This window comes from Papio anubis, chromosome 9 (assembly GCF_008728515.1).
Source record: "Papio anubis isolate 15944 chromosome 9, Panubis1.0, whole genome shotgun sequence".
NCBI lineage: Eukaryota > Metazoa > Chordata > Mammalia > Primates > Cercopithecidae > Papio > Papio anubis.
The window spans coordinates 91,848,484-91,992,662 of NC_044984.1; the positions used below are offsets into that span (position 1 = coordinate 91,848,484).

Consider the following 144,179-nt stretch of genomic DNA (forward strand, 5'->3'; position numbering starts at 1 on the left):
AGAGATAGAAGGGGCTGTATAAATACAGACACTCAGTGTCTGTCATTTTACCAACAAAGAAGGTGGTACCCAGACAGCACACATGCTGAAAGAGTGATGAGAATCTGGTTCCCACACCTCCTTCCCCCAATCCTTTTCTAATCACACCAACTCACAAAGAAAGACAAAGGTTAGACTCAGTGATGCACCTTATCTGTATATCAAAACTAGTTTTCTCATTGACTTGGCTTAAAGATAGAATGATGAAAAACTTTGTCTTGAAAATACATAAATTTTATAGACATACCATAATAATGACATAAAGGCATATCAACTTTCAAGCCTATTTTTCTTAAACTTGGCACTTTTCTATCATCTAGAAGGTACCACTTTTGATCCATGTAGTACCTATACAGCAGAAAGGATCCACAAAACTTTAGTGTAAAGATGTTCAACTCCAGGTCCCTTTACTTATTAGCTGAAACCTTAGGCAAACTAGCTACATTTAGAACCTTAGTTTCTTTATCTGAAAAATTAGAATATTAGTTCCTGCTTCATAGACAAACTGAAATTATTTTTATAAATATGCAGATAAATATGCATTTATTAAATAAAATAGTTCACAGATGGCTATGAGGAATACATGATCTGACAGTGCCTGGTATACAAAAGATGTATGCTAAATCCTAACTTCCTTCCTTTTCTAAATTGGTGGAGCCACTTAGCTCTGCTTGGGTGAAGTCTTTGCATTTCATTTTACAGAGATAGGCTATTTGAGGGCTCTTAGGAAGGGCCTTATTGGAAATATTTCTTGTCAGAGTTACCTGACATGGAACATGTACTGAGTATTTTTTTTGTTTTGTGCTGAGTATTTAAGTGGTTTATAAAATGACCCCTACGGTGGTTGCTGCTGTAAATGACAAGAAAACATGCATGTACTCGTGACTGAAAATTGCTGCTTACTGGCACACCAAACTTTTGTTAATGTATTGATAGAGAGTATTTGCATACTTGGTTTAAAGTTCTGTCAGTTTAATAGATTTGACTATCAACCAGAAAATAACAGAATTTTAGTACAAACCAGCAAGTCAAATTCAGTCTGCCTCATGAAGCAGATTAAATTCTTCAAAAGGAGGCAATTGCTACATGACACTTAAAAGAATATACCACTGAAATATTGTCAGGCTGAATATTGTTTTAAACTTGCAGATTCTAGCTTCTTCCACTTAGGACCCTATAGCTTTGGAGAAAGGCAGTAGAGTTTAGTGGGATAATTAACGTTATCTTCCTCTAGGTTCCAGTACCGTGTGAAGGAGGAGCCAAATTAGCTTCCAAGTGCCATGGAATTTTTGACACAACATTGAACTAGGAAGTCAGAATCTTGAGTTTCCTCCTAGCACTAAAATTCCATGACAAAATCCTCTTTCTCCTTCAGTTATCCGTTTTCTTATTAATAAAATTACAGGACTGGTTGGGAGTCTTACCTAAAGACTAAGTCTGCGTTTGCCCCACTTATTAGAAAGACATTTTCCCAACAGCCTTGGGGGTCTAGCCACTGGAATCTCATTGTCTTACAAAGGAGTCTATTATATGTTGCTATACACTTTATTCTTCCTCCATGTAGCATGCTCTAAAGCCTTCAAGAGAGCATTTTGTTCCCCTCTTTCTACCTTGTCTTTCTCTAGGTCAAATATCTTTGTTACTCTATATAATGAGGTAGTTTCAAGTTACTGGTCCAACCTGGTTGCACTCTCTAGATGAGCTTCCACTGCTTATGGTCTCCTTGTATCCTTGATTGCAACCTAATACTCTTTACAGAATCTCATCAGGATAGATGACAGAGACCAAGGATTCTTAACCACAGATCCATCCTGGGGTCCTCCATCTTGTCCACAAAAGGTCTTTAAAGACAATGATCTACTAGTCTGGAAAGCTCTTATCAAAGAAAGAACTAAGCTTAGTTTAACTCATTTTTTAATAATCCAAGAGTCCTTCCAATTATTTCTGACTTCTCTGCTAATTGCTCATAACTTATCAATTCAATCATCTCTATTAGAGTCTTCCCCAGAAATCATTGTCAGACTCATTGATTTGTAGACTCAGGAATCAAACTATTCTCCTTTGTCTTGGTATGAGTACATCCATGTTCTATATTCTAGATTCTTCCTCAATCTATTTACACAAAGAGGACCAAAAATGGCTCTATCAGCTCATTATTTTTTTCTGAGTGTAATTTTTTCCCACAAACCCCTAAATACTTTAAAAAATCATTTCCCTTTAAGTCCCTCTAAGCCAAAGGATACAAAAGAAGTGCTTCAGAGAGTCTGAACTTGAATGCCTGTGGGCAGGACATTCACTCCCTGGTTCCTCCAGTCCTTACTGAGTTTTCTGTTTTCTTCACGTAGCATTTTCACACATTCATGCTACTGGACTGCCCCATGAAGTGTTTTGAGTTTGCAACCCCTGTTGGTTCCACTTCTTTCAATTTGAAGATTATTTCCTTTGGTAGTGAAAATGGAATCACAATGGGAGTTGCTGCCAAAGGCTTCCATGTCTCTGCTCACACTGTGCTCCCCATATAAGACTCTTTCCTTCAGTTCTTCTCCTAACTGTTCAGTATCTTTGGGGCATTATTTCATAAAATAACAGTAATCACAACAACTACTTATTGTGTATTTATTATGACCTAGGCATTGTGCAGAGGATGTGAAAATGAATGACACCTGGTCCCAGGCTGAGATCCTAGTGCAGGGTAAGGGACTGTTGTGTAAAGCTGAATTTATAATATGTGTCTAGTGTGGTGGTTTTGTGCATGGGCACAGAAGCCAGACTGCCTAAGTTCAAGTCCTGCCTTTGCCACCTAGCAACTATTTAGCCCGGAGAAAGTTTTTTAACTGCTCTTTATCTCAGTTTTCTCATCTGAAAACTGGGGATAATAGCAGCACCCTCCTACAGAGCTATTGTGAGGATTCAATAAGTATTTTTTAAAGTATAAAGTATTTAGAATATAAAGTATGTAGAAGAGTACCTGGTACATATGAGATCTCAGTATTTGCTATCATTCTTATCATTATTAAAGTATAAGAGCAATGAGAAAACATCCTCTGACTCCCTTCCTCCATGCCCCCATCCACTCCTATGTATAGATGTTTCTCCTTTTTGCTCTACCTCTCTCTCTCGCTCTCTCTCTATGTGTATATATATATAAAATAGTATTGTAACGGTGTTGTGTAGTGATCTCTCTCCAAGGTACTGACTGGTAATATATTAAAATATTTCCTATTGTTGTTTTTAGAAGCTGTTGCCTCAAAACTACTTCTCCATCCCGTGTTCTCACTCACTGTCTCCCTGGCAGTCCCAAGTCACATCTCTGTCATTCTTTGGACTTTCTTAAAATACAGCAACTAAAAGATTAACTATCAACATGGTGTGTGGTCTTTAGGATTCCTCCTGAAGACTAGTTTCCAGCCTCTCCTTCTAGTTAGCCAGTGCCCTAGTTACACTGTTAAACATTTTGAATTTCACCTGTTTTATCACTCTGTGATCTATATAGAATATAGGCCCAAATTCTTTATCTGCAATTTCAGAATTAGAGAGAAACTGAAAACCAAGATTTCCTTGCTCTTTTTTTCTTTTTCTCTTTTTGCCCCCTTCTTTCCATTCTTCCCTCCCTCCCTTCCTCTCTTCCTTTCTTTTCTTTCTTTCTTCATTTCTTCTCTTGATAGTAAAACTCATTTGACCTCAAAACTTAACCTGGACTGATATGTAAAGTTTATAATCTTTAGTTATTATTACATTTAGTATTAAACAAATATGTTTCACTCCAAAAACATTTAGTAAGTTCATCATAATCACTTGGACTATCCTAGGGACATTATGAAATAAAAGTAGTGAGTCCTCCATACCCGTGAGTTCTACCAAAAATGGGTTTCACCAAATGCAAAAAAAAAATACTTGGGGAAAAAAACAATAAGAAATAATGCAATAGTAAGAAATAATACAAATTTTAAAATACAGTTCAACAACTATTTACATGGCATTTATACTGTATTAGTAATTACAAGTAACCTAGAGATAATTTAAAGTATACCATCTGTATGAGCATTGGTTATATGCAAATACTACAACATTTCATATGAGAGACTTGAGCATTTGGGGATTTTGTTATCTGTGGGGGTCCTGGGACCAATTTCCATGGATATAAAGGGATGACTGTATATGCATTATTTTATATTTCTGAATTTAAAAAGATTTCTGAATTCTAAAACACATCTTGCTTCAAGAGTTTCTGATAGATTTGCATATCTTAAAGGCTGATACATGGGACTCAAACACTGTCTCTTCTATATAAATTGTGTGTTATTAAACAATTTAGTTAACTTCTCTCTGCCTCAGAACTGTCATCTATAAAATGGGTATAATATTAGTACTTACCCATAGAGTTGTTATTAAGATTTAATAGCTAATATATGGAAATTGCTTAAAACAGTGCCTATCTCATGGTAGTCACTCATTTTATTAGTAATTGTCATTTTAAAATTTGTGTCTGTTTTTATTTGTGGGTAAGGTTTATACTTTTCCGTCTCATGCTGTTTAATTCCCAGCACGCAGTAGGAAATTTGTAAAAGCTCATGGAATAACTGCATGAATGAATGACTCTATTTGCCCCAAGTAGTCGATCTCTTTCTTGCTCTTAGTCAGAATATAGGTTTAAAAATCTGTTTCATTTATTACATTTTTTACCCAACTCAACTTCTGGTCTTTTCCTTCCTGATGGTCTTTGCTGTCCTGTTTTCTTATTTCTGGACATGTGCTTGCCCTAACTTCCTTCCTTCCTTCCTTCTTTCTTTCTTTCTTTTTTTTTTTTTTTTTTTTTTGACACAGTCTCACTTCATCGCCCAAGCTGGAGTACAGTGGCGTGATCTCAGTTCACTGCAGCCTCTACTTCCCAGGTTCAAGCGATTTTCTTGCCTCAGCCTCCCGAGTAGCTGGAACTACAAGCATGCACTACCACACACAGCTAACTTTTGTATTTTTAGTAGACATGGGGTTTCACCATGTTGGCCAGGCTGGTCTCAAACCCCTGACCTCAAATGATCTGCCCCCCCTTGGCTTCCCAAAGTGCTGGAATTACAGGCGTGAACCACTGTGCCCAACCCTTTTCTCTTACATATGCCTTCATTTAATCAAGCTCTCTTAAAGTGCACCCTGTCAAACATTGCTACTGTCTTCAAATTTGTATTGATTTTTCTTCTTCATCACTTGTATTTTTTCCAAAGTTGAGATTCTGATAAGTTCTCAACGCTCTTGGGCATCTTTCCACTTGATATTCCCTTTGGAATACACAGACTCCCATCTATATTTTCTTGGAGCTTTCTAATATCTCCATCCATAGAGTACCCACTTCACTTTTGTGGCTACTACAAACCACAAGAAATAGAAATGTCATGTGTTCCCATGGCCACTGCCCTTGGCCTTGTTGGAGACTTTACTACTTCTGATATCTGCATTTCAAATATCTCATTCTGAGACCACTGTCTCCCATCCTTTCATCTTGACTCTTCATTTGTACAACCTTCAGCCTTATCAAGACCTACAATCCATAGACCACCAACCATTTTCATTCCCAAGAAGAGAGGAAGGCTTCCCTTTTCTCCTTCCCAAGACAGGATCCCATAGTCCATTAATATAACCATGCTTCAGCAAATGCTCCTAATTTATTTTATGTAATTCGCTCTGTTGTTTTGCTTGGCATAGCCCCAGCCTGGTATCTTTGAGTCAAGTAGTTAAACTTTATTGGAAAAAAAATCAAACATGCATTCAGAATTTTGATTCACATTAAATTTAAGGTCACAAACCTTAAAGGAACACTGAAACCTGCTTGCCTGACAACCCTTCTGTATTTTTGTAGTAAGCTCATATTTCTACAATATAAGTGAGAATGTCTCTCTTTGACCAAACTCTAGACAGCTTCCTCTGACCCCTTTTGTAATGAGGACCTGACCTGGGGCTCTGTCCTTGCCCTCCTTAGTCAAATTTAAGCAAGAATCCTGCTGAATCCATTTAGTGAAAATCCTTTATCCTGAGTATTTGATCATACTTAATATCTGATCAAATTCCTCATCCCCTGTGCATGATATCTTATCACTCTGACCTGTCTTCAGCAAGAATCCTATCAAGTCAGTCTAGCCAGAATCTCCCCTATCCTGATGTTTCTTCTAGTAACTTTCCATCCACTGACCCCCACTCTGCTTCTTGACTATAAATCCCCACTCATCCTTGTTGTATTTGGAGTTGAGCTGATCCTTTCTATTGCAAAACCTGTCATTTCAGTAGTCTATTTTTTTAGATTTTCAGTTATTTTATTTTTGATATGTAATAATTACACACATTTTAGAAGTACATGTGATATTTTGATACCTGTATACTGTGTGTAGTGATGAAATCAGGATAATTGGGATATCCATTACCTCAAATATTTATTTTTTTCTTTGCACTGGGAACAGTACACATCTTCTAGCTATTTTGAAAGACACAGTAAATTATTGTTAACTATAATTTTCTTACTGTACTATTGAATATTAGAATTTATTTCCTCTATCTAACCGTATTTTTATACCCACTAATCAACTTCTCTTCATTTATTTCCTCCTCCCCTTCTCACTCTCTGGTAACCATCATTCTACTCTCATCTCCATGAGATACACTTCTTTAGCTCCCACAGATGAGTGGGAACATGTGATATTTGTCTTTCTGTGCCTGGCTTATTTTACCTAACACAATGACCTCCATTTCTATCTGTATTGCTACAAATGACAGAATTTTCTTCTTTTTATGGATGAATAATATTCTACTGCGCATATATACCACATTTTTAAAAATTCATTCATCCACTGATGGGCACGTAGGTTGATTTTCATTTTTTGGTTATTAGGAATAGTGCTGCAATAAACACAGGAGAGCAGATATATCTTCAATATACGAATTTCCTTTTTGGGGGCTATATATCCCGCGGAGAGATGGCTGGATCATATGGTAGTTCTACTTTAAGTTTTTTGAGGAACCTCCATAGTGTTTTCCATAGTGGCTGTACTACTTAACGTTCCCGCCAACAGTATAGCAGGTTTCTCCTTTCTTCACATCCTTGTTAGCATTGTATTTTTTGTCTTTTTTGTAACAGCCATTCTAACTGGGGTGAGCTAATATCTCATTTTTGTTTTGATTTACATTTCCCTGATAATCAATGATGTTGAACATTTTTTGATATACCTGTTGACCATTTGTATGTCCTCTTTTGAGAAATGTCGATTGAGGTCTTTTGCCCATTCTTAATCAGATTTTTTTTTTTTTTTTTTTTTTTTTTTTTTTGCTATTGAATTGTCCGCATTTCTTATATATTCTGATCATTAATTCCTTGTCAGATGGTCAGATGGATAGTTTGCAAATATTTTCTCCCAGTCTGTAGGTTGTCTTTTCACTTCGTTGATTGTTTCCTTTTTATGCAGAATCTTTTCAGCTTTATTTAATCCCATTTGTCTATTTTTTGCTTTTGTTTCCTGTCCTTTCAATATCTTACCCCCCAAAAAAATCTTTCCCCAGACGAATGTCTTTACCATTTCCCCAATGTTTTTATCTAGTACTTGCATAGCTTCAGGTCTTACTTTAAGTTTTTAATCCATTTTGAGTTGATTTTTGTATATTGTGAAAAATGGAGATCTCATGCCATTCTTCTTCATATGGAGATCCAGCTTGCCCAGCACGATTTATTAAAAAGACTGTTCTTTCCTCAATGTTCTTGCCACCTTTGGTAAAATGGCAGCTTTGTCAAAATGGCACCTTTGTCAAAAGTAAGTTGAATGTAAGTATGTGGACTTATTTCTGAGTTCTCTATTCTTTTCCATTGGTCTATATGTCTGTTTTTATGCCAGTACATTGTTATTTTGGTTACTATACCTTCATTGTCTAATTTGACATCAGATAATGTGATGCCTCCAGCTTTGCTCTTTTTAGTCAGGATTGCTTTAGCTATCCGGGGTCTTTCGTGATTTCATATAAATTTTAGGAGTTTTTCCTATTTCTGTGACAAATGTCATTGGTATTTTAATAGGGATTGTATTGAATCTGTAAATCACTTTGAGTAGACATGTTAACAAAATTAATCCTTCCAATCCATGAGCATGGAATATTTTTCCATTTTTATATACATCTCAAGTGTTTTTCTTCAGCATTTTATGGTCTTCCTTGTAGAGATTTTTCACTTCTTTGGTTAAATTTATTCCTAGGGTTTTGTTTTTGTTTTTTTTCTTTTTTTTTTTTTTTTTTGTTTTGTTTTTTTTTTTTTTTTTTTTTTTTTTTTTTTTTTGGTAGCTGTTGCAAATTGGATTGTTTTCTTGATTTCCTTTTCAGATTGATTACAGTTAAGAAATAGAAATGCTACTGATTTTTGCATGCTGATTTTGTATCCTACAACTGTACTGAATTTGTTTATCAGTTCTAAGAGGTTTCTTTTTGGTGGAGTCTTTAGGTTTTCTAAATATAAGATCATGTCATCTGCAAACAAGGATAATTTGATTTCTTGCTTTCCAATTTGGATGCTTTTTTATATAAAGTCTTTCTTACTGTCTTTAACAAGTGTCTTGAATAATCTTTCTTTAACTCAAGATGACACATTTTATACTTTCTCTTTAAACTTCCGCATCCTCTCTCCTCCCCTTGCTCTTAGCTGATCACTGTGGCTCACACTTCATTTAGAAAATGAAAGCCCACGGTCAGTCAAGAACTCACTCTCCTCTTACACTAAATCTACACACCTACTTAGCTCTTTATTCATCTTCTCTCCTATTAACGGTGGGGGAAATGTCTCTTCTCCTAGCAAAACTCAATCCTCCCACTTGCATTCTAAATCCCTTCCTTTCTTGCCTTGTCAAAGAGTTCAGTGCTTTCCTCATTTTCTCTTTCCTTAATCCTTTATTGAAGGATTAATCTCATTGTTGTTAACACATTCCAGAATCTTCAATATTGACAAAAATTAAGAAAACCACCCTTGAGCTCATCACCTTTCCAACAGCTTTTAGACTATCTGTTTCCTTTTATTACTAAACTTCTCAACGATTTGTCCAAACATGAGAGCTCTACTTTCTTACTTCACAATCATCCCTCAATCCCTTATGATGTAACTTGTACCTCTAGCATTTCATAATGCCACCAGTGAACTACATGTAAATTAATTCAAAATATATTTTCCATTCTTGTCTTACTTGACCTCGTTGTAATATTTTGCATGGTTGGCCATTTCCCCCTTTCTGAAATAGCCTCTTCTCTGAGTTTCTGAGGCACTCTAGTTTCTTAGTTTTCTTCCTACCTTTTTGGTTGTTTCTCAGTTCCTTCTTCTATCAGACCTTTAATTGTTGACATTTCTCAGATCTCTAGCTTAGGATTCATTGTCTTCTTTTTGCATAGGATTTTCCTAGATGGTTTATTTTTCCTGGAAAACAAAGAAATATCTTTAAATGCTATCCATATACCGACAACTCACAGATTTGTATCTCCAACCCATATCATATCTCTGATGCATATCCATAGATGCATAAAATCGAATAAGTCTAGAACTAAAATTTTGCTCTTTCTACCCTGATAAATATTTTTTTCCTTTGTATTTCTCATCCCACTATGTCCTCTTCCCTCCCTGCGTGGCCCCAACCCCCACCCACTGTGTCGCAACAACCTGGGAGTCCTTGGCTCTTTATTCTGACTCCCCACTCACAGCCTATCCATCTCTACAGGCTGACAATTCTACCTCCATTATCTACTCAAATCCATCTTCATTGTCTCCTCTTGACAACATTTCCCTGGTCCAGTCCATTGGCATCTCTTTATTGAGTCTGTACGGTAGTTTCCTAATTTATCTCCTTATTTCTGTATTCATCTTATTCCAAGCTATTTTACACATGCCATCCAGAATGATCCTTAAAAATAAAACTTGACCATATTCTTCCTTTGCTTGCAACCTTTCAATGATATTTCCTTATGCTTAGAACTTAACTGACCCGAACCACAGTCTATACCTTCTGTAATCAAATCTGGGGCTGCCATCATCCTTGCTCCCTTGCTGCATCTACACTGGCCTCCCTCCATTTATTCAAACATGGAATTATCTCACTGTGTCTGAAATACTCCTCCCACATGGTTCGTGTGTGGCAGCCATCTCTTCATTCCTCAAGTGCCAGATTATGAATGACTGTCTTGAAGACACTGCTATTTTATTTAATAAAATTATATCTTATTTGCTTACTACTTCTTTTTTCCCCCTACTTCCTCTCTAGACTGCAAGGCTCATGAAGGCAAGGATGCTGTCTCTTGTTAACAAATGGAGATATACCCAACATATACCAAAGTGTCTGGCATGGGATGTGTTTAAGAATTTGTTCAATGACTGAATCCATAAATTCTAGCAGACCAGGTCTCCAGTACTTTTTTGACTCCTGTTTCTGTGTCTGTGCAGTTCAGAAGTATGATTCTATAGTTTAGAGTGAGAGCTCCATGCTAATTATTACTTCATGTTTGTTGTCTTTCTTTCCTTCCTTCCTTCCTTCCTTCCTTCCTTCCTTCCTTCCTTCCTTCCTTCCTTCTTTCTTTTGATACTTGCTCTGTCGCCCAAGCTGGAGTGCAGTGGTGAGATCATGGTTCACTGCAGCCTCAATTTCCTGGGCTCTAGTGATTCTTTCACCTCAGCCTCCCAAGTAGCTTGGACTATAGACATGCATCACCATGCCCAGCTCATTTAAAGAATTGTTTTTTTTTATAGAGGTGGGATCTCACTATGTTGCTCAGGCTGGTGTTGAACTCTTGAGCTCAAGCAATTCTCCTCCCCTAGCCTTGGAAAGTGCAGAGATTACAGGCATGGGTCACTGCACTTGGCCTACTTTGTGTTTTCTTACACATAACTATACCATTTGTCAAGGTGAGTAAAACAAACAAACAAACAAACAAAAAAATCTCTATTCCTTGGCCCTCAAAGAGCTTAACTAAAATGGATTCCTTATACCATGCCTACCTGTCCCATGAACTCTTGAAATTCTTAGCATATCAATCAATTCATATATTTTCTTTCAAAATCCATTTTATTTCTTGTTTCACCTGATGAAAGTGGGATGAAAAGGAAAAGAATAAATCTTACTGTGGTGCATAATTTTGTTAACACTGAGTAAAAATTCAGAAATAACTATCCTATTTAGGCTATATGTACTTTGGAAATTAGAAAAAAATATGAGCTGGAAAAAAGTGTATGTTGCAATAACCATGCCGTAGAGACCATAGATACCTATATCTTTTTAGAAATTGAAATATTTTAATATAATATATAAGTATATATTAGTTAACCATTGAACAACTTGGGTTTGAGCTGCATAAGTCCATCTGTATGCAGATTTTCCTCTACTTCTGCCACTCCCGAGATAGCATGACCAACCCTTCCTCTTCTACCTCCTTAGCCTACTCATTGTGAAGACAAGTATGAAAACCTTTATGGTGATCCACTTCCACTTAATAAATAGTAAATACGTTTTCTCTTCATTATGATTTTCTTAATAATATTTTCTTTCTTCTCGCTTACTTTATTATAAAAACACATTATATTATATACATATAAAACTACAAAATATATGCTAATTATTTGTGTTATTGGAAAGTCTTTTGGTCAATAGTAGGCTATTGATAGTTAAGTTTTGGTAACTCAAAAGTTACACCTATATTTTTGACTTCATGAGGGGTTGGCACTCCTAACCCCACATTATTTAAAGGTCAAGTGTCTATCTTAACTACTTTCATAGAAATACTATTTTATTCTAAAATGACAATTATTTTTATATTTATTGTCATTTAATACAGTCTTCCCTTAGTGTCCACAGAGTATTAGTTATAAGACCATTGATAAATACCTCAATTCAAGGATACTCCAGTCCCTTAAATAAAATGGCATAATATTTTAATATAATATACTTGTCATATACTTGTACCTCCCGTATACTTTAAATCATCTCTAGATTACTTACAATACCTAATACAATGTAAATCCCATGTACGTAGTTGTCATACTGTATTGTTTTTATTTGTATTCTTTTCTATCATTGTATTGTTCTTTATTTTTATTTTTTAATATTTTTGATCTGTAGTTGGCTGAATCCACAGGTGTGGAATCCTCAGATATGGAAGGCTGACTCTATTATAAATAACATAAATTGTAGTAGAAATTAGCAATGATGTTATTTTCTCCACAGTCTTAAAACAGCATATTGAGCTAAAAGTTTCTTTGTAATACATCTGCAGCATATGACAAGAATTCAATATATTTAATAAGTAGTTAGAGAGCAGACATTTCTCTTAGGATTATAGCAGCCTATGACCAGGATTATTCAGGTGCCAACATTATGAAATAATATGAGAATTGAAAGAAAAATCAGTATAACATTTAAAATTCATTTAAATGCTCAATTTTAATAGGAAGAAGAACTATATAAAACAAGGTAGAACTAAATTAAGAACTGAACCCTCACTTTCTTATGTGCTAGCTAGAAATGCATTAGTTCTTTCCACAAGTTTTCACTATTATGTTATGGAAAGTCTGGATTAATTTTTAAAATGCAGTGAACTTTTCCTTAACAGAAAAAATAAAATAAAGTTGAATAAGCTGAGAGATGAGAAAAGAAGAATAAACGTTGGAGTAAACAGTGCAGCCGAAACTAAAGTAACTGAAGTGAAAATGTTTTCATAATGAACTTTGATGTTTAACAAGCCCAGACACTTGGAACAGCATAAGCTATATTAAAGCCTTTTATGAAAGGATTATGTTTTGTATGATGAGTGTTTTAATATAAGTATGGTACACAGCATAAAATATAACTACATTCAACTCAAAGTAATTATGAGAATTCAGGCAAAATTGTTTTCTCCTGTACTATCACATTGATACAGAAACAAAAATCTTCTGGAACCTTTCACCGACATGTCTCTCTCTATTTCAATTATTTTTGGCAGTATATATTGCGTCTTTGCCTCAGCTACCTTTTATATCGACAGTTGGTAGCACAAGCCTTTTAACTCACAAAGGGTAGCAGCTCTTCAGCCAATCTGTGATAAAAGGGAAAAAATGAAATCACTATGGAAACTGCAGGAAGGATCTAAAAGCTCTCTTTATAAAGTAAACGTCTGATGTTTGTGACTGCAGGGGTAAAAAATTCATAAATCTGTATGATGCTATCATTTCTGATTTGTTATCACTGCAAATGCCAACTCGATATAGCCTGACCTTAGCTTCATTGAGTGCTGTCGGTTCAGAAACAGTGACTATTCAACAGGAGGAAAAGCCTGGTCGGCAGTCAGGTCTCAGGGCTCAGGGGATGTGGTGGGACGGAGAGAAGAAACTAATTTGCTTAGAATGTTTCCTTTCTTTTCTCATTTGATTGACTTTTTCTTTTAAGTCACAGTGACTTGCTGGAATCAAACACACCAAAATGTTATGCCCTGTGTTTTGTTGTTTTGTCTTATTTTGTGTCATTCAGAAATGGAGCAAATATCAGACCCAAGTTTAACCAGAAAACTGTGTTTTGTCCCATGGACATGTCTGTCTTTGATCTTGAATTGAAAAATGCTAACTCTCGCCTTCCAATCGGAAAGCAAATAAATATTACTGAGAAGCCATTCCCACTTCACCACCTTGGGCTCCAGGAGGAAAAAATGAAAACAATTTTGACTACATAAGCTCCAATGAATCAAATCTGACAATGACCAGAACAGACACCTGTGTCAGGAAGGCATTTCAGAATATCGGTCAGTTCTCAGAAGTGAAGTGACTTTTATAAAAGAGTTGTATTATTATTCAGATGAGGCTCTTTTTATTTGATAAGAGTTCACCTATAGAAGAGAGACTGTGGGATCAAGAGGACACTGAAAATTTCTCCAATGTGAAATTCTTCACATTGAAGGATAGAGTCTAAATTTAGAGCAGATGAATATTCAAGTAAGTAGACCAGTTTCAGCATTGCATATGCTACTATGCTTATTTCTCCAATGTTTACAATCAAATACTACTTCATTCGATTTTCAGGCAATAGAAATTCTGGCTTTGTACAAAAGTTTATGGAAACTGTATGACAGTTGTAATGCATTAAAATGTCAAAGATTGATATGCATAGTAATTGATTTCATATGGTCATGCTATATTTAGATAATTATAAACATTGCTAATCTAATGTTTCAAGGTACTTATGAACAATTAGCAATTCTGCACTAGCATCTCAAACACACTTTTGATGACAATAATATTGGAGATAAGTTCTATAAATCCCAAAAGGGCTGTTGTGTAAATGATATTAGAAAAAAATCAGAAAATAAAACTAGAGTGTTCTAATAGTAAGCATGCAAAACTTCAGTAAAATTAGCAAGGGGACTCTATTGCTTTTCAATGAGGCGCTTGTTTAAAATAAAAAAATATGCCATCTGCAATACTGACTTATTTGGACTTCTGCTACTATTAATGACTAATTTGGCTGTGTAGCCTTTAGCATTTCCACAGTGCTTTCTCATACGTTATAAGATCAGCTATACAGAATCAAACTGAAGTGTGTGTTTGGGTACCCTAACATAAATACAGGCATACTTTAATTTGAAAATATTTAAATGCCTCATACATACTGACTTCACTGATTTTTTTTTGTGTGTGTGTGCATATAATGAAAGCCAATTATCTGTGGAGAAAAACTTGACTAGGTGGAAGGAAATTAAATTGTTTTTTAAAGACTTCCTTAAATAGCAATAGCTAGGGAAAGGTCCAGTAACATTTTAGGTCAGGAGTATAAGGACTTTACCGTGTTAATAAATCATGCTTTATCCTGACTTTTATCAGAAGATTTGGATGGAGAAGGCTCCACATGACAGAAGGAAGGGAGATGAGCACTTTCATGTGATGCTCTACCTATCTCAGAATAATACTCTACCAATCGCTGTGCAGCTCTGCAGTCAGCTGTTGGAGAAGCTGGGTAGGTCCTGTGTCACTTAAAGAATGGGATGTAGAATAATAACATATGTTTTGTAAGAAAAATTTCTAGAATGGCAATTCTTGAAGAAAATATGCATATTCTGGAATATTCTGAGATTTTTCAAAAATGCGGTACAAAATAAATGTAGGAAAATCTTCACTACTTTTTTTCTGCCCAGTTCCTTTTGGGAGTTTCCCAACTTCTATGAAATGCTTGTGTGTTAAATATCAACTCTCATCAATCAGCTACATGGACATTTTTTTTTTCATTGTGATGTAAGCCCCAGACTATTTAAGAGCGCATTTATAGAAACATTTATGGAAAACATATTGTTTCATTTTCATACGCAGCAATACACGTCCTTTCCCTTTGTTACCATTCAAAATGTTCACATTCTGGTCTCCGTGTGCATGTTCTTAGAGTTGACTTCCAGCAGCTACCTTTGAATAAAGAAGGCAAAATACACCACTGTTACTTCTAAATGTCTGCTTGCTTACTAATTAATGAGTAAAATACTTCATTGAGCTTTTCTGAAACAAATTTATCTAATTTAAACTGTGTATCAGGAAGTGATGAGGTAGACTTTGTAAAATGTGTTATTGCTTTGCAGTGAGAGGATTGTTAGGGAAAACACATATCTTTCCTTCGGCTAATTATCAAATGGTCATACTATAAAATGTTGTAAGCACATAGATAGTATGAAGTAATTCCTAATATTTTCCATTAAATGTTCCATGACTTTTTAGAACATCATTCTCAGAAATACTGTTTTCACTTAGTTATGGATTAAGTGGAAATCTAATGTTTCTTCTAACCTGGATCTTAAATATTGAAAAGCCTTAGTTTGTATTGCATAATATGTTTTCTAGTCAGTCAAATTACATGATCGAATTTTTCAATATTTCAATTTCGAATGTAATAATAGGCATAATTTCCTCTCACACTCGCAGAAATTTCATCTCTCATGTCTTTCTCCAACTCTCAAACAAGTACATTCCTATGGAATAGAAGTTACCAGGGAATCTCTTCATGTCACTCTATACTCACCATCTAAGGAGGATCTCAGAAGTTGTTCATAGTTTTGGAATATTTTATTTCTATTAGCAATACTCTGTAACACTGCCACTAATTTCTAAGTTGCGATCATCAGAAATCTTGATTCCGCGTGAGCTTTCATGCCAAACCTGTATTTGCTTTCTAATCTCAAATTGGCCAACTGAGATAAGATGAAGACTTTTAATTAGAATTTTAATATGTAATCTAAGCCATTTGTAGATTATGCACAGAGGTGATCTTCTATGTATTTAATAACTGCATGGAGAAACTTAGATAATGTTTAATTTGGTGGAGAGATGATTTTTAACTTTGGTAGAGTTTGGTTACTTTTAGCATTCCCAGAGATTCTCTCAGAAGTTATGTCAGCATGAAGTTTACTGTGTGAATGAATAACAGAATGTGGCTGGAGCATGTCCTGGGGAATATTATAAAAATTGGAACATTCTGTAATATAAAGAAGAGATTCTGTTTTCCTTTCACATTTTTTTCTCTGGGAAACCTAATTTCAAGTCTCTCAAATCAAGTGATGTGGATGAAAAGGGATAGATACCCAATGGACTCTCAGGAGCATTAGCCTGTCCCTTACTACTATTAGTGAGTGGTGCCTCTAATCCTCAAATGTTTATTTCTTAAAATCCTAGAACATGCAATAGTTATGGTTTGTTTTCTTTCAAGAAACAGTTGACATTTCATGTTGGACTCTTGCTTGACATGAATTATTTGGCAAATTAGGGACTGAAGTGTGAATTATAAACTCAGAGCTATATAATGGACCTCAGGGGTGTTCTAGGGACAGATATTTTAGTAGGGACTTCACAAAAAATTTTATTGAGAAAGAAATGATGCTTTTGCATATTCATGAAGCATATAACATGTATTTTGCACAAGTATGATACTTCTTTATACACACACACATATCTACACTCTTTATGGTGTCTCTGTGTTTTATTTACATGTGCCCATGATTCTCATTAATGGTGATAATCCTCTGTATACACCTCTAGAAAATAATGGACGCTGACTGTGAGAACTGTCTGTATTCAAACATGTTAAGAGCTGAATATTTAAAATTTGTTTGGCTTACCAAGCTTGGCTTTCTGAAGACAACAGAAGTGGGATAAAGAGATCAAAAGGAAAAAAAAAAACATAAATGGTAATAACATCTGGATAGGTCCTGGGTAATGCTCTAATTAAATGTACTTACACCTAAGTCTTATCACATGCTTAGGAGTGAGCGCTTAGATGCCTCTTTCAAACTGCAACGTTAGTCAGTCATGGGGGCCTTGCATGGAAGCTGTCACCTCCACTGAGATTCAGCTCTGTTCTATATGTGTACCTACCCATAATCTATCCTACTTTCTTTCACTGAATGGGCTTCTGCTATTTTGCTCTTAAGATAGTAATGTGAAATAAGGTTGTCCTTTGACCTTACAAAGATATACATGTTCTTTAAAATGGGCTTGAAAATCATCAGTTCACGCCACTTAGAAGAAGCAGGCTACAAGATTCTCTTGTTTTGTTCTTGGCTTATAGGTTATGATGAGTTTAGTCAGAAACCTCGTATACTTTTCTCGTCATTCAGGCAGTCTTTTGACGTCTTTTCCCTTCTGAACATAATAGAAGCTCTCCCTGAGTAGAAACCACAAGGCAGCTTTTTCAGAAGTCACCAAGTTAAGCAATTTTGACTTCTGAAAGCATTTCTAAAGGCTATATTAATTGCTCAGTCCTAGCTAAATTAGCATGACCTGAAATGTTTTTAAAATGCTGGGATTAGGACAAGAGACAATGTGAAAGGAGGTAACTGTATTTTCTAGGTTGTTTTTTTTGTGCGTGCGGAGTTTTGAAACATCATGCAATCTCTTATTAATTTCTTTCTAAAAAATAAAGAATACAAACACTAGATATTTAGAAGGAGCTGTTTGGCAGTGCGCAGATATGTTCTACACGTCTCATTACCATTAACAGCCATGCATGGCTAAACCTCCCCCTGTTGCACTGAGGATTTACCCTCTGGCTTTGTTAAGTGATGCCTGAGTGTGGATTTTACAAAGGAGTTTCATAACCATTTTCTACACTATGCAGCACACCTACTATATCAGAATATGTTTCTTGGGTGAATGGTAGCAATTAATGAGAACTGATGTTTATTCAAAAAAAAATTCAAAGACCTTGTATATAAAGTCTTCTGGGGAAGGAGAGTTCCATCTCTTATTTTAACTAAATGACAAGCTAGTTTTCGTTTTTCTATTCCTTGTGTTCTAGTATTGCTAAACAATCAAATGCAAGGTATTTTGTCTTCTTTAACTCCTTAAAAGAAAATCAATCAATTAATACACAAAGATAAAAGTTAGAAACCTACTGGAATCTATTAAGGTCCAGGAATTTAAAGAATCAAATGTACCTTCTGGGTTTCAGAATCCATCGGCGAGAATGTAGAGTAAGTTATTTTTCTCTGACCTTCCCTAATTTTGTTTCACTGCCTTAGGTATAATTCAGACACTGGAGCAGTACTGCGGGTGGGAGGTGTTTTGGGGTGCTTGAGAAAGCAGTGGGATCTAAAAAAGAGACGCCAAAGACTCTAGCCTCTAGGGAAATAGGTCTACTGGGGTGGCTTTTTTTTTTTTTTTTTTTTTTTTTTTTTTTTTGCAGGTTTTCAATGTGCCACACCCCTTTGCAAAAGGATAGGACCCCTTGGCTTTATTCGCCCTGTTTGTGTTGGAGTATATATATTTACACTTGGGATGTTTTGAGCAACCCTTATTTCTCTCTTTTTAAATCGGCTGCACTGTTCATCTTGAATATCAAGGTTTTCCTATACTTGCTAAGTCTTGCTCATGTAACCTAATGCTTCATTTCTTCCCAGAAAAATAAGATATTTGCATCAAATTCAGCGTTTCAATAGCAAAAAAAGTCCCTCTTTGTAAAAGATACAGGATTAGTTTCTGCTGTGAGTTTATCTGTATCATCTCCATTTATTTCTCAGGGGTGATGAGAAGACCTTGCATTTGACCAAAAAGCACTAGTAAATAAGGAGTTAAAATGAAGGCAGGCTCGCTGGTTTGCTGAGATCTGTCAGAGTCTGACTGGCTGGCTACATATCTGTCTCTGGAACAATAGGTACCTGTATTCCGCACGGACTGCTGGGCAGCACTAGCACTCTGGAGAAGGTCTGCCGCTGTCTGCACTTTCCTGGTGAGAATCCCCAATGACAGTCCCACTTTTCAGTGGAGGAGAACAAAATATCTGTCTACTCTCTTGATGAAGGACAGAGCTTTGATCATTTTTGTTCAGGCTTGACTTGGCTGGAGGTTTTAGGTTCTTAGTCTCAAGTCAGCAGTCTCTCTCTCTCTCTCTCTCTCTCTCTCTCTCTCACACACACACACACGCACAGGGACGCGCACACACACACATACTCAAGCACACATATACACAAGCACAAATCCTCTCTCTCTCTTTCTCTCATTTCCCCTCATAGGTTCTGTGCAGGCAGATGAGTGTCACAGCTGTAACTGAGGCACAGAGCAGTACATATAGTGGAGCCGATTTCCGCGATGGCGAGAGGGGGCACCGGAGGTGACTACAATAACAAGACCGTCCTTCAGACAAGTTTTAGGTAAGAAAACATTTACGCCCTGATTCTTGTATTTCTGCAGTTTGTGTCTGCAACATTGAGATAGAAAGCGACTCTGGATAGGAAAATATTTTTGTGAGGGTATCATCTGTGCTGCCACTTGCCTGCAAACCTGTGTTCTCGGGGCTTTGTGTTACTGGAATCGTCGGAGGTGAAGTGTGAGCGGAGCTGAGTGGAAGGGTGAGCTGCTTTTTGTGTCTGTCTGGTGATATTCAGCATGCTGTTTAAATTTATATCTGGAAAAAAATTCTGTTTGATGATAGTTAGCAATGTTTTGTGCAACGTAGAGCAGCATATGGCCATGCAGAATTCAAGGGATGCTCTTTCATTCTTAATTTGTAATTATTTTTACACTCAACTGTACTGAGGTCAGAGAGTTTCAAAAATTAATGAGAGTCCCTGTGGAGTTCAAATAGTAATATCTACGTGAGCTGCCATAAAAAGATAAGATTATGATGGTATGTTTTCAACATAGATTTAACTGTCTTATTTAGAATATACTCCATTTGAAATATATATGAAATGTACAATAGTTTATAGAAACCTCTATGTTTTTGGAAATTAGTCGGTTTTTTTTTTTAGTGACGAGGAGAAATTGACTCAAAATTAGACTGTAGAGGATGAACACTTTGTGTAGACATATTACTAAAACTTAATAGACATTATTGTTATGGCAATGGAGAATATCTTATACTTTCGAGGAAATAAGAAATAATGAATGAGTCGCACGCTAAAAAGAAATCTGCAAATGTGTTTTCATTTTAAGTGATACAAAGAAACTCAGCAGATATTTAGGGTGAAACATTGCTGGCATGAACAAAGAAGCAAGTGTACACATAGATGAGAATTCTTTGTCACAAAAATGAGTCCAGGACATCGATTTAGGAGGTTAAGTGATTTTTATGTTCTCAGTGCCCCACAAAAGGGGATCTATTGGGATGAGTGCAGACATTTGAAAATGTACCAAAAACTTTCATTTCCCACAATTTAAAAACATTGTTTATGTTCCTGATACAACACATTGTTTAAATGAGGGGGACCGAAAAGCAGTCTGAATATACAGTAATCGGGGCTAAAGATGTTTTTTATCCCCAGGTCCCCATTTATAAGACCCATTCGGAGCTTCCTGTGATATATTGTTATGTAAATACTGTTCAGCCAGGGAAAGCAGTACTATGGAGATTCAATTTACTTTGAAAGTTGTTCATTATAGCAGGGATGAATGTTATTTATTTGATGTGATTCAAAGGCTGGAAATGACTTTTTCATTGTGGCGCCTTTTGTAATGGGTGCAGGGTGATCTAATCTTTTTAATTTTGGCTTTCACACCAGTGGAGATGAAAAGAGATCTGAACTCATTTATCGGTTGCTAGGTCCTTCTGGAGGCCCAAGTCCTGTTCGTGGTTGCTATGGCCAGTCTGACCTCAATCTCCGTGGTTTTGGGGACTTAGCAGTCTTTTTTTTATTGAGGAGCATGTACCTTGATTTATGTCCAAAATTGTGGCTGAACGTCTTTGTCTGCAAGTGATAAATGGTGCCGAGCAATTCATCAGTTCTTACAAGTAAACACTGCTGTCCCACTAAAAATATGTTTTGTTCCGAGTTAATGGTATGGAACAAGGCAGCCTCCACAAACAGCTATCTTTTATTGTGGAGGGGCCACTGAAACTTGGAGCAAAGTGGAGGAAATTGGCATTCATTTTCTTGTACATTAGCATTTCATTTGTGATTCGAATGATGCAGCTCTAGGTGGATTGACTATGAAAGGGTGAGCCTTCCATTTCCTTACCTTCTCTCTAGTTGGGGTGCCTGTGAAACCATCAGGCTCTCTCCAAGTGCCTGGATTCTGCTGGGGGAGTAAGGAGTCAGGAATAGTTTGTCTGATGGTATTGGGCTCTGCTTTGCAATTGCCAAGCGCTAAGGCACAAGCTGGCAGATGTGCTGTGGCTCTGCTACGGGCGGCTCTGTCGCCTTCAGTCGCAGGCTGGTTCTTTGGGGGAAAGTTGTATCCAATATTGGTGACTCCTGGGAATATTCTGCTGGTGTGCTACTTAATGGTCTCTAGGCTTCCTTGTCTTCTAGAACCTTGTTAGAAAGGAGCCGTGGTGATTAAGAGGCTATGGAGTATACAGCCTTGCTTAGCAGATGAGCCCTGATACATTTCCCGTTTCCTTAAAAACGGCTAATTGATTGATGCTGCAGAAAACATGCACTCTGCTAATAAGATGGTGATGACAAAATAGGTATCAGGAAAGGCATTTATTGCTTATAAGCACCATCAGCTTCCTTCCGAGTGAGATTGTGGCTTTGTAGTAAAGTTTTTTATTTTTAGTTTTTATTTTTTAAAGTAATATGCTAATAGTTTTATTCTAAATCGGCCAGCGCTGAATATCTTCAGGAAAATGGGTTCCATGAGAAGTGACATCCTCCTCAAATCAAAAGGTAAACATTCAACATTTTTAAAAGTGCAATTTTCAAAACATTTCCTCTACTTCTTGCCAGTAGCATTAGAAAACTGCTCTCTAAATATAATTATTTAAAATTTGACTTTTTTAACATTAAAGGTTTAAAGAGAAGAGCTTAGAAAATTTGATTGTTAGTCATTTTCTGAAGATTGGCTAACTTTGGTGATAAAATGCAATCAGGTGCTCCCTATGTTTCCCTTCAGCCTTGAAAATAAGCAGCTTTTCATTTCTTTAGAGAAAATGATCATTTTGGAGATCAATAAAATTAATACTTATGTTATGTGGATTTTATTTCTAGAACTAGTAAATTAAGAACCAGGGTTAGGTGATGTCAAAAGGTCTCTTCTGGCTTGAAAATTCTTTATGAAGTACCAGTTTTCTAAAGGAGCCAATAACCATGCCTATATTATTGTAATCGCACTTATTCAACCAATGTTTAGCTTTCTTTAGTAGAGCAGCAGCAAAAGTTCCATGCTTCAGTATACAAGTAATAATTGTGGCTTGAAGTAATTTCCAAATAATTGATTTTTGAAGATATTAAAAAAAAAAACCCTGATATGTTAGTGCTTTATTAACTCTGGGATTTTATAGAGCTCAACTTGAGGCTCCTTTACTTGGGTTTCTTACTTCAAGTCCTCTTGAAGGTAATATTTTATATAAGTGGTTAATTTCCCAAGAATTAATTTTAGGTATTCAGAGACAAGTACTCCTCAGTATGTATCTATGTATGTATATGAACACATTTTAATATAAAGTGTCTTATAAATTTCACATTGTGTTTTGCTTTGCTGTTATTTCAAAGGATTTAAGTGAATGGTGGATAGTGCTCAATTTCCTGAAATGATTAAATTCACTCTCTGAAGAATCTGGGGAAAAGGCCTGTAATGACATTTTGATGACTTTCATTTTAAGGTGTAATAGAAATTGAGTAAAATGTTTTAATAGCTATTCTCTAATATCTTGTTCCAAATACAATGTTTTTATTGCTCATTCTAGCTTACAATTTTGTGGTGATAATAATGTTGGCTGGTAATTGTTTCTTGTATAGAAATCATTTTATCCTTATGTAAAAGTTATTTCAGAAAAGCCTTCATGCATTTATCTCAGATGAAGCAATTGCATTGAACTCTTGAGATAAAACAGTGAGTATTTCCAGATTGCACCTACTTTAATTCGACACTTCCTTAGGAGAATTAGGAGTGTCTTAAAGGGAAGAATATTTGATACGATAGTTTGTAGTTTAAGGAGAAAAAACAAAGAGGCATGCAAGTCAGAGAAAGCTGAGAAAAGAAAAAGGAAAGAAGGAATAAATGCTGAGTGATTTTACTTTGCTTAGTTTTACTTTGTTTGCCAGATGTCATATATACTTTAAAATTTAAAATTGGATTAAGAAATAAAAAAGTATGTAAATATGCTGTTGTTATAGTTATCTTTATTAAATAGGTAAGTGCAGAGATATAAACTTAATAAGATTACAGCTAATGTTACCAGGAACATCTTTGCACCTCAATTCTTTCAGGAGATGTACACATAAGTAAAGTTAATCACATAGCTTTTAAAGAATCAAATCTTTTGGGAGCTAAAGTTATGACATATTAGATCAATTTTCATGTAAGTCAAAATGAAATCCTTACATCAATTTTTCTGTGCAAGTTACACAAAGCCAATAGCTTCCAGACTGCTTTGTTCTAAATGCTAATTAGACAAATTTTTATACAATTTAACTTGATTATAGTAAATAATTAGTCAGAATATAATACTGCTGAATTAACACACCATTAGTGTAATTTTTTATAGAAGTAAAATTAAGCTCTGGCATCTGATTACATTATTCTCTCCTGATATGTTTACTACATTTCTCCAAGTTTGCTTTCTTTTTGTCATTATGTTCCTTTTCAAATACCACTATTACAGATCAGCTATTATAATACTTACTTATAGTTCCTTTCTGCCTACTATAATTCTGCCTTTGTCTTTGTGCTGTGCCATTATTCTTATCTGTCACCTAGAAAGGTGTATTGACTTTGAAGCTATTTATCTGACCCATTTGCCTGAATTTGGGTGAGGTGGGGGAAAGGCTAAAACTTGGTTCATTAGAAATTGTGTATGAAGTGCTAAAAGAGTTGGCTTTGCTTTGTCCACGGGATTGATATTAGGATATGGATTTTCTTAGTAGTAGCCGGTTATTTGTGCAATTCAATAAAATCTTTTCTTCAGCTATCTTGGTTTATTTTCCACAAAACAGAGCATCATCTAGGAAATTTATTATACAGAATGCACTGTCAGGGAGGGGCCCTCTTAGATAGCTAGTAAAAATATCACTCCAAGTTACTGTTCTACCTTGTTGGCAAGGATACATGGTAAAGCTTTATCTACAGGTTTTGTATGTAATCATCTTTGTAATCCAACAGCAAATTTTCATTTGTTTCGCTATCAGTTGGATAGCTGTTGCTTAAATGCTAGCAGAATGATTTAAGAAAAAGTTATCCTAGAAAGCTTAATTACACACTCTAGGACTCACTAATAATTTATCCAGATTTTAAAATGTGAGCATCGTATTTGCTTAACTGTGTTTATAATCTCTTTTCCAAGAGAAGGGCTATATAGGCTCGTTATGTCCCTTAATCCTTCTAAAGTTGCTAGACTTTATGATCCTATAATACTATACTGTATATTGCACAAAACCTTTTTGCATCCTTACTAATATCTCTAAGCCATGCATTCATGCCTTTTATGTTACTTGACATTATTTAAGCACAGCATGCTTGTGATTTATAAGTCTGTGAATGTCCTGTGTTTTTCTGACAATTGAGCTCGTAGTTCAAATGCAGTTACTGAAGTATACTAGTAGGCTAGTAGTTTCCTTAGAGAGAGACAAGGTAACACACAGTGGTCAGGAACATATGATTTGTAGTTAATTATCACAATCTCAAGTGTTTTAACATAGTTTACTGTAGAGATCTTAAAACATGCAGAATTTCCAGAAAATATTTGAAGAATTCAGTTTGCTAGAAATTGGAAACATGGAAGTCAAATGAATTATTTTAAAAATCTCCTCCCATATGGATTTAGAAAGCATTCATTTATTCCTTTACTCATTCATCAAATGTTTATTCAGTGCCTATCATGTGCCAGACACTATTCTTGTGGATCTTGATTTGTCACCATTAGTTCAGTATTTTATATATTTTCCTGCTTTTGTAGATTATGGGAATCTTACTAGTGATTTATACATCATCAGTGAATCACACATCACAATCCATATTATTTTTTGAGTGTATATTTCTCTTTTCTACTCTTTAAATGGCTTAAGATATATTCTAGGCATATATACCAATTTAGTAAAAAGGGAAAGATTTATACAATCTGAAGTGAAACCAGAGTGTGTATGTGTGTGTGTGTGTGTATATAAAATATATATATACACCAATTTAGAAGAAGATATTAGTAAAACAGTCAGAATGTGCTTCAAGAAGTTATCTTATTGATATGTATTTAGAAAGTCTAAATTTATACCATTTTCCTTATTATTCAGTACCACTCTGCAGCAGACACTAAATTGGTTTTATTGTTTTTATGCTTCCTTCCAAGGCTTCCTATATTATTTTAAGGGATTTCTAATTCTAATTATCAACGGCTAATATTTACCTTCTATATGTCAGACAGTGTGCTAAGCCCTTTACCTTCATTTTCTAATTTAATCTTCTCAATCACTTTATGAGAATGGTAGCATCATTACTCCTGCTTGTAGATGAGGAAACTGAGGTTTTGAGAAGTTAAATAACTTCTTCAAGGTCACAGAGCTAACAAGCAGCTGAGATGACTTAAAATCTAGGTCCTTCCAGTGCTATTAATTTTTCTTGATATTCAACACATATTATTGAGCCTCTACAATGTCCTAGGCTTGTTCAAGATGTTCAGAATAAAGCAGTGGCTAGAACAGGCTTTAAAACCCTGTACTTTATTGCCTAAGTCAATGCCCTGAGAATACAGGTGCCTCATAACTACCTTGACACTTTTATTATGTTATTTTCTTCGGCATTCAGGGATTCCCCAGAGCCAACAGGATACAATTTTAAAATGTCAAACCTTTTTAGATCTTATACTATTTGGCTTCAGTCTTTCTTTCCAACTGTATCATTGTCTATTTCTAAATAGGGATGTTCTACACTGTATGGCTGATTTGCTCACTGCCCCCACAAAGTTTGTCTTGCATTTTCTCTGGCCATTCCTGCACCTGAAATAATTCTGCCACTGCCTTCTCAAAGACTTCCAACCTTCAATGTCCGTGTCAAAGCCCCTGGCTCTGAGGAAGCCTGTCTTAGAAATAAAATCCCCAAATTCTTTTATCTGCATTGATTATTTGACACATGGCACTTGTAACAACTAAGATTATTCAAGGCGAAATGATCCTCCACATTTTTTTTTTTACCATGTCTATGTTTGTAGGTGTGCCCAACTGACATACAGGCTAAGAGTTCAGGGACCTAGCAGTGAAATAAGAAAAGACTATTAAAAAGATAGGACCTGAAGACTAGGAAGTAAGAGCCCCCACTGCCTAGCATAGTGCCTCACATAGGGTATGCAGTTCATACATGTTTTGGGCCAGGAAAAGAGGAGAAGGGGAGTGAGGAGGAAGAGAATGACAATGGAGGAAAGCTTACAGGGAAGGAGAAAATAATACTCCTAAAATCATATCCTAAGGCCTTTAAATGTCTTTAAATATTTATATTAGGGTTAGAGATATCATTAAGGAACATATTAATATATGCAATACATTTTTTATTCTTCCTGGAATAGATTGTCACTTTTATCTATATTAATACATTTGATATAGAATGGACATTCTGGTGTTTCTAAGGAAAAGTGCAATTGTGTTGTGTTTGTGTGTTTTCCATCACAATTCAGGCCTACAATGCTGTTAACCCTAAGTTGATTTTGCTGTTTTACACTGTAAATGATTATTTTTCTATTTCCTGGGACATATTTCAGTACCATAAAAGTTGCTGACCACCCACCACTCCTCAAAAAAGAGCCATTTCCTTAACCATCATAAAGTTTTATTACCTAATACCTCATGTTGGGTTTTTATTTTCAATAAAAGCCAAATTCAACATTCAAACTCCTAGTGCAAATCTCCTGTATCAATAAACAGTACTTGTGGTTAATTTTATTATATTTTTTTGCTTGATTATATGCAAAGGTGTAGCCTTGAAATCTTAAGAGAGATATGTGTCTGTATTTTTATGAACACTCAAACCAAGTTATTAAGATAGAAATTTTACTTCATAGGAAAATCCATGTGGATATTAAAAAAAATCAACTACTACATCTGACCTCTGCTGTAAGGCTGTTTTACTGGCTGTAAGAGCCAGATTAATGTACATAGATATAAACATAGATAGGGCTTCCTTCAAGGAGGCATTACTTTTGCATAATATATGTGTAGCGTGTGCTAATTTTCCTGGGTGAAGCAAGCTAGAAAAGTTGCTTCTTAAACCAGTGAATGAACTTATATAGGAGGACCCTGCTGAAGCAGCCCCGTTTTTGAGAATTCCTACCTGCTAGTGGAGACAAGTGAGCATAAAGCTTTGGCCATAAGGCTTTGAGTTGTCCTGCTTTTAAGAAACAAGAGATATTTCCACAGTCTGTCTTGTAGTAGTAGTAGTAGCTGAACAGTCCATGAGAGTTCCAGAAACGAACTGTGCTCCAAATGCTTATCACATGCTGTGTTGACGTCGGTAAAATGCAGAGGATGAGCTGGGCTCCCCTTTAACCCTAACTTTCTATGGTGCTTTCATTTTGACACTAATTTCCGACATGAACCTTGGCACTTAGCTACAGTGTGTAATTGTTGGTATCTCGCTGCCACCTGGGTGCACAATGAGAGTAGCAAATGGAGAACAATATTTAGCCTCTGTGATTTGCCACAAGAACACACAACATGCAGTTGGAAAGGGAAATATTTAATCAGCCAGTTTTCTCAGTACAGTCTCCATCAGTTGAGTTGGTTGAAGATTTTCTTCCTCTGTATTAACGGCTTGTTTTGTCACTGTGAAGATAAATCCTTTGGCTTCCTCTTGAATTCATATTATGCAAATTTGGGGACATTGCATATTAATTTGAACATACAAGCATAAAGAAGATACTTTTATGCTAAATTCATAGCTCACTTTGGTTAAAAGATTTTTTTAAAAAGCTCCTGGAGTCCTCTGTTTTGTTAGTTGGCTGCAGACTTAATATGTGAAAGGCTGTAAGTGACGCACGAATAATACCATTCCATTTTTAGGCATGTTGTATGATGATGCTGTTGATCTTTAAAAGAAATTCCATTTGGTGACATTTACAGAAATAGTTTTGTGTTAGCAGCTTTTAATTTTAATTTTAAAAAATATTGAGAATGGTGTAACTTTCAAGTGGTGAGGAAGTCATCTAGAAGGTATATACTTACGTAATGGAAATAGGAGACATACATTGACTCTCATCAGATGTTGTGCTTATATTCAATCCAGGGAAACAGTTTGACAAGTAAGAATATGGTATAGTGCAGAATGCCAGTATAACCAGGCGGATCACCTTAAAGACTCAGATCTATTTTATTTTAAACCTGATGTTTTTAAAGTGCTAGGAAGATCCGAATCCAGAGTCGAGTAGTCCTCACTTGAATCCTGCTGATTCAGGGCGATGCAGTCCAGTCCACGACAATTCACTCAGTTACTTACTGATTGGATCTCTAATATTTATAAACATTTTAAACTCCTCCAGTCAATTATCTCTTTCGTAGTATTATTTTATCTTTCGGTTGGGTAACTACAGTAAGATAGATGGGTACATATGGCAAAGAATTTCTGGTTCTTTCCCACAAAACAAAATATTTCAAAGAGTTCAGAATTTCTACATGGTTTGGAAATTTAATTTTTCATTCCAAATTGGGTAACAGTCGGTATAGTGTATAATCTTTCAGACTAAAATGGTTTCTCTTTGACCCCAATAATTACAATTATTATTATAACTTTGGAAAGATTTTCAATCATTCATTCACTCAATCATTCAATCGGCTTTTTTCCCTAATTATCTCATCTGAACAATGTTGCTAATGGCACTGTGAAGGATTTTATAAAAGGAGAAAATATAACCGTTCTCTCGTCAACTGTAGTAGAATTGGAGAGAAAAGAAAACCTTGAAGAACTAATTGAATAATATAATGAAATTACTGTTAGCAATCATATTTTAGTAGTGTGAAGGGAAAAGCTATTTCTGCACAGGTAGAAAGCAGTATTAACCATCAAATATAACTTTCAGGCTCAGAATATAGGTTCAGATTATTTGTTGTGAGAATAATGAGAATATTCAGAATAAAGGCTAATTCTTGGAAATGGATTTTAGAATTTTCAATTGATTTCATCAGCAAAAACATAAGACTTTCATTTCATAAAAACTTAAAAAAAGTAACTACATCATCCTGTTAGTGATTAATTCAACTGTCTAAAAATTACAAATATTTTTCTTTATTGAAGGTTTATAGTAAAATACGTGTATGTGTATCGAAGACTGGGGGCTTAGTGGATTTATTGGTGCCCTTATTTAACTTTGCAATAGTCTTCCGAAGTTTGGACATGAATGTAAATTGAAATATTTTTAAAATAGTTTACATCATTGCTTATGCCTATCTTCTGAAATTTGTCAACTTCCTCACTATCTTGAGAAGATAGGCTAACACATTCTATGTGATGGAAAACTTTTCAAAGCTGTCTTTCACATCTCAGGATGTGTAAAGCCCTGCCCATAGCTTCATTCTCTGGCAGAAATATTATACCATTTACCCACATAGATAAAAACACTATTTCAAACAAAATATAACATTAAGCAAAGAGCTTTGGTATTGGTTCAATTCTCGCTTTCTATCTCAAATATGAAAGTTTACGATTTTAAGGAAAAACAACTTCGTATGCATGTTCATTACCATTTTCCAGGAAAGCCAAAGATTAGCAGGCCAAAAAGAATTGAAAAACTTCACTTTAAAAACCTTGACATTTTTGCCGTTAGTTACCTGTGTGTTGAAAAGCAAAGGCCTAATAATGACTTAATTATTCTCTTCTTTTCTCTAGTGGAGTTTGTGTTTTGTAGATGTAGAGAAAAGAGCCTTGACTATTTCTGGCTTCTCTGCCCAGGGAAGGGAAGAATTGGCTTAAAAAGTACACATTCCTAGCAGATATTTCTTATTGACAGTGTACGGTATTCTGTGAGCTGTGGAAGACAGATGCCCTTTTATTGGGGGCAGGGAGAGGATGTAGCAAAGGACCAATTTTCCTGGAGATCCTATTATGTGAAGGGATTTATACTAGACACATCATGGAGAAAATCAGAAAGAAGGCTGCTTAATGAGACCCACTCCTGGATGCAGCCACTCTCAATTCTCAGTGTCTTTGGGAAGCAAGTTTCGCCATCCACTTGTCTAAACAGATAATGACAGCAGAGGTGCTACACACCTTCTCCCTGTGACTTGTGAATGCCTTTGGTGCTCCCAAATAAGGAACTCCTCTCACTGCTGTCCGCTCTGAGCTGTATTTCATTTTGATAGCCATTTGCAGGAGACACCTTTGAACTCCATGCAATGTAAAAGATGTGGTCGAGAAATTCTTCGGTGGAATTTCTTCTCCTTTCCACCACCCTCATTTTCCTCTGGCTGATTTAGAGCTTGAAGTTTAGGTACTTCAGAGACAGTATATCTGACCCACCTTAAAAAATACACATTAAGACTCACACAATTTGAAGAAAAAAGAAGCCAAAAAACAAAACAAACCAAAAAAAAAAACCTTGAGAAGGCCAAAGGATTATAATATTGAGAAAATATGGTATATGGTTAAATTTAGAAATCAGAAGAGTTGAAAGAAAATATGTGGAAAAAATTGTTTTTATTGAATTGCAGATTCAGCTATTCCCAGTTTCACTTTCACTTGCTGGATCATAATGATCATAATGTCCAATGTCTTCTTCCAATTTAATTTTAGTGTCGTCCCTCTAAAGTAAATATGCTTGAGAGTAGGCATACTTACTGTTAGGAGATGGTACACCTCTTTGGTTCATCTCCAGTGTACTCATTCATAATAATGTAACTTTGGCATAAATTGCTCATTGCCTTCTGTCTTTTCCCCAATGATGTAGCCAACGTATTTTGAGTAATGTTGCTTCCGAAAACAAATACATCTCCTTAGCTTTCATCTTGAAATATTTAAACTTGAAATCTGAATTGCAGCGCTGCATCAGTCAATGTCCAGCAGCACAAAGTTATTTTCTTGCACCTCTGGTGAATTCATATCTTGTCAGTAATCAGTGAGTTTCTACTTCTTAGGTGCATGTTTATTTTTCTAGGCTATATTGATCAGTCGTGGTTTCAGCCGTTTTTACCTTGGAGTTTGTACCCTGTGATTTGAGGGCCTTGGAAGGCTTTTGAAGGTCGAATATTCTAATATCTGAGTGTACACTTTCAAGAGAAGGTAATTGGAATATAGGCATCTATGTCTGATGGTATTTGGAAGATCTCAGCTGATGTCGTCTTTTCTTTTTCACTTTGGGACCATAAGAGAAGCAGCAACCTTTGTGGAAGAGTACAGCCTTTGGAGTCAAACCAAATTAGATTAAAATTCCAGACCTACTACGACCTTGGACCAATTGCTTAGTATCTTTGAAACACAGTTTCTTCCTCTGTAAAATAAGGATTATAATACCCACCTTAGTAATTTTTTTAACCATTTCCCACATGTCAGGCATCATTTTCACATGGACTAAAGGCAAGCATTATGATCCTTCACACTTTACAAGTTACTATACAGAGGTTTAGAGAGGTTAAAAAAACACCCAAGAACACACACAGTTGTTAAGTAGTGGGTCCTCTTGTTGATTCTCTTATTTCAGTAGAATTTGTTTTTAGAAAAGGACGCGCAGGGTCCAAAAATATATACTTAATAAATATAGTTTCCCCCATGTGATTTAGTTTAAGCCCTTGGGTATATATTAGAGATATACTAAAGTATTAATACTGCAGTGTTAAAGCTGTAATTTCTATTTCACCCATGTTGCTGCATCACATGCTGATGCTGTTTGAGAGTGTGCTTTTAAGTGGCTGTGGAGGACTATATGCTATGAGAGCTGCTTTATGCTTTTCTTTTTGAAGATGTTGATGGTGCTCTCATCTTGATGAGCACAACTCCTTTTCAGTAAAGATTCTGGATAAATGTCTGTTGCATGGAATTGAATGCTAGTCTACAAGGCAATTTTTATACCTTAGATGAAGAGTGGATGCCATTTGCAGAAGAACTTGACATTCTCAGGGAGTCATTTTATAGCCTAAAAGAATTTTATATTTGTGATTGTATGACTCTTGATAAAGAATAAAAAAAAGAATGATTTACTTGGAATTTAAAACTTTCATTCCACTGTGGCTTCATCTGCTGCCCATTTGCAGGACACTGATAACTTCAACTTCTTCTCCTGCTTCATCTGCAGGCTCTTGAAGTCTGTGGGATGTCCAAGTGTGTATAGAAACTCGGAAATAGCACAGTCCCTCTGGTTAAGAATAACACGTCAGTTTTCTTTTCTTGCTTTTGTGTGCTCTCTGGAGCTCACCCATGCATGATGTTCCAGTGGACTTCAAAGGCAAGTCTATGGTTGGATTAGCTCCACAGGACAGAGAGCAAGGTAAGAAATAGGCTTAGTGCTATCAAGGCCCCCTGGGGAACTGATAGAGCCAAGCTATGTGGTTTCCAAAATGATTTGTTCATTCATGTCCTCATGGAAGAATAGGCAAATTTGCGTAATACTTTCTATTTTATTATCACCATTAAAATTTCTGCATTTTCAAAATGGTATCTGGATAGTACTCCAAAAGGCTGATTTATAGTTATACAATACCTGCACTTGAGGAGTTGAAGATCTAAAAAAAAGAGATATAGATATAATACATTTGGAATTAGAAAATACTACTAAAGTCATAACGACATAAAATATTCAAATCATAGGGTAATTTGGGGTATTAAAAAAGGAATGGAGGAAAGAATGGTGTGTACTTCAGAAATTGCAACTAAGGGATATTTGCTTTCCAGAAGTTGCCAGCAAAGATGGGCTTCTTATGGAATTCTAGAGCCAGGCATTACTGAGGGAAGGAAGGTGGAAGATTAAGTGATTTAGAGACTCAGAACACACTTCAGGGGAAGGTTTAGAAATAAAATAGGAATGGTTAGATGATGAGGGTATGGAGGTGACTTGACTGAGAATAACATGGCAGACTAAGGAGGGTTAAGAGACATAGTGGATGGGGCGGAGTCAGGTGCCCACATGCGCTTCGAAGTTAGGAAAGCCAACAATATCAAGTATCAATGTGGAAACCTAAGGAGGAAGTAGATGTGGTGAGGTCCATGGATAAGCAGTGGAAGCAACCCTAGCAGTCCTGCTGAGTATTGATGATAGTCTTTTTTATGAAGTCTTGAAGCCATGGAAAGGCAGATGAAGAATCTTAATTTTCAGAAATCAAAAGACCAGATAGGAAAGGCCACAATAATCCAGGTGAGAGTGCAACAGATCCAGGACTGAGACCATAGCTACAACGTGAAAACCAAAAAGGAGGATAAATTTAATAGTTGTAAAAGATTATATAAAACAAAATAACAACATCAGCACAATTTAACACTATAGGAGAGGAGGATTCAGAAACATTAAAGGATAGAAAAAATTAAAAACAACTGGTTATAGGTTTTGCTTCTCTGATAGAAAAGCTACTCATAGAGCAGGACTGAGTAAGAATATGTAGGATCCCAGCAAACCTTTAAGGGACCAAACATACTTATTGCATGGTTTTTCTTCTGTCTCTGGAATGAAGAAGAGGAAGGATAAGGTTATTTCTTTGCACTGTTATTTATTCCATTTTATCTTCAGGATCACAAGTATGTGTTGCTTAAATTTATATAAAGCTAAAAGCACTTTTTAATTGTATAGTTCCCCTCTGCCAGTTCTTTGAGGTCATTTTATTCAGCATTGTCTAGGGAGACACTGCAAGGAGAAATTGCAATCTGTGTGGTAAAGAAATCCATAGACTTGGTATGACTGACTGTCAGATTGAATCTCAGCTGTGGTTATATACTTCTAGTGAATAGAGCAGAAACAGAAATGAATTATTTGTATCCAGAAATTGTCTTTCTGACTTTGCTTTTGGAGACAGTGGCATATGTACTAAGGCTGGAACAATTCTGCTTTGATTTGTCATCAAACACTTGGTATTGGACTTTGAAAGGGAAGGAAAATATTGTGTAATTCAAATGAGCTTTTCATTTGAAAACGAAAAGGCTCTTTGTATAGCTAGTGTTCCTAATTATTATCAGTAGATATTTCTTTGCTAAGATGTACACCATAATTTTATGACCTGAGAACTACTCAATATTTGCTTCAGTATCTATAAATCGTATTTTGATTTAATTTCCTACATTGTAGAAAGTATAACTAAATTATCTGTAGTCTTCTCTTAACTGGAAATTCTGGTAGAAGAAACCATGAAGTGGAAGCATCTCATTTTATTGTCGTAAGGAAGGCTGAACTCGGAAAAAGGAGTTGTTTAAGGTCACACAGCTAGGTAGTGACAGAGCCAGGAAAGTCTCAAAGCTATTTATACCCAGATGAACCTCCTGTAACTATGATGTACTGTCCCTTCTCCTTTTTTTTTTTTTTCTGAGAAAAGGTCTCACTCTGTTGCCCAGCCTGGAGTGCAGTGGCACAGTCATAGCCCACTGCAGCCTCAAACTCTTGGGCTCAAGCAGTCTTCCCACCTCAGCCTCCCAAATAGCTAGGACTACAGGCACGCGTACCACTGTACCTGCCTAATTCTTTTATTTTTATTTTTTGTAGAGATGAGGCTCTCTGTATGTTGCCCAGGCTATTCTACAACTACTGGCCTCGAATGATCCTCCTGCCTTGGCCTCCCAAAGTGCTGAGATTATAGGCATGAGCCACAGTGTCCAGCCTTTTCTTTGTTTTACAATTTCCAGCATCTGGCTTCTGCTCCTGCCTCACTACTGATGAACCAGTAATTCCTGAATTGCTAAATCCAATGGGCTTTATAATTCTTTCCTAGATCTCTCTGTGCATTTGACCCCATTGATACCTCCCTCCCTCTGAAAGTTGTCCATTCCCCTGGCTTCCACCGTACCATACCCTCTGGGTGGTCCTCTAATTATGCCTTTTCGCCTCTTTCCTGGACTTCTCTTCTTCCTCTTCCCCTGGGTTCATCCTCAGCCTGTTGCTCTTGCCCTGTACACTTTCCCTCAGTACTCTCATCCACCGTCATGGTTTGCAGCTACTCAGACATTTTATTTGTAGCCCAGTCTTTTGTCTGCAGTTCAGACTCAAATATCCAACTGTTTGCCATATCCAACACGCACCCTCCAACCTAACATGTGCAAACTAACCTCATCATCATCCTCCTTAGCCCGGTTCCCCATTCTATGCTCTCTGTCTCATTTTGTGGCACCACTGTCCACTCATTCATCCAAACTAGAAACTTAAGACTCACTTTTGGCTCTTTTTTGCCCACTTTTGTTTTCCATATCAAACCCGGTACCAGGAACTGCTAATTTTTCTTTCTTTTCTTTTTTTTTCTTTTTTCTTTTTTTTTTTTTTGAGACAGAGTCTCGCTCTGTCACCCAGGTTGGAGTGCAGTGGCGTGATCTTGGCTCACTGCAAACTCTGCCTCCCGGGTTCACGCCATTCTCCTGCCTCAGCCTCCTGAGTAGCTGGAACTACAGGCGCCCACCACCACGCCTGCTAATTTTTTCTGTTTTTAATAGAGACGGGGTTTCACCATGTTAGCCAGGATGGTTTCGATCTCCTGACCTCGTGGTCTGCCCCGCTCAGCCTCCCAAAGTGCTGGGATTAGGGAACTGCTAATTTTTCATGCTAAATATTTTGTGAATCCATCTGCAAGGCTCACAATCACTACCAATGTTGTAGTTGAGAACTACTGCTACTTCTGATGTTTCATCTCTTGCTTGGACATCTGCACCATACAAATGACCTTTCTTCCATTAGCCTTGTCACCATGCAATCCACCTAACATACAACCCAAAGCAGACCTGCTGTGTGCAAGCTTAAAACCCTCTAGTGTTTCCCTACTCTGCCAGATAAAGTACAAAATATTCCTAAGCTAAATTCTAGCCTTAAATCTGCTCCTTCCTCCCTCTTTCTAGTCTTATCTCTAACAATTTCCTGTCTTGCACTTTGCTTTCCAGCTACATGCAACAGCTTGGAACTCTACACATGAACCATATTATTTCTTTGCACATACTGTCTACTTTGCCTCTAAGTCTCTTCTCACTCTTCTTTCCTGGCCCACTCCTACTTTTTCTTCAGTCAACACAAGTGTATCACCTCCTCCAAGAACCTTTCCCTTATGTGTCCTGTCCCCACCCCCATCCAGCTAACCTTAGCCTCATCAATACCCCGTACATAATCCAGTCATTATATTGATTATATCAGTATCCAGTTTGTGTTAACCTGAGCTATTCAGTCCATTGATAGCTGTTAGCAACTTATTTTCTTCAACTAAATTCAGACTTCCTTGAATAAGAATTTGGCGCAGAACTGGAATGATCTTTGTCTGTTCCACTGCTGATAATTGAGTCGTGAAGCTGTTCATGTAAGGATGCATTTATATATTTTTTTAACTTTTAATTTTTTTCTTTCGTTTCTTCTGAGGAAGAGCAAATGAGTCACAGATACAAGTATCTTTTATCTTTTCTTATGATATCCATACTTTATGTATATTTTACTCCAAAAAGAGGCTAAAATTAAAGAAGATGAAGTTATTGGCTTGCCTGGAGCATCATAGTGTCAAAGTGTCACAAGAATCTGTTTTCTGTTTCCAGAACAATCCTCTTACTATTTTATTACCTTCTTTCTCTGTGATTTTTTAAACATTTAAAGGTCTATTTTATGTTAGCTTTATTCAGTCACATACTAAGAACACGGATTTCCCAGGGTGGCCAGTTACCATGCCAAAGAAAGTCTTTTAAAAGCTTTATTTATCCACATTTCAGATATATTTTTTTTCATATCGAGAAATAGCATGCTGAGCTTTGCTGTCCCCAAAAATACTACACATGCTATTTTCTCAGGAAGAAGAGTGAGATTTATTTTTTGTTAATGAAATGCCAAACAAGCCTGGCTGATGTGCCAGGCAGAATTAAATTGGAGCGTCTTTGGCAGTAGTCTTCATTGTTCCATCCGTGCAAGTGTTTTATGAAAATTTAGCTGAAACATTTTTAAAAAATGTTTTGGCCAGATTCTTTTTAGAATAAAGTTGGGACATTCAGAAATTTGGGCAGTACTCATGATATTATAAATATTTCCAAGACTGACTAAATAAGCCCCATTGTGATCTTACTCATTTGATTCAGGCTGTTCTTTCCACATCCATCTCAAAATTTCAGCCCTTGGCCAACACGAACATGAATGTAGTGGCAAAGTTCAGATTTACAAACATTGTAAAGTCATTCTATTTTTAATTTAAATTCCCTCAACCTGTGTTTTACAACACTGTTTATTCACTGTCTCTTTTTGTTCCTCCTAATATCAGAGAAGGAACAAACATACATGCCTTAAGGAATCCCTTTGGAAACCGAAGTTTCCCAAAAGCACACACCAAAATGGAAAAGAGACAAAAAGTACATTCCAGGTTTTAAGTACATTGTCCAGTTTTTATTAACATCTTGGGGATTGGCAAACTTTTACTTAGCTAGTTTAGTGAGTATTTTAGTTTTTGTGGAGAATATGAGGTCTATTATGAATACTCATCTTTTCTGTGGTAGCTGAAAAGCAGTCAGAGACAATACCTAAAGAGAAGAGTGTGACTGTGTTCCAATAAACTTTATTGATACAAACAGGCAGCAGCCTGGGTTAGGCCACTGGTCATGGTTTGCCAGCCCTCCATGTAGCTTCCCATTACTCCTCATTACTTCCATTAGTAACTTTTTTTTGTTTTGATTTTTGACATCATGGAAATAAATGTTTATGCTTTACTTCCATCACAAGTAAAATTGTAGGTTATATCAAAGACAAATGCAGGAATTTCTCAAAGATTAGAAAAAATTGATACTCTTTAAGATTTTTTCCCACATTTTTATTTATTTGTTTATGGGGGTGGTTAGTGCAGAGGAACCCAGAGGCCCCTCATGCCAAGCACCACCCAAGATTTTTTCTATTTTTGAAGTTCCTGCTTACACAACTGTAAGTTTCTTGAGGGGAGCAAATAGATGAGAATTTGTCTTATACTCTCACTATGACCAGGTGCATGGCTCATGGGACAGTCATATTTTCAAATGAATGAATGAATGACTAGGGCACTGTATGTTATTGTCAGTTTGATAATATTGTAGACAAAATATGAGACTTGAATTTTTAGTTTCTTGGCCCTTTGTGCTCTGTTATTTCAAAGCTTCCCATATTAGTTGCACAGATAAAGGGCTAAAGAACCACGCGGTTGATAATGGTGAAGGTGGGATGTGCTTTCACCTAAGCCCGTGTTCCGAAACAGCTACTTATGGAGGTTTTTGTGTAAGCATGTATAGATAGGTTTTTAAAAAGTAGGGTACAATTTTTATTTCTAGTGCTTTAAATCTGTTCAGTTAAAAACACGAAGGAACATTCTTTTTGTGGTGAATGTGGGCTGAGAGCAAGATGGATTTACTAGTATTTTCTATTCCTTAGATTTGAGGTTAACATGAGCATAATGTCCTGGATGAAGCTTTGGAAGTACTTGTGAAGGGTAAGTGGCCGTAAGCCAGAAAAGATGCTATGTCCTTCAATTAAAAAAGGTTTATTTTGCAGAACAATGTGACCAACAGAAATTGGTAGACTCGATGATTAAAAAAAGCTTGTAATTACACTCAGTGTTCTCTATGTGGAGGTGCTATGACGTATATCTCCTTCGTTTCTTTAAAAAATAATTGTAAAAATAATAGCTATATTGAAATTTAAATAGTGAAAAGGAACTGTACCTCCGCCCTCCCCAATTCTACTTCTTTTCCCAGAAGAACTATTAATTGATTTTTGTCATTTTACACTTTTTTCTTTAAGTACACTTGTCTTTGTGTGTATGTAAAGCCCAAGTGGGACGATATTATACTTAACGTTCTACAAGTTGCTTTTTGACCTAATATATGTAATGTATCATTCCATGCTAGCCAATGTAAACCTCCTTCATTCTCTTTATTACTGTACTGCCCTTTATATAACTATTTTATACATTCCTTTCTTTCTTCTTTAAGCACTATGGATTGTGCTTTGCTTATACGCTAAAGATACTTGTATTAGTTAATTAAGGAGATGGAAATAGCTCTTCTTGTGGTGGGGAAATGAATATCTACCTTTATTAATCTAGTTCTACTTTTAAGTGATTTATGAATGATTGTCGATGGCGTTGTAGAGTTTTATAGCCCTCTGCCAAATATGTCCTCAGTTCTTACAGTGATATATTTTTGTGTGAATGGGTGTGTCTATAGCAATACAACCATAAGAGCTATGCCTGCACATGCACGCTCACTCACATATGCAGATTTATTTATTTCAAGTAGACAGTTCCGATGGCCAAGCTCAGAACCGGAGATCATTCTGACATGTATCTGCCTTTTGTGACAATGACATCCTAACAGATATAGTGTGCAGATGCTGAGCTTTTAGAATATTCTACCATTCTACAATAATTGCTACATGCTTTTAGCCATATTAACAAGAGCATCTTTAGCTTCCTATGTGCCGAAACCTTTTTACTATTCAGAGACAGCTATTTTTAAAATTTCAGAATTTGCTTGCAGCCTTTTTCTCTGCAAGATCTTCCCATCTATTTCAACTGTGTCAAACTACGATAAAAACAGAAGAAAACAAGGATAGACTATACATGTCACTCACATTGGCTGAGACATAAGCTGAGAGAGCAAGAATTGGATGATGAAGGAATAAATGTATCATCATTTGGAAAAGAGCTCTTCTCTTTCAAGCTATATATAACTCTTCCATTGTAAACTGAGTAAGACTATTAATAGCAATAATTATAATAATACCTTAGACTTTTCTAGTGCCATATAATTTACAGAGTCTTCCTTAGCTTTTAATTCCTTTCATCTTTTTGACAGTCTCATCAATTAGTCAGCACAGAGCTTATTATTTCCTCTCTATTTCCCCTTTCTGCAGTTACTTCTTGCTGTTCTTTCCACACCTGGTGGATCAGGGTCAGGCATGTAGAAGGCTTCCAGCCTTGAACACTACCCACAAGGCATTATGTTTGGGCAAAATGCTTGGTGATATGTTAGAATGTGGACATTTGTGCTGAGGTTAACATCCCCTTAGGAGAATACAAATCATCAAAAAGCTCAGATCGGATAACTTAGAATGATTGAAGTCATGCTGCATTTTTGAAATAGAGACCTGTGACTATTAAAAATGGATAGCATGGATTAATTCCAAAGATTTATTCTCAGTTATACCATAGAGTCATTTGCATTCCATCCATTTATCTGGTAAATTAGCCACTGATAATCATAATTATGACCCTTAGGTACAATAAGACAATGAAATACCTCCTGAATTATTAAAAAGTGTTAATTTATGTCTACTCTGTATGCAGTTTTTGAGTATTTTACTGCATTTCCACTCACTGAAAATTGGTTACCTATACATATGATAGATACATAAGAGTAAATTTTACTCACAGTAATATTTCATTAGAAGAAATTCCTATTCCTAGTGTTGAGCAAGTGTGGTTATGTTATATACACATTTCCTCTAGATTTCTGTTTGATATACATGATCTTGACTGACTTGCTTGTTAGCTTTAGGTAATTACTTAAGAAAAATAATGCCAAGCATCTGCCTGATAATTTGTTATGAGCCAACATTGTCACATACATTAATTTATTTATTATATGAGCCCCCAAAGGCATTATTACCAGTATTTTATAAAATAAGCCTCAGGAAGCATAAGTGGTTTGCTCAAAGCTACATAGCTAATAAGTGGCAAAGAGGTGACACAGGTCCATCTGTCCAAGTCAAGAACTTTTTCCATCAAGGTGCAGCCATGTTGGAAACTACCCTCCTAGCATTTACGTCAGGGCGTTTCAGCAAGCCTTGGGCCTCTCCACATGTAGGCCCACCTGGCAGTGTTTCTTTTTAGAGCTTGTCCAAGCAGGTAATATCAGCCAACAAGCCAGAGATCCAGAAAACTTGTAATCCTGATTATCTGTGCAAAGGGATAATGTTTTCCATAATACACTGCATTCCATCAACTTGGAGAGAGGTACACAGAATGCATCCTTTTGTAGAGGCTGCTTTATTTATTCTACAAGCCAGACCATGATAGAGTAGTACTCTTTGTAATAGCCTTTTACCATAGGTAAGAATGGTAAGCTTTGAAAAAAAATACAGGTATAGACATTCTCCATTTACCTTGGATACAAAACAAGTTTTCTGCCTTTGTCTGATAAAAACAACAGGCAGTGCCCACTCTAAAAAGGCAATGTGAAATAAGAGAGAACTCTGAATGGGCTTAATAATCACCTCCTGCTTTTTAAAAAAAATTCTAATCAGAAATCTGTTTTTAAACAAGCTGCCCTAATGTGAATAAGTGACATAGCAAAGTCATTACCTTGACATCCTCCTATGAAAAGCAGCAAAAGAAGGTGGGGGCCATCTTTGAGGAAGAAAGACCTTTCCCATTAATATTAAATAATTATTTGTAAGAAACAAATGATGTCTGAAGGTAGGGCTGATCTAGAGAAATTGGAAACATTAGAGCAGGTTTCAACTTTTTCATGAGATATTACTGATACTGAATGTAAATTTCCAACCAGAATAAAGCTGATAACAAAGCAATACTACATTCATTCATTCTGGAATATTAAAGAGAAATGGCTTCTGTATATATTAACCCACTTATAATTATTTCTGACATGTTGAGTGTACTGGAGACAGACAGAATAGAGGGTGATTGGGAGAAACGAATTTTTAATGGGATGTCAGTCTTCAAAGATTTGAATGAGTCATCCCAGAAATGATCATTCTTTAAGTATGACATTGCCACTTAATAAACGAACAGAGAAAATATTGAAAGGAATTCTGTCAACATTCTGGAACGACTGTAATTTTGCACAATCAAGCAAAATGACAAGATCAAGCTTGATGTCATGCTATATGACTTGTAATTCTGTGAAATTATAAAACTTATAAACAAAAGGGAATGAGAAATGTGTAGCATTGACGTGGGAGCAGCAGGGAGATGAGGAGCCTGAGATTCCAGTTCTGTCCCCTCTGACCTTGCTGATATGCAAATTGTTTCATTATGTAAAAAATAGCAGGGGTGAAACAATCAAGGTTTCCTAAGAAAAGAATTTCCAGTTTCACCACAGAAAAGATAAGTTTTGCATTTGGAACATCTGAGAGCATCTGAAGTGTTGTCTCATTAAAATTTATGATCATCAGAATTAATTCACATTCATTTCTTTAAGAACCAAATCACCTGGGTTGGATTTGTGTGTGGAATCATAAGAAAAGGATAATGAGAAATGACAGCAGGTCTATGGAGTAGCCAACGAGAGACACTGGGTAGATGTGACCTTTTATAAACTTTCCATTTGATATTTGGAGATTATTTGTTAGACTTCATATATGATATGAAATAAGGAGTATCCTTTCTAAAACTTAAAAGATCTAAATGTCTTTAAAAGAGACCTAAACATGCAACAAAAAGAAAAATGAAACTGCCACAGAAAATAATAATTTTGTAGTTTGTTCAGAAAATCTGAAAAACACATTTGATGGACCTCGAGCAGCTGGGGTGGAGGGAGTGGGGCATTGAGTAGCAGCAGAAACAGCTGCAGCTAATAATGTTTGTTGAAGATACTGGAGATAACGCTGTGACTGACACTGTGCTTAACATAGAAAGTCTGAACATCATATAACTTCCCCACATAGTTACTGCAACAGTCCATTCCCTTTGCTAGGGAAGCCTCATCCTCTCCAGTGAAACCAGGTTACCTTGTTTAGCTCCTCACAGTCTTTGTTCTTCACATCCCCCTGGTTGTCTGTGCCAATAATTCATGGTTGAGGTTGCTGACATCTCTTGCCAGTAGAAGTCATGTGTGTCTTTCCCTGTGTTTCCATTTTCCTTCTAATCAGTTAATTGCTGTGAAGAATTTATTTCTTCTCTAACACTTCAGCTGTCTCCTTTTACCCCCACTGGTTCTAATTCTAAAACTGCTGCTCACTCTGTGAGACTTTCGGCAGAAGGCTGTCTCTGGGACATGCCGTCCCCATCTAGAGACCTGGAGACTGATGATTGCTGAGATCCCATTTCAGAATGAGAGTTTTCTGGCCAGGTGCAGTGGCTCACACCTGTAATCCAGCACTTTGGGAGGCTGAAGCGGGTGCATCACCTGAGGTCAGGAGTTTGAGATCAGCCTGGCTAACATGGTGAAACACCATCTCTATTAAAAATAAAAAAATTAGCTGGTGGTGCATGCCTGTGATCCCAGCTACTCAGAAGACTGAAGCAGGAGAATCGCTTGAACCTGGGAGGCAGAGGTTGCAGCGAGGAACCTAGGTGGGGCAGTTAGGATTCACATTGAGACACATTGATTGTGCCTTGTTTTCAGTCTACTCTCTTTGTCCCTGATGAGGCTACACACCAACCCCTTTATTCAAAACTTTAATTCTTGATCAAGCCACTATCTATATACATCAAAACTTTCTTTCTTTGAGGATTGCCAAAGAATATCTGGTCTTTGAGGTACTGGGAAACGAGGCAAAGGTGTCTCTCTTCACTGCTAGCTCCTTGGGGACCAGCAAACGGCTTTCAAGTTCCATGGTGGCCAAACTGGAAAAAGGCAGTTCAGTGCATCCTGGGAATATCCAGGCGAAAGTGTGAGATTTACCTAGAATAGCTTCTGGGCCTCTGGGGTTTTCACACTGTCTCTGGTGAAGGTGTCCATTTTAGAACTGAAGCAAAAAGGTTTCAATCCATTCCATTTTCTTTGTATAGCATTTACCCAATACCTCCATGCAAGTGGGCACTCAGTAATTAATTTTCTCCTAGTCCTTGCATTACACTTTCTTTGGGATGGAAATTTCTATTTTATGCTCCAGAGTAGCCATGTCTAACTCATCCATGTCTAACTGACCTCAAAGAGTTGGGACTTAAACATCAGCCTAAGCACTCAGATTATCGAGAAGTGTGCATAGAAAATGGACAAACTGAAGATATGGACAATTCTACTGATGTTTAGTTGCACAATTGTTAAAATTGCATCACTGCCATCAAGGTCAATTTGACTTAAGTAACTCTACTTAGAAATATGAATTATGATATAAAAACAATTAAGCAAGCAATACTTTTATGTTATTTAAAACCTTGCTGTATAGGAAAAGCTACTTTTAGGCCAGCCACAATGGCTCACACCTATAATTCCAGCGCTTTGGGAAGCTGAGGTGGGAAGATCGCTTGATCTCAGGAGTTTGAGAGCAGCCTGGGCAACATAGCGAGACCTCATCTCTACTAAAAATACAAAAAATTAGCCAGGCGTGGTGGCATGCATCTGTAGTCCCAGCTACTTAGGAGGCTGAGGCAGGAGGACCCCTTGAGCCCAGGAGGTTAAGGCTGCAGTGAGCTGTGATCATGCCACTGTACTCCAGCCTGGATGACATAGAGAGGCCTGTCTCAAGAAAAAAAGACTACTTTTAGTTTGTTAGGTGATAACATTGTAAACTCCAATGACTTTTTAGGTGGTCTGTCACAATCTGTAATTTGTCTATGTTCTTGAAAATAGGGGGAATAAAATTATTTGTGAAAATATGTCTCAGTGAATTTTTAAAGCCAAATTGTCTCTGTGATGAAAGGATTTCCTGTGAGAACAACCAATTTTTCTTAAATCTGTGTTAATACTTTCACACTACAATGTCAAATTTTAATTTTTAACGCTTAGTTGCAACTGAAGGCTAGTCTATATAAACCAACTATAATAATAACAATAGCTCATATTTATCAAATGCTTGCTATGTGTCATGCACTGGGGTAAGCATTTTATATGGATTAATTTATTTAATCTTCACAATACTAAACTGTAGTACTATTTTCATTCCCATTTTAGATAATGGAACTAAGTCATAGAGAAATAAAACAACTTATCTAACCTGGAATAAGTAGCATCAGGATTTGACCTCAGTAGGCCTGATCCCATGAGGTTACATTTAGGTACAAGCTCTACTCTTAGACCCAATTTAATCATTTTTATTCTTACAGTTCCTTTCTTATGTGACATTTTTCACATTTACAAACATCTTAAAATGTAAGTGTTGAAAGGTGTAAAGGAAATCCTGAATGAGATTTAGAAGAATGAATGAGTGAGAAATAGAAGAATGAGCCTGTCGGACGGACAGAGTAGTTTACAGAGTAAAGTCCTAGTTCCAGGCATGTTAATTCCACTCATATAGGAAGGAAAGAGCCAATGTAAAAACACCACCTTTTAATTTAAATCTGTATGCATAATGATATGCCAGTTTCATCACTGTGGCTAGGCCAAGCACGGCACCATCTAAGAAAGTACAGACACTGGAGCCAGACTGCGCAGATTCAAATCCATCTCTACCATTTACTATGTGATCCAGGGCAAGTTACTTGCTGTCTCTGTAATCCTGTTTCCTCATCCATTAAATTGGGCTAACAGCATCTGTCTTACAGGGTTGTTGGGGGATTAAATGAGTTTCTATACACAAAGCATTTAGGACAGTACCTGGGCCATAGTCAAGTACCATAAGGATGTTTGCTATTTCATTATCATTACCAGCACCAGCACCAGCACCAGCACTAGCACCACCACCACCACCACCACCACTACCATCATCATTATCATCAATATGTGACTAAAACATGTTTGGCAGCAATTATATTTATATTTATATTTAGACATTATCAGGGCTTTCATATAGAAAAAGAAGATATAAAATTCAACTGATCCTAGATGAACTTTGCTAAACAAGGCAATTAGAGCAACTAGATTTCTTTTATTTTATAATCTGAGTGACACTTTAAAAAATTGATCAGCCAGATGTTGTCATGACTTCATCTGAAGTTGGAAGTTTGCACCCAGCAAAAGGGGATTTGATGTATAAATTGCATGACTATCAAACTGAAACAGAGTGACTGAACACTTATCTTGAAAATCTGAAGTTGGGATTGGCAAAAAAAGAAAAGTAATGAGCTACTCCCATTTGCAAAGTCCAAGTGATTATGGAAAATGGGTTTGCATTTGGCCTAATTAATTTATTTTGGGGTGATATTGATAGAAGTAAGTGTACCTCGTGGATAACAGTTCTGATAGATTCCCACACAGTTAAACCTTTGCTTCTGCTTTCTTCAATGAATCGAAATGCATGCACTCTGAAGCCCTCTGACAGCATTCACAGGGGTGAAACAGGCTTTATTCCTCCAATGCAATTTAGTCCAACTCTGCAGCTCACCTGTGGGGAAGGCTGGCAAAATTCCAAAGGTGATTAGTGTCGTTTCTATTATTTCACAGGGTGGAGTGTGTTTGGATGGATGGAAGGGAAAGCCTATAATTTCATGGCTGTTAGTAGAACATTTCTGCTACACCACTTTTTATCTAAAACGTTCAAGATGAGTCAAGGGCACGGTATTGTCACCAGAATCAAATGCACCCATAGATGTTACTAAATCTTAACTGATCAAGTCATAAAAATGTAAATGTTTCCTCCAAAACGTTGATTACCTTTTAACTCATTTGTGTGTGTGTGTGTGTGTGTGTGATCAAAATCATCTTTTTAATTATTTAAACTCTGTGGATTTCTCTGTTAATATAAGATTAGCATTGCGAGCTTAACCTGGATCAGTTAGGAAAAGGTATTGAAATTGCATTTTAAAATTGTGCCACCACTGTCTTGTTTAGGAAGAATGACTTGGGTAAAACCAAATGTTGAGTTATCAAGTATTTTGGTACCCATATTCATCATCTGCTGTAAGTGTAAGCATCTTCTCATTCTTATAGATTCTTTGAATTACATTCTAAACGACTACCATGTCAATAGATTAGAACAACAATCATGTCATGCTTTTTTGTTGTCATGGGTCATTTTCATCAAATGTTCAGTAATTTCATTGCACTGTGTAATTAGGTGAAGAAACTCCACCCGAGTGTCCATGGGTCAGCTATGTGGACTCTAGCTGCCAAAGGCGCTTCTCCTTCTGAACAGAGCGCTTTGCTCAGCCAGTGTAGACATGGCCTGATAAACAATGGAACTTCTCCCTTGCGAACTGGAGTTTGGATTGATCTAATTCTTTAACTCAAAAATGTACACAGGTTTGATGTGTGGTTAAAATGCCTGCCTTTTAGTGAAACGAGAGCTTAAATTGACAGTACTGTGAAGAATTCTGTAATTTATAATGAACTCGAAAGGCAGTAGCATTCACTGTTGCAAAAGCTAATCAAGGGACTATCAAATCAAAGTTTTCACATGAGTTTAAATATCTGTGGCAGGGAGGTTGTTCATGCAGATTTTTATCTGTCAGGTCTTAACACTAAACCTGCCAGAGTGCAACATGGTCCTGTCACTTTTAACCAAGATGTCACATATATTGTGGGAAACACACTGCTCTGCATTTTTTCTAGGATTTTACTGGGAAAAGCAAATGTAAAATAAAGTTTTTTGTTGTTGTTGTTTGCTTTTTTTTTTTTTTTTAAACACCACATTTTTATTTTGCAGATTCTCAGGATGATGGAGTGAGTGATGGAATAGGTTGCCAACTGTAGTTACTCCACTCAGCGCAGAATGGCTGCGGGGAAATATAATCAGACATGCCCAAAGAAGTCTGCTTAGGGTGAAACAAATACCTTTGAGGTTTAAATCAGGTGTGTAAAGAATATTGCAAACAAGATTTGTTTTTTTTGTTTTGTTTTGTTTTGTTTTTTTGCATTTGTGTTTGTCAAGAAAAGTAGAAAGGCTGATGCTTCTTGCCTGTTTTTCCAACTCTTTTAATGCTACAAAATACACCCCAAATTTAACCCATTTTCTCTCCTAGGATTTGATATACTCTATTTACTCCCTTGAAGGTCCTCTATCTCATCAAAACTTTAGATTTTAAAAGCATGACTGTAGATTTTTATATTCAAAAAGATTTTGATTTTGGAGATATTTTAAAATTGGGAATTGAACTCAGATAGGCTTTACCATTTGTCTATTTCCTTAGAAGAATAAATACTATTTACAGTATAGGAGTTAGCTGCCAGAAACCTAAGAAAGTTATGTTCAAATTATTTTTACAAATAGATGTTCACATCACCTTTAAACAGTTGTTAAATGGCTCAGAAAAATCAAGCAAAGTTAACATTTTTAAAAAAATACAAACCACATTTCTTTACAGGATGAGGTTGTGCTTAATAACCTGTGCTTAATTCATTAAGAAACTACACGATTTTTGTTGCTATATTTTGTTAGAAAGGAAGGAGAGACTGTTTCTACAGGTGTCATAGAAAAATCAATACTGAGCCAAGGATTATTGGATCCCATAGAACCATGGAGGCGTGGCAGTGAAATTCTCCCAAAGGTGAGTAGGGGCATTGATTTCCCTTCCATGCCTGCAGAAATATGACACAATGAACAGAGGCTAAATTTGGACAGGAAATAAGTCTGATTTGAAACTGTACTATAAAAAAAATAGTGATACCTTTTTTTCAAACAAATAAATGAGAAAATGTAAGTAGAATTTCAACATATGCATTTTTCTTATTTATTTTCTTAGATTCTTTTCTTTATCCTCTTGAGTACTTTTGAAAAATAAACCCCCAAAACTGGACTCCTTCACTGATATTTTATCTGTAATTCAGATCCTATGATTTCCACGTGGAATACTTGCATTATACGATATAAAAGAGTCTCTCTCAAACCTATAACCAAGAATGCAGCAACCCGTCAGTTTCTAAAAAAAAAACATATTATCTACATAATCGCAATCACACTTACAGATATGAGCCCATCACTAACCTTCCTTATTTAAGCTATGTATTTTTCTAGCTAATTTGTGCTATAATTTTTAGACACAAACTTGCTTGTTTACATATTTTACAGTTTCTTCTTTGTTTAGATTTCTTAAAGCTAAAAAACTATACATAACATATTGGTTGTTTGACTGCATTGCTTAGCATTCCATCCGTGCAGGCAGACGGTGTTCCTAGGTTTGGAAATATAAATCCCATGGGAAGTCAGCTGAAGAACATTTTATGCATCACTTATCCTGTTACGAGCCCTGTGCTGTTCTGTCTCTCTATAAGGTAAGAGATTTATTGTGAGTTGGCTTCCAGAAGTAGAAAATGTTGTATGCTAATGGATGTTGCTTCAAAGTGGCTTCTGGAGCTCATATAGAAATTGTTTTATAAGCAAAAGAATAATTGGAACAATTCAAGTTACACACACACGCATGTTCATCTGTCCCCAGGTAGCATTTGGTTGTTCTATCCTGGGATCCACATTCTATAATATTATCTTTCTCATGTGAAGTGAGATGGTAAATTGTTCATTTTTATAATGAATTTGAGCAGAGTAGAAGATTAAGGAAAATAATTTAGGCCTCAAAGTAGAAAATTGAAAAATTACCATCTTGCTTTGTCTGGGATAGATATACTTTGAGTTTTAGTAATCTGTGGGATCAAAAATGGATTATAAGAAAATTAAGCCAGGTGCAGTGACTCACACCTGTAATCCCAGCTACTTGGGAGGCTGAGGCTGGAGGACCCCTTGAGCCCAGGAGTTTGAGGCTGCAGTGAGCTATGATTGTGCCACTATACTCCAGCCTGGGTAGCAGAGACCACATCGCTATAAATAAAATAACATTAAAAGATAGTTAAAATATAAAATGCTAGCACATTCACAGTAATATAGAAACCTTAGTATTTTTTTTAGATTTTTGCTTTCTGCTGACCAGTCAAAAATTCTTACTTTTTTTCTTATTCTGAACTTTCAGACTGGCTGAAACCACAACGGTTGTTTGCAATCTGCACTCTAACTTTGGATCACCTAGTTAATACTCTGACTCTGATTATTACCAAAGACAATATTCTTTAAAAAATATTCTCTATAAGAAGGATGCTCCTGCATTATTAATAACATCACAGGGAAAATGCAACATTTTGGATGTCACATCTGATAAGGTGAGATTTTATCATGTCTCATAAGATGTGATTTCATATGATTGTACTTATGACTATCCCAGCCCCATGAAAGTTTTCATTTATCCATTCGGTGTAGAAATCTATAATATAAAGCTTCATATACAGTTATTTAAACTGTGACCTAAAAGCCAGGCTATTGAATATATTTTGTTTATGTGTAAGTCACATTATTTTTACTGTTTTTTTCTATCCTTTGCATCTTAGAAAAATATGACTCAGTACACCATACAGCATATTTAAATTAAAATATAAATTTTGTACATCATTATTCTTATGTGGGGGGGGGAGGCTGGGAAAGGCATGCTATTCTGTAACCTTGGACAAAATTTGACTTTTGATGTGTGAATTCTTAAATGTGCACAAACCAAAGACAATGGCATACATACTTTGACACGTTCTGAAGTTAAAAGAGGACATGAGGATTGTATGATAAGTGGCAGCCTTGTGTCTACTATTGTAATAATATAATGTCTGCATGAGAAGAAAAAAAGTACAAATAACAATGGCGAGATGATGGAGAAGCTGACCATAAGTAAAATTCCAGGTACCTGTTGATGCAATATGAGGATACTAAAATATCTAGCCCTCTATGTATGCTGTATATCCTGTAATCCATCAGAATGGAGGCACTGTCTTCAAGTCCAAAAATATCAGTGTGTTCAACACTGCTACCCTGTATGCTATATTAAAATCTCTCATAATATGTAAAATATATATTATCCATGTCTGAGCAATGTGATATAGCCATTCTCTCTTTGGGTTAAGCATATCTTATGATTTTCCTAAAATGTCGCAAAGATAAGCATCTACTAGATAATTTGTGATTTGTAAATATCATGACTGTCTGAGGGGAAGTGGCAATTAATGGAAGCATAATTATCTTCAATGTGAAGAAGGTCTGGGATGCTGACTTTAGGGAACACAGTGTCTTTGGCTCCTTAGCATTTTCTTGATTTGCTTTGTTGTCGTCCTTCTGGTTCTTTCTGGATCCATCTCTCTTTTGTTTCCATTTGAATCCTCTATTGTATTCCAGTTGGCAGTTAAAGAACAGAAACACAGCAATAAGACTGAGTGGCTACATTTTCCCAGTGCCACCAACTGGGAGTTAAGCTGACTAACATTTTGAAAGCCCAGCCCATTTCATTCACAGCAGGATGGCAGGTAAAAGCATTTCTGTATTAAAGTACACACTTTGTTTCTTCAGGTTCTTGGTCTAATTTCTCTTGTTTGCCAGTTGGGGGGAGAAATGAAAGTAGGTTGGGGATGAAATGCCTGGGGTATTTAATCAAATGCCCAGCAACTCCTGATTATAGGATGCAAAAATTTCACTTTCGAGGATTAATTATGGTGGATTTTTTTCAACCCAAATGGGTGTACCCTTCTCTCCAGCATGTTATGGGGCTACTTTCTACTACTGCCAAAATAGAATGTAGTAGAAGAATTCCAAGTAATTTTAATAATAACTCCTGGGTTATTAAAAATTAAATATCTGGGGTAAAAAAAAAACCCATTAAATGTACATGTTCGTGAAGTACCTCAAAACATTTTGTTTTACAAAATTTTACATGTCATTATTTGCTCCTACTAGAACAAGAAATTGAGAATGGGTTTCACAGTGTTCTATTAATTTGATTACTGTGTCCTAAGTGGTAAGTATAAACCTCCTTATGTATTTTCTGAAGCTCACTTAATCAAGCAAATATTAAAAAGCACATTATCATATTACTATGCTGATCCTTGACCTTTTGGCTTGTCACTGTCTTGTGCTGGATGTCTTTTTCTCATGTGCATGCAGATGAAGCTTGGGGACAGAAAGAGTGAGGAAAAGCATTAGCCCTGCTCCCTGAATAGTAATGGGCTGTGGAATTGTCTTTTGGGAGGGGATTTCCCCTGGGAACAGTGAAATTGGGATGAATATTATCAGTTTGCATTGACATTGAATGCATTTTTAAGGAAGCTTAGATCACTTTATAAGAGTCATCTTGGATGGGTGAATGCAATACACAGTTGCAGTAGGAAGACTAAAGTTCTGAGATGGGTCAGATGACAGTGATAATATCATAACTCATTTTATGAATGAATCAAAAAGTTCCTCAGCTAGTGCCCACATACTCATATATTGAAATAAATTTTACAAAGCCTCTTCTTTCCCTGGAGTCTGCACATGCGCCATCTTACCATGGAATATAAACCTGCTTTGCCTGGTTTTATATTCTATGACCATCCTGTAGATATTTCTTATCAGATTAGATCAACAGTTAACAGAGAGTACAGTGGAAAAGTAAAATAACATTTTCAAAGTTTTAGCAAGAAAAATATGAATAATTAAATATGAATGCATGTGCATGTTATGACTGTACCTAGGATCTTTTCAAGGGCTTGAGGTCCCTCTGTCTCAGTACTTAGACGAATTCTGTAGCCAGTTTGGCCTCAACCTGACAAAGATTTTCTATTTATAAATGTCCTTTGGGTCCATGAGGAATTTTGGACACTCATTTATTTTCTAAAGAGAGGTTCAAAATCAATAAGTTCAAAATATTTCAAAGTTGCCATGCACTTCTCTGTTTAAGTATAGCAGCACTGCCATGGATATAACCAAAATCATTCAGACGCTGAACAGGGCAACTCCATGGCACTCTGGTACACTAAATTACCCTCTCATTGTCTAATAACATGAGGCCTTTACATTTGTTTAGTGCTTTCTGGTTTTCAAAACCCTTTCCCAAGATAGTCATGAATGAGGATAAAATTTAGAGAGGTAGGGCACAAGAATGATTTGTTTTTTTTTTTGCATTTCTTTTTCTAACTTGTTAAATGAAAAATGCTAGAGAATAAAATGTGTTTTGTTTTTTAATCAAAGAAACACATACAATGTGAATTAGAGCATAATTGTCATGGTGAGGAGAAGGGAAAGGAGGCAGTCACCCTTCAGTTACTGTGGTTTGTAGGGGTCCACTATGCTATGTTAATAAGTTTACAGCTCAAAAGAAGGCTGTACCATTTCTCTCTAATGTGACATAAAGTTAACAGACCCCTTGAACAGATATGTCTTTAAATATGAAGATCAGTGATCCATGGTTCAGGTCAAATACCTGCTCACACATACTTACTGAGCATACTAGTCCAAATTTTTCAATGAAGTAATAATACAAATAGAGGAGGGGAGAGAACAAGGACTCCTTGGGTCTAGGGGTGTTTCCCCAAGCAAGTTTCAAGCAAAAAATTTTTAATTGGAAGCTTTGTGATTTAGCTTAGAAATTCACTCTATTCTGTTATGATTATTTTACTATTTTTAGAAGTTTTAATAATAAGGGGCTTTGGCTTCCTTGCTACGGGAATCTAGAATATTGATGTATGTATGAATGTGGGTAATATGATGAAAATATTACCACTTAAGTTTGATGCAAAAATGTGGTGGTTGAACCAGAATTGGACCGGTTCGCATTCCTGCTCTACCACTTATTAGCTGTATAAACAGTGTCTAAACCCGCTTCTTCACCTACAAAATGAGGAAAGTAAAGGAAAGTAATCATACCCATCCCCAGAGTGGTTGTAAAGATTAAACAGGATAATGAATATAAAGCCTATGTTAAGAGGTTGATGAGTCTTAGCAATGATCTTTAATATTGTTGTTATTTATTGCCTGTCTTTGCATGTATATACATATCCTCTATATACGGTTTTTCTGTATTCATTATGATTCAAAAAATGTTGCCTAAAATTACCTAATAAAAATATTAAAGAAAATTGTGTCAGGCGATCGTGGTAACTACAGAAACTGGGAAAAACGTGAAAAGGCAATACCTTCCGTCAGCATTACCAGCCTTTCTTGAGAAGGTACACTCTCTCCTTATTTGCTCTGTCTGTTTTTCTCTACTGCTAAGACCTCCTTTCAATAAGGACCTGAAATTCATCCACACAAAGATCTAGATGATTGAGAACATTTGAGGTGCTGCCCTTGTGAAGGTCACTAACCTCTTACTAAGGGTCAGATACTAAGTTGACGAGGTTTCAGGCATCGGTAGCAGCTGGAGACATTTGTTTGACAGTGTGATCTACCCCTTGCCTTCAGGAGCTCTCCTCAGAGTGGTAATGGTTAAGTGGGCCAACAGGTAAGGTTAGTTCTGCTGCTGAAGGTGCCTGCTGGGGCTCTCTATGGGGTTTGTCTGACATCCTCAAAGGCTACCTCTGTCTCTAAGCCTAGGGCCATTTAGGAATGTCTGTCAGCTTTTTCAATTTTTTTTTTTTCTTTTCTCCCATTTATATCTGTGGGTTTTATATCTAGTTATACCTTAAACACAACTGTAATCCTTTGAACCTTTTTTCCTAATATTCTTTATTTTTGGATACACATCAATTGTTTTTTTTTCTATCCACATCCCATCCATATTCTCATTCTTGGCTGTCCATTGTATTTCTTTCAGAGATCTGTATTCATAATTTAAAGTGTTTCACATATCTGACTATTTTTCTGAGACAGTCTCCTGAAATACTCTTTTTTAAAATGTAACTTGTTTCACCTGTATTTTCTGTACTCATATTTTGGGATTTGAATGATTGCGTTCAAGTTTAAGGTATGCCTTCACTAGGAATGTATGCTTAGAAAACCATTTAATTTCTCAGCTGAGTTTATCAGAGGTAGAAATAGAAGACTCTGCCCATAGTATTGTAAAAATCAAATCAGATCAAAGTATTTTGTAAACTCTAAAATGATGTAGAGGTTTTTATGTTTTCTTCTTTTTCTTTTCTTTTTTTTTTTTTGAGACAGAGTCTCACTCTATTGCCCAGCACAGTCTTGGCTTACTGCAGCTTCCACCTCCCACGTTCAAGCAACTCTCCTTCCTCAGCCTCCCGAGTAGCTGGGATTACAGGTGTACAACACCACTCCTGGCTAATTTTTGTATTTTTGTAGAGACAAGATTTCACCATGTTGGCCAGGCTGGTTTTGAACTCCTGACCTTGGTGATCTGCCTGCCGTGGCCTCCCAAAGTGTTGGAATTACAGGCGTGAGTCATCATGCCCGGCCTATGTCTTCTTTTTACTTATTACAGCTAGCCCCTCATGCATGTTTTTAAAAAGATGGGCATGAAGAGACACATCATGTTTAATAATTTGTGGAAGAAGTGATAGGATGATCTCTCTTTTGACATTTTTCCCCATTACCTGAAAGAACTATTCTGTGCATTCCTATGATATGGCTGTCAATTGCCTTCTCCCAGCATTATATAATTCAGCACAGAGAGGAGAATTTTCTCAGATGTAAATGTAAGAGAAGAAACTTCTGCTGGTAAACAGAAGCAGCCTGTCCCACTGCTTTGGGTCACATCCACAAACTGTTTCTCAAAGGGTTCAGATCCTTTTTGAGAACATCAGTCATGGATTCATGAGCATCAGTCCATGATTCATGGACTGAAATCAGGAGGCACGAGTGCTTCAGGATCCTCTACACAAATGAGGGATGATACAAGTTAATATTTATCGAGGAGATACTATGCATAAGACACTTCAAATAATAATGACTGCTGACTTGAGGTTTTTGCTAGACACTGCATAGGCACTGAACTACAGATTTTATCCAAGTTATTTGATCCTTAAACCACTCAGTGATACTGGGATTATTACATCCACTTAACAGTTGAGGAAACTGAGGGTCGTCTGACACCAAAGCCAATATTTATTGGATTTTCCCCCAGGATCCTAAGATGCAGATATTATGATGTTCATTTTGCAGCTAGAGCCGTTGGGACACAGAGTGTTTTAGTAACTTGTCCACATAGCTCTATGTGGAAGAGCTGCAATCCCAATCAGGTCGGCCTGACCCTAAACACTCCACTGCACTAACTTGCTGAATATTTCTAATCTTGGGAAGAATCTTTCTTTTAGTTTTCTTTTAATTAACAATCACCTATGGGTTGACACTTTCATAAGATAGAATACAATTGAATTACTAGAAAAATAAAATTAAAACCCAGACATACAAAACAGAAACTCAATTTTCTATTATTAGATTCAACAAACATAAAATTGCTCTGCCACTTTGCTGTAGGTGTTTCTAAATGATTGCTCACAATGTCTGTGCCTATTTTGTGGTGGACCAGTAACAAAATTGCTGGACTCAGCAGCCAGCCACAGACGAGACTTTGAGAAGCACTTGTCTAGGACTGTGGAATATGACCTAGCTGAAGATAAGTCGATTTCCTTATTCATTAGCAGAAGTCTTGTAGGCATGGATTTAATTTCAATATTTACCAGTAAGGCCTTGGATAATACCCAGGTAGGAAATAGACTAAAACACAGTTAAACGTTAAAAGTCATTGCCCCTACTTTTTGTGCTTTTTTATCTAGGGAAAGTTAAATGGAATGTCTTAACAATATACCCACAGGAATTAAATTAATTTTGTGTGGAATACGTATTTGAAGGCCTACTGTCTTGTAACCTACATAACTGAGAAATGTAGACCATTGTAAATTAGCTTATTTGATAAAAAAGGTATACTACTATATTGCAGGTATATTACTTTTTCTCCAGAGGACAGACTCACTGTTGTGTTGATTAATTAACATTCTCACCCACTGTATCCAAGTAGGTTACAGAAATTAAAACGTGCAGGATGACAAAGCCAGAAAAGCAAACATTTCTGGTTAGTTCCCACAGTGACACTATGGAAATGCTTGTCACCTGCCTCTCCTTGCTGGGCAGAGCAAGTTAGCTCAGCATTGGTCCCCTTTTCAGCATTTGTCAAAGCAGATCTTAGAATGGCCATGAAAAATAGCTGGTTAGTGTCATTCAGGGGAGAACAGGGACTATAGCAGGTACCTGTCTCTACCCCTTGAGAAATATCCACAGAAAATAGATGGGAGAACAAGTCTTAATAAATAGACGATGCAAAAGTTGTTATTTTTGTGCTTATTTGGCAATATTATGTGCCAGACTTCAAGACAAAACATAGTTTATCTTGTTTCCTGGCCCACGCCCTCAAAGCACGTTACTGCTGTTAGGAATGCCGCACTAAGTCAGTATTAGTAGGAGTTACGATTAGCAATGATTGGACTTTAACTTCAAGGAAGAGGTACTAGATTAGAAGATCTCTTTGGACCAATCATTGCGTTATATGTGTTGTAGTCATGTCAATGTAGGACTTTTTCTGCAATCAGTGAGGTAAAAATAACGGCAGAAAGTAGAAAGAATCCTTGTTTGTCCTATAATGGAGCCTTTCTTGGCCATTAAATTGGTGACCTTAGTGTTCTGAAGTTCAACTGAAACTCCTTCATTCTTGTTCTTAAGCAATGCTTTGTCTTGGTGTAAAATCTATTATTTAAATGTAATGTAACAATTCATGCACTGATTATTCATTTATGGAGTGCACACTTATGTACCAGGTCCTGTGGGAGATTGCTAGATCTTGGAGATAAAACTCTGAATACTTGATTTTGCCCTCAAGAAGTTTCCACCTTGGTTGTGGAGGCACACAGAGGCAGAGATTGAAAATATTGTAGCATCTGCTGTAATAAATGACTTTTTTTTGAGACAATCTCATTCTGCCACCAGGCTGCAGTACAGTGGTGCAATTACAGCTCACTGCAGTCTCCACCTTCTGAGCTCAAGCAATCCTCCCACTTCAGCCTCCCGAGTAGCTCAGACAACAAGCACGTACCACTATGCCTGACTAATTTTTCTTTGATTTTTAATAGAGACGAGGTCTCACTAAGTGCCTAGATTGGTTTCAAACTTCTGGGCTCAAACGATCCACCCATCTGAGCCTCCCACAGTGCTGGGATTCCAGGCGTGAGCTGCTGTGGAGGCTCTATGAATGCAGAACTGACAAGCTCTGGCTGTCAAGTCAGGAAGTGCTTCACAAAATAGTTGACATCTAGCCTAGATAAGGAAAAATAAATAAGAGTTCTAAATGTAGTAATGGTAAACACTTATATTGATATTTTTGTAAGAGTTCTAAATGTAGTAATGATAAACACTTATATTGATATTTTTGTACAATGTGACCTCCTTGGGCTCTTTTTATTCATGACCTATGTTCTTGGGAGTCTTAGTCTCCCGATAGAGCACCTGTTTTCATGGAATCTTTTCATGTTGTTTCTCTGCTTCTCCGTGTCATGTTCCTTGTGTCTGGGCAATAGCTAAAAGTTAGTGTGGCTAAAAGCAAATTTTGTTTATGCTTTCCATATCTCTCCACTGCCTGTCTTTACCATATTGATTGCCAGCAGCTTCCTTCTAGTTTCAAAAACTTAGCATCTGGTGATTATTTTTATTTCCTTCTCCTATAACAAAATTCATCAGGAGTTAACAGGCTCTCAACTTTTAAATAGGACTTTAGCCTTGCCTGCCAGGATCTGCAATAAAAGGCACACCTAAATAGTATTTAATTTTTTTAAATGACAGGTTATACTGACTCAATTTTAGCTGCATGAACTTTGACCACATGGAGACTTTTGTTTGAAAAAATTAAAATGGGTAAATTATAGGGAGATTAGAGAATTTTAAAAACACTCCCTTTCTATTATTGTGTATTTTTCTAAAATTCCAGGAAAAGAAAAGGTGGGATGCTTCTAAAAAAAAATAAGCACTTTGAGGACTAATGACTGTAACCATGCACTGCTAACTGGCAAACCAGACGAAGTCCACAGAGAAAAAAGATAATGGTTAAGAATGGGAAAAATTCCCCAAGTGAGCCAAATAGGCCTCCTCATGATGTGTGGCTGCAGATTAGACGTTGGTGAATCCACCCAAACTTGGAGTCATTAATAAATGCCAATGCTACAGTAAATGTCAGCTAAAGTGTGAAGGGAGCAAATCCCTGCATGCCTCAAGAAAGTGGAAAAAGTTCATCTCAGATCTTATTTTTGTAGAGACACACTTTCTATTCCCATCTAGAATATTGCAGTTCAGACATGGATAATGACTAATGCATCTTAAGATGCTCACAGTCACTGCTTGATAAATATACGTCACTATTCATTTATTAAGAAAGATCAATTAAAACATTTTTTTCTTTTTTTCTGAGACAGCATCTCGTTGTGTCACCCAGGCTGGAGAGCAATGGTGCCATTTCATCTCACTGCAACCTCTGCCTCCCGGATTCAAGCGATTCTCAGTCATGTGCCACCATGCCCTGCTAATTTTTGTATTTTTAGTAGAGATGGGTTTTCACTATGTTAGCCAGGCGGTCTCGAACTCCTAGCCTCAAGTGATGGCTCACTCCTGTAACCCTGGCACTCTGGGAGGCCAAGACAGGCAGATCACTTGAGGTCAAGAGTTGGAGACCAGCCTGGCCAACATGAAAAACCCCTATTTCTACTGAAAATACAAAAATTAGCCAGGCCTGGTAGCACACACCTATAGTCCCAGATACTTGGGAGGCTGAGGCAGGAAAATCACTTGAACCTGGGAGGCAGAGGTTGCAGAGAGGAGAGAGTGCTTCAGTGTACTTCAACCTGGGTGACAGAGTAAGACTTCATTAAAAAAAAAAAAAAAAAGAAAAAGAATGCACAGATGCACAAATTTTAATGAATAGGTTTAATCTAAATCTTAAATACTAGGTTTCCTAAAATGCGTTTCTTATTTTATGTCAGTATTTTCATCATAATATTACAATATTGTCTTAAAAGCATTCTCAGCTCAGTGATCTTCACGTGTAAAGAGTATGATACCATAAAACCTTACCTTTTACTTTTCGGCTTTTGTATTACCAGTAAAGAGGGATTCTGAGAATTGTATTTATTTTTGTGAACATGAAGAAAAAAGGAGTTCCTAGAAAAGTTAGATTTGCCTAAAGGGATCACTTACATTTATTTTAAATATTTGTTTTCACTATACCTTGGCTATTCTAATGCATATGGTTTCAGACTTCAGTTTGTTTTATAACAAGGATATGAGGATAGGGAAAATGAGTGATTTCTCCTTGTGCATTGCTCTACTGAGTTCTAGCCTTTGGACACATAGAAAATGACTGTTGGACTTTCTCTGTCTGATTAGAGAAGGAAATAGTAAAAGAAGTAATATAAAAAGGATTATCTTCCTGGAAACCTTGGTCATCCCTGTTAGAGAGTCTCTCACTTTAATCTTCATGTTATGTTCCCTTTTATTTCACTTTGCTAGTCATGGCTTATGAAAGATTTTAATTGAAAAATATTTGATTCTTATTTTCTCTCTGGGATTTATACTTTGAAATAAGTGAAATTTAGTGTCTGGCATGCAACTTATTCAGAAGTGACTAAAGCAAAATCAATATAATGGTTTTTCTTAAGGTACTTGCAAGAGCAATTAGAAAAATATTAGTAGTTAACTCAGTATGCTTACAGAATCACAAATGAGCATCAAAACAGTTCTGATTTAAGAATGTCTGGGTAATCAATGATGAATGCCAGTCTCGTCAAATGAGTGGCTGCTTGAAAAGAATTTGGGTTTTGACAAAACTTTAAGCAAAAATTGACAGCAGCATAGGGCTCTGTTTAGATCTCTGGCATGGTAGTGCACTGGCAGATGCTTGGTTCTGACAACAAATACTGAACAGGTTGACAGTGAAAACTGAGTAACATTTGTCTTCTGCAGTAATGAATTCTCACTGTGAATCACAAGTGGTTTCTTTCATGTAAACCATAAATGTAAATGGTGGCAAGGCCATGTATTACATGTTTTACTAGCTTCAGTCATTCTTATCCATTAACTCACAAAATGTATTTATCTGCTATTGCATATTAATAATAGTGTGGATGGTACACAGGTGGCTTCTGTTTTACTAAGATCACTTTTATTTTTCCACAGCTTTCAATATAATCCAAATACGATTTTATAATTGAGTTTAACTTTTGATATAACTGCCATGACAGAGTGCTTAAAATGAATTTAAGATGTCAACTTATAAAATTCTTGTTACAAAAAAAAATTCAGAATTTCAATTTGTACATTTTCAGATGGGATGGAAAGAAAGTATGGCCAGATCTTAATACCTGAAAACCAGTTTATTATCTTATACATTGCCAAGAGGATAAATATGCAATAAATGTAATACATGCATGTGTGAACATTTAAAATATTTATTGACTTCTGTATAAATGAGGTCAATTAATTATTCTAAAAACCCATATATTTTAATAAAAGTAGTCATTATTGTAAGTACACGTAATGATACATTACACTTTTAATATGTAAACCAGATAGGTAGATTGAAAAATAGAAACATTCGTGACCACATTAGATTTTCTATTATAGTACAATTAAAAGGCGTTTATTAGCTATCAAGCTATCTTTTTAACTGTCCAAATTTATAACATAATTAAAATTTTATAGAATGGCTCAAAACCCTACTTCTTTTATGACTGATTTATCTAATTCATAAAACTAATCTGTATTTAACATGAGAGACATATCGAAATCAAAATAATGGTGAGCTGCTTTTCCTATGTGAAATTCCATAATTATTTTTCAGCAATTAATATACTTATCAAAAATATTAGTCAATATGAACTGATAAACTCTTATATTCCAGGCACTGTGCTAGGCTCAAAGATAGAGATGAATGAGATAAATTATCTGTCTTTTAGGACATTGTCAAGTTGGGATAAGAGGAAAAATCAATAAATTGCCAGACAAAGTAAAGAAAATTTAGTGTCAGTAAATCCCTATGCGGTAAATGGGAAACGTGTCATCTAAAAAAGATGACATTTAAGCTGATTGCTGAAGCATGCAGATTGAAGACATTAGGGGAATCTTTTTTGGTTTTTGTTTTTGTTTTTGTTTTGATATGTAGTCTTGCTCTGTCACCCAGGGTGGAGTGCAATAGCACAATCTCTGCTCACCGCAACCTCTGCCTCCTGTGTTCAAGCCATTCTCCTGCCTCAGCCTTCTGAGTAGCTGGGATTACAGGCATGCACCACCACTCCCAGCTAATTTTTGTATTTTTAGTAGAGACGGGGTTTAACTATGTTGGCCAGGCTGGTCTTGAACTCCTGACCTCATGATCCGCCCACCTCAGCCTCCCAAAGTGCTGGGATTACAGGCGTGAGCCACTGCGCCCAGCCAGATGAATCGTTCTAAGCAGAGAAAATAACACCTGCAAAAGTATGCCATAGTTATGTTGGGAATTTCAATATGGTGGAGCTCTGAGTGTACATGTATGTGAGGAAAAGGAGGTAAACAAGGAGTTAGAAAAACGTAATGAGACCAGGTGGTGATGAACTTTGAATATAAAGCAAAGAAATCTGGATTTTTAATCCTGTAGGTAATAGCTGACCAAGGTATATGATTACATGTCTGCTTTTTTTTTTTTTTTTTTGAGACGGAGTCTCGCTGTGTCGCCCAGGCTGGAGTGCAGTGGAGTGCAGTGGCGCGATCTCGGCTCACTGCAAGCTCCGCCTCCCGGGTTCACGCCATTCTCCCGCCTCAGCCTCCGAGTAGCTGGGACTACAGGCGCCCGCCACCTCGCCCGGCTAGTTTTTTGTATTTTTTAGTAGAGACGGGGTTTCACCATGTTAGCCAGGATGGTCTCGATTTCCTGACCTCGTGATCCACCCGCCTCGGCCTCCCAAAGTGCTGGGATTACAGGCTTGAGCCACCGCGCCCGGCCACATGTCTGCTTTTTAAACAGCCTTATGATTTGAAATGCTGTGTTGTTATTTTTTTTAAAAAAAAAGATGGCTAACTCTACCAACCATAGACAAATATACATACTGGCATGGGCAGAAAGAAGAGAGGAACTGTTAGAAAGATTTTATTATTTTCCAGCCCCCAAAATAATGAGGTGATTTTAGGTATAGTAATGAGAATGAGGAAGACAGGCTAGATTCAATAAACATTTTTGAGTTAATATCCACAGATGTTAGTGACCAGTTGATGAGATGGAGCAGAGAGAGTGAGAAGTTAATGACTGCAGTGAATGTTCTGGTTGAAAGTACCACAATGGATGGTAGTGCCACTATGACTTATACCAGAAGTAGGCCAATTTAATAGGGCTAGAGAGGGCGATAAATATTGTTTAAAATGCCTCTAAGAAATCCTGGTGGAGATCTCCAGAGGTTAGTAATATTAACATGGAACTCAAAAGGCTGTGACTGTTTCATTCTCATTTTGTATGTCTTGAGATAGACGAGTGTTGAATGTAGGAGGTAGTATTTGTGAGGCTGTAGAACTTCTTTTTTCTCAACATCTAACCTGGGAGAATGAATGAAAGCATGGAAGAACATTGCAGCTGGGCACTTGGCAAGCCAGCTCACATTAAAAGGAGGTATAGAATGGAAGAGCCTGTCAAAGGAGACAAAATGAAGCAAGTGACACTCAGACCAGAGTGGCCCTATGGAAACAAAGGCAAAAATGGTTTTGAGCAGAAGAAACTCAGTGGTATCAAATTTCACAAAGTTGCCAAATAGCATAAAGACAGGTTGGAGTAGTATCAGACTTTTGTTGGAAAAAAATGTTTATGATTGCCTCAGAAAGAGTGAATTAGTGGGAATGTAAGTTATAATGGATGGATTAATGAATATGACTTGAGGAAGTTCAGAGGCAGCAATGGTAAGAAGGGAAATAAGATATTATTATGATCAAAGGAAGGCTTTCAAGAAAGTGAGAGAGTTGAGCACATTAGAAGGAAAAGATGTTTATAATGAAAGAAAAGAAGAGAAACACTAATGAAGCAACTCCTTGGGGAGGTGGAAAAGAGTGCAAGCTAGTGCTGTGGAGAGAAAAATGTATACCTCCCTCCTCCAAGACTGGAGGAAAGAAGCTAAGCATGATTGTCAACTGGTAAAATGAGATTTCCTCTTCCTGGGGTCTTTTATTCTTTCGGAAGGAGGAGACAAAGTGGTCAGCTGAGAGTGGACAGAAGGAGAATGTAGAGATTTGTAATAGCTGGTTTGAAGACTAGGACAGGGAACTGAGCAGATGCAAGTGAAGGAATTTCTGAGAAGCAGTGAGATGCCAAGTTAAGACTGGAAACCATCCCCTTATAATGGCATCAGTCTGCCCAGGGTGTAACTTTTTTTTTTTTTTTAGCATCATTGAGTAACTTCAGAGCAGTAGAGGAAATCCATTGATTAATTTACGCAGAGTAGGAGATTAATCCAGGAATTTAACAGAAGGACAGGAGGCCAAAATACAAATGTCTGAAAGTAGTAATGTAGTAGGGTGGAAACTAGACAGTCAAGAATTACAATATTGCTTCTGCTTTTTACTGTAATCTTGGAGGTTTAGGCAGAAAGGCTTAATTTATTCTGAGGCAGCTTTAAAGGAAGACAAATATTTAGACAGAATTCAGCTTCCCTTTTTACTAGATTCATCATTGTGGAAGACAGCATAAATGGAGGAAACCTAGACTCACTGGCTTAATTTTCTTGAGTTTTTATAGTAAAATGAGTTCTCAGAAAATTTGTCCTTTGACTAGGATTTTAACCAGGAGACCGTTGTTACTTTGCTTCAACAGCTGTCTGTGTTACTGCTTTCATTCTCCCCTGCATTCTAGTTAGAATGGAATAATAAAAGATTGACCTCTGGAAAGGGAGCATTATCAATTTATTTATAAAGATTTCACCATAGGCATACAGCTGATACTTGAGTTCCTCTGATCTATTGATGTCTTAAGTCAAACCTTTAATTTAATGTTATTGAAATCTGTTGAAGTCTGCCTTCAAGTATAAAAAGCTTTTTCATTAATTTGTTGTATGGGATATGGCGTAGTGGACTATATACTGAACTTGCAGGCCAGGTTCTGCCCTCAGCCACTTAAAAGTCCAAATACGTCACTTTATATTTTAGGGCCTCAATGTAATTAGCATAAAAATAACCTCTTTCCTCTGAGGATGAGACAAAGAGCCTGCCTCATAGGAGAAATCACCTTATAATAAAATTCCCTTAGATGGACAACTGAGTTCTACATTCTCTCCTTCTCTCTCTTTCCCCCTCTCTCTCCCTCCCCTGACCCTTCTCCTCCCCTCTCATGCTGAATAAAGTCAGAATATTCTGGAGACAAACACAAGTAAGATCAAACATTACCTCCTTGTCCCTCACTCCAGTCCCCAGTACAGGACTCCTAGATTGATGGAGGTGCACCTCTGTTTTCCTAGTGCAAATGTAACTCATTCAATTATACAGCCAGTCAACAAATATATATTGAATGTCTGTTGTGTGATAGGTGTTTTTTCGGGTGATGGTGACATCAGGAACCCAATTCTCTGTAATACTACTTTTATTTCACTGTGTTAAAATTTTATGCTCATTTTTATGACTTCCCCACTAGACTATAGCTACGTGGGGAAAGAATTGTGCCTTATTTCCTTAGATCTCAATGGTCTAGCACAATGTTTGACACATAGAGGGTGGTCAATAAAAGACTGCTGGATAAGTTGATTATTAGCTAATAGATTAATATACATGTACACTCATTTGTACTCTGAGATTTATAAGAGAGGAAGTATTTATGGAAGACATAGTAAGTATCTGCTATGTTTAATTCAAAGAAATACATTTAATTAACTTGATTTGTTCTGTGACCTTAGAAATGAAGCAAATTAGGATTTTAGAAAAAGTTACAGTTAAATTTCTCTGAGAAGCATTTTCTGAGGTGCCAACAACAGATAAAGGCACAGAAAAATCCTATTCGTAAAAACCAGAGGGTCAGGTTAAGCCGACAGAGAAAATAAGATCTTTGGTTTTCATTGTTAGATCTAATAAGTGATTTCCATGAGTCACTTATTTATTTTGTAATTGAGCAAGTAATAAAATGAATTTAGCATCCACAGCTTTGTTACAAATGAAGATGGACCATTATGTGCTCTTAATTAATTTAATTAATTCAAAAGTAAATTTTCATGATAGTTTAAAAAATTGGTACAGTGTATGTTCATAATGCTATTATTCAAAGAGGTGATTATCCAGTTCCTCACAGTAGAATCTTAGTTATTCTATTTGAAAGGAATATTTTCACCAAATTGCCAAATTCTTCAATTCATTGATCAAAGTTGCCGTAATCTTTGATCACCTGGGGCGTTACTTCCTGAAGCCCAGTAGGTGAAACAAACATTTGTCTTGCATGTTCACTCTATGTGACATCCACCAAAATAGTCAAAAATTTAAAACAATTCAATTAGTCACTAGTCTATTTTGACCCATTCCCACCAATCAGCTAGATAGGCTGAATGTTATTTTCCAGTCACTTTTTTTTTTTTTTTAAGTTGAACTGAGCAGTTGATTTGTCATTGTGGAAACACAATTTATTCACATGGAGTCCATAATTGGGATCTTGTTTCTCCTCTCTGGAATCTTTTTATTGTTTTTTATTTCATCAATTTCTGTAGCCATAGTTACGAAAATCCAAAATTTGACTTACATTTTGAAGTTGAAATTTGTGTTATTATTTTTGTTTGAGACTGGAGCAGAGGAGGGAAATTACCTCAGGGAAAATGTTTGTTTAGTGAGCAATTATAATAAACTCTCTGGGAAATTGTACTTTTTTTTTTTTTTTTTTTTTTTGAGATGAAGTCTCGCTCTGTCACCCAGGCTGGAGTGCACTGGCACAATCTCTGCTCACTGCAACCTCTGTCTCCCAGGTTCAGGCAATTCTCCTGCCTCAGCCTCCCAAGTAGCTGGGACTACAGGCATATGCCACTACATGCTGCTGATTTTTGTATTTTTAGTAGACATGGGGTTTCACCATGTTGGCCAGGTTGGTCTTGAACTCCTGACTGCAAGTGATCCACCTGCCTTGGCCTCCCAAAGTGTGTGAGTCACCATGGCCTGTACTTCTCTTTATTAGAGCAAATACAAATTACTCCAGAGGGTTTCTCTTTAGAAATTTCTTGTCATTTTTTCCTTTCATGTTATCTTTCAATTTTCTAAAAAGAAATGCATGAGATAGTGAAAGGAATATAGGGTTTGAATTCTGAAGTATCTAATTTTGAATCCTGGCCCTGGAATTTGCTTTTCATGTGACCCACAGCAAGTTATTAATCTTACTATGCCTCAGTTGCTGCATGTAGGAAATGGTAAGTACTATTTTGAAGAGTAAATGAAATAACTAATTGCAGCAGGATTAAAAGTGGAATGATTGACCTACAGAGGTGTTTACTTTGTGGTTGAAACTATGGGGTATGACAGTGGCAAAATGACTGTGTCCATTAAGTCTCATAGGCTAACTAGGGCCGTTACTTTATAGCCCCTTTTATACATACACCTTCATGTATATACCTGTTGGTATAGTTTTAGCTATTGGAAACACGCAATCTAAACCAACAAGACAATCTTCAATAGTTATAAAGCCCTATATGGTTTTTGTATTTTAAAAATTAGTTTCATGAATAGAGAATGGAAGGGCTCTGACTTGTCAAAAATACAAATAAGCAAAGATCCAGCAGCTTTACTGGACTGATTTATTCCTATACTCGTTTCTAAATATTTATTTATTGAGTTGAGTGCCTACTATGTGCTCGATGTTGAAGATGGAGAGAGTCAACAAAACAGACCAGAACTTCTGCCTTCATAGAGCTTCTCTTCTAGTGTTAACCTATAAATTTAACTCTAAATAAATCTGATGAAGCTGTTGTGTGAGAGAGAGAGAGACAGAGAAAGAGAGAGAGAGAGAGAAAGAGGGAATTAGCTCTTATATTACCCATATAGACGCAGTTTCCAACTACAGTAAATTAGAACTGTAATGAGTTTTATTTTTATTTTGAACACACCCATATTCTTATGTTTATTTTTGGTGATGTAAATCAAAAGGGGTATGGATAAATTGGAGTGTCTGGGGAGCATAACACCGTGAATTTTTCTGAAAACCATGTGCTATGGTAAATGGTGTGCTATGGGAAGTGGGTGAAGGAACTAGATAGGTTATGTCCAGAAAAGAACAGGGTCAGGAGAAATGATCGCTGACCTTGAGCAGTGAAGAGCTGATTCAAAGGAAAGGCAACAGGTGGAGTTTACATTTTTGCACTGTAGGTCTGGAACCAAAGAGTGGTAGTTTTTTATGATGTAGATGTTAGCTCAAGACAGAACTTTCCAATTAGAAGGGTTATTCTTAAATAAGAGGTTGTCAAGGAGCAAGAGGTCACCAGCTTTCTCTTTCCAGAAGGTAACTCAGCAGTAACTGGAAGTACAGGGGCAAGAGTCAAGTCTGGGTAAGAGATTAGAAAAGTGTGCTTTGGATTCTATGACTCTGAAACACCATTCTTGCTCTGTCATTAATTACTGCAATAATTCATAGCCCAGGAAAGCTCAGAGACAACATATTTTCAGATGACAATATCCCTATGGGTTTCTGACCTTTAAGGTTTCTTAGAATTTTGCAACTCCATAATTATGTCTGTACCTGGAAAATTCTGTAGGAAAAGACAATGAAGCTTTTCTTACTTGTCAACCATCTTCAAGAAATGTTTTCCGAGCGTATGGATTTCACTTTTGTTTTCCAAAATAGTGATTGGAGATTTGCCTGTTTAAATCCCCCCAATTTTTGGCCAGGATTGAAAATGACAGGTTATTCTAATGCCCAAATATTAATTTCTATGCCAATGTATATTTCATTGGCCAATCTTCTGTAAATTTTCTGGATTTCAATTAGTTTGTCCTGAACTGTTGACAAGCAAAATTTATCTAACAATTCATTGCATTAAATGCCTGTTCATTCTTGGAAAGTATATTGATTTTTTTTTTCTTAGCAAAGTGACAAATACCATTTTCATGACAATAATAGAGATTGATTACATTTTATGGAACACAGAGTAAGAGCTGATCTTAGTGAGACAACCTTGGGGCTTATAAAAGTGAAAAAATCATTTGAATTAATAATGAAGTTAATGAATTCATCTGTTGCTAATGAAATAGAAGTATTTAGAGAAAAATGAAAAGTTCTGCTGCTACACAAACGCTGTCAAGAATTAAGACCAATTTCAGTACTTCCGAGGTGCTGGTTTTGTGAAACCATTTTTTTTGTATGTGTGAAACCTTTTAAAAAGTTAATACTCATTGTTTTCAAAGCTAAAGCTATGATATTGATCTCTGGCTTACCTAAGCATGCTTTGTGATAGTAATTATATTGAAATACATTTTTCAATTAACTTAGGACAAAAGTAAATCATGATCAATGAAAACTAAATTTGAACTATTAAGAAGTCTATGGGGAGCAGTCTATGTTTCTGATATGATTTATGCTCTAAAATTTCACTAGTTTCCTTTTCACTCTTAACTTTTTATAGTTAGGCCTAAACTAAACCAAATGTTCATATGCTTTATTATTCTTCCTTGCTTCTCAGTATCACTTTCCTTATAACCTAAAAAGCATTATTAAAAATAAAAGAACAAAAAATCTGCACATCTATTATAATCTGAATGTACGTTTTTAGAGAATAGAAATAAGAAACAGAGATGTTGAAGTAAGTTGTGGCAGACCTGGAAGACAATGCATGTCTAAAGTACAGAATTACTTTCTCTGAAAAATCTTTAAAACAGGAAAACCATTTCATGTCTGTTCAGGGACCTTGCCAATTTCTTCATCTTTCATCCCCATCGCCTTAGCATTGCACCAAACATAGTATCAAGCACGTAGTAGGAGCTCAATAATAATTGTTAAGTGAATAAATATGTTTTCCCAATGGGGAAAAGCAATAAAAATCATCATAGCAATCAATGTTTGTTGAGTTACTAATTTGTGCCATAGAACTTATGTATTTTATCTCTAATATTTATAATTTTTACATTGTTACAGGGTGATAAGTCCCGGGGTGGGGTAAGAAGAAAATAATGAGCATTAATGAAGCTGAATAATATTTCAATAGCTTCTGAAAATATATGTTTATGTATTTGGTATGGTTATGAAGAAAAATGGCCATGCCTGAGGATTTGAGAAACATCAGAGAATTTACCGTGGATATTTTAAATCTATGATTGTCCTGGATCTAGTAATATGCTACTATTTTAAAATATTTTCCAATTGTTTCACATGTATATGCTTTGTCTCTTCTATAAACTCTTTGTTGGTAATTTTTTCTTTTTGGTCTTTCCTAGATGCTATCTGTATCATCTAACTACAACTTTGTGTTCAAAGAGTTTCTAAAAATCATAGGTCATTCTTATGATGAATCTTCAGTTTTTAGAGAACTATGATACAGAAACTATGTCAACAATAGTTGACTATTTCTTTTTATCATATATCTTAAGAAATCCTTTATCATTTTTTCCTTTTATTGGAATTGTAAGTTTACATTATGGAAAGAATAGTTTTGCTCAAGAAACTAATGTTTGCTCATATTCTCACAGTTTGTAAAACATGACTTTGAAAGTAACTTAAATAAAACAACAGGTGTAGGGTGTGCTAATTGCCATCACATTTTATAAAACCCTGCAGTAAATAGCTTAGTCATCATTTCCTAGCTGAATAGACTTGGCAAAGCTGTTCATTTCCCTATAACATACACAGCCAGCAAGGGATACATGTATATCAGTGGTGCTATTAAATATTTGAAAACTTGATTCAATGCATATTAAATATACATTTATAATGTATACATTTATAATTTACTTTTTCCTTCATATTTCTTACCATTAGGAGTGAAGGTAGATTAGAACACATTGCTGAAAAATGCACAGGTAAACCCTAAAAATACATAGATCTACCTAATTATATAGAGAAATTCATGATGAAGTTATGTTCTTTCTATGGTATTTAAAAGTTCAAAGAACTTTTCTGACTCAAAAGATTTATGTTAGTTTTGTGTTAATTATTTTAGAAATTGCTATATAGGCTATAGAAAAAATCCATCTTTATATTATATAAAATTAGTAATTTAAAGAGCATCTATTGGGCATCATTTTGAAAGTGAATTGCTGTAAAATTACTTCCTGCATATTACAAGCTACAATATTCTATGGGAAGTAAATACCTAACATTTACAATATTCTGTGGGAAGTAAATACCTAATAGTATTATTATGAGTGGTATAGTCTTATGAAAGGTATCTAACGAATGATCAAGTATCATAATTACATAATTTAGCCTATAAGTTCTAGTAATATGTGTATGTATCTATTTCAGACTCTACTCTTCAAAGATTAGATATCATAAAGTCTCCTCTTATCAGATGGAAAGATTGATAGATGAATAAAAATGGAAAGTTTTTGTAACATAAGTCAATACATACATCATTCACTTTCCTGAATGATTTTTAAAGACTGTAATTTCACTTAATTTTGAGAATGAATCAAGCAGAAAGGAAGCCAGCTTCTCCTTCACACCATCTTCAAGTGACACTGTTTTCTCAAGTTATTTAAAATCTTTGGCAAGCATTTAATATATTATAAGTTAAAATTTTAAATTTATTAAGTTACAGAAGAGTTGTACTCATTGTTAAAAAAATCTGAGTGATACAGACATGTAAATTAAAAGGGGGAAAGCCTTATCTTCACTTCTTTTTCCATTCTCTAGACCTGCTAGTTAAGGTTTTTCTTTAAAGAAAGAAAAATATACATATATACACATAGAAACACCGCTTTTATCATTAAAAATTAGATTACTCTATATGTATTTTTCTATAATTTGCTTGTTCAAATCAATTATTTATCTTGAGCATTATCCCACAATAACAGGTTTTTCAGAATCTGAGATCATAACTGCATAGTTTTCCATAGTACACATGCACTTTGATGTAACTTTGCCTTTGCTGATGTTCTTGTAAATTGTCTCACACTTTTTTCTGTAAATTAATAACTATACGAACATCTGTGTGTGTGTCTCTGTGTGTGTTTGTGTGATCCTTCTATTTATCATCATGGACTTCTGTAGTTACTTTTCTAAGCTAGACTATAGTCATTTTTTATCATTAAGGAGTATGTGCATTACAATTTTTCTTATGTATTACCAGTGGTCCCTTGAAATGATGTATCAATTTGAACTCCCATAAATAAGTATCAATTGTCCTCTTCCCAGGACCTTCACCAGCACTGAATATTACTTAGTCTCTTAATTTTTGACAAATATTTCAGTATTTATGGATGATTTATTAATTTTTCTAATAATTATCCAAACTTATTTTTATTTCTCTGAATGGTTAGAATTGAGTAAGACCTTCTGAAAATGGGTACTTGAAGTAGAGTTACCAGAGATAAAGTAGAGCACTTTTTAAAAGTTTTTTAAAAAGATAATAGAAATATTTTATTGAAATTAGTTCAACTTCAGTCATTCTTAAAAAATAAATTAGAATACTGATACAATCATGGCTCACTGCATTCTCAAACTCTGGGCTCAAGGATCTTCCTGCCTCAGCCTCCAGAGTAGCTGAGACTACAGGCACCTGCTACCATGTCCAGCTAATTAAAAAAAAAAAAAAAAATAGTTGTTTTCGTAGAGATGAGGTCTCACTATATTGCCCAGGCTGGTCTTGAACTCCTGGCCTCAATCTATTGTCCTGCCATGGCATCCCAGAGTGTTGGGATTACAGGCATGAGCTACTGCACCCAGCCAAATCTCACCTCTTCAATGAAGAATTCTATATCTTTATCCCTCAGTGGTCATCCTCTGCATCGTACATCTTCATCACACATTTGGTACTTAGGGTTTAGTATTGTTACTTATGGCTCATGTGTAATTCTTCTTTTTGTCTCTGACAGTCCCTTACACATAATGAATACTGTAAAAATGTGTTGGTTGGTTGAGTGAGTGATCACATAATTAGACTATGAAGGAGCAGGTCAGAGTCTGTATATCAATCCTAGGAAATCACTTCTTGACATTTGGTGGCTTGTTCTACTCCAGGGAGATTTCATTGCTAGCTATTCAAATTGGATATTGCTTGTTTTGGTGACTACAGCAAAAGCTAATGCTTACCATTTGTTCAAGTTTATTAATTGCATATTTGAATCAGTCTATATCAAGTGCTTGACAAATTGTATCCATATCAAAGTTAGAGTTTTATAATTTTATTTGAAATCTAATGTTATACAATCATTCAATTTTTTCCCCAGTAGGTCTAGGTTCCCAAAGGCCTAGCTTGCTTAGCTCTTTTAAAGTAGTTCAGCTTTCTTAAAAGAAAATTGTTTAGATGTTCAGAATCAGTTCTTATCAGTAGCTACAACATAACTTTTTGGTGAGATCATTAAATACAACATTTCTCACAGGCACAGAATCCTAAGTGCCTGTGCTATCTTCTTACTATAGTTATAGAACCAAATTATATAATTTGGTTTAGCTTTGAGTGTAATGTGGCAATGTGCTCATAAAAGTTGAAATATACTTCATGCTACTAAAAGTGATAATTTTCTGAGAATGGAAAACAGGACTAGCATATATTTACCAATGTTATTCAAGATTGTCGAGAAAAGCATTATTCATTTGGAAAAAATAATTGATCATGAAGTAGGAACATTGCAAATACTGTTTCAAGGAATAGGAAATTTTGCAGTATCTACTTCTCTTATTTTGAAAGTCAAGCGCTTAGTAAAGTCACCTTGGAAAAATGGATGTGATTTATTAATTTATTGTTTGTCTGGACTGAAAATGTCTTGACGAATAAAAAGATATCCATCAGACATATATATGTCTTTCTCTTAAAGTTAACAATTTAGTACAATAGTGGAATGTCTTTGGCCATCCTGGTCTCCTGTAGGTTTGGCTGTGGAGGAGCAGGTGCGAGCTTCCAAACTGTCTTTACAAGTGTCGCAGTGGGGCTTCCCTGCCATGCCTCTGCAGGAGACAGCTCATCTGTTTAATCCTTATGTTTTAGTCAACCTTTCTTATTATGCAGACAGGGCTCTGAGCCTCAGCTGGATTTTTGACTCTCTCAATGAATTGATGGGGCTCTTTGATCTTAACTGTGTATTGCATCTGTTTCATCCTTCCTCTTAATGCAGTCCTCCATACTCTTATTTTAGTGGGTGCTCCTAAAATAAATTAATAATTATACAAACAAAAATTGCCATTATAAAACCTAGGCACAAATTCCACTTTTCATCTTGGCCTTTTTTTTTTTTTTTGGCATGATAAACTTTCTTGAAAAATCCCCCAAACAATTTTTAATTCTGTTGCTTTATAAGGGACTGACCAGACTTAAGAGTATTTAATTAGGTTCCTATGAGTGTGTATGTGTTTTGTAGAGTCAGGTTTGCATAAAAAATGGGAACTGCCAATCTTTACAATTTAGTCAGTTTTATGATAGCATAATATCTGTTTGATAGACCATATTGTAGCAAAAGGCATACAACCTACGTAGAAAAATCTACCATGGAAACATAAGGATCCTGCTGGGCAGTGTTCCTCTGTTTGATAGGAGTGAGAAAGTCTGAGTTGCAGAGAAAATCAGTTAGAATCAGAACAAATCCATATGGAGAATCCATTCTAGGTCATAGGGTGCTAAAATATAATCTTTCTTGAAACAAATTTTTAAAATGAAATGTGTACATTCTTATGTGAGGTGGGAGTGAAGGAATATTGAGGAAACAGTGAAGGGATATTGTTTGCTTACCCACCCGAAATCATTTAGAGTTATGATTAATTGAGCCAGAAAGTAGCTGTTTTTATCTGAGTGACCTTTGATATTCTAATCTGGTATTTTGGAGATTTGTATTAATTATTTTTAACTCTCTATGGATCTTCATTTATCTTTAAGTATACGATAATCTTGTGATGATAATGCAATGTCAAACTGTCAGAACAATTTCAGTTGAGCAAAAAACTGATGTTTTCTAAGAGCCAAAAGCCCTTGAGAGAGTTATGAAAAAGTCTCTCTCCAAGAGGAGGAATATTGTGATAATGACCTTTTAGTTTATTAAACATTTACTTTATCCCAACATACATATGTATGGATGTATGTATAATATACTAATAACCATTTATGAAATACCAGAATACACTTTTTCCTTAGTTACACTGAGACATAAAATAAATATGTAAAGAAGTTGATTTCTAATCATAACTCTATAATATTGCTGTTTTAAAAACATTCAGATAACTTTCTTCCATTCAAAAGTATCTCTCAAGCCCCCGCATAGTACTCAATCCTGAACTAGGGAGATTTTCATCACTATTTTTGTACTTCCCATATGGAATCTGAGAATAACTGTGCAGGAAGGAAATGTGAAAGGTTACTCAATACTTCTTTAGGCAGAGCCTTTCTGAAACCCCCTGAAGATCATTTTACCCCCCAACATTCAGTTTGTCTATCTTGCCACAAACTGAGATGTGACTTTATTTATTTATTTTCCCAGTTAACACTTCAGTTTGAAAGAAAGTATCTAGAAACCAGCCAAGGAAACATAGTTGGTTTCAGTGAGCATTTGATTTAGGTTTCTTAATTTTATTTGTTTTAGTTTCTTATCTCACATACTTGATGGCTGTGTTTCTTCTATTAAAGTGAAATGAAAACGTCTACACTCTTAGTCTATGATGATTTTGTGCTACTTGAACTTGTGAAAGTTATGATCTGGCCTCTTTTGCATAAAGTGGATCAACACACACCATTTTATTTCCATGCTTTCTTGTGATTTATAAGTCCCTAAAAGTTCCAACTTTGTTAAAACATGTCAATTTGCTCCATTGATATAACTCCCAGGTAAGTGCATGTTACTATATGAGAATTCATGTAAAAGATGCTAAGTTGCTCCGTGCACACTTCCTTGTATTCATCAATTCTGACCTATATTCATTCTTAACTTGCTTTCTTATTACATCCTAATAGTAACTGGGTGAGTAAATTTACCTCCATGATTCTTCCTAAATGTGAAAAGTGATCCTCTTACACTACTCTTCAGAAACACTAGGAGAGAAAACACATAGGCTGTGTGGGTTGGGACATGGTTTCTAGCTATGAACTGCCATTAAATGCCCTTATGCTCTCTGATCATGTCTTTTGCTTTATGGTCACATGTGGCCTCACTTCTTGACCATCTCCTATACCTATAAAATTTCAGAGACTCAACCTTGGGTTCCAGAAACTGCCCAAGGCTGTGTTACTTTTAAACTCAGAAATTTGAACAACCCATTAGTGGGTCATGAAATCAACTTAGTAGATCATAACCTAGGTTAAAAAAGTAATAAAAAGATGAGAAATATGAATGCATTTCATGTTAGTAAGGGTATTATTTCATGAATATATTTTATCAAATATATTTCAAGTGTGTGTGCACTACTTGGTTGTATGGTAAATATTTTCTTAACATAGATTTCAGTCAAAAAAGCCTGAAAAACAGAACATTGAGTGAGATCATATAGCCTCTAATAAGCTTTTGTGTGGATTATTGGGTTTAGAATTTAGAGGATTATTTTACCATATCCAAATTTGATTATTTTTTTCATGAGTTATCCTCCAGAAAATCAAGGGCATTAGCTCACAGCAATAGGCAAATAATAATGGAAGCTTAGTAAATGCTTCCAGAATTGTTTCAAGCTAGGCTGTATCAGCTTCCTGAAGGTAAAATGTTCTTACTGATTGAACCATTTAGTTGGAGGTAGTCGTATAAGAAAGAGACACGAGCATTTAGTTGCACAAACGAAGCATACAGTTCACAGAAAAAGGATTCTGTTAATACCTTATTTTGTTGTTGAGTCAAGCAGAGTGAATAAATTATGACTGTATACTTGTGTTATGACAAGAAAGGAAATAATAATTATCACTCTTTTAAAATATCTGAAGATTAAAATCTTTGCCTTTCATTTAAAAACACCTTTGTAAATGTGACCATTGTTTTTATTAAGAATGATATGTGGGGAATAGGGAGAGATTAGTCAATGGGGATGAAATTAGAGTTAGATAGGAGGAATAAGTTCAAGTGTTCTGTTTGGTTAACAACCTTGTATTGTATATTTCAAAATAGCTAGAAGAGAGGATTTTGAATGTTATCACTTCAAAGAAATGACAGAGGTATGAGGTGATAGATATGCTGAATACTAATTTGATTATTATACAATGTATACATGTATTAAAACATCACACTGTACTCCATAATAGTTATTACATGTGAATTAAAACAACGATTAAAAAGAATGATATAATTTTTTTTATTGCCTCTGTATCCACCAGAAGTTAGCATAGGGAGGAAATTCTAATTGTACTACTATTGCACGCTTGCATCTTATCTCATGACTGAGAAATATTTAAGTACTGTTCAGCAAGGTAAGCATGAGAAAGAGAAGATAAGAATTCACATAACTGGCTGGGCACGGTGGCTCACGCCTGTAATCCCAGCACTTTGGGAGGCCGAGGTGGGCAGATCACAAGGTCAGGAGATCAAGACCATCCTGGCTAACATGGTGAAACCCCGTCTCTACTAAAAATACAAAAAGTTAGCCGGGCGAGGTGGCGGGCGCCTGTAGTCCCACTACTCGGGAGGCTGAGGTGGGAAAATGGCGTGAACCCGGGAGGTGGAGCTTGCAGTGAGCCGAGATCCGGCCACTGCACTCCAGCCTGGGCGACAGAGCGAGACTCCGTCTCAAAAAAAAAAAAAAAAAAAAAAAAAATTCACATAACTATATGACTGAATATCCATTGTGTTATTTACAAAGTATGTCATTCTTTCTGTAACATCTGCGATGGAATATAACCTTAGTATTATACAACCATCACCAGCAGCCGCAGCATTTGAGAGCTTAGCAGAAATGTAGAATGTCGGGCTCCATCCTGGACCTACTGAATGAAAATCTTCATTTTAGCAAGATCTTCATGTGATATACATAACCATTAAAGTTTGAGAAGGCCTGGCATACAGGATAAGTCTTACCAATTGCCGTATAGACCTATGTTCACTTCATGGTTAACATTTGCTCTGGAAAAGAAAACTGAACCAGTAGAGAGAGTCAGCAACTGTTCATACCCTAGAGCTGCGATTGGCCACCTAATGGTGTCTAAAATTACGAAGCTGACAATGACACTGCTGTTGCTGTGGATAACACCCATTATCAAGTGATTCCAAGTGTTAGCCATTTTGTCTAATATGTCAACTAACCTGTTTAACTATCATCTACCTCCTGAGTTTTATGCTTTTTTACAGACAAGGCAATTGTTACCTAGGATCACCACCCCCTTGTAAATACAAGCATTCTGATGACTAGTATCAGGTATTCCCAAGGTAGAGTCTGTGACTGGGAGCTGAACTTTTTAAAAGTAAGACAGACTATTTGTTTGAAACAGGAAGAAACTATGACACTTGAAAGATTCCTATGAAGGTGTCAATTGAAATTTGTTTAGATAATATTTGTAATGAGCAATGTGTTCTCCAATTTGTGTATTTGAAAAGATAAGTAAAGCCTTATGTTAAGCTCATATCATGTGTTCAGGCTATCAGATCACAATTTATTATGTGTTATGTGCCGTGTGGCATCTTAAGCCCCATTAGAGGCCCTTAGCCCTGGACATTCAACTGGCATCTAAAGGATGCCTTGAATGTGAGCTGCCCTTCTGAGGACAAATATTTGTACATTTGTAACATGGGGAAAGGACTCTTTACTTGAAATGGCTTTAGAATTGTACAGAACATAGAAATGTGGTTTGTCTCTTGTGTGCTAAATTAAATCCTTTTAAAGGAAGTCATCCTTTGAGAAAGGAGATGCAGGAATACCAACATTTTGACGTTTATTGGGTGACAAAAATCAACTCAGTCAACAAATAGTTTTGAAAATCGCATTGAAATGCGAATTGGAAGCAAAAGGTAGTGAGCTCATTTTATGGTGCAGAAAAACAATGCTGTGCGTACTGCTGATCAACTAGGTAGACATTAGCTGGTGGATCGTGGCCATGAGTACAGGAAATGGAAGAATTTCTATAAATGAACTAGGATAGACTGATTGCATATTCAAGTAGGAATAATGACTTTTTAAAAAAGTTATTACATTTGTTCCTGGTTTAAAACGAAAGCTACATATATAACATAAATCCATACAACATCAAAGGATATACTGTGAAGAGTAGCTGCTTCACCTCTTCTGTCCCCAGACCCAAGTTTCCCTATTGACAGAACCACCATGAGCAGCTCCTTGTATCTTTTTCAGAAATATCCTCTAAATACCTCATAATGAGTTATGAAACATCCTCATAAACAAGCAGTATATGCAAAATCCTTGTTAAACAAAAGGATAATATACCAGGGGTCCCTAATTCCCTGGCCACAAACCAGAGTAGAGGTCTGTAGCCTATTGGGAGCCAGGCTGCACAGCAGGAAGCGTGTGGCCTGCAAGTGAGAGAAGCTTCATCTGTATTTACAGCCACTCGCAATCACTCACATTACAACCTGAGCTTCGCCTCCTGTCACATCAGTGGCAGCATTGGATTCTCATAGGAGTGTGAACTGTGTTGTGAACTGTGCATGTGAGGGATCTGGGTTACACACTCCTTATGAGAATCTAATGCCTGATGATCTGTCACTGTCCCCATCACCCTCAGATGGGACCGTCTAGTTGCAGGAAAACAAGCTCAGGGCTCCCACTGATTCTACATTATAGTGATTTGTATAATTATTTCATTATATATTGTGATGTATTAATAATAGATATAAAGTGCACAATAAATGTAATGCACTTGAATCATCCTGAAACCACCCCCCACCCCACTTCCGGTCCTTGGAAAAATTATCATCTTTGGAACTGGCCCCTGGTGCCAAAAATATTGGGGACCGCTGTAATATACAATACACATTGTTCTGCACCATTCTTCTTTTCCTTAAAATGTATCATAGAAATAATTTCATATCAGTTCTCCTACTTATACTTTATTCATTTTAATGGCTCCATGGCATTCCACAGTATGAATATAACATACTTTATTTAACCAGTTGCCTTTGGTGGATTTTTAGATTAGTCTCAGTCTTTTGCTATCATAAATAATGCTGTAACTATGATCCTTATCCATGTATTGTCAAGCATGTGTGACTATATATATGTCCAGGTCTTCACATTCAAAGTCCTGATTTATTTTTACTAAAACTGGGTTAGCAATGGGGAAAAAATAACCAAGTAGCACAGGAGGCAGGGAAATAATAATAATTGAAAATAGTATTTACTATGTGGTAAGTAATTTATAAGTATACATTTAATTCTTAAAAATCTAGAGGAAGATATTTATTACTATTATTATTGTTGTTGTTATTACTGATTTAAGTGAGAAAGCTAGGATATGAATTCACCCAAGAAGCTTGTCTTCGGATCCCTTGCTCTTGTTTGCTACACTGTACTGTTTCTTGGTGATTCTGTTGTTACTTTGGCAATGAGAGTGCATTTATTGGATACTTATCATGTGCTCAGCAGATGACATGTGTTAGTCACAGTCTTCATGATAGCACCATGAGACGTTGTTGTTGTTTAACAGATTCTTAATAAGGTTTAGCAACTTGCCCAAAGTCCCAGAGCTAGTAAGCAAGGAGCTAGGAATGGCCTGGAAGCAGGATGTCTGACTCTTGTGACTAAGGCACGACAGAGAAGGGAGTTTCAGGTATTGCTTCTACATCTAGCAGGCTGGAAGGCAGAAATAAAACTAATATACATATGAAGCTTAATTAAATGTATTGAAGTGGTAAGAGGGATAGGAAGGGCTGTTACAAGGACCAATGGAAGACAGTTGGTGGGGCACAAAAATAAAAGCGTCTGTAGCAGAGAGAGGAGGGCTTAGTGGGTCCGTGTGGATCCAGAATGCACTCTTCTCTATGGAGAATGTTTCCAAATCTAGATTGCTTTGTTCTCACCAACTGCTTCAACTTTTAAAAAAACATTCCACACCTGTACATTGTATTTATACATTCAACAACCCCTTGTCGTTAGAATGGCAACAATTAGAATGGAACCTGTGGTGCTTGCATGCCCTAGAGAAAACACAGCCTTAGGTGGCTGCTCTGAGTTGGACTTTGTGGCCACAGGGAGCAGAAATCAGCAAGTGCCCGCATTAGAAAATAAAAGTAAGAGTGCCCAGAAAAGTAAGAGTGCTGAGTTTCTTCAAGGCAATGCCAGTTTCTCCAGGTCAATTTCTCTTATTTTAATCTCTGTTTCCAGCAGTTCTGCCTCTTTGTAGGTATGCCATAAACAGCCATATAAAGGCAAAACTGTACGATCTACAGGTCTAGTAAAATTATAAGTCATGTAGGTCTTATAGAAATTATAATTTTAACTAAGGTCCTCTGTATCTATTGGTTATTTTATTTTTTTTATTTTTTTTATTTTTTGAAACGGAGTCTCGCTCTGTCGCCCAGGCTGGAGTGCAGTGGCCGGATCTCAGCTCACTGCAAGCTCCGCCTCCTGGGTTTACGCCATTCTCCTGCCTCAGCCTCCCGAGTAGCTGGGACTACAGGCACCCGCCACCTCGCCCGGCTAGTTTTTTGTATTTTTTTTTTTTTTTTTTTTAGGCGGAGTCTCGCTCTGTCGCCCAGGCTGGAGTGCAGCGGCCGGATCTCAGCTCACTGCAAGCTCCGCCTCCCGGGTTTACGCCATTCTCCTGCCTCAGCCTCCCAAGTAGCTGGGACTACAGGCGCCCGTCACTACGCCCGGCTAATTTTTTGTATTTTTAGTAGAGACGGGGTTTCACCGTGTTAGCCAGGATGGTCTCGATCTCCTGACCTTCTGATCCGCCCGTCTCGGCCTCCCAAAGTGCTGGGATTACAGCCTTGAGCCACCGCGCCCGGCCTTCTATTGGTTATTATTATTGCTGTTATTATTTTATAAATCAATTTTACTATCTAGACCATATTTCTGTGTTTGGTCTTTTAGGTTTTGAATACTGAGTTTTCCTGTTTCAGAATATCTCATTTAATGCAGTGAAGTTTTGGTAATATTTCATAGAAAAAAAAAGGTGTAACACAAATACGTCAGAATTAATTATTTATATGATGGTTATAATAAAAAAATAATAACCAAGATATATAATTAGTGTTTCCTGTAGGTCAGAAAATATGCAGAGTTTTATGTACAATATCTGGTTTAATATTAAGAACCTATCGGGTAAGTATTACAATTAGTGCTGTTGTTCCCATCTTACAGATGGAGTCTTTTTTTCTACATTTTGGGATTAACAGAATGGCAAGAAAGCAAACTTTTGTAAAAGAAGAAAATACTTTCTAATTCTACAAAACATATTTTCTATGTTAACACTTCTCCATCCAGTCTTTCTTCAGGTATACTCAGTAATCAATATATGTACACTTTGTATTCTGCTGCTTTTTAAATTCAGTATAGTCATAAAAACTTGGTTTTATCCGTCTTTCATATTACCATATAATGACTGCCTATGATTAATTGCCAAAATTACATCTTGATTTCCTTCTTTGGAGACATTGTTTCCATTCTCTCTTATAGATACTATTGCAATGAAAAAATATTGTATACATAGCATTATTTTATTCTCTGGGAATTTCCTAGGAAAATGTCCCCTCTTCCACTCAAAGAGTAAAGATCTTTCTGACTCATTCTAACTCCCTGAGTCAAAGTCATTTTCATAGGAACAAATAGAGTGAACGTTATTAATGCTTATTTTAAAATCTTAAGAGAAATGTCTACTTTGAACTCTTTAGGAATAAAGTCTTTTCAGTATTTTAAAGATATAATTTTGAATACGTATGCGATTAAATATGGGTAATCCATATAAAGCCTAAAGAGTTAATTTTTGCATCATTTAGTTTTAAAAGTAAGTGAGTGGGCTGAGGAGGACGATATATGCAAGGTAAGTATTTATTCTTCATCGACATGTATTTCTTGAGAAACTGCTGTGTGCCAGGCTGTACAGCAGTTGCCAAGGCTATGATAATGGATGGGACAGAAACAGCTTATTTCCAAATAGGGCATCACTGAAAGTCATATCACAGAGTCTTTGTCCTTGGCATTGTGCCACAACACACTCTTGTCCTGACATTTCTGATTTCTTTGTTCTTTTGCTTTTATGGAATCTGACTCATTTCTTACTATCAGCCCAAGATACAAAGGATAAAGAGTATCTTACTCTCAGAAAGATATCTGTATCTATATAAATATATAATTTCTAAGAATTTCTGAAATCGTATTTTCTCCCTCCCATGCCGGTTCTGGTGGGACTTTAGAAACCTTTTTGTCTTCCGAGGATGAAAGTATCTTGCTGTGTAGTTTTAGGAATCCCTAAATCATCTCATCCTCATTGTGTATATCTTAGGTTGCATCTAAATACATTTATCAGTTTATCTTTGCAGCACTTTAAGCTAAACAGAGATTTTGGGCCCTCCATGGCAGGAATGTTCTCATGTAAAAATACAATGTAATTTAGGATATGTATCATGAATTATTAATATAGTGTACCGCAACTGCAGTTTTCACAGGTAGAGATAAAACATTTTGGGTTGTGTTCAGCAGCCAAATATACACACTTCTTAGGTAAAATCAACTTCAGAATCACATTTTAACTTTTCCCTAAATTTCTCCATCCCAGAAAGACCTACTAATTTATTGATAAATATAACTTTATTACTTTATGATATAAAATTCTCTTTCAAATTCTCCTGTGCAACCTTTTTATTTTGTTGATACGCAAACATGTTGGTGGTAATTCTTTAGTAAAAATCGCATCAAGGTAACAGCTTACCATGTAGATTAAGCCTTTTGCTGCTCCATTGGATGCTTCGCTCTGGAAAACATTGTTATATCATTTTGTGGGAATCTTCTATGCATTACCTAATATATATTGAGATTTCAGTAAATTCATTATGCATATGTTGTGTATATTGATCAATCAGTAGACAGACTTTTTGAAGGAAAATTTTGCATTAAAATGTGATGATATCTTCCCCCAGCTTAAATTTGTATGTTATTTTTAGCTGACATGCCTGAATTAGTTTTCTAACGTTATTACATAAAAATATAATTTGAACTTTTTGCAAAGATAAGTTTCAGGATTTGGATTTATAGAGTACTCGTCTTCACGAAAAAGGGATATATGGAGATAATTTCATAATGTCAGAATACTGATTCCACAGGTTGACTTGGGCTACCTTGCTGTAAAGCTGGCTCTGCTGGGTAACAGCTGACTCATAGGCATCACCAACACAGCACAGAGGTAGAGAAGAAAATATTAATACAAGGGCATCTGGAAAAGGAGCTGTGATCAATTTCCTAAAACTTTCCTTAAATTTCTAATGTCCTGTAGCCTTAACATTGGGATTGAAATCCTCCCTGTTGCAACTTAGCACATATCCTACTGTCTGAACTCAAAACCCTAGGAACTACTGTCTGAGATCTGAATGTATTCTTGGTTCCAAATCAATCTTGTCACTCCTCGGAAAGCAATGCAAGATAATAAGTAGTATTCACCTGATTGCTTTCCTGCTCTGAGACAGCTGGTGACGCGTGTCTTCCTGATAACCTGGAGTTTCAGATCTAAGGCAAGGATAAAGGGAAACTGGAAGCTCTCGGAATCTAAATGTGACAGTCGATGGCTGAGGAGTGGGTCAGAAGGAATAGAATCTGTGACACGTATGAGAAAGGAACAAAATTTATCTGCTCTGGTTGCAATGATTAGATGTCTCTTTGTCTGGCTTTCCTTGCAGTGGGTGACTGATCGTACCCGCCGGCTGGCTAATGTCATAATTAACAAAGTTGCTACTACATCTGCAAAGTTTAATCGAAAAATTTGCCAGTGATATGATGGCATTGTCACAGAGATCACAAGGGACACGGAGTCGACTTTTGCTCAAGATGGAACAACAGAGCTGTGTAGGCAAGATGAGAAATTGCAAACTTGTTCGGCCAAAGGTATGTTTCTTTCATAATTCCACATCCTAGGTTTTCTTATTAAGATTTTTGTTTGATGGTTCATGGGTTCTTTTTTTGTTTCTTGACCGAAATGATTCAGAAAAAGATCCATATGCTTTTCGGGCATTTATAACATATTCTCTGAAAGCTTTTTTTTTTCCCTAAATCTGTAAATTCATAATATAGCTAAACAGATTTTGATGATGAAAATGGAATATAAAGCAATATTTTCCCTGTTGGGTCTAGCTAATCTTTATCAGTTTTCAGAATAAGTATTTGGTAACAAATATCAGTGGGACATTTATATTGTATGACATTGGATTTATTTTGCTCGACAATGTAAAAGCCGTTGCTCTGCTTTATTCTATTGTGTCAACCTAGTTCTAGGAAAGGAGAAAAAGCAAAGTGTAGTTATAGAATATGTAGAGGTTCTATTTTAGTTTCAAGACATGCTCAAAGGAAAGCTAAGGTCTTGACTTAAGTCGCACAATGTAATTGGGGCTTTTTGAAACAACATTTATGAAGACGACTATCTCTTGAAATTATGTGCTATTCTCCAGGGCCAGTCTGGTCAGACTATTTACGTGTATTTTCTTTTTACTGTGATTTGCTTTGCTTGATTGAATATTCAAGATTTGAGGAGTTTCCCAAACGACAGCCTTCCTGTATTGCTAATTAATTAGTGTGAATATTGATGAGGAACGGCATGCACCTCTGTGTATGTGGCTGTGCACTTAATCTAAGTACAGAGAGGGAGGAAGAGGTCTCAAAAAATATGCAGAAGGCAAGTTTGGGTTATTTATGCTGTGTCACACCACCGTTACAATATCTAGGCAATCAATTTGCAATATAATTGGGGGCATATATTAAGGTTCTTTCCCTCCATGGTCATCTGGGTCACTATATCATGACAAAATGCAATAATTTGTCTTTTGCCCATTACTATTGTCTTTTGTGTTAATAGAAGTTTTTAAACATCATGAAATAACATTTTGGAAACAAATTTTGCACAGCATGTATATTTTAATAAGCTCATTGAAACTTTCTCATGGTTTTATTTCTAATGATGGGAGACTAGACATTATCAATATATTCATTTTAAAATTTGCGGTCACATTTTATGTTCTCAAATAAAAAATGAATCATTTTATGGGATTATGAATTTTAAAGCCTTTGAATGTCCAGATAATTTTAAACACTGTTTATCAAAATTTTGGTGGAAATTTGACTTAACAGATTTGATGGAAATTGACTTAACCGAAATTTAATGACATCGGTAAGAAAAACTGAAAGTGGAGATTTAAATCATTATTTTATTAACTTCGGGACACCATTTTTACAGGAGAGTGTTATTCTAGTAATAACTATCTTTTTGTTTGTCTTTTGTTTCCTTAACTTTGATTCCCCACCCTAGCCCAATGTCTGGCACATAATAGACATTCAGTAGGTATTTATCGAGTGAATGAATTAATGAATTTAAGTATTTCCTCTGTTATTCAAAGCTGGTTAACATTTGCTTCCTCCAAATCAATAAGTTTTGTATGCAGTAAACATTGTGAATAGAAATAAGTAGATGAATGGCACAATCACAGACAATAGGGAGGATTCAGTGCCTAAAATAATATATTGTTATTTTAACCTAAACCACCATAATATTTTGTGTACTTGAGATTTGGTATTGTCAGAACTCTGTTGGAGTATTGAAGGTCTATGAGGATTAGATAGTGCCCAGGAAGTGGTTCACAGTTGATGTCCCGTTTTTAGTTTTTTTTTTTTTTTTTTTAAACAGGATTATCTCCAGAGATGTGTAGAAATGAACTCTCATCAGAGTTTCAAAGGAATTAATGTTTTTTGGTAAAATGTGCTAATGTAAAGAGTTAGAAGATTAGTGATACATAATGAAAGCAATGCATTCTTTTGCATGGAAATGGGAATATAATAAATGTCCTGCAGGTGATTGGCGTTGTAGCAATTTTATTGAAGATTAAAGTTTGATTGACCTTTGTTAGGGTGATTAACCCTTCTGAAATTAAAAGCCAGAGCTGAATTATCCTGCTCAATTTAAATGCAAACATTGAGCAGGTCGTATGTCATTCAAATAATAATAAGAAGAAAATCTTCCTATTTTAATTTTCATTTTGCGCTTCTGATTGGTATGCTGCTTTAGAGGGACCATAGCTCTCGCAAAAGCATTCTGGTGGCAGAGAATATAGAATAACATTACAGATAATTGGGAACATACAGAGAGAGTCCCAAGCACTACTGCCTGCATTCAAAACATGAAAACCACCATCCCAACAAAAGCAGGGAGCATGAAGCCAATCTATGCACACTGAAAATGTATGGTCCCAATAGAAAAACAACCTAGGGATGTCCTGAAGGAGCTAGGAATAAATAACAATGACATCTCTATTCTAGTTCAGTGCCAACCACTGAAATTGCATATCATATCCATGTTAAATCTACAAGATGTCTCCTGAAAATGCGTGCTTTTTGGTACAGTTGCTTATGAAGCAATTTCTAAAAGTTGATTATGTCTGATGTCTGGAATTTCATTCTCCGTGATCTCTGATACTTTCTGAATATATTCAGTGTTTTCATTAAGTCCAAAATGCTGTAGGAGAAGCTAACTAATTATATGCAATGCCATTTAATGGTTTAGTTTTATTTTTCTTTGTTAAATTTTCTGAGCCTTGGTGAAAAGTTGTGTATTCACATTGCTTCAAAAACTGTTTCCATTTTTCATATCATATTAATTTGTTTAGTTCTAAGTCAGTGAATATTTTTCGTTTTAGGTCCCATCACATAGTGAATGCATCTTCCTTTTATGTGTCTGTGAACTATTAAAATGATAATAAAGGTTCTTTTCCTTCCATATGTAATTTATTTCTCTCTTTTCATCAAAGAATTCACTCTGAATCTGTCAAGGTAGAAAAGTCCAAGGCATTATAGTGTAAAAATTAAGAAGCCTGGAGGTGCTATTTTATTTTTGCACAAGCTTTTCATGTATTCTTTTAACATCCTTCTGAAAGATAGGCTCCTACTCCAAGCCTGTGAAGAAAGTCAAAGATGAAAAACTTGTGATAGAGTGACTGAGATTATTCAGCTGGCAAAGTCACTCCGGCATCCTCCAGAGAGTTGGATAGTACGTTGAAGCATAGATTAATAATATGTTTAACTAAGATCTGTTTGCTGTAAGGATAATTTCCTAATTCTTAATTGTGGGACAAGTGTTCAACCATAAATTGTAAACAAATATGTTGTTCTGTACCTTGTCTGATAAAGTGTAGATTATCCACTTTAGCTTCGGTACATTCCATTGTCAAACTTTAAAAAATTCAATTGTTTCATGATAATACTTGTTTTCTTATTAAAGATAATTTTAACTAAAAGATAAACATGACCACTAAATTATATCTCTAAAATAAGCAATATTAATTCTTCAGACATAATTTAATTATCTTCTCTAATTTAATCTTGTTTTACCTCTTAACAGAACTAAATGAAAATAATCTTCAGTATTAAAATTTGTTATAAATACAACATTCTCTGAAGTACAAAAAGCTAATGTGCTGAACTACAGATAACATCCTTCTCTACGTTGTCATTAATTATTAGCAGTCTTTTTATTAAAGAAAATTATGGGTTTGGAAGGTGAAATTCATATTGTCTCAGTGTAGAAAAAAAGTATTAGTGAAAGAGTAAAGGAAAATAAGATTATACTTTGCTAAATCCCAGATCCAATAATTTATTTTGCTTCAGTGTGCTTCGAAGACATTTTATTTCTTTATGTTGCCTTTGTTTTCTATCAAGATTGGTTTCCACCTAATCCACCCAGTCCCAGCCCTGACATTTTCTCTTACAGTTGTGAAATAACATTCTTTGCTATGAATAAGCCAAGATTAATCCATTTGATATTTTATAGACTGCATATTTTAGCTGGAGTGTTTCTGTTTAAAAAGCAGACTGTTTTAAAAAGTGACCAATGCTGTTGTTTTATTTGTTGTGCATTGTTTCTGAGTCAGCAATTTAGTTGAATTTTATTGAAATTTAGAGTAGATGTACTATAAGCGATTTTATTCTGCTGGACTAAGGAGAGATGGCAAGTGGCAGACTCAAGGATTTCCTAAGTTTTTTTAAAAAATTATTCATAGTTAAAAAGTAGTCACATATAAATTTTTCGAGATTATCCTCTTTAACAGACAATAATTCCAAAACAAAATTATTTGGTTAATAATGGTCAATGGAATTACTTCTTGTAATTTGTTTAATAAAATCATAAAAAATGCTCTAGAAACAATAAGTGTCCCAGTGTTAACTTTCCAACTTAATTAGGAAGACTAGTTTTCTAGGACCAGTTTTCAAATGAGTTGGAAGGTGACCTAATATAGCGTAGTGGTCTGTGGCCTATTTGATACAATTTATGCTATTTGTATTAAAATTATCATACTATCTCTGTACATTACTTTGGAATCAGAGAACTTCATAAAAAGATACTTTTAACTCAAATGCCTTCAGCATTAGCATTTCTGGAGCCATCATTGACTAATCTGTATTTAGTTTTAGCAAGCCTTTATTAAGCACCTACTATGTTTCAGGTACTCCTCTCAATCCGGTGAGGTGAGCCTATGAGCCATGTTGTATAAACAAGAAACTCACACTCAGACTGGCGAAGGTTTTACCTGAAGTCAGATAGCTAGTCAGTGGCACGGCCTGGTTTGGAAGCTGCTGAAGCCTTTCCTTCACCAAAGCTGTCCTTGGGATAATCATGGCATTCCACTTTGCTAAAACTTGGAGACTGTGAGAACAGGATTCTTGCAAGACGAATTTAAACCATTTCTGCAGAAAAAGGAATTTACTAAAACTCAGGAACTATGATGAGATAATTAATTCTGTACTGATTCACTCTAGAGGAAGTAAGAGAAGAAGGGGTTTACAGTGCTTTGAGTAACAACACACTGGGTCACCCATGCAATGAACATTACTCAGTGGGCTTCTTTCATAGAGAGAAGACGTTTTCTTCCGCAGATATTAATAGTTTAGTTCATTGAAAACCAATCATTAGGATCTGTAAAAAATTGTCTTTCAAATGCTTGTGCTTACCTATCTTTCTTTTAAGATTCATAAATAATTATGTTTAACAGAATCTTAAAGTCAGAGGCATCCATCCTACCTCATATGGTTTCTTTGGTGTGAGCAGTTTGACAACCTGTTGATAAATGTCTCTATATTTTATAATTCCTGCTCTTGAAACTGAGTATAAGTCTGTTAGATGTCTAGCTGTCAGGAATTGCCCAATTATTTATGACAAATGCATTTAAAGAAATACGTAGAAAAAATATTTTTGATAAATATCAAAAAATAAATACAGAAGTACAGTATTGCTGCAATGTGAGAAAAAAATCATGCAAAATAATAGAAAAAAAATTGTTTTCTCCTTTTCTTATGAGAATAAAAGAATTAACTTGAGTTATGCAAAAAGTAAACTTCTACAAAATTAGACCAGGAGGTTCCAAAAATTTGGAATTGACAGATTGATTTTCACTTGGTGATTTCATCAACCTTCTCATTGTTGATTCTTTTGGTTTGTAAACTCTCTGAAGTTGACACAGAGAAGTGTGGTCAGTTTAAATCCATCTCTATATTTATCCGCGGGGCCTAGAGGAGACCCTGATATGTGGTAGAGAGTGAGGAAATGTTTGTTAACTTGGATTGAAAGTGACTATTACCATTAAGATAAAAGTAGGGACACTGAGCCCAGTACTTCATTGTAAAGGCCTGGTGTTTACACTAAGAAATAAACCTAAGCTTCAAAGTCTGAAGGAGGAAAAATAAGTAGAAATTTGTCAGTGTGTATATTATACACAAATAATCTCCATCCTAGGTTATTCTTATATCTACTTCAGATGCTTTTTTAAATGATCCAGGTTTCTTTACTTTAGCTTTAACTTATGCCCATAAATCTCCCCTTAGCCAGAACTTGTTAGTCACTAGTTAGCCACTTAGTACTTCACAACAATGAAACTAGTTTTTCTGAACTAATTAAAATATTTAATCAAAATGATCAGTTTGGCTTATGTTTGAAGAGAGAGAGGAAAAACAACGTAGAGTCTTCATTTTGAAAATGAATGAAAACACAACTAAAGGGCATTGTGTAGAATCAGAGAAGTTGAAGAATATTTGCAGGAAAATAAATTGCTATTGTAATTCTAATTACAAATGAAAGTGTTTTGTAGCAGAGAAAATTAAAGTGTGTAATAAAATGAGACGTACTGAGAGAATCTTTCCTAAGAGATGCTAGACAAGATGGAAGAACAAGTTTGACCAACATCCTTTCTAATTACATAAATACTTGAGAATTCATTAACCATTTGAGTCCTGCTCGATGATTAAACCCTTAGGCAGATGTGAATCAACTTTACTATGTGGAAACATTGAGGAAAACATTTATAAAAAATATGATCCAATTTCTGAAAATACAGGCCAATTAAAGACTGAGATTTAATTTAGGAATTTTACTCTGTCTGCATGATGTATATATCAATGATGATTTCTCTTGTCTCACTCTTTATCTTCACGAGCAAAAGGAGATTTTTACTTATTGACATATTATTGAAAAATCTCGCTTTTTTGCAAAATTACACATTTTTTTTGCATAAATGTGCCTAATTACCTGAATTCAGTTTTGATTAGCAGTGTTAATTGATGCAGCTGTGGATGGTATCTGTTTACCCAAATTACCATGTGCAAACAGCAATATGTCTGGAAGTGAATATGCTAAACTGAAAATACTAATTAGGTAAGACAGATTGTTATTCAAGTCACATTGTGGAGCTTTCTAATGAAAGCCTGGATGTGTCAGGGTTTCATGATATTCAGACAGAAATGTCTATATTACATATGATTTCTAAATTTAATTCATAAGAACAGATGGGATGTCAGCCAGGGTTCTTCTGCCTTATTCTGGTATTAATGTGAATATTTTACTCAACTGGAGATATATTCATGTGTTTTTTTGTGGCAAACTCATCATGTGCTTTGACAATATGCCAGCCCTGTACATCCAGACACATCTATTTCTTGATCAATATATTTGAAGATTATATCCACCTACCATGCCAAAGATGAATACGAATAAGCCATCTTGCAAGCTTAATCACATCAGCTGGTTAATTTAATCAAATCAAATAATAGAAAGGTTAGTTAAACAGGCAGCTTAACTGAGTAATATTTTATGGATGTTTTCCTTTTGCAACCCCCCAAAATAATAATAAAGGTTTGATCCTAGGATTCTTAAGAATCAGTGAGCAATTCACAGGACTGAAAGGTGAATTCTCGTTGCCTTCAGGTTGTTTTGAATCTTTAATCATTTAAAAATGGATAGCAAAACAGTGCTTATTTTCTAGTGCCCGGTTTTAAAGTGTTAACAGCCTTTTTTGTCTTTGGTTTCCATTACTTTTGTCTTAATGCATGACCTGCTTTGCTTAAGGTTTTTCTTGAAAGAAAGCATTAATCTTTACTTTCTGCTGTGGCACTCAGAACTCATTAATGGCAGTGTAAGTTAAAGGTATCTGAAGCTTAGAGTACAAATCCTGCACATCAGATAGTGAAGAAATAATGGACCCATCTTTCCTTTCCCAAGAGGCTAAATAACTGTGCTTAATGCATGATAAGTCTCCTCTTCCCAAAGGCTGTGAAAATAAGGCCTCTTGACTCAACCTTAAGAGTTTAAGACCCCTATTAGATATTTTAAGATGCCATGAGCTAAATGGGGGTGATTTTCATGATGCAAATTTGAACATAATTATAGTTCAGCACATTTAATTTAGGTTTAAGTGAGAATTATAATTACCAAAAATTGAATTATTTCAATTATGCTAATTTCTATCCCCAAAGTTTTGTGTAATTTGGGTTCTCTAAAACAGGTTTAGATCCTGCAGAATTACAATGGAGTCTAATACTAAAAATAAAAAATTTGTGAAAATGATTCACAGCTAGTTACATCTTAGGCACAGAAATGTTGACATACTGTTAACTGGCCCAGGAAAACTGGAGGGACCAGAAATGGCTTAAATCAAAAATAGAAAAAAGGACATTTTATGTTAACTGTTTGGGCCATTTGATTACCGTTTTCTACATCAATACTAATTTTAACGTATTATTGCTATTTACTGTCTAATCAATGAAGCTAATTTCAGTATTTTAAAAATAAAATGTGTGTGCATTACAGTTATGATTATTTAATAGTACACTTTCAGAAAAAAGAATACCGTAGTCACCTTCAGAATTATCTTGCCTTTGATTATCATTTAAAAAGCATTAGGCCTTTCAAAGGCGCTTAATGTAAAATTCCTTAATCCTTGGAGATGAAAAGTTGGAAAGTTTCATTTCTCTGTGGCTGAAGGTAGCTTGGTAAATACTCCATGGACAGTGCAAAAGAGTTCTTTGTTACAGAACCAGAGTGTGTGTGTATGTAAACTGTGTGTGCACATACATTCGTAAAATTGCCTGACCGTTGAATTGAGACACTAGATTCGGCCAGCCAGTTTGATTTGTCAAGTATGTTTATTGCTGAGTTCACTAAGGCAACTGCTAAATAAACCTAAGTCTGCTTTTACAGCACAGACAAAGGAAGAAAATTCCTTCCTAAAAGTATAGCAATCTATTCAAAATAAAACGATGCCTGGGCACTTTTTGCTGTCATGAGATTATCTAAATATTTTAGTGAAGTGTTGTTTTGTTTTGTTTTAATCTTCATGTGGAGATGCGAACTTGTTTTGTATAAGACTCTTGACAGATATGAACATTTCTACATTTTAACTTTAAAATGGGAAAACAGGTCAGTGATGTCAAATCAAAAAACAGGCCTACGAAATTGTATCAGACATTTCAATGAATTGTCTTTAGGCAAATCACTCAACCTCAGTGTGCAAATTAGTTAATTTTAAGAATAAATATAGCTATTTTTCTGACTTATTAAGGATTTATCATTTGTACCCAAGGTTCAACGGATCTGTAAATGAAGTGAATGAATCTTGTCTTTGAACTCTAATTGGCATTAGAGGAAGACAGGTCTGACTGAGTTAAAGGCTGAAGGACTTAATCCTTTGAAGAAATTTTGATTTAGTTTTATTACTTCTAAGTGTTGCTAATATATTCTAAAATTAATTTGACTCTGACTGCTTGGTGTATCCTGATTTCCTTTCCAAAGGATAGATTGTAGGCACATTGAGGGAAATCGCCTATTTCTTTGTTAACTTTCCGCCTAACCACAGCCACAGCTTTACCACTGAGTAGTGTTGTAGTGGTGTGCACACAGTAGGGACACTTGAAGTGCTAAGAAAGTGAACAGTGGTTACCATGAATAAAAACTATGACCATTAACTCCATTTTTAACTGTCAATCACCTATGTTTTACGATCAGTATATTACCTGGACCCAGGGGCCATAAACCACCTGAAGATATTTTAAAAAATTTAAAGCTGTTTTTGAAAAAGATGTATATTTTTGGTTGGCTTAATTCTATGGATACTAAGGAACTCTATAACATTTCACAAAGAATAGAATTCATTTGAACTTGTTCCCTGAAAAATATAGCACATGGATTAATATACACTTGGATTAATGCAAATTTCAGACAAATGGGACTTGAAGTGCTAAGCAAAGCTTTGTAGACAGGCAGACCTAAATTCAAATTTTGCCTGTGTCATTGCTAGCAGTGTGACTGGGAGGCATTTTCCTAGATCTTTTGGACCTTAGCTTACCCATCAGGAAAAGAAAGAAAATAATACCTATTTATAGTGGTGTTGTGAATGAACTAGATAATGTATATAAATGCCTTAACACAATGCCTAACATCAAGTTGACACTCAGTAAATAATAACTGTAATTACTGCATAAAGTACAGTAGCTCTGTGTTAGAAACCAACAGAGGCAATTAGAGAAGTTTTTAAAATCCAGCATTCATTAATTTACTTAAACCTTTATGCACTAAAATTTCCAATCAGCATGAGTGTATCCATAAATTAGATAGAGATAGATAGATAGATACACAAGTCTATTTTTGTCCCAGGTGTATATGTATGTGTTTTGTACACATACATATATCGTTTATATAAGGACAAAATTAAATACTTGGCTTACTGAAAGTATATAGTACATACACTTCTGGCTTTTTTATTTTCTAATGATTTCTAGCAGCTATACAACACTTCATAGCTCAAAAATAATTCTATACACATTATCATATTTGATTTTCACAGCAGCAAGACAGGACAAGTGATATTGCATTCATTTTCTATAAAATACACAGAGATGTTAAGTGATTTACTTGGTATTACTTCAGTGAAAACAGGAAAGATGAAGGTAAGAAAATACACTTGAGTCTTTTTCCAGACTGTTTGGAAAAACAAGCTAATAATTCTATTTCTCCATGGAATATTGGCAAACAAAAATGTCTTAAGTGAATAATACTACATTTAAGTGTAGGGCACAGAAATGAGTATATTAAGAAATGCAGGTTTCAAAAGGTGGATAGAATTAGTTTCTCCTCAGTAAACCTTTATCAAGATACTCTGACTCACTGCCTTCCTTACAACAGTTAAACATTCTCATTCCCCCTCTTATTAATAGGACTTGTATGAAAATGGAGTAGGTGAGTTAGAAAAGCTGGAACCAGGAACTTAAGTCTCCCTCATGTTCAGACAGAAGCCCAGAGATCTAAACATGGTAAAACGTCTAGAGATTTCTTAAGAAATTAGCACATGGAGCCAGCTTTTTTTTTTTTTTTTTAAGAAGATTCTTCCTTTTTATAAGGGGTTTTGTATAGGAAACAGAAAATGACCCAAGGAAGCCATTGGATTAATATATTTTACTGATTTAACAATTGTCTTACAAATACCTTCTGTATGTGAGCTATTGAAAAGGCACTATAGGAACATAAAACATGCAGGCACAATGTCTTCAAGGATCCTAAAGAACTCTCCTTATTATTATAATAATTACTATATGCTTATTGCAACAATGATATCATTAGCCAATAAATTATTTGTCGTTTAATTCTATGGATATTAAGGAACACTTTCATTCATGTATTCCTTCAACGCATTTATTCCTTCTCGCATTAGGTAGTGGAATATGAATGTGGGCTTGGAAGTCAGGTAGCCTGATTTTAGATCCTTGGTTCTCCACTAATTAGAGTTGGGAACAATTATATGAATGTTAGCTTCCATGTCTATAAAATTGAGTTGATCATAAGATCGATATGAGAATTATTATTTGCAAGGTACTGCCCCTTGTGCGTGGCATACACAAGTCCTGCTACTATTATTATTATTGTGCTTCTCCACTCAAGGGATATACAAGTAGTTGGGGAGTGAAATAAACACACCTGAAGCAACTAGATAATTTTAATATGACATGGAAATAATGCAATCTCACTTGGCCTGGACTCTACAGGTGCTGATGAATTTAGAAACAGGAAAGGACTTCTAGAAAAAGAGAAAATAATGCCAAAAATGTTTTCTGTACAGTGTGGTGTCTACATCTAGTCTTTGTTCAATATATGCAGCCTGATGAACACATCCCTGGGGACCACTGTTAATTTAGAAACCTGCAACATCTGTGCAATTTAAATAGGACCAGAGCCCAAACTCCAAAACACATAGAATATGATTTCCTATTCAGTGTGGCTGAAGAGGACCACATCCATCCCTGGGGCTTTGATTCATGAACTACATGGCCCTAATTGATGTAGGGTTGTTGCCTTTTCAGATAGCACGCATGGCAGAGTTTCAGTGTGTTTGGACTTGTTCAGGGTTCTTACATCCAGAAAGTCCAAATTAGATTTTTGTCATTAGCTTGTCAAGCTTCTCTTAAGTCCACTTAATGAGGTCTGCAGTGGAATGTCTTTTATGTTCTGTGGCCTTTATGCTTAGTCTCAGCTACTCTCAACTGTGGCTGAGAAGTTAATGAAGTTACCACAGTGTTCACTTGAGGTCTGCTGCTTTTGAAAACACACCTCGTATGTGTTTGGGTATTTAAATTCTGTTTTCTAGCTTTTAGGGTTTATATCCTCGTGGTGCATTCAAGTGCTATGGAAATAAGACCAGATGGATGTGACAACCAGCCATTCGGGAAATTACATACACATTACATTTTAAAAAACCAGTGTACATATGTCTATCTGGATGTGCTCATATGCTGGATTATTTTTGTTGCATCCAAATGGTTGGGATTTCAGTGAAGCAGTTACTTAGAATGTCAGCACGAGCATTCCTTCCAGGAGGAAAGCAGGGCCCGCACCAAGCCTTTTTGTCAAAAACAGTCGAATACGAGGACAGAGTAAAGCCCATTTTGCATTTCTCTACCTCCTTTTAGTTTTTTCCATAGTTCTCACCACTACAAGACTTTATACCATAAAGTTGTTGGTTGTCTATCATCCCCTCTAGAAAGCAAATGCTATAAGGACTGGCAATTTTTCTGCCCTGCTTCATACTTTAGTGTTTGGCACATAATGAGCACTCTATATATGATAATGAATAAATTCACAATCACTGAGATAGTGAAATCATATTTAATTCCCTTCCCTTTGTGCTGAAGCTGGCATAACATGGAGGTTTTCTTTTGTCTCTTAAATGATGTGCTTATGACTATGAATAATGCTCCTGCTGCTGCCTAACATTTATATAATGTTTACTATATGCCAGACACTGTTCTCGTACTTTACATCTCATTCTGACAACTCTTTGAGGTGGGGGCTGCTATTCTCCCCTTTTTATGAATGGAAAATGGAAGCACAAATCCTACCTGATAGAGCCAGGATTCAAACTCACCAGTATGATCTTCTACATCTCGTGTTGTAAAAATGTGGCTTCTGGGGTCTGAAAATAAGTCATCTCAGGAATGTATCCATCATTTCAGTAAGCAAAGAAAGCCATCCTATAACCATGATCTCTTAGTTTTGTGCTATTCTTAAATATGCAATTCAGTTTAGCCCAGTGGTGCAAAGATAATTATTCCCATTTTATTCTAAGAAGTAGGAATCTGCAGAGGCATTCACTTTTCCTATTTTGTATTATATCTCTTAGTGATTTGCCTACCTCCTTCTATCAAAAAGAAAGAAGAGGAGACTAAAAGACTAATGCTATAAATAAACACTCCAGGTTTTGACGCTAGTTAAAATATTGCATTAACAAGCCCAAAGCATATTGTCAAAATCAATGGAAAGCCGGCATTGGGGATTTTATCTTGGCTTACTCATGGTTACTCAAGGTCATTCTTACTAATACAAATTGTGATAGAATAATCAGATTTAGATTTGAAGTTAAGAAATATTATATAACTTTTAGTAACAATTGTGCCTGCACAATTGGGTTTGGTTAGCCTAATAGTAAAAATTAGTTTGTAAACCTCAGCAGAGAACCCACATGATGATGTAGGCTTTGTCTTAGGTTAGTGCCAGAATTGTAAATTCCTTAAAAACTGGTGAAAATCACCTCTAGACACATAGGTAATCAGAGAGTGGACAGTATGTACAATGTAATGGCTAAGTTTTCAGAAGAATGGCACAATTTTCAGGGGTGTATTTGTGTACTGGGGGAATCGAGTTCTATAGCCAGAGGTAGGTACCATATCTTTCCTAGAATTGTAAATTATGTTCATTACCTATTAATTTCCTTGAAACTTTTCCTATTGTCCATCCACACAGCAATATTATTTTATCAACTCATTTCCCTGCAACCTACTCCAATCAGTCCAGATGGTCAAATCAATTTTCTTGTATCTCTTTTTCTCCTGAATTAATCAGTTTCATGAAATCCCATTTAAAAATCACATGACTTTTGAGGGTTTATATAATCTTATTGATTCCTTCTATATAATATGTATTTATTACCTAATATGATAGAATATCAATTTCTGCACCCACTAACAGAATAAGATGATTCATGCAACGTACTTAGCAGTACAAAGTACAGGGTAAAAAATTCCAATAAATGACATCTATTAATAGGTATCTATTATTTGTAAACATATTCAATACATGGAAGATAATTGAAGAGAATCATTTTTCACAAGACCTTTTAGATGTGCCCATGGTTCTTCCCATTCTGGGTCAGATCATCAAAATCACATTTACATTAAATTACATTCTTGCACTTCAGGCTCTCTCTAGTCTATTTCCTCATATTTTTCCTTTCATATACTGTGTTATGAAGGCAACTGGTACTCAACTAGCAACCATCATTATCACCATCATCATCACCATGATAATCATATCTCCCCAGAATAGTACCAACATTTATGAAATACTTTATAATTCACCTTTACATATGTTTTCTTCTTTCCACAGTCCACAGTGGTTTACATTACAAGTATAGAGGGAACATCATGGAGCTGGTGAGGGACAGATCTAATATGTAGACTCTGACTCTTAGATGTCCTTGACAATGATAAATAAGAGATTTGTGGGATTATTAATGCTATGGATAATTTTGAATAAACCCTGCAGATATGCCCCACCCTCAGAGAACAATATTTTTAAACTAATCAGTCATTAGCTTGACCTTAAGGAATGTGAATATTCTCTCCTGTATCTCTTCTTCTATCACCTTCAGTTAGCGTCTTTGGAAAGGGCTCCCAGTTTTTGGCTTCCAGTTACCCTGAAGCTTTTCTAGCAAGTAGAAATGCAAGCAAATAATCAGGGGATAGGGCTAGGGATATTTGCACTTTCATTAGGACTATAAAATGTCAAGGGCAGAAATATGGCAGTTCATGGGATTGGATGAGGACAAAATCCTAGGGATTAGCAACTTCTAGTCATATTTCTAATACTGCAGTTTGCCTATGACTCCACATAAATATGTCTAAGAGCTTTAGAATGGAAGAAGAGATGGATAGGGCACATTTTTTACAAATTACTTGTGTCACAGGATGGGATGAGAAATGGGAATATGCCAGTTTCTTATGTAAACAACAGTTCATCAAGTGACATAAACACTTCAGATAACAGGAAGGATTTGCCTGCTGGTGCAATTTTGAGTGTTTAGTCATCACTGGCACAAAAAGAAAGTAGGAACTATTAAGAGGATGACTTAAGTAGAGCTGAAGGAGATATGCCTCAATCATTATTACCATCAACTATTGTTATTTTTAATGTATATCCTAAATTTGATAATTTGGTTGTCATTATCCTTGAAGGGCTTATATCTGAGGTGCATTGCTATTTTTGAGGACTTTCAATTTTTCCCTGTCACTAAGAATATTTGAAAAATACTTTTTTGTGGGAAGATCTAGTCTTTCACATCTATGTTTTAAATCAAGGGAATGGGCTGTGTGCGGTGGCTCACGCCTGTAATTCCAGTTCTTTGGGAGGCTGAGGTGGGTGGATCACTTGAGGTCAGGAGTTTGAGACTAGCATGACCAACATGGTGAAACCCCGTCTCTACTAAAGATACAAAAATTATCCGGGCATGGTGGCACACACCTCTAATCCCAGCTACTTGGGAGGCTGAGGCAGGAGAACTGCTTGAACCTGGAAGGTAGAGGTTGCAGTGAACCGAGATCTTACCACTACACTCCAGCCTGGGTGATAGAGCAAGACTCCACCTCGAAAAAAAATAATAATAAAAAATCAAGGAAATGTTGATGCCAAAGTAAATTTTGTGTCTATTTTATGGTGGTGAAAGGTAAAAAAAAAATTCTTCATTGACAAATTAAGATTGCATATATTTATCATGTACAACATGATATTTTGAAATATGTGTGTATACATGGGGAGTGGTTCAATGAAGCTAATTAACATATACATTATCTCACATACTTATCTTTTTTGTGTGTGGTGAGAACACTTAAAATCTACTCTTAGTGATTTTTCAGGCAAGCAATTAACTATAGTCACATATTGTACAATAGGTCTCTTGGACTAATTCCTTCTATCTAACTGAAATTTTGTATCCTTTGCCCAACATCTCTCCAACCTCTAACCCTCTCCAGCTCCTGGTAACCACCATTTTTCTCTATCTTTCTATGAGTTAAACTTTTTTAGATTCCACATATAAGTGAGATCACACAGTGTTTGTCTTTCTGTGCCTGGCTTATTTCACTTATTTCACTTAACATGAAATAGCCAGGCATAGAAAGATTGAACTGGAGGTCAACTGGAGGATGACCTCCAATTCAATCTATGTTGCTGCAGGTGACAGGACTTTATTCTTTTTTTATCGTGAAATAATAATAATAATATAATAATATGTGTATATAACGTCTACACTGTGTATGCATATCACATTTTCTTTATCCATTCATCTGTTGATGAACACTTAGGTTGATTCTTTGTCTTGACTGTTGTCAATAATGCTACAATGAACATGGGAATGCAGATATCTCTTTGACTCTTTGACATATGAATTTTATTTCATTTGGAAAAAAGCCCAGTAGTGGGATTGCTGGATTATATTATAGTTTTATGTTTAATATTTTGAGGAATCTTCATACTGTTTTCCATAATGGATATACTAATATACATTCTAACCAATGGTGTGAGAGGACTCCCCTTTCTACACATCCAAAAGAACCCCTGTTGTCTTTTTTTTTTCTGATAATAGCCACTGTAACAGGTTGAGGTGATATCTGATTGTGGTTTTAATTTGCATTTGTCTGATAATTAGTGATGTTGAGCCTCTTTTCATATACCTGTTGGCCATTCATCTGTCTTCTTTTGAGATGTCTATTCAGGTGCTTTGCTCAATTTTAAATCAGATTGTTTTCTTGCTACTAGTTGTTGGAGTTCTTTATATATTTTGGATATTAGCCCCTTATCACATGTATAGTTTGCAAATAATTTCTGCCATTCTGTAGGTTTCCTCTTCATTTTGTTGATTATTTCCTTTGCTGTGCACAAGGTTTTAAATTTGATGTATTCTCACTTGTCTATTTTTTCTCTTGTTGCCTGTGCTTTGGGGTCATATTTTAAAAAAATTTATTACATACACCAGTGTCATGGAGCTTTTTCCTTATGTTCTAATCTAGTAGTTTTACATTTTCTCTTCTTACATTTAAGTCTTTAATCTATTTTGAGTTGATTTTTGTATATGGTTTGAAATAAGGGCCTACTTTCATTCTTCTCCATGTGGATGTTCAGTTTTCTTGACATTTCTTAAAGAGACTATTCTTTTCTCATTATGTATTCTTGACACTTCTGTCAAAAATAAATTGACCATAAATGGGTGGGTTTATTTCTGGTCACTCTATTCTATTCCATTGGTCTATGCATTTGTTTTTATGCTAGTACTGTGCTGTTTTGATTACTATAGCTTTGTAGTATATTTTGAAGTCAGGTAGTTTGATGCTTCTAGCCTTGTTCTTTTTGCTTAAGATTGCTTTGGCTATTCACAATCTTTTGTGGTTCCATACAAATTTTAGGATTTTTTTTTCTATTTCTGTAAAAATGCCATTGGAATTTTGATAGGGATTGCTTTGAATCTGTAGATCATGAATATTTTGACAATATTAATTCTTCCAATCCATGAATATGGGCTATCTATTTTAATTTCATTTGTCAATGTCTCATAGTTTTCAGTGTGTAGGTTTTTTACCTCCTTGGTTAAATTTATTTCTGAGTATTTTATTTATAGTTATTATAAATGGGATTTTTAAAAATTTCTTTTTCAGATAGTTTATTAGTTCATAGAAGTACTGCTAATTTTTATATGGTAACTTTGTATCCTGCAGATTTACTCAATTTGTTTATTATCTATAACAGGTTTTTTGTGAAATCTTTAGGGTTTTCTATAAATAAGATCATGTTGTCTGTGAACAGGGACAATTTAACCTCTTCCTTCCAATTTGGATGCAGAAAACATATTATGATCACATAAAAAAACAAATGGAAAAAGTCTAGCAATTGAATTTTTAAAATAAATAATGGAGATTGACTTGAAAAGGTTTATTTTCATTTTATCCCTTGCAATAGATATTTTTTCAAGCTCTAACATACACTAAGATCTGACAGCAGAAACTTTTGAAAGAATGATTTGAGAACATCAACAAAACAAAAAGATTTGAGAGTTTGCAGGAAGTCTGGCCTTACTATTTATTAATTAATTATAATTAGTCAAAATCTATAATATGATAGTCAAAACCTACTATGCACTTTGAGTGGTTTTGAACTCTGAGAGAGACTATGAAACATATATATATATATATATATATATATATATATATATATATATATATATATGCACATCATCAGCATTCAAACGAGGTTCCATAAGAAGTTGAAATCTCCTTAAGGGAACATTGGTAGAACTTCAAGTCCTTTACAGTTTTCAGAAAAAAAGTATGTTTTATCATACCAAATCACTGGCAGAGAGTTAAGAATACACATTTTGTATAAATATGTATTCACTTAATTCATGAAACAGAATCTTTTCTTTTATAGCCAAAAGAGCCATTCTCAGAGAGCATATGGGCAATCAAAATATTCTCAAAGCCTGAAAGCCAGAAGTAGCTTTTGGTTTATTTACTGGGGTATATCTTTCTAAACATTCTTTTTAAAATTAGCCCCAAAGGGCAATAAATTAGGCCTCTCTTAGGCCTGAGTGAATAAGAAAGATGAGGATTAAAGGACTTTCAGCAAGGATACGATTCACATGGTGTCTGTCTCAAGGTGTAGACCCAATGAGGTAAGTTTAAACAGGAAAAAGTAAACATAGAACCATTACTCTGTTCATGCAGAGCAGTCAAAACTTTCTCAGCAACATGCTTTTCACAAACTCAATGAGGCAGCTCAGGTGTCAAGAAAATGTATCTATGAAGGTTTTTCTTTCTTAGTTTTTTCCCAGTTCCAATCTCATTACTATCTATCAGCAGTGTCTGAGATACTGATGAGAAATCATAAACATTAAAGAAATAGATGGGTCAATTTTGATAGAAATGGAAATGTTGACATATAAGCAGGTGTTCGTTAATGAAGGGTAGGTTCAAGACTAGTGCTCCGCAGAAAGAGAACAAAGTGAAATAAACCAAGTTTGATTTTCAAATACCTATAGAATTCGGCATTTTGTAATAAACGTTTTCTTTCCCATTGTATATGCCAAGAGACCAAAACATACAATGTTTGTTAAGTAATTAGTATCAATCAAAAGTTTAATGTTAAAAACAAATGGAGAATATCAAATGGTATCATTGGTGAAGCACCCTTTCTCAGTGTTCTAAATATTGTATTGATGGCCATTAAAAATAAATATTCAGCACTTTGGAAGACTGAGGCAGGCAGATCACCTGAGGTCAGGAGTTTGGGACCAGCCTGACCAACATGGAGAAACCCCATTTCTACTAAAAATACAAAAATTAGCTGGGCGTGATGGCACATGCCTATAATCCCAGCTACTTGGGAGGCTGAGGCAGGAGAATCACTTGAACCCAGGAGGCAGAGGTTGTGGTGAGCCAAGATCACGCCATTGCACTCCAGCCTGGGCAACAAGAGCGAAACTCTGTCTCAAATTAATTAATTCACTAATTAATTAAAAGAACTGAAATAATGTCCATAGTGTCCAGATATAGGAATATTCTGTTTCAACAATCCCACATGAAACTGCTGAGGGAATTCACCTGTGTCAGATATTTTAAGATGTAGTTAGCAAATTCTCACTTTCCTGGAATCACATAAAATATTCATAGATTCCTGTCAGTAGTTGCAAAGTTAAATTTAAAGCCCCATTCTTGGCTTCATGAGATAAAATATTTCTACAGGATCTCTATTTTCTCGACTTTATTATTCCTAGTGCAGTTGGAACTATTTCGCAATCCCATGCCACCATGGATCTAGAACATAGCATCATACTTTGTGGCATCTCTCCTTCATAACTGTCTTTGGAGCCATACATTCATTCACATACATGCAAAATGCAAGTGGGAAAGCATTTGGCTTTTCTAGAATTGCAAATTTATGGAGTCTATATAATGTCATTGATCCATTCATCCAGGTGAATAGAGCTACCTTTATTGAGCACTGACTCTGTTCCAGGTAGCTTACATATATAACTTCTAATTGTTGCAACCCAGAAAAGTGGACAACATTATCACTATTTCATAGAAGAGAAAACTTGACTAATTGTGTCAAATCAACTTTTCTAAAGTTACTCAGATCGAACCCTTAAATGAGGCTGACTCCAAAGACCATATTCTTTCTATAACACCACAATATGCTCTCTTATTATCTTGAGAGGCTCTACCAATTTAAATAGAAAAAGCGTTAATGGCATTCATGGCTCATTGTTGTTTTTTTTTTTAAAAAAGACTAAGTTCTGTTTCATTTTCCACTAAACCTCCTTAGTCCTCTTGGTAATTGAATAACCAAGCCCTGCCTTTTGTATGCCATCAATGGGCAATATAGAAAGGTAGATAAAGAAGAAAAAAATAAAAATAAAAAAGAGAGAATATTCCATCTGTCTACCTGGTAGTGGCTCATAGAGGAAGCAAAAGGAAAATTCTTATTTTCCTGCTAATTATTTTTCTGTTTAAAGGAGGAAAGGAATAGCATGAGGTGAAGGATAAATAGAGAATATTGATGTGGTAATAATGATCAAAAAAAAGAACAAAGACGAGTTGATTTGGGGGTTATTTCTCCATCTCTCTGGCCATTCCACTCTTCACTGAATAAGTGTATTCTATTTGGCTTTCAAGCTAGGGTTGTCATGCGAGAAGTGTACGTTAATTTCCTATTTTCTCATAAGTTTCTTTTGGGGATAAGCCTTTTGGTTTCTGCTGTTTATTATTTCAAAGGCATCTATATGCTAATATGTTTTATGCTTATTATTTTCATGTTTGTCCCTTAGGTTATGCTTCATATCACCCACCAGGGAGGATCATATCTCATAAAAACTTTCAAATTTGATTTTGAAAATTATTCAGAAAAATTTAAGCCATGCTCTCTCCCCACATAGGAAAGACTATGCTCTGGAGATTCCTGTAATTTGCAGAAAATGGACTGGGATAACATTTGAGTTGCATGCTACCAAAATCCTCTTGAGAAGGACAGCTAGCTACCCAGAATATTTAACACTGTTACATTAAAATGTTGGATGAACGATTGAAATAAAGAATCTAGTCATAGGTTGTAAGAAGTCGCTAAATTATTACCTTTAATCCAAAGAAGAGAAAGGAAAAGCTGTTTTCATTCTCCCCAGTCTCTGAGGTGTGTTACCTGCTTCGATTGCTATAAATACTGCATTTTAATTGTATGTTATCCTTCCTTTGTATCATTTCTAGGAAGTTAATTTTAATGATACTAAGGACTGAAGCTGAGTTTGTGCATAGAGGAAGAATCAGATAAAATAGAAATCTCATATAATAAACCAGCTTAATGTTTTCTTCCAGAACTTTTATTACAGAGATTTTTAAATAAAGTCGTAATCTATTTTGAAAGTAGGTTGTTATTTTAAAAATAAAATAAAATTAGCCAATTAACCTGACATAAAATATTTATTCAGGCATCATCTTTTAAAGAAATCAAAGCTTAAAAATGGATTCCTTGACGTGAATTCCTAAGATTCCTAGTTTACCTTGGAGGGCATTTATCATTCCTCCCTTGATTGAGAATCGGACTCCTTTTGTTCCAAAGCCCTTCAGGGGTACAAATAAAGGGCATCATTTCACCCTCTACTGTATCATTCTCTGCCCTACTCTGTTCTTAAGCAAGGAGTCAACAACACTGAGGAATTTGTACACTAGGTTTAAGTTCGTTTTGTGTACCAGCCTCCTCTTTACTCATTCCTCTACCTTTCAGTAGCTGCACCTAAATCCCTTTCTATTTTGTTGTTGCTCTTAAATGCTTTCACTTTTAGACCTCAGCAGTGACTTCATTCTGTAAGAAATGCAACTCAATAACTGGTATTTCTTCTCTTGGTTCATTTTAGTGCCTCTTGAACTACAAGACAGTTTTGTTAGTCGGAGAGTTTGCTCTCAGAGTTGGAAGAAAGGTCTCCTTCTGAAAGGAGTCCTGACAAGCAAACTAGGCTCTCCTCCAGACAGAAGGGGGTAAGAGTGAGCCTACAAAAGTCAGGTGAAGACAGGTAACTGAACAACATGTGCTAGACCAGCCTACCAGCATTTCAACACTTATGGTCATAATCTCTCTGTAAATAAGAACTATCGCTGGGGACACATTTTGTGGATTTGTTAGAATAAATGATTGGTAAAATGTTATTTTACCAGTTGAAACATGACTGTATTTAGTGCATTTTGTTAAAATAAAAGACCTATAATGGTTTGTATGCTAAACCATGTGACCCATCACATTTTTCTTTTTATTCTAATTATCTGCCTGGGATAATAACAAAAGAGCTACACCTTTTTTTACCTTTCAAAGTTGTATTTGGAGAATAATTCATTGAACTAGCACATTTGGCTTAATGCAGCCCCAACTGAGAAGAAATGGCCTTTTCTTGCTCATCTCAGAACATAATTCAAAGATAATTCAAATAGAAAAGAAACTGTGTGCAATTAGACTCCAAAATTTGTGGGGTGCTGTTGAGCAACCTGATTAAGCAGCCTGCTAGGAGTGTATTACTGTCTTCATGAACTAAGTTCCATGAGGGCAGGAAAGATGTCTATCAACAGCTCTTAGCTCATAGTTCTAAAAGGTGGCTGCAGGTTGTGACTTTTAGCAAATGTGTTGTGGTCATGCCTCAATCTAAATGAGCAGTGAACTTTGGCTTAACTCAACTTCAGAAATGCTGTGTGATCTTAAACAGTTGACACTCCTGGTCCTGTAATACCCCTGGAGCATGATGAATAGCTTGAAGCTTTGAAATAATATAGACTCAAATCAAATAAGCCTGAGTTTGAGTCCCAGCATCAATACCTACTAGTTTTCTGACCAACTTCAATCTCTTCTAAGCCTCTCTAAGCCTCATTCCCTGCATGAGTAATATTAATTGAAAAAAAAAATCAAGTTTACTTAAGTTGACTGCAAGGACTAAATGAGATGATGTATTTGCATAGTATGCACACATAGTAAATGCTCAACTAATGGTGACTTTTCTTTTCTTTTCTTTTTGCAGTTGCAAGATTTAATAGAGTGAAATAGAGTGAAAACAGAGCTCCCATACAAAGGGAGGGGACCCAAAGGGGGTTGCAGTTGCCGGCTTGAATGCCTGGGTTTATATCCTGATCCTTGTCCCTCCTGCTGTGCTCTCAGGCAATAGATGATTGGCTATTTCTTTACCTCTGTTTTTGCCTACTTAGCATTTTAGTGAACTCTCTGATTGGTCGGGTGTGAGCTAAATTGCAAGCCCCGTGTTTAAAGATGGAAGTGGTCACCTTCCCAGCTAGGCTTAGGGATTCCTAGTTGGCCTAGGAAATCCAGCTAGTCCTGTGTCTCAGTCCACCCTCTCAACAGAAAAACCCAAGTGCTGTTGGGGAGGTTGGCCAATGACCGTTCTAACTGCTTCCTGCTGAAATGGGGCGTAGTAGGGGTGGTGCAGTTGAGATTTCCTCAGGAGGAGTGCCTTCGATGTCATTAACATCAGAGCATGGGCTAGCAGGCCGGTGCAGGGGTCCGCGATGGATTTTAGTCATGGACTGCATCTGGGGCTCCATTTGAAGATGCAGTCTTACTCTGTCACCCAGGCTGGAGTGCAGTGGTGTGATCTCAGTTCACTGCAACTCCAACTCCTGGGTTCAAGCGATTCTCCTGCCTCAGCCTCCCGAGTAGCTGGGATTACAGGCATGTGCCACTACACCCGGCTAATTTTGTATTTTTAGTAGAGATGGGATTTTGCCGTGTTCGTCAGGCTGGTCGTGAACTCCTGACCTCAGGTGATCCACCTGCTTTAGCCTCCCAACGTGCTGGGATTACAGGTGTGAGCCACCACACCCAGCCAATAGTGACAATTTCTATTGTCATTATGACTTTTAATAGTAATAATATTTCTAGGATTGTTATTATTATCATTATTAATCATATTAATGGTTATGCAGAAGTTTCAAAGTTTATCCCTATGGATAACTTAAGTAGTAGAAATCAAAAATCATTAGATACTTTTCTGCCAATAAAACAGGGCCTACAAAAATAAACGTGGACAATTTCAAGTTTTCAGTGTGATTCACTGGAGATCTGTATATCATTACAAAGTTTTAGTAAACACTTTTAATTAAAAAAAAAAAAAGTCTTAAGACAGCACAAAAGGTAAAAATCTTAAAGATTCACACAATATTATTACTTGTATCTAGCCAATATCAATTATTCAGGTGAGATAGAAATAAAAAGTCAATTAAAAGCTAGATATTTCTACCCTCAATGCCAAGAATCTAGGCATCTAGCTAATGGTTTTGCTCTTTCCCTTTTCTGGGGTACCTGATATTATGAAACATTGTTTTGTTATTGGCTGCTTTTGTTGCTGGTAGTAGTGATTATAGGATACAATTTAAAATTATTAAATATTGTGAGGAATGGAATTGATCAGAATGAAGGCTTTCCATAAGAAAATACACCTTGCTAGTTGAAAAGCTCCAGTGATCTTCCAGGACATCTTCATGGGGCCAGAACGTGATATGAAAGCATACGGCCTAGGGCCATTGAAAAGTTATGGTCTTGGTGCTAAGTAAGAGAAGAGTAAATAGGCTTGTATTTGCCTCTACAGCATATGGCATTACACAGAAAGAAAAGTCAGATGTTGATTAAACCTTTGAAGGACTGGAATGGATCATCCCATTCTGTACTAAAAAGTCAACTTTGACCTTTAATTGCATGTCCCCCTCAACAAAAGACCTGTAAACATATTTGCTAAAAGGTTCTTATTGCATCCAAGACTCATTTCAAGTAAAAAGAAAAATCTTTTTTCTTTGTATTTGGAAAAGCTCTAATGACAATACAGCCTTTATTGAAATACTATCTTGACCGTATATTGGTATCTTTCATTTAATGTTTATCCTTTCCTGTGGATTTCCTTCTTTCATGAAACCTTCCCTCCAAGGAAATGCTGACAGTAAATTAACATCCATGCTTTGGTGTATTTTATGGTGTTTCATTTTAAATATGCACACTTGGATTAAAATCCAACATCATCTACGTTTCACGTGTTTAGCAAATAGTAGAGGCTAAATAAATGCAGTTAAAATAAAGTAATCTCACTAGAATTACAGCCACAGTTTCCTAGATTTCATTTCTATTCTGTCAGCCCTCAGTGAAGCTGGTATAATTTCCCTTCAAATGGGCAAGATTTGGAATTGTTCACAGTCACAAGTGAGAGAACAAAATAAGAGAGATTTTCATTTATAAGATTGCCTTTCTCTTATCTATTGGTCTTGCCTCACAGACCGTCTGTCTGTCTCTGGAAAGCAAAGTCAATAAAAATGATTAGAGTTGACATCTCACAAATGTACACCCTTAAACCATGAAGCATTAATGCTGTGCAGGAAATATTTTTCTGACCTTTTCAAATTGCATCGAACTGTCTTGGGAATTTCTCAGTGACTAGAGGTAATAAGGTTCAATCCATTTTACCGGCTGGCTTCAAATTTAGTTCCTCCGAAGGTCTAACTTATCTATTCTTTGCATCTTGGTCCCAGCATCCATTCGGCACAGAAACCCATGCATCTAATCTTTCTTCCCCCTTCTCAGGTTCTTGCTAAAGGATCACACTGTGGAATCTACAACCATGACGACTTTCCACTTATTGCTCCCTTGAAAAATAAAATATTAGCACAAGAAGATAAGTGGGCATGTTGTCTTTTGAGAAGCCCTGGTTGAATTTAATTAGCTTTTAGATTTCATCCCATCTTAATCTCAGTTTTTACCTATGTGATTTATGCCTCAGTAATCTTCATTCTGTAAAACTTTTTCAACTTACAAACCATGGGCATTCTCTCGAATATTAAAGAGGCAAAAATATGTGAATTTCTTTTACGTTAAATTAATTTTGCTTTTTCTTCTGTGAGTCCAAATGCAGTAGACATACTCCCCTAGAAAGGAAGGGAGTCAGCCAAGTGTGACATGCTAAAAGGCAGCTGGGCAGCCTCTTCACCGTGTTCCCTGAAGGAGAACAGAAAACAGAAGCTGGGGACACATTTCTTGACCTCATGAAAGTATTGGATGTCAGGAAGCCTTGACAAGAAATTAAAAACTTGTCTTACTTTTTATATTTAGAGCGTCTCCATGTTGACTGTGATTCTGGGGAGATATCAGTGTTTCCTCATTTGTAGGACTTACCAAATTCAACAGCATTCTCTGCTGTGTTGTTCCCATCCATTGCCTCTGTACTGCCTTCTGCAGAGGAGATTAGAATCTTGGCTGGAATTTCCTGTGGTCAGTGGAGCCTGGAGCCTTTTTCTGGCTTGGAAGGCATGTTCATGGGCAAACAGCCACCAGGATGAAAAAATCTTTTTGAAGTTACCCTTTTAAGATTTCGCATTTTCTTGTACACTAATTATCAAGTTTGATCATCATAAGATACTTGACTTTATAAAAATGAGATTATTTCAGACAACCCTATTTAGAAAATAGACTTGGAAAAAGGAGGTGAAGAGCAGACAATTTTAATATTTAGAACACTGTATTTTTTTTCCTGAAGAAACTGTATATTCATGCCAAAGTTCATCTTCATAATATGGCTTGTCTTTTTCACTTAAAACAAGGTGCTTAAAGTTTTTGGTCAAAGTTAAAATGGAATATAACAAGTTATGTTTAAGAATAAGCTGCTATTTCATCATTTGAAATTTTACCTGTCTTAATAATAGAGTCACAGTCCTGATGTTCTTTTATGACTTGGATGTCATTAGATGGCATTTTGTTTAGGAAAGATGGAGTATCTTGGCAGTTTTACAAATAGATTTACTTGATATTTGCAATGCAACTTAATGTTTTTATCACTAGCAACTTAATGTTTTTATCACTAGTCAAGGAAAAGTGAAGACTTTCAGGTGCAGTAATTAAAGCTGTCTGTTTCTTGAGTGGAGCTGCAGTACACCTGAGATGTTGTTAATTCAACTGTGTGTATGTCTGCACGTATGTGTGCAGCCATGTGTGTGGTGTGCATACTAACTTAAATTCAGGATTGGAAGGCAACAATTCTGAAAACAAATGGACTCCATTTTCTCCCTGTGGATGCCACCTCTTAATAAATTGAAAACTTAGCTATACCTATGAAACCCTTTCAGAACACAGAATGGCTTAGCTGATTGCTCTAATTATTACACATTTAGTGCCTCCTCTTTCTCATTTCTGAGATATACTGTCTTTGCTTCAGAACCTGGAGGTAAAACAAAGTCCATGTTTAGACTTCCCATTGTAAGCAAAAGTGATTTGAATCTGGTAGAAGAACGAAGTGAAGTGATGCTGGGGGTCACTTTGTACTGGGGTTGTTTTGCTTTGCTGGGTGTGCTTAGAGTTTGGAAGATGGCTGTGGAATGAATCAGGTAGAGGGGCACAAAGGGAATAGGTCACCTAATTAACAGTGCCAATAATAATAATGGCTGATTCTTACTGGATAACTACTACTTACCGGGTGTATCACAGGTAACTCATACAACTTCACTTAATCTTTACAGGAGCCCAATAAGACAGGCACAACTATCTTCGACTTACAAGGAGAAAAAGTGAGGCTTAGAGAGAGAGATTGTATGAAGAAAATCATTTTTACATAGAAAGGAATGAAACAGTCTCTTCGTTGCAATCATTGGTGTTTTTATTTTTCTTCCTCTGCCTTTTCCTTCTCCTTTCTATCCTCTTCCTTCATCACCTCCTCCTCTTTCTTCTTACTTAGCTTCTCCTTCTCTTTATTTTTCTTTTTTTCTTTTTTCGTTTTCTTTTTTTTTTTTTTTTGAGATGGAGTTTCGCTCTTGTTGCCCAGGGTGGAGTGCAATGGCACGATCTCAGCTCTCCACAACCTCCACCTCCCAGGTTCAAGCGATTCTCCTGCTTCAGCCTCCCTAGTAGCTGGGATTACAGGCATGTACCACCACACACGGCTAATTTTGTATTTTTAGTAGAGACAGTTTCTCCATGTTGGTCAGGCTGGTCTCGAACTCCCAACCTCAGGTGATCCGCCCTCCTCGGCCTCCCAAAGTGCTGGGATTACAGGCATGAGCCACTGGGCCTGGCCTTTATTTTTCTTTTCTCAAACACAGAATGAAATGTGGCCAGGTTGTTAAAGCACTATTCCATTGGGTTTTGGTCAACAAGGACAGGTCTTTTACTCTCCTTCATCATGGAGTTGCTCTTAGTAGAGCTACTTACTTAATTATTTTGGAAGTTTGATAAGGGCTAAGAGTTGTGGCCAATGGCTTACTTATCATCACATACTTTTTCATTAACTTAAAAGATGAACACAGGTAGCAGAGTATGGTGATTATATGCTGTTCCTTATAAGCTCACATTCAAATCTGCCTTCTATCTTTTGTCTGTGTTAATGATTGTTCAGGGTTAAAAGGGAGAAAGAATGAATTGAGGATAGCAGATGTCCAAAGATATTTTTGTGAGTAACTCAGTAAAACCTGTTTCTATAAAGAGAATGTGTTACTGTATCAGGATATCTAGGAAATTAAATTTTTTTCAGATATACAGCTGAGACTTTTTTTTTCTATTTCCCTCACACATCAATATTGCAAACATAAATTCCTGATTGCTAGAGCAGGCTTATTTTTGTGACGTTAGCTCAATGGAGATATCGATGCCCTGGGATTCAATTTCACTCTTATAGTGATGCCTAATATACTTCAATTTGTGTCTCAGGGAAGGGGCTTGGTTATTTATTCTGGGTAAACTGGGCTTTTTGTGTTGCCAGAGCATCACTTAGACTCCTGATACTGAGGCCAGCAACCTGACCGGGCCTCATTTGTTCCCAGGCGTAACAGGAGGATAGAAAATGGATTCAAATCTAAGCAGAGTGGTAGAATCTCAAAAGCTCTGTCACCAACACTTACTGCAAATATACTCTTCCTAGAGGGAGTGTTCTGAAAATTTGGTCTGCATCTCACCTGTGATAAATATCCCCTTTAAAAACGTTCACACAGAACGACACAATAAAGGCAGCATGGTTTTAGATGCAAATATGATTTTGAGGTCTCTCTCTCTCTCTCTTTCTCGTATACATTGGGTCTGGGGTCTTTCGAATATGCATGTGATCTCAGTTTAGGGTTCATGAATGACTTTGTGTTTTGTGTAAGGCCCCTTTGATTTCCACTCTCACCATTATTGGAAATAAACTCAAAATTGTATAAACAAACAGAGTAAATTGTTCTGAAACTCTGCCATGCAGAGTTCATCTTCAACACTTTGCTTTCTATTATTGCCGAAGGAAGGGAAATGACAGCATTGGCTTTAAATCTGTAAATTTAGTAGTGGGGCACCTGCCTGTGCTTCTGTGATATACTGGTAATCTCCACTTACTGTCAGGGCTGCGGCAGTATTTATTTTTCCTTAATTGGAACCCCACTGATATCCTGTGGGATTCCCTCCCCTCCGCCCCCCACCTTGGTAAGGCAATATATCCTTATAGACCTAGATCATAACCACCATGGTCTATTGTAATATTATAGTCAGGAATATCAACACTGGGATCAAAATTAAACCAACCTCCAGTTTCTAGACTGCCTTTTGATATTATTAGGAACTCACCATTTTTCTCAGTGTTTATCTTTGAAGTTAAAGAAATGTCTGCAGGAGTTCAAATTGAATATGCTTTATCACAGTGTTTCCTCTTCTGTTTTAATTCTTCATTTATTTGCTTCTAGAAGTGTGGGGATGACTGATTACATTGCAAACTGTTACCCATAATGAACAAGTAAACAACAAACATGAGTGATTTGGGCGCTCTATATAGAAATGTTATTTTAAAAATACCTTCATCCTTTCTAGGTGAACAAATATAATGAGATGCCTGGAAAACCTTAATTTTATTAAAATTAAATTCATTAAAATTAAGTAAATCCTTTTAATCTTAACTTTTGGTGTCAAAACAGGATTTGTTACCTTGGACATCAGAGGGCCACTTCATTGTCTTTATTTATGGTTTCAGCTTTTGCTTTTCCCATGTGCTATTTTTATTTTTGTCATTGAAGTTCATGAAGACTTAATCATTACCCCTCTAATTTTCCAGAAAAAAAAAAGTTGATTTATTGAACTGACTGCAGAAAAAGAAGAAGAAGAAGAAGATCAATCTGACATTGTAGGTTAATAGTAGGAAACAAAGCACATTCATAATTAGAAGAGAAAAGGACTTTCCTTGTTCATTCCAGTTTATAATAAAAAGCCCCTCGCTAAAGTGTCTTAGAAAATAATGCATTCAGACTGAGTCGAATTACCGCCTAGCAGATTCTATTTATCTGTAGCTTAAAAAGCAGCTGCGTTTTTGTAAAAAGCAATGAATGTGGCAGTCCTACTTAAAGGTAGAAGAAAAAGAACACCCCTTGTTTTGTAATAAGGGGATTTTCCATTTAAAAGAGAGAGCAAGCCTGTTGTGTGAAGTAGGGTTATTACATTCACTGTATTCTATCTCACCCACCAGGAGGCTAATAATGAAGGGGCCGGGAAGGAGGCCAGTGCTACCAGGGTTATCTCACAACCTCAGATGCTGGATAAGTCGAAGGAGGCAGAATCGCTTTGGGATGACATTCAGAAAGGCTGGAGTGATTACTTGGAAGAGAAAAGCCTACCTATTCTTTCCAAGGTAAACAGTTCATTTCATCTGGTCAGCGGCATGTTGCAGTATACAAATATGTTTATATAAAGATATCTATAAAATTTTCCTTTTAAAAAATCATTTTAGGTTCAGGAATATTCCCCTGACCTGCTCATCCAATGGTCCAGTAATGAATTACTGGAGACCTGCCTTAGACAAAGAATGCACTCGGAGCCCCAACACACCTAAAGCCACGCTTTGAAGGATCTGCCAAGCTCACTTTTAATCATGAGAAAGAAATTACCCACACGGAGTCAGCAGAAAATGAGAAAGTAGAGCTCGTGCTGTGAATAATTCCAGCAAGTGCCAAGGGGCTAGTTGAGGAATGGCTACATGAGGTGAATATCTTTAGCTTGTACTTAGGGTTTGGTTAGCGTATAATCATTTTCTCTTTTAGGAGAAATGACTATCATACGTGTATTTCCTAACTAAAGAGTGCTCAGAGCATTTGTCAGGATGTTGACAGATTTAATATCAATCTTGCCCATGTTGTTATTTACTATGACTAATTTTACGTTTGTAAATATGCAAAAATCAATTTAGATGGAAAGGCTGTCATCCGAGCCAATGACTGCTACTAGCTGTGCGTATTTGTGTGTATTGCTGTGAGTGCACGTCCAGTAATTTATGTCTCTGTGTCTGTATGTGCCCTTGTTCTCGTCTTCTCTCTGTTGTGAATGCAGGTTGGGAGAATTAGCCAACCATTGGGTTCTCAGATGTGGTCCCAGGCTTTCATTTGATTTTTGGAACGGGAAAAAAGAACATGTCACATCATGATTAATGGTGAATCTGAATTTTCAATTCACATGAAAGTAGGAAGGGGAGGGGATATGAGTCAAGTGACAAGACTAACCTTTTCCCTTTGGGACGAGCATGATTCAAATTAAACATCACTTTCAGTGTGAAATTAGTTCGAAGGCTGTGTGTGTGTATGTGTGTGTGTGTGTGTGTGTGTGCGTGCCTGGTTTAACTCCTTGGTGGCTGCTCATTCAGAGAGGATTTCTTCCATCCCAGCTCCGTGCCTGGGTCTACTCCCAGTAGCCCACAGTTCCTCTTCCTTTGTTTTATTTTTCTAAAGATCAGGTCCAGGAAACGAGTATTTTACTATTTCAAAAGCTTCACTCCTCACAAGATAAGATTCTTCCTAAAATGTGCATCCCAAACTAATGTTTTAATACATCAAATCAATCAGTCAGTTAATCAATAATAACATTCTTCTTTATTTAAAGCTAATTTTGTCAGGGAGGAGGGAGAAAGGAAGCAAGGGATCCTTTTGAAAGGCATTTTGAGTGCCCTCCACTCAGTGCCAGTTTTTGCTGGCTGAGTGAGCCACAGAGGAAGAACAGCAACAAAAACCCCCAAGTTCTCTCCTGAGTCTCTAGTTTCCCACATAACAGTCACAGGATTGCCATGCCAACCTTCAGCAATGTTGGCTTTCAGCAAGCATGTGCCTTGACACTTTAAAACTGCCCTTCAATACTGATCCAAAGGATGCAGGTCCAAACTTGTAGAAAGAACCTGCTGCCTGAGCAAATGCAAGGCTGCCTTTCCATGTATCCACATTCTTGATGCCACCATTTAAGCATCAGCAGGATTTGATATGTGATTGACTCTTTCTGGAGTTTGGTGGCTGGTGGGGAAAGGGAAAGTGTTGAGCTGGCTAAGAAACAGTGTTATTCTTCTAGTGTATTTTCAAAAGGAAAATGGTAGGGCTCTTAAACCCCTTCCCTAATGGAAGGAGAGATGTGGTAGAGGAGCGATGGGTGTTGCGGGGGTAGCGAGTGGGGAGAGCTGAGCCAGCTGAGGGAGGAGGTAGAGGTGGAGTCTGGGAGGTAGAAAGTGGAGGCAGACAAGCAGCTGTGTTTATTTTAAAACATATCATTTAACCCTCACCTAAAAACAAATTGGAGAGGTTTGGGAGTGCATTAATCTGGACCCAATTAGCATGTCTTTCTCCTTCAAAAGTGCAACCTGAGATTAATGAATATAAACTAGAGTTTCAGATGCAGTGCTTAAATCATTTGCATGTTTTCTGCATGATAATTGAATTTATGTGTGCACTTCCTTTCATTTAACTATTTCCAGTCTCTTCCCTGTGATTCACATGAACCAAGATGTCATGGTAGTCACCTCTAGATGGAAATAGCGTACCTAGCCTTTACTCCTAAGGACAAACTCAAGTTCTTGTTTCTTGTATTTGAATTTGAATAATACATTTTAAAAAAATAAAGCAGAGGGCAGAGCTTAATAGTCTGGAATGCTGTTTTGGGAGCTGGTAGATAGGCACCTCAAGTTTATTTTTGAAAGGCCAGATAAAACCATTGGGATTTATGGTATTGAGTTTTCAGTGGTACAGAGAATTGGGTTTCAACATGGCCACTTAGAAGTGTTTTAATAATACCAAGAGCAATGTCACTTTAATGCAGCATGAAGAATGTTCTTGGTCTTTGGACCTGAGTTATTTAGATCACTGAGAGATTTCAGTGCATAGTATTGTTTCTGGCATCATTCTCTCTTTTGTCGATGGGGTGGGGGTGCCTCTCTATAAAAGGCTGTAGGTGAGCAGTTAGAACTTGTGGTCCCTTAGTATGCTATGCTTTTTTTGTTTTCTTTTGTTATTTAGGTGTAGAGAAAGCTTAATGCTTACAGAGTCAAACAGGTACCAAGATCCCCACTCCCCACCTGCCCCAAAATGAAAAGTCTAAAAGCCGGCATGGATATGTAAGAAAGCTTTCTGGGGAAGAAGTTGGAGCAAGAGGCTTGAAATAATTCCTCTGGTTTCAGTTTGCATCAGTGATTTGTCTGTCTTCTGTCTTTCCGTATGTGTTTCCAAGTTCAATGTCAAAGTGATGAGTTTTTCTCCAGGAATTCTCCTCAGTGTCCTTTGTTTTTGGTGAATTCAATGGCTGAATGTCGCTGAGTGTCTCTTAGTCTTGTTTCCTGGTCCTTGTAGCTAAGAATGTCGTGGAAGGATAAAATCTTGTTAATTCGTGATGTCACAATTTAAGTGTGCTTCCTGTCACTTATGTGCAGTTTAAAATGTTCTTTAATGTAGCATGAAATGATTGGTTAGCTTTGAAATTGTTGTGAAGTCATGTGAAGAAAATAAGTTTTGCATCCGACCAAGATAAATTCACTCTAGTGCTTTATGGCTTTTTATTCCTATGTGATAGTAATAAAGTCTCATGTAGGGATGGAAGCCATGAAATACATTGTGAAAAATCATCAACTAAGAAGGGACCATCAGTATAGAGAACGTTAGCCTGTGGAGCTGTGAATGTGATGGAGACATGATTTAGTGAATAGCTCTGCTACCTGCTTGGTGTTCCTTTGAGTTTCTTTATCCTTAGATTTGACAGCTGAGGAATGTAGGTGGATTCATATTCGTAATCATTGATTAACATGCACACATTTAGGTTTGCACATTTTTGTTTATCATACATTTTTCTCCGTTTTCTATTAACAAATATGCTCTAGGGGAACTATTAATAGCCCGCCAGTCGGGTAGGCAGCATTCAATCCTTCTATGCCTTCTTTCGCCACCTGTTGAGGTCTTTCTTCTGAAACAAAGAAGAAATAGACAAATCAGACTTGCCCTCTTGGAAATGTGGTCCAGATTTCTCTACTCCCAAGCTCCAAAAAAAGGTATACATTGGATGGGCTAGATCAGTTCCTCCTGAGAGCCGTAAACCCACCAAGAGTTGTTTTCCACGTAAGGGTGTGGTACAATGGGGAACACCTGGTGTTGGAGGAAAGTGGGAGAACTTTGGAGTGGAGTTGCATTCTAATCTCTCTGCCACATCAACCATGTGACCTGGGGCAAATGATATAAACTCTATGAGCCTCCTTCCTTATCTTTAAAATGAAGAGAAGTAATACCTTGTAGGGCTGTTGTGAGGATTAAATGAAGTAATGCATATGGTACCTAACAAAGTATTTAACATCATACTTTTTAAAAGCTCATGAAATATTAGTTTTTCTTCCTTCCCCTCTTTCTATTTTCTCCCCTGTTTCCTTTTCTCTCCCTCCTCTGCCCTCTCCTTCCTTCAGATGTTAGTCTAAAACAGCACCTTGGATCTAAGCAGCACCTTTGAGAAAGAAAAGACTGCTTCAAGAATGTCTAGCTGCACCTCCTTTCCATATGTGGCCTAAGTGCCTAGGTTGGATCAATAGTTTAATTTTTTTATTGAACTGTTTGATGTTGACTATGGACTTACGTTCACTTTTACTGTTTTCTGTATATTTATTTTTGCTTGAACTGTTTTAATATTGACTATTTACCTCTGCTCATTTTTATTGATTTTCTGTATTTTTTCAATGAAAATTATAATAAAAATTAGTTTTTGTTATCTTTTGTCTCTCTATTTCCTTGTGTCTAGACTGCCCCAGTAAGACAAATGATTCTTTTTTCTTAAGAACCACCCACTGTTAGTACCAAAAGAACTATATCCCCTCTCTACTCTCCACTTCCACATTTTGTTTGCATATCAATGTGTTTGGGGACATTTATCAATTTAGTTGTAACTGTGATGCTCATTTATGTTTTAAATATATAAAAGTTAGAATTTGACTTTATCACTAAAGCCTAGGAATAATTGCCAATAAAGAAAAGAACTTTGCAAGTAACAGAAACTTTTTAAAATTACAGAATAATGTAAGTGTATTGCTATAAAAATAGAATGTTGTGAAAATCAGTGACACCACATTTGTATCCAGAGTTCTTTTATCGTCATCAAATTTGTTCTTTAAAACTCACACTTACCCCTATAACCCCAGGTCCTAGAAATATCCCTGATAGTAGGGCATTAGTTATTTGTGAAAAAATGAATGGGAAAAGAGGGGAGAAAGATGATGCGGGAGGGAGAGAGGAAGGGGGAGCAAGGAGGAGAATAAAGAAGCAAAAGGCCTATAGGAAAGATATTGTATATAATATTTAGGAAAGCAGGGCAGACATGTGCATGCATGGGCACACACACACACACACACATACACATACACATACATATGCACATAAAGGCCTACTGCAAGAAAGAGGAGAGTTTTAGAGTAGATATTACTACACCACTCAAGATAAAATGTAATATGAGTGGCATAGAAAAAATTACTATAGGGACCTCATGTAAAGAAAGTTTTCTAGAATCAAGGAAAGACTAATGTCTTTATCAAATTTCCATAGGCAAGAGTCAAGGATTGAAAATTAGTGTGTCAAGGAATTCATGAAAGCTTAAGTGAGTGGTTCTTGGGAATTTTTCCAACACACAAAGTATTCTACCCTGGAGAATATATTTACTTCTAAATATCTTCACAAGTACCCTTTGAAGCAGATAGTAGGTTTTAATGGACACACTTACTTAGATTAATTAATTACTGCTGAGTCTCAGTGGTCTGCAATCAGCTATTACCCATATGGGATGAGATAAGTCTAAGCTTCCAGCGTGCTGGTGATTTCAGGAATGGCCATGTATTTGCCTAGTTTCCCCTTCCCTGTGCTCTTGTGTGGTTCTATCTGAATTCCAATACTTGATACATCTCTGAGGCAACTTGTGCAAAAGTGATTGTCTCCAAGAAGGGCTCAGCAGCTCCCAATAGCTCTGGATATTGACTCTGTCACCAGATTCTGACCTTTTAAAAAGTATTGGCTGGCAATAAATCTCACAGGGTATTCCTACGTAAAGTGCATATAAATATGTTGGTCAGTGGAACAGAATGCTGCAATGAAAGGTGATCTCCCTCAGCAAGTGAATGAGTAAACCTCTCAATCTTGCCACTAGTCTTGGCACAAGCAGGAGACACAAGCATCAGGAAAGAATGAGAGTGTGACAATATTGCAGAGCCATCTTTCTCATGTTGCTTAACTCTATGCCCTCATCAGAAATTTCTCTTCATCAGAGGTCTCACCAACAACATTGTCTTCTTAGTCATTGGGGGACAATATTCACGGGATCTGGGTTTGGGCAGCTTAAGAAAAAAACCATACATCATCCTACATATTCAAATCCCAAAATGGTGCTATGGAGTTGGTAGGACTCCTAAGAAGGTGAAATAGAGAGTTTGGAAACCTTATCTCATTATTTGAGTGGTAACAGGCACACTGAATCCATGGTTCAAATCACAGAGCCTGATCTTTCTCATCACAATTTGGACGTCACCAAGTAGACATGCACACTGTGTTTCTCAGGTGCAAATGAGCTCATGCTGGCACACACCCTTCCTCTTGCCCACCTTTATCAGCAAAGTCACCCACATCTGCACGTGAGACACGACTGAGGAAGAAATAAACCTGCAGCTTGGGATCAGGGTGGGGTCTACCAGGAGTGCAGAACCCACAACCTCAGTGAGCACCAAGTAATGGGACCCTCTTGGTCATGAGCCTCAGGTTTTCCGCTTCTAAACCAATTCCTGGAATCATATCTCTGTAGGGTAGCTACTCCAGAAAGGGTTTCCCCAGACCCGGGTTTTATAGATTAGACTATTCTTGGATTTGAAACACTGATGTCCAAAAGGTGGAGTGGGATGAGGTTTGAGGAAAATCTCTCTTGATACTATTAGATGGCCCTTCTAACAACCTTCCATAAAAGAGACTCTGAAACATATGATAATTCAGAGATGGAAGTCAGTAATACCAGGCCTTTTTACCTTTCTCTTCACCTTTATTCCTTATCAAGAAGAATGCAAAATAAATTGGTTGGTTTAAGGTAATAAGGTTTGCCCTTACAGTTCATTGTTTCATTCCATTAGCTTTTTTTCTCTTTCATCTGTTTAATTGGACATTAAAAAAATCTTTTTTAAATGATAACAAATATTCTGAGAGTATGTTTTAGCAGGGAATACATAAGCAATTTATTGGTAGTTCAAAATTAGGTTACACAATGAGGGCTCAATAAATGTTGATGACTTAATTGCTTGCTTAATTAAGCTCGAAGTTCTTATAGTGACACCCAAGGCTCATATGACTTGCATTCACCCCATCTTTCCGACCTCATCTCTTGCCACTCTCCCCATTGCTGACTTTAGGGTGTTTCATAAATACACCAAGTGTACTTCTACTTCAGAGCCTTTGAAATTGTTTCCTTGACCTAGAATACCCTTCTTGGATATTTACATGTCCACTAGCTCACTGACTCAAATCTCTGCTCCAAAATCTGTGATCAATGAGCCTTGCCCTGACTGTGACTATAAAATCACGAGTCTCCTCTTCTTCCAGACTCCCACCACCTTGTTTTTTTCCATAGTACTTTTCATCATCTGATATACTACATATTTACCTGTTTCTTTCTTTGTTTATAGTCTTACCTTACTAGTTCTGGGGGGCTGGAAGAGAAATCTTTCTCTTTATTTGCTACTTTGTCCCCAGAGCCTAGAATTATGTCTGCACATAGTAGACACTCAAATATTTGTTAAAAGAAGTAAACATATATGGTACTTTCTGGCATTATTGTGTCAAGATACCACCATTATATGTTATGACAACAAAGAAGCACATTTCTCACAGAGTTCGGCATGCTCTAACCATTATCTCCTTGTAAGACACATAGTTTTGCTTTTCTAGTTTTCTCTCTTATAAATAATGCTGAAATGGATCTTTCTTTGCCCATCAACTTTTATCTCTATTTTTCCTTATAATAAATTCTTAATAGTGAAGTTACCAAGTTAGAAATTAATGGACATTTTTGTGACTCTTTATTATCAAATTGTTTTCCAGGAATGTTGCACCAGTCTACACTCCTAGCAGAAGTAAATGTCAGAAAATTCATATTTACCTTCTTTTCTTTCTTAATCAGTGTTATGCCGTTTTGCACAAAGTTAACCAGATTCCCTTGCTGTCTCCATTCCTTTTTTTTGTTCCCTCTGGGAGTGTCTGTCAAAATACGCTATTTCTATTTACTTTTCAACTTCGATCTTAAATTTCTAGAATGAAAGCAATCATTTTAGAAATGGAAAGAAACCATAAATTATATATTTCAATCCCCCATTCTACGTATGAGGAAATGGAGTTCATAGATCACACTGCTGACTACTAACAAGGCCAGGAGTGAGAGACACAGGACTTTGGTGACTCACGTCAGCACCTGAAAATATTTGAAAACCATGAATCACCAAATAGGAATCAAAGTACAGCATGCTAACTCTTAAATACCAGTGTCTACCTGTTCCTTGTTAAAATTAAGATCAAAATGTCCACAAGAGTATCTCTTGATGTTGAGAGATTAGCTCTGTTTGTGGTGTGTATGATATAACTTTGAAGTTGCACTACCTGTTCTACTTACTGTGTTAGCTTGTTCCGGAATCTTTTGTTTATCTAAGACTCTTGCACAATCTGGCTCCTTCACATTTGTCTCTTTTTTTGTGAATTTCATAAAATTGTAAGGCAACCAAGAAATGAGCAGCATTTGTTAAATTTCTTTGAATAAAAGTAAAACAATTAGATAGTTGATATTCCTACTAAAGAGAAAGCTCTTGGGCTTTTCCAAAGCTATCACCAAATTGTCATTTGGAGACTTCGTGGGAATGGCGACTCACACTAGCATGTACATTTATATAAGCCTTTGGAGACATCCACATCTATCTTCACAGATAAACACATATAGTCTCTCATTTCTCTGTAGAGAAATATACATTAATGAAAAACTTAAAATTATATGTTGCCTTTCCTTTGAAATCTTCAAGACTAGTCCTATGGTTTTCTTCCACATTAAAAAAGTCTTAATAACACTTTTTTCAGCTATGATGTTCTTACATTACTCATGAATTTAATTGTTAGAGGAATGCCATAGATCAAATGGTAGTTAATGTCCATATTAACTACTGTTAATAATAAACAAGAACTGTTTATTCCCAGATTTTGAAGGATGAATCAGTTGAGAATTTAAATAGGATAGCTGTGTTCTGATAAAAATTAGTAGTATATGAAGATATATCTTAACTGGCGACTACTCTAAATGCAGGATGTCCGTAATTTCTATTTATGAAGAATACACTGTTATTTACAAATGGGCATTAATGTCTCTAAAGAAAATGTAATAGCCTAGGTAAAATAAACAGATGACTTAAGTTGACAGGAGAAATCCAAAAGGAATGATAATGAATAAATTGAATAGATGCTCACTATGGTTGTATGTGTAGATGTGTACATGTGGGTATACCCATTTGTTTCAGGGCCACAAATTTCTATTAAATTCAAGGACCAAAAGGCATGAGGCTCGAAAGAAAACCAGGCTTTAAGCAAGTGCTGCACATGCTTTTGGAAATATTATTTTCATCTAAAATATCTACCTCTTGGTTATGGCCCCGTCTTATCCAGATTATAGAAACTAATTTCAGTATTTTTCTCAGTTTCATCAAATTCAATTTTTTAAAGCCAATGAGACCCCCACCATCTGTCAGCAGTTGTAGCCTCTCAAACCTAGAAAACAACTTTGTCTTAAGATGTTTATGGCTTTCCTGCCTCTCACTCCATTTCTGCACTGTCTTCCTCTCTGAGACACCTTGGAACTAAGAACACAATAATCCACTAATATAGCCTTTTAGATACCCAGTCTTTTGCATAAATTTTCTTGATTAATTCTCTCAACAATCTCACTAGGAAGTTATTGCCCTAATTTTTTTTCTTCCAGATTTGGAAAGTAAGGCTTTTAGAGACTGCGATTGCCTGGGATGTTTTTCAAAATATTATCATCATAACCTTGATGTCAGTTCTCAGACCCAGGACAGGACTCATACTAGGTGTGCCAATTATCAAGATATTGTCTCTCAGCTCCAAACTTACCTTCTATGCTTTGTGTAAGGTGATATAGTCAGATCCCTTCACTCCTACTTCTCATCAGGGCTTTGAGGTCAAACAGAGTGCCCACCACCCCTCCACATATATTCCCCTGTCCTGTTGCCTCTGATGATTGAGTCTGCCCAGTCAAGGGAAAGCTTGCAAGCCCTCTCAGCCCCTCTGTTTCTCTCTGTCCATATTGCTAGTCTTTCCCCATATTCTTGGTAAAGGTCAGAATGATGCTAGTACAGGTAGGCATGGCCCTATTTTGGCAAAAGCCTCTGAGTACCCGCATAGTACATTTCTTGCCTCCTAGGAGGAAGCAAAAGGTCAAGGGTCCCTAGGTGTCTGTGGGGTGGATTTCCAGACTTTCCCCACATCCTTATTCAGACAGTGCAGCTAAGGAAGGCTTATATCCTAATTCTATTAGGGCGTGTGACATCAAAACTAAAGGGAAATTGAGGAAGTAGATATTTGAAAGAGGCTCAACCATCCTGTGGCAATCTACAGAAGCTTTTGATAACGGAACACAGAACACATCGTGTGCAATGGCAGCTGGTAAACAAGCCAGTGGAATCATTAATACAATGAGAGGACCCTCCTCCGCTCCTGGCTAGATGTGTGGCCATGAAGAGGTTACTTACTCCTTTGAAGCCCAAGTCCTCATCTTGCTTTTACAAATGTTATTTTCATTTAAAATACATACCTTTTGGTTATAGCCCCTTCCTATTCAAATTATAGAAGCTAATTTCAATAAATAGTTGTTTCAGTTTTATCAAATCCAAATCCAAATTAACCCCTTAACTTGGGGGTGATTTCCATCCTTCCCATTTCAGGTTGTTCTGAGGCTCTCCTCAAGAGACATAAGCAGAAATGCTTGAAAACCATAACAGCACTATGGAGACTATGAAGATATAACATCTCCAGGGTTATTAGATTAGAAACTGACATGAAAAAGACAAAAATGTCATCTCAGTTGAAATGTAATGTGTAGATTTGAAATTCATTTGCTGATTTATGTGCCAAGTCCTGTGCCTGGGGCTAAGGATGTTGCCAAGAACAAAGCAGGCATGGTCCCCAATTGGGACTAATGGCATGGTAGGGGTGATAGGGGAACAGACTGAGTGAGTGGTGAAAGTGGAATGAATGTGCTGAAAAGGGAAGCCCAGGATTTAATGGATGTATAGGTCGATTCCTTTGGGAGAATCAGAGATGGCCTCCTGGAGAAGCGATATGAACTCTGGTTTCAGAGGAAGGAGGCCACAACATCATGACTATCATAAAACTAGAAAACAGAGTTGACATTCTTCCAGTCTCCATTTCCATATCTTAAATAAGGATTCAAAGTAGTTCCTCCTATTGTTGTACAGATATAAAAATAAAATTAAAACGAATTCTTAGGTTGAGGGTGAACTTTTACACAGAACATTTTCCATTCTGATCCTCCTTGGCTAGCCGAGCAGGGCCCAGTATCTCCTGAACCATGGTTGAGAGATAAAACCCCATGTCTCTTGATAGGTATAAAATAGAAGCCCACACCTCTATCTTTGAGGGGATACAAATATCTTTCCTATTCCTACATAAACAAACCAAGGGGTTTCCCTTAAAGGGTGAGGACAAGTCAACTCTAAAGCGTTTCAGTTACTTTCCTCTATTTTCAGCTACTTTGCTAAATAGATGTCTCCTTCTCTTCACGTACAAAACTTCTTCAGAGAACTGTCATCGTGTGTGACCTTAGAGAAGTTATTTAACCTCTCTATAGAGGAATGGTAAAGCCACAGGATGTTTCTCATACGGTTTTTGTAGAGAATAAATTAGGTATGACTTAAAATAGTGCCTGGAACATATAAATGTTATACAAGTGTAAGCTAATACTATTACGATTATAACCATCATCTTTATTTTCTTACTTCCTCCTTGCTCTCAGTTCACTCTAATTTGACTTATAACCCATGACTCATCTCTGTAAATAGCTGCTGCTAAGGTCACCAATAATCTCCATGTAGCTAAATCTAATGAACTATTTAAATCCTCATTTACTGACTTCTCCATAGTAATCTATGCTGTTGAGCAGTGGCTTTAAATATATATATATTCTCTTTCGTGTCATTCTGGCCTCTATGACACAACAATTTTCTGTTTTTCTCTTATCGCTCTAGCCACAGCTTCATTTCTTTAGCAGGTTTTTCCATTTTTGCCCAAACATTTAATCTGAAGTTACTTAAGATTCTGGGTATTTTCCTGGGCCTAGATCTTTTCCTCTTCTCTCTCTGGGAAATCTCCTCCAGGTCCATGGAGTCAATAACTTCTTCCCTGATCTCTTCTGAATTCCAAATCCATATATCTATTACCACTAGAATGGTTCAAAGGTATACCACTTGCAGCAAGTTCAAAACTGATTAGTTATCTTCTGCCCTAAACCTGGGCCTCCTACACGTTTTCCTATCTTAGTGGTTTATACCATTTGGGTAAAGCAGAAGTCCAGGAATAATCCTTGAAATAATTTTTTGACCCATTTCTAATCTAATTCAAAGTTATATTGATTTTTATGTCTTACATATCTATGAAATCCATTTGTGTCTCTGTCCTCACCACCACTACCCAAGGTCAAATGCCAAAACTGCTGCAATGGCCTTACAATTCCAATGTGTTTTGAATCCTCTCTGGGCCTCTAGTCTCATGGTGCAGTCAGACATAGCTCTTCAAATTCAAGTGTGACGTGTTGACTTTCTTTCCTTCCTGAATCCCTTTAATGATTTGCCAGTTCTGTTAAAATAAAGGCCCAAGTCACCACCATGGTCTGTAGGTGCTGTATGATTTGGGCCTTGTTTACCTTTTCAGGTTTATCCCCATTCTCTGGGCACTCTACTCACCTTAGCATCCCTTGCTTCCTCAAACATGTTTGTGCCTTCCCACCTCTGCCCACCCTCATGGCTTCCTCCACCTGGAAGCCTTTCCAAGCCCATTTCTCCACCTTTCTCTCTCTAGTTCACATCTATTCAGCCTTCAGACTCTTCTCGCATATATCACATTCCTAGTTTTCTAGTCCAGACCAGGCTCACCTGTTACTTATTCCCATCAAAGCATATTTCTTTCTTTCAGAGCATTTGACTTGGTTTCTAATCAATTATTCATTTGCATACTTCATTCATGTTTTTCTTCTCAACTATAATTGATACTCCATGAAAGCAGGGACTATTTCTGGTTTGTCCCTATTTTTCTCCGACGTTTACCAGAGGGCCTGGTACAAAGAAGGAACTCAATGTTTGTTGAATGACTGGGTGAATAATTTCTCCATCCTGGGATAACTTATCAGAATATTTCATGTTTCTTTTCAAAAACCTCACATTGCCTCCCAAGCTTGATTTCACTACATAATTATTCAAATAAATAAATTTGAGGATTATAATTAAATTTGGGGATGAAATATGGCAAGAATTCCTTTTTAATAGATGTAGCCTCCCTATAAAAGTGAGGTTCATTAAAGTAGAAGTTGGAAGAATTTGTGAAAACATCCTCAAATGAAGTATATAAGATTCAAATGGGAGCACAGCTGCAATTAATTTGAAACCTAAATTGTGTTTTTGCATCAACAAAGTTATAGAAAAATGAGTCATGAAGTAATTATTATTGTGACATAGCTCCATGCTACAGTTGAAGTACTTTGCACAGCTGTAATCTCAAACTACCTTGAGGTTTGCCACATTCTTTAATTTTCTGATTGATTAAATGGTTTATTTGACATTTTGGCAGATCACAGAAATTGCTGAATAACAAAGCCTCCTTTCACTCTTCATTATTTGCTCTCTTTGAGCTTAATGCAAATTCTTTAGAAACAAAAGTGTAATATCAGTAAAATTCAGCGTTGTATTTTTACTGATAATAGTAGCAGTTCCTACACAAAACTTCACATTATTAACTTTGATATCATTCTGCCTAATAAAATGTAATGCATAATAAGATATGAAGTTCATACCATACTCAGACTTCTCTATTCTTGTCATTTGTGTAGAGGGTTACATACTTTTATATTCTTGTCATTGGAACAGAAAATTTAAAAAAAATAAAACCTCACTGGTGATGGGAAATTTTTTCAATTTTGACTGTCGGGGTATTCTTTGGGAAACTAGGTATTTCCAGGTGGCTAGCTAAATGATGGTTTGGACAGCTTTACACTGACTAGACTGGCCAAGGGAGAGGTTTTGATTCCAAGCTCATTTTCTCTAGCCTGTTGAGTTAGCACTGATTATATAATACATATTGCATAGTTGGTCTTCATCCACTGGGACAACCCACAGACCTCTGTTTACCACCACCATCTGACCTCTGACTTGCAGAAGTTTCTTACGTTAGCCTCGCTAATTAGATTCTCATACCTACTCAAGGAGAGAGGGTATTTGTTATGGTGCTGACTGACTAGAAAGGCTACGCTAACACGTGTTCATTGAGTTCCTACTAAGTGATAGGGGCTTTGCTAGGCATAAGAAATAAACACTGGAAAGACACCGACTTCTCTCTGATGCAAGATGCCCAGGCTCAAGTGGGGAAAATAATTGTAATGCAGCATGGTAAGTGCTCTGTTAGAAGATTGAGCCATCCCTACCCAGACTTGGCAAACAAGGAAAGGCTTGTTAAGGAAGTCACATCTCAGCTGAGATTTGAAAGGTAAGTCGGAGGAAGCCTAGTGAAGAAAGCTGAAGGAGGAATGTAGAGCATTCAGGATAAAGCAGCAGCCTGTGGTAAGCTTAGAATCATCATCCACCACGACAAGATGCAAGATAGGTAATCAATTCAGTACATCAGAATCACAGGCTATAAAGAGAAGATTCAAGTAGACACCTGAAGGGTATGTCAAATAAGGAGTTATATTTTATCCTGTGTGCAATAGAGAGCCACTTAACATTCAGAGACAGAGAGGACTGTGATCAGCTTTGCTTCTCGGGAAGATCTCTCCAGCTGCAGGGTGGGAGAATAAGATAAGATGGGGCAGAGAGACGCATCAGGAGACTGACGCAGTAATCCGGGAGAGAATTTATCAGGACCCAAACTACAGTGGTAGCAATGGAGATGGAGACTACAGGGGGCAGATTAGAAAGCTATTAAGGAGGACTATTAGGAAGGAGTTTGCAACCAATTGAACATAGGCAGGGGAGGAGGAAATAGAGTTGAGAGTAATGTTTAGGCTTCCTTGGGTTCCTGCGTGGATGGCATTACATTCCATGAGATAACACATTTCCTATTGGCAGTGCTAATTAAAAATAGCTGGGCACACGCCTGGATCCTGGATATTTTAAGTAGAAGGCATCCATAGCCTTCTGTAGCTGGAAGCTTTCCTCCCTATGCCAGAAATTAGGGACTGTGGCCTTTTTCTTCCACGGGGAGCTTCAGCTAGGTGGCCCTTATGTTCTTATGCCCACCCTCCCCTCTAGACTTAACTCTTTGATAACATAGATCAGATGGTGCTATAATTGTCCCTTAACTGTTTTCCCCACCAGACTGTGAGTACCTTTTGAGCAGAAACTGTGTTTTATGAATCATTACTCATTACTCAGGCATTCAAGAACTCAACAATGTGTGCAACATTCCTAATGTTTACTATGTGTCAGGCTCTGCTTTATTGTATGCTAAGGACCTATGTGCCTGGCACATAGGAGACCCTCAAAAAATGTTGGATGAATTGAATTCAGCCCAACATACGATTTAGTTGGCTACTACTCAAAGATTTTCACTCTAATGTGAGAAAATCTCAAAATGTAAGCTTTTGCAACACATTCAAATGTACTCCTCCTTTCAGTACAAGCTAAACTTTCTTCTTTACTCAGTGCCACCACTCAACTCTTGTCATAAAGGTATAAGTTTTTCTCCTGTCTTGTTTTATCGGTCTCATGCTTTTCTGGGCAGACTGCATTTTGGTCGTACTCAGTATAGAGAACAATGATGTCTGCTATTTTTCCAGGACAATGGCAATTAGCCATTGGTGCTTTGCAGTCAATTCAATCTGTGTTCAAATCCTGACCCTGTCACTGGTTAGTAGGATGTCACATCTATTTATTTCTTTTTCAGAAAACTCATTTTCTCATATTCATAAAATGGGATTAATAATAGTATGCACATCATTGGATGGTAAGAAATGAATAACCCAGTAATTGACAGAATTTACTAAATTTACCTACAGTGATTCCACTTATGGAAATGCTTTTCAACTTTCAGCCTTTACTTAATGATACTTATTGATGATCTGTGACATATAAAACCTTATAGCATGGAGGATGCAAAGTTACATACCTTAAGTCTAATAAAGGAGAGAAAATATCAACTAGACAAGTTACTGTACTAAAAGGAAACATTTACTAAGTGCCACAGCCTGACCCATTGCTATTTCTCAATGTTGCTTTTATTAAGTATTGATAATAGACCCCATCCCCAGAAATGATGATTCAATTGGCCTGGGTAGCTGGTGATTTTTTAGGTACACCCTGGGTGGTTCTCTGTGCAGCACATTTCAGAACCACACATAGAAGAAATACAATGAAGGAGAAATTACTTTTGACTGAGACTCCCGAAAAAGGCTTCCTGTAGAAAGAGTTACCTTGAGGGATAGATATGACCATTTTTAAACTTAACCAAGTGTTATACTTTTTATTATAAACAATTAAAATGACAATTATTTTGGGGAAAAAAAAGCAAAAGACTCATCCCCAAATCCTATCACATTTTTAAAACACTGTATTTCTATATATTTTCCTTTTTTTGTTCATACACATATTTATTTGTCACAGCAAAGCAAAACTATTCAATAGAAATATAATTTAAGCCACAAATTCAAACAATATATGTACTTCTTAATTTTCCAAGACTCACATTATAAAAATTTAAAAGACACTGTTAAAAGTAATTTTAATTTTTTTTTTCTTTGAGACAGAGTCTCACTCTGTCACCCAGTCTGTAGTGCAGTGGTGCAGTCTTGGCTCACTGCAACCTCCACCTCCCAGATTCAAGTGATTCTCCTGCCTCAGCCTCCCAAGTAGCTGGGACTATAGGTGCATGCCACTGTTCCCACTCATTTTTGTATTTTTAGTAGAGATGGGGTTTCACCATGTTGGCCAGGCTGGTCTCAAACTCCTGACCTTAAGTGATCTGCCCACCTCGGCCTCCCAGAGTGCTGGGATTACAGGTGTGAGCCACCGCACCTGGCCTTAATTTTTTATTTGACTTAATATGTATCTAAATATTATCATTACAACACATAATCAATATAAAATTAGTGAGATGTAGTACATTCTTTTTGCATACTAAGTCTTCAAAATCCAGTATATATTTTACATTTACAGCACATCTTAATATAAATTAGCCTCATGTTAAGTGCTCAATAGGCCACATGTATCTGGTGGCTACCAGGTTAGACAACATTGTTCTAGAAGGTATGATTTATACGAGACATAGTAGAGAGTCAGAAGTAGTCAATACATTTTAATTATTGTGTTTTTGTTGATATATTAGGTTGGTGCAAAAGTAATTGCAGTTTTGCCATTAAAAGTAATGGCAATTAAAAGTAATGGCAAAACCACAATGACTTTTGCACCAACCTAATAGCAATCTAGTACAAAACAATCTCATAGAGTCAGACCATAGTGTAGATTGCCTCAAATACTGGGTTAAGGAGTTTGTATTGTATTAAATGACCATTAGAAAGCACTGACAATTTTGTTAAGAATATGGTTTAGCTGGGATATGTTAGATGAGTTGAAAGAAAGAGCAGGCGGAGGTAAGAAGACATCAATTAGAAGTCAAAGGGAGTGGTCATTATGGCGTGGATTCCAGGCAAGACAGAGGAGGTGGGAAAGAAGGAACAAATGGGATAATGTTCACAAAGACATGGTGATCTATTTAATTCAGGATTGCAGTAGAGAAACAACAGAGTCAAAAATGACTTCTTGGCAGATGAGAACGTCAAGAGAAGAGTGTTCTAGGAGTAGGAGTGATTCTGTTCCGTTTTTATCACGTTGAAATTGAAATCTAAGCAAGATGACCTCCTGATCCAAATGTCCAGCCAACAACTGGAAGTTTACCTAGAGTGAAAGCTGAAACAGGAGAGTAGAGAACATAACAGAGGAGATCTCTAGGGGAATACGAATCCTGTGTTTAACTACCTAAAGAACTGGTATTTGGGAAAATGAACACAGTTTACCAGCACAACTCTGTAAGGCAAAAGCTATAGAGAGGAAGTCTTTACATATGTAAATAAGTTATGTAATGCATTGATAATTGTACATGCATGGAATAGATGGCCTCAAAATGTAGCAAATCCCTTGGCCCTTTTTCAGAGCAAACATTTAGAAATTAAAAACATATAGGAAATACGGGTCAAATGCCTTTCTTCTGTTCTAATTAGGCTTTGTATTATTTCTGTGAGAGCTTATTTAACCTCCAATCTTAAACACATAACCTGAGTAGACTCTACTAAATTCATTTATTCATGAGTTGCTGAGCTTCCTACCCATTCATAGTTTAACCATTAGCAGACAGACACTATTCTCTGGATTAATCCTTCCTCTGCTTGCTCTGGATCTTTCTAAGAGAAAGATTTTCTCATCACATGGTTCCTCTGTTGTCCAACTAGGCCTACATTTTCCTTGGCTTTCTTCTCACTATTCTACCAATGGGAACTATTAAGAGAAAGTGTGTGCTTTGTCTACTAAGAAGAGTTCGTGACTCCTTTTACACCTCTCGTCTCTCCCTGGCTTGAATAAGAATCAATGAAAAGGAAAGTTATTCAACTATAAGGTTAAGTTGTGATATGGTTTTGGTATATGTGAAAAAAAGTAAAATCTGAAACTGCATGAGGCTGCATGCTCTCTTCCTCTTTCCCTCTTTTTTTTTCCTCTGTTCCTCCATTCTTCCCTTTCCTCTGCTGCCTTTCTCTCTTCTGCCTCCTCTTTTCTTGAACATTTGTCTTATTTTGCCTTGACATTGGAAGTGCTTGTAATAAGAAATGTGTCTCAGTCTTGCTCCCACTAGGGATAAGAATTCTTCCCTTCCACTTTTAGAAAGCAAGAAGGATTCTGGAGGGTTTGTGGGCATGCCAGATAACACTGTTTTTTTGTTTGTTTGTTTTATTTTGTTTTGTTTTGTCTTGAGCCCAGCTTCTACAGGTAAAAGAAGTTGTGTGGGTTCATATAGCCCAGACTATTAATTAAAACCTCCTCTATCAGAAGAGGGTACAAGGAAATAGCTAAAAGAATGGACACTTGACTCAAGCTACTAGATTCAGTCTTAGCTTACTAGCTCTATGTCCTGGATTAAAGTGAATAACCTCTTTGTTTTTTCCGTTTATAACCTGTAAAATGGGGGTGATGCATTATTTTTATATTAGTGTGGCTGATACTAAGGATACAGCAGCAATAAAACAGATAATATCTCTGCTCCAGTAGAGCTTGCATTCTAGCAAAGACAAAAATCAAGTAAATACATGTTTTCGTCACTACTTAATAACTTATTAAGTAGTGATAAAAACATAACAGAAATACAAAACAAGGTAAAGGGGTAGAGAGTGATGGAAAATGTACTCATTTTCACAGAATAGTCAGCTAAAGCTTTTGTGGGGAGTAATGTTTTGGCAAAGACCTCATATATATCTGGACAAAGCATAACTAAGCTGAGGGAACAGCTGGTTTAACATGCTGATGAAGGAAGCTATTTTGTATCTTCAAGGAAGAGCAAGGAGACCAGCATAACTGGAGTAGAACAAGAGACACGAACTATGGCAGGAGAATGAAGTCAGAAAGGTAGAGGGAGGATGGATTATTTATGGCTCAGAGTCTGTGGGATTGAAGGTTGGATGGTGTTCTGAGTAAAATGGAAAGTCATTGGAGAGGAGTCATGATTACAAAGTATTTTGCCAGTGCACTCAGAATTCTGTATAAAGCTGTCATTTATGGAGATGACAGAAGATTGAGGGAGAACCAGAATGGGGAGATCCAGAATTTATAACCATATGCATTAAATTTGAGATGACTATTAAATTTTTATTTTGAAAAGTCAAGTAGGAAGTTGAATATATACATTTGGAGGAGCATTTGAATGCCATTGAAAGTCCATGTGAGATGAGAACTGAGAACTGACCACTGAATTTGATGACAGAGAGGTCATTAGTGACTTTGACAAGAATAGTTTAATATTTCCATATTTCCATGGGAAGATGAAAACCTGACAGCAGGGAGCTATACAGAGAATGGGAAGATGCTGCTTCTGGCTATAATGGTTGAGCTTGTGTCAAACGAACCCCCTGCTGAAATAACTAGAAAAACTGGATTGAAGGGCATTGAAGAAAGCTCAGCAATTGTTGCTGGGGTTTTTTCCCCAATTTAATTCACTTGCTTATTTATAAGTGGTACCTGGAGTAAAGGCTGGGAGGCCAAGCAGAAAGTGACAGCCATGGATTTAAGAAGACGATCAGGAAGATGGCTGAATAGGAACAGCTTCAATCTGCAACTCCCGGTGAGATCAACACAGAAGGTGGGTATTTCTGCATTTCCAACTGAGGTACCCAGTTCATCTCACTGGGACTGGTTAGACAGTGGGTGCAGCTCATGGAGGGCAAGCAGAAGCAGGGTGGGGCGTTGCCTCTCCTGGAAAACACGAGAGGTCGGGGAACTCCCTCCCCTAGCCAAGGGAAGCTGTGAAGGGCCGTGCCATGAGGGACAGTGCGATCTGGCTCAGATACTACATTTTCTCCATGGTCTTCACAACCCACAGACCAGGAGATTCCTTTGAGTGCCTATACCACAAGGGCCCTGGGTTTCAAGCACAAAAACTGGAAGGCCATTCAGGCAGACACCGGGCTGGCTGCAGGAGTTTTTTGGTACCCCAGTGGCGCCTGGAATGCCAGTGAGACAGAACCATTCACTCCCCTGGAAAGGGGGCTGAAGCCAGGGAGCCAAGTGGTCTAGCTCAGCGGATCCCACCCCCACAAAGCCCAGCAAGGTAAGATCCACTGGCTTGAAATTCTCACTGCCAGCACAGCAGTCTGAGGTCGACCTGGGACACTTGAGCTTGGTGGGAGGTGGGGCATCTGCCATTACTGAGTCTTGAGTAGGCAGTTTTCCCCTCACAGTGTAAACAAAGCCGCTGGGAAGTTCAGACGGGGCAGAGCCTGCCACAGAGTGGCCAAGCCACTGTAGCCAGACTGCCGCTCTAGATTCCTCTTCCTTGTTCAGGGTATCTCTGAAAGAAAGACAGCAGCCCCAGTCTGGGGCTTATAGATAAAACTCTCATCTTCCTTGGACAGAGCACCTGGAGGAAGGGTCAGCGGTGGGTGCAGCTTCAGCCAACTTAAACGTTCCTGCCTGCCAGCTCTGAAGAGAGCAGTGGATCCCCCAGCACAGCACTCGAGCCCTGCTAAGGGACAGATGGCCTCCTCAAGTGGGTCCCTGATCCCCACACTATTTTACGGGGAGACACCTCCCATCAGGGTTCAACAGGCACCTCATACAGGAGTGCTCCAGCTGGCATCTGGCAGGTGCCCCTCTGGGATGAAGCTTCCAGAGGAAGGAGCACGCAGCAATGTTTGCTGTTCTGCAGCCTCTGCTGGTGATACCCAGGAAAACAGGGTCTGGAGTGGAACCCCAGAAAACTCCAGCAGACCTGCAGCAGAGGGATCTGACTATCAGAAGGAAAACTAACAAACAGAAAGGAATAGTATCAACATCAACAAAAAAGACAACAATGCAAAAAGTCCATCTGAAGGCCACCAACTGCAAAGACCAAAGGTAGATAAATCCACGAAGATGGAAAAAAAAAAAAAAAAAGCCAAAAAAAAAAAAAAAGCTGAAAATTCCAAAAACCAGAAGCCTCTTCTCCTCTAAAGGATCACAATTCCTCACCAGCAAGGGAACAAAACTGGACAAAGAATGAGTTTGATGAATTGACAAAAGTAGGCTTCAGAAGGTGGGTAATAAAAAACTCCTCTGAGCTAATGGAGCATGTTTTAACCCAATGCAAGGAAGCTAAGAAACTTGATAAAAGGTTACAGGAATTGCTAATAGAATAACCAGTTTAGAGACGAACATAAATGACCCGATGGAGCTGAAAAACACAGCATGAGAACTTCGTGAGGCATACACAAATATCAATAGCCAAATTGATCAAGCAGAAGAAAGGATATCAGAGACTACAGATCAACTTAATGAAATAAAGCATGAAGACAAGTTTAGACAAAAAAGAATGAAAAGGAACAAACAAACCCTCCAAAAAACATGGGACTATATGAAAAGACCAAACTTACATTTGATTGGTGTACATGAAAGTGATGGGGAGAATGGAACCAAGTTGGAAAACACATTGCAGTTATTATCCAGGAGAACTTCTCAACCTAGCAAGACAGGCCAACATTCAAATTCAGGAAATACAGAGAACAGCACAAAGATACTCCTCGAGAAGAGCAACCCCAAGACACATAATTGTCAGATTTACCAAGGTTGAAATGAAGGAAAAAATGTTAAGGGAAGCCAGAGAGAAAGGGCAGGTTACCCACAAAGGGAAGCGCATCAGACTAACAGCAGATCTATCTGCAGAAACCCTACAAGCCAGAAGACAGTGGGGGCCAATATTCAACATTCTTAAAGAAAATAATTTTCAACCCAGAATTTCATATCCAGCCAAACTAAGCTTCATGAGCAAAGGAGAAATAAAATCCTTTATAGTCAAGCAAATTCTGAGGTATTTTGTCACCACCAGGCCTGCCTTACAGAGCTCCTGAAGAAAGCACTAAATATGGAAAGGAAAAACTGGTACCAGCCACTGCAAAAAGAAACCAAAATGTAAAGACCATTGACACTATGGAGAAACTGTATCAACTAATGGGCAAAATAACCAGCTAACATCATAATGACAGGATCAAATTCACACATAACAATATTAACCTTAAATGTAAACAGGCTAAATGCCCCAATAAAAGGCACAGACTGACAAATTGGATAAAGAGTCAAGATACATCAGTGTGCTGTATTCAGGAGACACACATCTCATGTGCAAAGACACACATAGGCTCAAAATAAAGGGATGAAGGAAGATTTACCAAGCAAATGGAATGCCAAAAAAGAGGAGGACTTGTAATCCTAGTCTCTGATTAAACAGACTTTAAACCAACAAAGACCAAAAAAAGACAAAGAAGGGCATTACATAATGGTAAAGGGATCAATGCAACAAAAAGAGCTAACTGTTTTAAATATATATGCACCTAATACAGGAGCACTCAGATTCATAAAGCAAGTTCTTAGAGACTTACAAAGAGACTTAGACTCCCACACAATAATAGCGGGAGAATTTAACACCCCACTCTCAGTATTAGGCAAATCAATGAGACAGAAATTTAACAAGGAAAGTCAGGACTTGAACTTAGCTCTGGACCAAGCAGACCTAATAGACATCTACAGACTCTCCACCACAAATTAAGAGAATATACATTCTTCTCAGCACCACATAGCACTTATTCTAAAATTGACCACATAATTGAAAGTACAACACTCCTCTGCAAATGGAAAAGAATGGAAATCATAACAAGCAGTCTGTCAGATCACAGTGCAATCAAGTTAGAACTCAGGATAAAGAAACTCACTCAAAACAACACAACTACATGGAAGCTGAACAACCTGCTCCTGAATGACTACTGGGTAAATAACAGAATTAAGGCAGAAATAAATAAGTTCTTTGAAACCAATGAGAACAAAGACACAACGTATAGAATCTCTGGGACACAGTTAAAGCAGTGTGTAGAGGGAAATTTATAGCACTAGATGCCTACAGGAGAAAGCAGGAAAGCTCTAAAATCGACACCCTAATGTTAGAATTAGAGAAGCAAGAGCAAACAAATTCAAAAGCCAGCAGAAGACAAGAAATAACGAAGAGCAGAACTGAAGGAGATAGAGACCCAAAAAAACATTCAAAAAATCAATGAATCCAGGAGATGGTTTTTGAAAAGATTAACGAAATTGATAAACCACTAGCCAGACTAATAAAGAAGAAAAGAGAGAAGAATCAAATAGACACAATAAAAAATTATAAAGGGGATATCACCACCGATCCCACAGAAACACAAACTACCATCAGAAAATACTATAGAAGTGTTTATAACCTCTATGCAAATAAACTAGAAAATCTAGAAGAAATGGATAAATTTCTGGACACATACACCCTCCCAAGACTAAACCAGGAAGAAGTTGAATCCCTGAGTAGACCAATAACAAGTTCTGAAATTAAGACAGTAATTAATAGCCTACACCAACCAAAAAAAGTCCAGGACCAGATGGATTCACAGCCAAATTCCACCAGAGGTACAAAGAGGAGCTGGTACCATTCCTCCTGAAACTGTTCCACACAATAGAAAAAGAGGGACACCTCCCCAACTAATTTTATGAGGCCAGCATCATCCTGATACCAAAACCTGGCAGAGACACAACAAAGAAAGAAAATTTCAGGCCAGTATCCCTGATGAACATCAATGCGAAAATCCTCAATAAAATACTGGTGGCTGGGTGTGGTGGCTCATGCCTGTAATCCTAGTACTTTGGGAGGCTGAGGAGGGCAGATTGCCTAAGCTCAGGAGTTTGAGACCAGCCTGGGCAACATGGTGAAACCCCGTCTCTATTAAAAATACAAAATTTACCTAGGCTACTCAGGAGGCTGCGGCACGAGAATCGCTTGAACCCAGGAGATGGAGGTTGCAGTGAGCTGAGATTGTGCCATTGCACTCCAGCCTGGGAAACAGAGTGAGACTCTATCTCAAAAAAATAATAAAATAAAATAAAATAAAATAATAAAAAATACTGGCAAACCAAATACTGGCACATTAAAAAGTTTATCCACCATGATCTGATCAAGATGGCTTCATCCCTGAGATGCAAGGCTGGTTCAACATATGCATATCAATAAACGTAATCCCTCACATAAACAGAGCCAATGACAAAAACCACATGATTATCTCAATAGATGCAGAAAAGGACTTTGATAAAATTCAACACCACTTCATGCTAAAAACACTCAACAAACTAGGTATTGATGGAACATATCTCAAACTAATGACAAAGCCAGAGCCAATATCATACTGAATGGGCAAAAACTGGAAGCATTACATTTGAAAACACACACAAGACAAGGATGCTCTCTCTCACTACTCCTATTCAACATAGTATTGGAAGTTCTGGCCAGGGCAATCAGGAAAGAGAAAGAAATAAAGGATATTCAAATAGGAAGGGAGGAAGTCAAATTATCTGTTTGCAGATTACATGATTGTATATTTAGAAAACCTCATCGTCTCAGCCCAAAAACTTCTTAAGCTGATAAGCAACTTCGGCAAAGTCTCTAGATACAAAATCATTGTGCATAAATCACAAGCATTCCTATACACCAATAATAGAGAGTCAAATCATAAGCAAACTCTCATTCACAGTTGCTACAAAGAGAATAAAATACCTAGGAATACAACTTACAAGGAATGTGAAGGACCTCTTCAAGGAGAACTACAAACCACTGCTCAAGGAAATAAGAGAGGACACAAACAAATGGAAAAACATTCCATGCTCATGGATAGGAAGAATCAATATCATGAAAATGGCCAAACTGCTCAAAGTAATTTATAGATTCAATGCTATTCCCATCAAGCTACCATTGACTTTCTTCACAGAATTAGAAAAAACTACTTTAAATTTCATATGGAACCAAAAAAAGAGCCTATATAGCCAAGACGACCCTAAGCAAAAAGAACAAAGCTGGAGGCATCATGCTACCAGACTTCAAACTATACCACAAAGCTACAGTAACCAAAACAGCATGGTACAGTACCAAAAGAGATATATAGACCAATAGAACATCACAGAGGCCTCAGAAATAACACCACACATCTACAACCATCTGATCTTTGACAAACCTGAGAAAAACAAGCAATGGGGAAAGGATTCCCTATTTAATAAATGATGTTGGGAAAACTGGCTAGCCATATGCAGAAAACTGAAACAGGACCCCTCTCTTACACCATATAAAAAATTAACTCAAGATGGATTAAAGATTTAAACATAAAACTTAAAACCATAAAAACCCTAGAAGAAAACCTAGGCAATACCATTCAAGACATAGGCATGGGCAAAAACTTCATGACTAAAACACCAAAAACAATAGTAGCAAAAGCCAAAATTGACAAATGGGATATAATTAAACTAAAGAGCTTCTGTACAGCAAAATAAACTATCATCAGAGTGAACAGGCAACCTACCAAATGGGAGAAACCTTTTGCAATGTATCCATCTGACAGAGGGCTAAAATTCAGAATCTACAAGGAACTTAAAGAAAGTATGCAAGAAAAAAACCACCCCACCAAAAAGTAGGCAGAGGATAAGAACGACACTTTTCAAATGAAGACATTTATGTGGCCAACAAACATATGAAAAAAGGCTCATCAGCAGTGGTCATTAGAGAAATGCAAATCAAAACCACCTTTAGATACCATCACACCCAAGTTAGAATGGTGATCATTAAAAAGTCAGGAAACAACAGATGCTGGAGAGGATTTGGAGAAAGAGGAATGCTTTTACACTGTTGGAGGGGATGTAAATTAGTTCAACCATTGTGGAAGACAGTGTAGTGATTTCTCAAGGATCTAAACTAGAAATACCATTTGACCCAGCAATCCCATTACTGTGTGTATACCCAAAGGATTATAAGTCATTCTACTATAAAGACATATGCACATTTATATTTATTGCAGCACTGTTCACAATAACAAAGAATTGGAACCAACCCAAATGCCCATCAATGATAGACTGGATAAAGAAAATGTTGCATATATACACCATGGAATACTATGCAGCTGTAAAAAAGAATGAGTTCATGTCTTTGCAGGGACATGGATGAAGCTAGAAACCATCATTCTCAGCAAACTAACACAGGAACAGAAAACCAAACACCACATGTTTTCATTCACAAGTGGGAGTTGAACAATGAGAACATATGGGCACAGGGAGGGGAACAGCACACACAAGGGCCTGTCAGGGGTGGGGAGCTAGGGGAAGGATAGCATTAGGGGAAATACCTAATGTAGATGACGGGTTGATGGGTGCAGCAAACCACCATAGCACATATATACCTACGTAACGAACCTTCACGTTCTGCACATACATCCCAGAACTTAAAGTATGATTTTTTAAAAAAGAAGAAGATGAAGATGACCAGATCCATGGGCAGTCTAACAGCTGTAGAGACAACAAATTAGAGGTAAGGGGCTGCTGCTGAATGACTCAGGGCTTCACCTTAAGAATAAAAACAAGCAGGAATAGATCTAGCTTCCCAAAGAGTAAAACCCAGCTTCTATTCACCTCACAATGGAATGACTGTCATCCAGAAGCAAAAATAAGTCCTCTGGATTAAAGCTGTCCAAGGGAACTTTCTGTGATGATGGAGATGTTCTATATCTTTGCTGTTTAATGATGTAGTTACTAGTCACATGTGGCTATTGAACACATGAAATGTGGCTAGTGTGATGAAGGAGTTATACATTTTAATTCATTTTAACTAATTTAAGTTGAAATAATTTCCTGTGCCTTGTTACTATTACATTGAATGGTGTAAATATGGAGGAAGATAATGTTACCCAGACCCTCTATTTATCTTTATAATTTTTATATGTTATGTCCATTTTTAACAAAAAAATTACTAGCCATGTCAGAATGCAAGAGAAAAAATTACTAAGAAAGAGAACCAAAAAAGAGAACTATAATTAATGTACCAAAAAACTTGATAAAAACGTGGATAATTTTAGCAGAAAACTGGTACTAGTACAATAGAAATAAATGGAAATTATAGCAAAGAAAATCTAAAAACTTAGTGGATGTGTTTGATCACCAATTAGAAACAACTGATAAGAGAATTAGTAAACTAAGAGACAAATCAATAAAAAATGCCTGGATAGAAATCCAGAAAAAAAAGGATAACATAGAAAAGCATCCTTCAGGAATATGAAATATAGTAAAAAGTTATAGCATACATGCAATTGAAATGTCAGAAGGAAAGGAGAGAGAATGGAGGAGAAACAAACATTCAAGATGTAAGAAGTTTTCAAACCTGATGAAAGGCTTCAAACCAGATTCAAAAAACCTCAAACATTCCAAGTAAGATAAATGCAAGAAAAATACACCTAAGCACGGTCTAGAAAGATTACTGAAAAAGAAAGACAAGAAGAGGCTCTTAAAACAGCCAGAGCATAGAAAATATGTACTACCTTCAAAAGGAGCAACCATAGGACATTGCCTGTCTTCTAAATGAAAATGATAGAATGCAGGAAGACAATGGGGTATCTTTGCAGGGATGAAACAAAATAATTGCAAAACTAGAATTCTATACCTAAATGAAGATATCTATTTAAATGAAGGCCAAATAATGTTCTTGCACAAAAATAAAGAGAGCAGACTTGAAAACGTAGAAATAGGAAGTGTTTTAGGCAGATTTTTTATAGAAGGATTTAGGCAGAACATTTTGATCTCAAATGAATGGCACAAGTGCCAGAAGACTAAAAATCACTAGAAAGGGTAAAATGTAAGCACTTCACATAAGACAATTTAATGGCTGGATGGTGAATAGTGATGATCTATGATTGT

The 144,179-nt window shown here is 36.5% G+C and overlaps 1 long non-coding RNA gene across 13 annotated transcripts; it reads left to right on the forward strand.

The window, feature by feature from the left end:
* The first annotated feature begins 18,690 nt into the window (after positions 1-18,690).
* LOC103875997 lies at positions 18,691-120,127 on the forward strand. Of its 13 annotated transcripts, none has more exons than XR_635025.4 (11): positions 18,691-19,259; positions 19,543-22,140; positions 38,913-38,970; positions 47,970-48,115; positions 48,702-48,810; positions 49,422-49,534; positions 50,224-50,410; positions 51,465-51,592; positions 84,894-85,098; positions 115,605-115,766; positions 115,866-120,127. It is a non-coding gene; the product is annotated as an uncharacterized LOC103875997 (long non-coding RNA). The 13 variants fall into 13 exon arrangements; XR_004176168.1 differs by lacking the exon at positions 18,691-19,259 and having other exon boundaries at positions 19,473-19,878; positions 22,081-22,140; XR_002515794.2 differs by lacking the exon at positions 18,691-19,259 and having other exon boundaries at positions 19,473-19,680; positions 22,081-22,140.
* Positions 120,128-144,179: the final 24,052 nt, after the last annotated feature.